This window comes from Vigna unguiculata, chromosome 6, assembly GCF_004118075.2.
Source record: "Vigna unguiculata cultivar IT97K-499-35 chromosome 6, ASM411807v1, whole genome shotgun sequence".
In the NCBI taxonomy this organism is placed as follows: Eukaryota; Viridiplantae; Streptophyta; class Magnoliopsida; order Fabales; family Fabaceae; genus Vigna; species Vigna unguiculata.
In genome coordinates this window covers 6792009-6936187 of record NC_040284.1, presented here as the reverse complement: position 1 = coordinate 6936187, position 144179 = coordinate 6792009, and the positions used below count along the sequence as shown (strand labels likewise).

The 144179-nt window shown below is 35.3% G+C and overlaps 6 protein-coding genes across 6 annotated transcripts in view; 2 read left to right on the top strand and 4 right to left on the bottom strand.

Moving 5' to 3' along the window:
• The first annotated feature begins 2057 nt into the window (after nt 1-2057).
• Nucleotides 2058-14558, top strand: LOC114187982. The gene is made up of 9 exons (XM_028076447.1): nt 2058-2539; nt 4957-5169; nt 7183-7264; nt 7438-7513; nt 8996-9076; nt 9843-9979; nt 11369-11621; nt 13443-13506; nt 13761-14558. Exons 2-9 carry the CDS (start codon nt 4980-4982, stop codon nt 14378-14380), a joined length of 1503 nt encoding a protein of 500 aa, XP_027932248.1. The 5' UTR covers nt 2058-2539; nt 4957-4979; the 3' UTR covers nt 14381-14558.
• A 52179-nt stretch (nt 14559-66737) lies between these two features.
• Nucleotides 66738-83115, top strand: LOC114186727 (flowering time control protein FPA). Its single transcript, XM_028074717.1, has 4 exons — nt 66738-67014; nt 68444-68776; nt 79092-80278; nt 81683-83115. The coding sequence occupies exons 1-4, from the start codon at nt 67003-67005 to the stop codon at nt 82938-82940; spliced, it is 2790 nt and encodes a 929-aa protein (XP_027930518.1). The 5' UTR covers nt 66738-67002; the 3' UTR covers nt 82941-83115.
• A 33283-nt stretch (nt 83116-116398) lies between these two features.
• LOC114188342 lies at nt 116399-117996 on the bottom strand. Its single transcript, XM_028076938.1, has 2 exons — nt 116459-117996; nt 116399-116417 (listed from the first exon to the last, which is right to left on the bottom strand). The coding sequence occupies exons 1-2, from the start codon at nt 117994-117996 to the stop codon at nt 116399-116401; spliced, it is 1557 nt and encodes a 518-aa protein (XP_027932739.1).
• A 16953-nt stretch (nt 117997-134949) lies between these two features.
• On the bottom strand, nt 134950-135519 carry LOC114188341 (uncharacterized mitochondrial protein AtMg00860-like). The gene has a single exon (XM_028076937.1). It carries the CDS (start codon nt 135517-135519, stop codon nt 134950-134952), a length of 570 nt encoding a protein of 189 aa, XP_027932738.1.
• A 1237-nt stretch (nt 135520-136756) lies between these two features.
• LOC114188340 lies at nt 136757-137293 on the bottom strand. Its single transcript, XM_028076936.1, has one exon. The coding sequence runs from the start codon at nt 137291-137293 to the stop codon at nt 136757-136759; it is 537 nt and encodes a 178-aa protein (XP_027932737.1).
• Nucleotides 137294-143077: 5784 nt separating this feature from the next.
• LOC114188339 overlaps nt 143078-144179 on the bottom strand; it is a 2925-nt gene continuing 1823 nt past the window's right edge. Inside the window, exon 1 of the mRNA XM_028076935.1 lies at nt 143078-144179. This exon is cut by the window's right edge and continues 1823 nt beyond it. Coding sequence (XP_027932736.1) covers nt 143078-144179 — 1102 coding nt within the window.

The window sequence follows — 144179 nt, the reverse complement described above, 5'->3', positions numbered from 1 at the left end:
CGCTTATGGTATACATTTCAATTCGATGTTTCTAGTACTTTTATACTCTTTTAAATACTTCTTGGATGCTTTTCAATTCAATGTTATTTAGTACTAGAGATGTCAAAATGGGTTTTAACCCGTAAGCTAACCTGACTCACCACGGGTTCAAGTCGGGTTGGGTTGAGAAAAAATCATTTTTTTTTAAAAGTGGGTAGAACTAAGCCCTACTCACTTAACCCACATGTTAAACGAGTTCAAGTAGGGTTGAAGGTGGATTGACCCACTTAACCCACCAACATTTTCTTACAATTTTAAAAAAAGTTGTTATAATTATTTAGTACTTCTAATTATATAGGTTCACAATTTCATATTTTTAAATGCTAGAATATTGCTTAATAATATTTGAATAGTTTAAATGTTTAATTAATTTGTTTGTCATGTTATATACGTTGATACTTTAATCTTTAACTATCTAAACTATATGAAAACAAACACATATGGAAGTTACCCTTATACCCATATCTAATTTTTCGACATCTGTCCAATTTTTTTGTTTTTTTGTCATTCTTATTCTTTAACCCTTTTAACCTTTTTGCTTCCCTCTCATCTTTTAGGGTTTGTGGCTTACGAGGATAGCTTACGAATTTCAAAGTTTCTTCGTCTTCTCCTCCCTCCTAAACACCCTTCCTGCCTCTCCTCCATTTTTCGATTCCAATAAAAAAACGATTTAGTTGTTACAAAATTGGTTGATGTATGTTGCTTTCACTTTGGTTGATCGTGTTGGAATAATGAGGATGACGATAGGGACGGGCGCTGGCTCGGGATCATGCTACCATTTCTATTTGTGAGGATTGCGATCTTGATGTGCTGGCTCCAAACTTTCGTGTAAAAGGGTATGCTTTTTTTTTTTGTTAGTACCTGTTGTGTGTTCTAGAGTTTTTTAACGTTTCTTATTCTTCTTTTCCTCTATACTTTAACATTTACTTCTTCTATTGAAGAGTAGATCAAAGACTTTTGAAGACCCAAGACGAAGTTCTCAAGACAGAAGAATGAAAAATCATTATTAAGAGGTTTTATATGTAAAAAGGTTTGGTTTTTATTATTTTCCCATTTTTTTAAGTTTGATTTTATTAATTGTTCTGAGTTACTTATTTCTTCTGCTTGATCAAGTAAGATTTCTGAGTTGGCTTTCGTTTCTTTCTTTGAAAGTTGTCTCTGAAAAACCTTTACATATCATATTGTTCTGCTTGGATGTTTTATTTTAACAAAACAATCTTTAAACGGTTAGTATGTATAGTTTCATAACTTTGGTTATTTTTTTATCATTAAGGTTTTCATTTTACTAATAGATTTATGTTCTTTTATGTTTTACGAGTTCCTCATGTCATGGTTTTATTTTTGAAGAAAGTAGGAAAATCGAAATCTAATGCAGAAAAATGAAAACGAAATCAAAATTGAAAGTAGGAGATGAAGTCAAAAGAGAAAGAATGATAAGAAGTAGAGTGGCGAGATCGGAAGTAGAGAGAACAATATTACATTGAACTTCAAACATCGAGGGAGAATGGTGGAGACATTAAGGAATTAGTGGAGAAAGTATTCTTCTCCCTTGAAACTGCAACGATAAAAACGAGAAAATGTGTCTAACGAAAATTTTTAAAAATTATAAAAAAAAATTGAAGGAAATAAGGAGAAATTTAAATTTTAGTGGGATTTCTTTAAGAAACCCCTTATACTTAGCTAGAGTTTTAAAACCCTCTAGAGTTTTAAAACCCTATAGTAAATTTATATTTTATAAGATGTTATTATAACTCCAACTAAAAAACATTTGTTAAAATGTTATTTTTTAGTGATATTACCTCTAAATATCTTAAATATATTTTATAATATCTTAAAGTCATATCTTTTATATATATATATATATATATAAACTTAATTGATAAAAGATTATTTTAAAAGAAAGTCTCATAAGATATTTTTTATTTTTTATTCTTATTTAATTTAATTTAATTCCTTTATTAGCGTAATAATATTTTTCTTTGCAAATGCGAAAATTACTACGTGAAGTGTTTTGGATCCCACCCGCAAATTCAACTACACTTCCAAGGATCCCATTTCTATCTTCTGCAATTAGGGCGACGTGGTTCGCCCTAATCCCTTGGGGTACTTTTTTTCTCTCCTCCATTCTCAATTTCCCTTTGCATTTTCTTCTACTCTTACTACACGTAGTTAGCCACCAGTAGAAATTTAGTCAGGGGTATTTCTCGTGACCTCTTCCCGCCGTGAATTCATTCCCTCAAGTCCTAAACCCTCTCACTTCTTGCCCTAAACCCTCACCTCATCTTCCTCCAAACGGCGACGTCTTGCCTCAAACCCTTATCGCGTTTCATTCAAATCGTCTTAGTAGCTATCGCTTGCCCTCGGCATCGCCTTCGCCGCCCTCCCCCTGACAGCCTCTTTCCCCTCCCCTGACGGTCACATCGTCGTGTACGCCTCGTGGCCTTGTCTTCCTCACTGTCGGTTCCTCGCCGGCGTTTCCCGCCGCAAATTGACCTGTTTGGTATGTTGACATGCCTTTTCGTTTCCTTTGCTTTGTGTCCATGATTTCTCTTTTTCAATTTTTCGAGTTCCATCGTCAATTTGCGTTGCTGTGTATAAGATGTTCCTTTGGGTTTGTATGAAATTTTGATATTTCATTTTATGGAACGAGTAATGTCCATATGAAGTTTGTACACCACAAAAATATCCAGTTTGTGTATATTTCCCCCTTTTTATTTTGATTATGAATGCTCGGTATATTCCATTGAAGTTTCGTACTTTATTTGGTTAGAATAAATATTTTGATTATTAATGACCAGAGAATCCAGTAACAGTGAATTAGATACTTAATTGGTTTTGGTTTGGTCTCTTCATAATAAACGCTTAGACCACTCGGAATGAATTAAAACTAAGTTAAATAAATTTAACAAACTTATAATAAGATTATTAATCAATAACTTTCATATTTAATTAGTTTGCATATTTATGCTGTTTTTGTGTGAATTTTATCACTTTTTTGCTTTGATAATGGTTGAAACTGAACTAGAAGTCGAGCATTTCCAGATCTCCATTTAGCCTTTTAAGAACATTGTTTTTGGTACAGCGAATTGGATAAATGCCTTTTTGATTATAGAGTCTTTTAGTTCAAAATACACCAAAGCATATATGCTTACAGGCTAACTACAACAGGTCGTATTTTGGATATAGTAGGTTTCACTCCTCTATGGTTGAACTGATATTCAATTCAAATTGGCTGTGACTACAATAAGCTGATATTTTGGTTGACTAAGAAAGCATAGCTTTTACTCTTCTTTCAATTTCCATTAGATTCCATTTTGTTTATCCTTGTACACATTTTTTTTTTCTTTGGTTTCCTTTTTGATTTGTGGTATTGATGTTAATGCATATTTAATGACATGGTTACATATTTCCATCTTGTCAATTACGTGGCCAATATAACTTTTTGTGTTTATAATTCCTTTTATCTTTTAAGTCCTTGAATTATAAATCCATGATGGTAATAGACTGATAGAGACAGACATTACTTTAGGAAAGTCAATGATAATAGTGAATATCATCTGCAAAAGTAGGATCAATATTGAAGGTGAAGGATAATAACTCCTAAGCTCTGATATGTACTTAGAGTACATGACTCTATGGTTGACTTGATATTCACTTCAATTTGTCTGACTACAATAAGCTAATGTTTGGGTTGACTAAGAAAGCATTAGCTTTTGCTCTTTTTTCAATTTCCATTAGATTCCATTTTTCTAATCCTTATATAATTTGTTTTGCTTTGTTTCCCGTTTTGATCTGTGGTATTGATGTTAATGCACATTTAATGACATGGTTACATACTTCTATCTTGTCAATTAGTTGGCCAATATAACTTTTTGTATATATAATTCCTTTTATCTTTTAAGTCCTTGAATTATAAATCCATGATGGTATGGTAATAGACGGACATTACTTTAGGAAAGTCAATGATATTAGTGAATATCAAGTACAAAAGTAGGACAAATATTGAAGGTGAAGGATAATAACTTCTAAGCTGTGATAAGTACTTAGAGCACATGACTCCTTGGATACATGACTTGAGAAAATAAAGAAAAAGTGAATAGTATATGTTGAGAGCTTGAAACGGTCTCCCTAAGGTTTTCATTTTTATATACAACCGATCTTGTGTTACAATGGTGAGGAAGGGAAGACTATAAGATAAGTAATCCTAGGTACAATGAATACTAACACTCCCCAAAACAACTTCAGAAAAGGCTTACTTGGACTTTGACTTTTCACATATTGTGAAATGCAAGCTTTTGACCAATTGGGAGTTGTAGATGATTGTACTATGCTATTGCATTTCAACCTCAAATATTATTGATATTCCTCATAAAAGAACATGGGTTCAACAATCTCAAAATTGGAGACATTGACTGTTTTGTGAAGGAAGCCATGGAGAGGTGACAATTTTTTTCGGTGTGACCCATTCTTATACAATATGTACGATGAGGATGTTCTCTACCACATGTCCTCCTTTAATTCCCTGACCTGTTTTCCTTGTGCGGACGCCATGGCTATAGATTTAGTTGTAATCTTGCATCAGTAATTTAGAAAATAATATTAGGTTCTATGTGGATATGATTAATATGTAGTTTTTTTGCAGATTTAAATTGATGTATGTAACGTAAATGTCTACAAAACTTGCAATCTCTATTATTTTTGATCGATGTACTATAGATAATTAAATTTGCAAACTGGACCACTATTGATTTTTATCATATTAATTGTTATGTTATATCTAATGAATTTAAATCTGAATATTAGGTGGGTACATAAAGGAATCTTATACTTACAACTAGTATTTGCTATTTAGAGATTGATTGGTGGCCGATTATTTAATTTAATTTTATAATGAAGTTTTAATCTCTTTTGCCACAGGAGAGAAAAGCGTTTGTTTGGATATGGGTGGTGACGAGCACATGAATGAGGAGCTAGAGCTGAGGGATTCACTCGATAAGGAGAAGAAATTGGAAGATGAGTTGAAGTTGAATGTGGTCACTGAGGAAGTGAGGGGAGGAGTGCTTGCTGAGAATGGTTGTCTCTCTCTTGAAGATGGGAGTCCCAAGAGAAGCACTGAGATTGTTGGAACATGTATCCTTGTATGAAATTCTGTATTCAATGTTTGTTTTTAATTATTTGCCCCTTTTCAGGTTTTTCTAATTTGCTGCTTGACTACTGTTACAAACCCAAGATTCAGTGAGAAATAAAAATATATCATGATAGAATGAAAGGAAAATATGAAATTGTTGTCGAAAGATGCAGGAAAATATAGTGCAAGTACACTACTGTCCCATAGCAATGCTCCTACAGAGAAAATACATTCTCTCTCTCCCATAAAGAACTTGATTCTCCTCCTCCGTCCCCCCTTTCTCCTATATTGACCCCTTAGTACCATTTGTAACTAACTTTATCCTCTTTATTTTTCTCTGTGCCAGCTCAACATTCCCCCAGATTCCCTTCCTATTCTTTCTTCTGTGTACTTTCCAACCCCAAGGCCCATAAACTAATAGTTAGCCCAAATTTCTCCCTATTTTCTCCAGCCTATTTGGGACTGTAATGGAAATTGTTCAAAATCAGCCTTGTTCTCAAGGCTAAACTTAGGAAATTGATTCCTGATGATAAATTCCTCCTCTGAAGTCGCTTCCTTTTTCAAATTTGCCATCCATTGTATAAAAAACTGTTTATTAACTTCCTTGCCACTATTGATCATGACAATTACCATAGCTTTTTAAGGCAAAGAGAGATGAACTACAGGGTGTATTTTAGATGTCTCAGGTAGCTTTAAACAATAAGCAATTGCACCCACACATTCTAACACTTGGAAGTGACCATAATACAGGACAACAAGCTTGGCAATAATTTTTGAAACAACAAATTTTTGTTTGTGGTTGATGATTGAGAAACAATCAGCTATTTCAAATTGTTGTTCCCGTCTGTAGTTATTAGTTGGAACTCTCATTCTTGAGTATGGTACAAATGATATTTTAATTGTCTTGCATCTTCATCCCGATCAGTTAAGTCCCAATGTCCAACTTCTATCTTTACTTCACAGGGTAGAAAATGATTAATCACTCAGGTGGACTGGCCACAAACTACTTTGAGAGGTATAACCCTAAAAGATTCAATGGAATTAGTGTTGTACAAATATTTTGCCCAATGTAGCCTTTGGGCCCAAGAATGTGGTTGGTCAACAATAAAACATCAAAGGAATGTCCTGTGGCTTCCATTCTCAACCTTGGTTTGACCCTCTGACTTTGGGTGATAAGTGGAACTTATTTCGTCAATTATGTTCTTGTACCCTATGAATCATGACCTCCTCTCTTCTTGATCCCTGTGACTGCATCTCTCATTTGCAAGTTTCAAAAGCCAGCTTGTGACACTTGACCTTGTGCTGTTGCTGGATATACCTTTTATCTTACCTCCCCTGACCTCCCACTCTGCCATATGCAAAGCTGCCTTTACATTTTCTAATAGGGTGTGGTGTGCAGATAACTAGCTACTGAAGTGGTTTTAGGGATTTATGGTTTCTGAGGAATTGAGCCATGCAACCCAAACATTTTCATATGCTTTTTTCTTTCTCTATAATTTGGTTTGTTGGGCCTCACTTTGAGTCCAGTTTATCTTATTTTTTATGTAAAGCGTACTATACAGTATATTAAACCAACTAGAAAATTTCTAAGCAGTGGCCATAATGCTATACCACTACAATGTTTTTGGGTATGGCTGCCCATGTGCTGCTATCTGGAATGAAAAGCATTGGTTTACAACCATGGTCTTGTGAAATATCTTTGGCAATTGCTGTAATTCCCCTGATTGAAAAGAAATGGACTAAATTGCTTTAGTAAGCATAATAAAGCAGCCAAAAGGACAAACCCTGGACTGTTTTACACTCCCTTAACAAAATGTTTTTGAGCTAAGTGTCAAGATATGCTATACCCTTTTGTTTCGGACATTTCTTGTGTGCATAAGCTCTGGACGGTCTATTTTCTTTCTAGATATTGTACATGATATGTTTATATCTGACTGATGAATGTTATAGATCAGTTTTCATCCAGTTGTAATGCAATCCCTAATATAGTGTTTCCTTAATAAGATATGTTATAGCTGTATCAGGTGTTAAAAGGGCCCGGATTAATGTTGATGAACATGAACCGTCAGTTCATTTCACGTATACTTCCCTAACAAGGTTTGTACAAGTTGGTCAGAAAGATCACTAACACCCGTTCTGGTACATTATTTGTGTGCCCTAAGTGAAAACTAGTTTTATTTGTTATTTTTTGCTATTAAAACTTAAAATGTCCCAATCAAGCAGCTTGGGTTCATTGATTGAAATTTTGACTGGTTTTAACAATGGTTCAGGGGTAGTAGACAGAAGCTTCAGGAACTTTTACGACAATGGTCAGAATGGCATGCTAAACATGCTATGTCATCCAATGTAAGCCCATTATCTTCATCATGATCATGATGATTATTGTTATTATTATTTTGATTATTCCTAGTGAAATAAGATTTCCCTTAATGATAAATAAATGAGTAAATAGATGACAGAGGATAAAATATCATGAAAATAACAAAATAAAAGATGAACAAAAATTTGAAGTTAAGGATGTGAAATGAAGTTGGAGTCCATCTGCCCAATTATCATTGTGTAGATGTAGTCCACTAATTTTTCTCTTAAAAATCATAAAGTTGATTTAGATTCTGGTGTTTCCAATTTCAAACCAAGTCTTTGAAGTTTATTTTTGAGGTTTAGACAATAGTTTTGGCATTTTGAGGGGCTATGTGTGAATCTTTGTCTTTTGATATAAAAGCCCTTTTTAAAATTATTTTCGCCTAAAAATCTTTATCTTTTGATGATGATTACAACATATGGGGTGGAACAATGCGTTAGACTTGTTAGAATAGGCATTAAAGGAAGTAGTTGAATTAGGAAAATGCTATATGTTGTACCTATGAGCCTTACATAGGGCCCCTAAAAGGTCATCCATAATAAACAGACATAGGGTCCTATAATGTCGTGGAGCACTAAGTTTTAAGAGATCTTGGCACATGCCCTACAATGCTGTGTCATTGGTACGAGCTGCACTCCAAACTAATGCACATGTCTGATGGGAACTAAAAATAGGGTTGAGTAAGGTGTAAAAAGTGAATTTAATGACACTATAAAGTTGAGCATCAATCTTAAACCATAACCTGATTGCATAAGCTCAAGTGGAATAGTTAGACTTGTCCATCTTTTTAATACTAACAATATGGTTAGAAAAGATTGGAGAATTTGTTCTAGAGGTTGACTAGAGGTTGATATGGTGTTGGAAGACTTTCTTTTTTTGGAAAGCTGGAGAAAAAAAAAAGAAAAAAACCTAAGGAGCGGACATCGAAATAGTGAAAGCAAACTTTGATGAAAGGTTTTGCAAAAGGAATCCTCTGGAGATAGTGTGTATACTGGGCCAACAGGGTTTTGAAAAACCGCCTGTTTCTGAGACATCACAAGTGTTTTATTTATATTGACGAAAAAGAATCAATACAATAGATAGAGGATATTTGATATCCTCTAAAATCAAAGATATGGTATGGGAATAAATAAAAAAGTTTCTAAATAATACATATATAATCTAGATATTCCTAATTATATAAGATTGACTCCTTATTTCTATAATTATAACAATATTCTTGATTATAAAGGATCAACTCCTTATAACATTTACACCTGGCTATATAACCTTGGAGTTCAATAAAATATTATACCAAATGCCCTATAGACACCATAGGTGATCTAATAAAGATCTAACAGAATCTTACACATTTGGTATATTGCCAAGGAAATTGGTGGAATTGTGCTATTAACAAATTCAGTCTTTTTTTTTTTCTTTTATAGTCTTCTAAAGAATGATAAAGCTGGCATTGTCTTTCTGTTCAGGATGAAAGCGAAGTATTGGAATCTGGTGAGGAGACATTTTTTCCTGCTCTCCATGTTGGGCTTGAAAAGACATCTGCTGTGGTGAGTTTCCCTACTCTGTTACGAGAATCTGTAAAACTTCAGGTTGTGAAATTTTCACTTTCACTTCTAGGAAACTTTTCTAAAGTAGTTTCAAGGGTTAGCATTGCTGGAACTATTCTTGGTTTCTTTAAATTCTGTCATTGTTTTAATGTGGTCAGTCCTCAAATACAGGTTTTAGTTTTGGTTCTCAAATGCAATCATGTGCAGTTGGTGTAGTAATTGAGATAGGCTTACAACAATTATTGCAGTATGAAGTCTGCATTCGCTACATTTTGTAATAATTGCATTATCCTTTACATTTTTTTTCTTCAAGTGTTATATTTGCTACATCCTTTTTATCTGTAATTATGTCATTCAGCTGTTTTTCCCTATAAGTGCCTTAGCTGCTGCATTGTTACTAGAATAGGATGGTTGTGGTTGTGATTGTGGAAACCTGTCTGAGTCGTAGTTATTCCCTTTGTCACTATAATTGTAGGAATAATAGGTATATGCTGTATTAGCTATTATGTACAAGAAAACTACTAGAAACACACTAACAGTTTAGTTGAAATTTATTGGAAATCAGTTTTTGTGGGTCCCTCTTATTTAATGAGTCCCTATCCCACTCATGTTTTTGTAGTTTTCAATAATTTTACTCATAATAGTATGGTATTAATACTTCTCTAGTGTACTTTTTGTTTCGTTTTGAGGTTATTTATCTTGCAACATGAAAAGGGAAATATTATTTTAACATACCAGATATTATTCTTTTCCATTTCTTTAACAGTCATTCTGGATGGAGAACCAAACAAGAAATGATAAAAACACGGATTTCATTCCGTTAGCTGACCATTCTGTGCCTCTATATGACCGTGGATATACTTTGGGATTGACTTCAGCTGATGGTTCAAGTAATGTGGATGGGTATATACTGTTGCTTTATATTAGTTAAAGATGAATCTGTTGGTCCACTTAGTTTAAAATTTGTAGATAGTTCATGTGATCATACAATGTTTGAAATATAGTATTGTTGAAATATGATGTTTTTTATTTCATATTTTTCTTGTTTGTGAACCCTACCTTAGGGTAGGGTTTTAAGCAAGTGCCTTGCCTCTTGTTTGTATCCTATAAATACATCAATAAAAGGCTAACAATGTAAGTTGAATACACTGTATTTTTCCCATCTCATTTATCTAAGTAGTATTATGGGGATGTGATAGGTTGGGTCAGGACAGGTTTGGAATTGTGTATAAGAGGAGGGATAAGAAGAATAACTGAATATGACAGTTACAACCTCCTCTAGCTGTTTCTTTTCTTTTCATGTAACTGACTGTTATAAATAGTCAGGGGTTGGGAGGAAAAAGGTTGTTGGGTGTATTCTAGGAAAATAGGAGTTGGTGGAGAGTGAGGACCCCTCGGAAGTCCCTTAAGTGTTGTTCTTCCTGTTTCTACCACATTGGCAGAAACAGTGTTGTTTGTAATGAAGATTTACCAAGTATTGTCTTGGTGTTATTCTGTAATACTAGTTGTACCTAGTTTAGTGGAAGTATCTATCTAATTCAGCCCGACATGGGCTTGACCTAATTTGGCCTGATGTGGGCCTTACCTTATTTGGCCTAATGTGGGCCTACCTTGATTTGGCCTTACTTGTCTTGACTTTGACCAAGGCCAACTCAATTCAAACTGGGCTGAGGCAATTTAGCCTGCAGTTGACTGGTGCTAATTTGGCTAGAGGTGGGCCCACAATGACTCAACCCAACATGGAGCCAAGCCAACTCTACTTGACTTTGACCTAGCTTAACTTGGCCTGATGTGGGTTTGACCTAACTGACTTGGACTTGACTCCTAACATGGGTGTAGCCTGATGAACTTGACATGGTTCTGGCCAAGTCTAGCTTGACTTAGGCCCAGCCTGACCTGACCGATCCTACCTTGGGTCTTGTTCAACCTAAGCTTTCATAACTTGAGTTGATCTAGATCCACCTTGATTTTGGATTTACAAATTCCAAAAAATTATCCAATTGAAATTCAATAAATGGATTGGATTTAAAATCCAAATATGGATTGGATTTGAGATAAATCCATTGAAATAGACTTGAAGTGATATGGATTTGCCTACCTGCCATCTTGAGGTAACATTTGTTTTGTATGCATATTGTGTGTTCTTGTGGTAGGTTATTAGTTCAAGGGGAAATGTTCATTTGCTTATTTGAGTGTGCTCTTCAACTGTGCCTCTGCTATTTATATATCAATTAAATGTACTACTACTTTCTGTCATAGTGACGTAAGCTTTTGCTTTTTTAAATGTTCTAGTGGCTTAGAGATTATTGATGATCCTGCTCGGTGTTTCAATTGTGGTTCTTATAACCATTCTTTGAGAGAGTGTCAGAGGCCTCGTGACAACACTGCTGTCAATAATGCTCGCAAACAACACAAGTCCCGACGGAATCAGAATTCTTCCTCCCGGAATCCAACTCGTTATTATCAGAATTCTCCTGCTGGAAAGTATGATGGTTTGAGGCCAGGTGTTCTGGATGATGCAACACGTCAACTTTTGGGCTTGGGGGTAAGTTTTGAAAATGCTGTTTTGATGTTTTTATTAAAACACATTTCCAACCGTATGCTGTTGTGATGTTATTGTATGCCTTTGTACCTGAAATAAGTTTTATCAGAAATGTTGGGTAAAGTTCAACTAATGAAAGATAAAAAAGGCAACAAGGCTGTCTAATGTTCAGCATATTAGACAGTCAATCCCTTAAACAGCAAATAAATTGTTATGTGATGAACACAACCTGCCGATGTCATGGAAAGGTTAAGAAGCAAATGTGGATCCTTCAAGAAACAATTGTTATGCCCCCGCTAAATGCTGCAGAAACTAACTTTAAAAGCCACAAGACAAAAGAACTGGAAATAATATAAAAAGTAAAAGATAATACAGTTTTTTGTTGGTTCGAATGGGGTCAATCAATATTTGAAAATCAATCCAATTTAGTCCAAAAGAACTGTGTGATTTTATTTATGAAGTTACCGTACAGCTAAGATATTTATGAAATTACTTTCCCAATTTATTTTTCTCTATAATATTAACTAAAAGATGTCGTATTTTTTAATATTTTTATAAATTTATTATTTTGGATTTAGTGTATCTGTCCTTTCTATAATACCTTTTTTCTTCTAAAGCATGTAGTAATTTGCTTATGAAATGTGATACGATTATATTTATTTTGTTTTATTGTTTAATATGTGGCTCCTTAAAATTATTATAATAATGAAAACACTTATCAAATCTACAGTAGATTGGGTTGCAACTTATTTGGTTATGTTTTACAAGATTGGACGGGATTTTGAATTTTGAACCAATCAAATGCTGCAAAACCTGAATTGAAAAGCGAAAATCAAACTGAAAATAATATGAAAGAAAAGGATAACCAATTTTCGTATGTTGGGTTGATTTGGGACAGTGTAAATTTGAAAATCTGTGAACGCACCTAAAAATTTAGTCATGCAAAGTAGAAATATACTTAACTTCTCAATTGCACTATATCCTGGTAGAAAAATATAACACATGCCAGGAAGCTACCAGCCATCATGATGAATTCGTTAGAAGATAATTCCGACTCTCAATGTACCCCATTAAGTGAAAATTTAAGTACTTGTAATACATAGTGTTATACTGTAGGAAATACAGACACATTGAACTGAAAATTTGTTTGAGACAAGACATGTGCTTTATCTATATTGATAAAATTGGAATCAATGTAATAAGTGGAGGAGATTTGACATTGTCAAATAATAAATTTACACGAGAATAAATTTCCATGTTGTTAATAATGCATATGTAATCTAGGTATTTATTATTATAAAGAATCTGGATCTTATTTCTATAATGATGACATATGTGATGTTGGGAAATTGGTTTTGTTTGATTTGACTACTGCGTGACACTTTTAGATTTACACAAGAAACCCTTCTTTTAGCAATCAAGATATCCCTTAAAACATCGACTATATGGTTTTCTTTTCGTTTTTATGTAGTGTGTACACTGTCTTTTAACTAAACATGGTGCCGATTGAACTATACCAACATACCCAACCTCTAAGTTGTTAAGTAGCTATTTATCTTGAAGAAAAATATTGGAATAAAACTTGCTTTGAATGTGAGATGTAATTGACAATCTGCATGTTCAACCGGTTTCTAAGATAAATTCATAACCTAAGAAGTGGCACGATGACATAAGTGGGCTGTATAGTGGTAGTTTGAAGATTGCAAGCCTTTGATACTAATGCTGGAATATAACAATGCCATACATTATAGGGATTTTTTAGATGTGTCAGAATTGTCAGTCAGCCTTTATGAAATGTATTAATATTAAGATTGTGTTATGCAGGAGCTTGATCCACCTCCATGGCTTAACAGAATGCGAGAAATAGGATACCCACCTGGATATCTTGGTAAAAAGCATTTCTTTTTCATCTCAATTTATTGTTTTCTTCCACAATACTCTGGCTTTGGTCCACCCAAATGATCATTGTGTGTTCTAATGGTTTATATACGTCGAATTTAAGTTTAAATTTAATGCTACGTTTCTGTTGCTATTTACTGTACTGGATATCCTTTTTTCCTTTTAATCTTGCCTGAGTTGGTGTATTAAATTAACTTTATAACCTTTATTTAAATTAACTTTATAACCTTTATTTAAATTTAGATGTGGACGATGAGGATCAGCCTTCAGGCATTATGATATACACCGACAGGGAGATTGCGGATCAGGAGGATGGGGAAATTATGGAAGTTGAATCTGATTCTTCAAAACCAAAAAGGAGGATGACTGTCAAATTTCCAGGAATAAATGCTCCCATTCCAGATAATGCTGATGAGAGATTATGGGGCTCTGGGAATGAACCCTCAAGTTCAGATATTTCAAGAAACTTGTTGGCACCGCACAGATCGAATTATAGTTCTGATTATGGCAGCCGAGGACATCATCGGGAGAATAGATTGGGTGGGGATCTTAGTGATGATGGTCCACCAGGTGACCCAGGTCATAGTTCATCCAAGTTTAGTTTTCATCCTAGGTTTAGTGGCCATGATGGTACAAGAAGTCCTTCATCGTCAAGATCGCTATCTGACTGGAGTAGAAGTCCTTTACATGATGAAGAACCCCCAAGGCCTTTTTCTTTCCATTCTCTTCATTATTCCCCTTCAGAGAGAGATTATGGTAGACCATGGAACTCCAACTATGAAAGCATAAATGACAGGGACCGTGATCTTTCTTCTCGATTTAAGGACAGGTCAGACGAACGCCACCATCGTAGTTGGTGGTGAGAATGACATTAATAGGATCTCACCACATTTCTGTTATTCAGACGCTTACATTATTTTACCCTCACCCCATTAGGAACTGCTGTTATGGAAAGTTGGCAGATTTAACCATTTTTCTTCTGTAGCTGTATTTGTACTCTCCTGTGTTATTTAGTGAATGTATACTTTTTTTTATTTAATATATTATGCTGTATGTATTTATAATTATAATTATAGTTATATTAAATTATATTATCTATTAGAGTGTGGAAATTTATAGTCTTATATAATATATGCTTTGTATAATATATAATGAAGTAGTTATATAGGTAAATTATAATTCTGTGTAATTTTGTTAAAATTATACTTTTATAACTGTCATAATTTATAAAAAGCATAAATTAAATTTCAATTTTAAAAAAAGATGTTTATAATTTAAATTGTGTTTAGACATAACTTGTAACATATCTTGTCATTATTTAATTTTTTATTTATGTAATACTCCATTTAATTTAATATACGAAATTAAAGGAAGCGTCACAATAGATAACTTAAAAGCGCAGTCCTGGAGTTCAAAACCCAACTCCTTAAAAACCTAGGCACACTACGATGCCCAAAAAGAACTGGTTAACGAGTTTACAAGGAAAAGTAGGTTAATCAAAGAACAAATAAGTACATGGGTCTTAGTCCTAAAGAGAAGCCCACTAAAGAAACTAAAACCAACCCAGGTAGATTACGTCGCGAAACCATCACCTTCCTGTTGTTCGGGGGTGTTCCTCGCATCTGCTCACATCAACAAGTTGATGATCATCGCAAGAGAGAGTACCACACAGCAGAACACACTACAATAAAAGTAGGGTAAGCTAGAGCATATAATCATTTTATCAATGAAATCAGGTACATATTTACAGTCCATCATACATACGTCACACAAGCATATTACGACTTTCCAAATAATACACTATGACTCGACTCAACTCATCCGGATACATATAACTTAGTCGGATTCAGCGGACGCTTGCACTTGTGGTGGATACCTCTACTCACCCCCGAGCTATGTGTTACAAGTGTTTCATTGAATCATTTTCCCTCACCACAAGGTTAGCCCTTAATGAATTACAGGCCTCCTGCTACTCTCACCACAGGAGTCAGTCCGCTTTAAGTGAGACTAACTGGCCCCTTAAAGTGTCAGGATGCAGTCCTTACCTTGAATCCTTACCTAGTTATACAGATGGGGCACCACCATGGACACTCACTAACAGGGGCCATGGAATACGTCCCGACCACTGAAGCGCAGCCCCGAAAGTCTCACCTAGAGATCCCAAGGAATTACACGCTGACGCGGACCAACATTCATAAATCAGCAATAAGAGAACATTAAATCATATTTACAATGTCATACCAACCCCTGAGATTATTTTCTCATACGCATCACATTTTGAATCCATATATCTGATCATCACCACCCCATGAGTCTAGGGCCTCATCTCATATCAATACCATGTTCCTTTAGTTCCAAACCTCTCATTCATTTCCCATGCCAAGTTCCCACAACACCCATCATTCATCATTTATGAATCATGTCACGTATATATAGCAATCCATTAGACATATGTCCATACATAGGTACATGTATCTCATCATGGCAGTCATACCCAAACAATTCCAATCATAAGAGAGTAAACACACAACCAAATAAAACACTGTCTCACCCAATCCCTCGCTCAGGCTGAAGGGTCTCGCTCAAGCGAGACATTCTCGCTCAGGCGAGTCCCCTTCGCCTAGGCGAGGGCTCGAAAAGAGCATCAGGAAGCAACGCGGGATCTCACTTAGGCGAGACCCCTCTCTCTTGGGCGAGATGCTCGCTCGCTCAAAAAGAAGAGCGGGTCGCCTGGGTGACCTCTCGCGTAAAAGGGTTTGAGCGAGTCCCTATTCGTCTCGCCTAGGCTAGACTGGATCGCTCGGGCGAGATTAGCAGGTCTCGCCACTGTTTTCCTGCAACAGTGATCCATGCCAGCCTATCCCACATACATTAACACATTCATAGCTCATAACCACATCATACCAACCCCATAACTTCAAGCGACAGTTCATAACATAACAGAAACGAAATATGCAAGTAAGCTAGAGCTTCCCTACCTGGAAATGGGTTCGTACAGGGCTTTCGACACATAACCAAAGAGCACAACAGCTCTAGAACCCGACTCGCAACTGGAACAGTGGATAAAAACGAGTTATTACAGGGTTTCTACTGTTACTGCGAAAGCTATACAAGACAGAGGCAGTAAGGATTGAAAAGGTACTTACGTGAGCAGAACCAAGACCAAGCTAAACGTGACTTTGAACGTTGGAACTCTAGTAGAAAACGGCAGCGACAGTAGCTCTAGGAAGTGGGATCTCTGTTTTACGAAAAGTGAGATTAGGTTAGGGTTTGGGGCGGACTAAGTCTGTTCTCCCTTTCTGGGCCAGCCCTAAGGCCCAATGGTTAAGGCAGCCCTAAGAAAAGGGGCAGAATGGAAAGCGGGCCTTACAATTTATATGGTTGATTATACTTCATCATACCATCTTTTCTAAAACCCAAACATTAACCTTCATGATCAAAGAATTTCACGACATTAACCTTCAAGATCAAAGAATTTCACGATTTATAAGAAGACCTACTGTTGTGACTTTTCAGATAAATATTTTAAGGGTACCAATTTTCAGATTAAAAATTATATAAGAAATTTTAATTTCGTTGAAATATGATAATTTCACAAGGGAGAATAAAATTTCGGAAAAAAAGTACACTAAAAGAAGTGAAATTAAACGGAGGGAGACTGCATATAATTTTTTCGGAACTAAAAGAGGGGAATTTCTTACTCTGTACATATTACTGGTAACAAATCTTTGTTCTCTTCTTTATCCTCTACTAATCCTTTACCTTTTGTTACACTGACTGATGGTTCTAGAGTCTCATCTCATGGTGTTGGCACTGTTAAACTTTTTCCTTCTTTAACCATTGATAATGTTCTTTATGTCCTTGTGATGGCTTCTTCTTGTCTCCATTGAAGCTTGCATGAAGAATGGAGGCTCCATGGATGGTGTTGGATGCGGAAGCATGAAGGAAAGAAGCTTAAGGTGTTTGGTTTGGTGTAGGTGAAAGGATTCTTAAGAGAGGTGAGGCCAACTCCTAAGGAAGAAGACTAGAGTAAACTAGAGAAGAGTTTACTCTAAGGTGAGCTCAAAAGAGATTTGTGCACAAATTTGGGCAGCAATTCATTACTCAATTTCAAGCTGAAAAATACATCTCCTAAGCCTTCTATTTATAGGTTAAAATGAGACCAAGGGGTCTCCAAAAAGTGGAGGGAAAAAGGAGTCTAGAAAGTTGAATTTTGGAGCCAAAAAGGAGCATGTGGGAGGTGTGACTTGCTTGGCAAGTCACACTTGTCTTGCCATGGGAAGCTAACTCTCATCCTTGGAGAGCAAGTTTGAGAAGCTTCTAGGCTTTTCTAGAGTAGACACACTACTCTTGGCCCATTTGGCCCATTTGGCCCAATTCCCCTTTTTGGTCCAAAATTACTTCTAAAGCCCAATTTCCTCTAAGGCCCAATACATGGCCCAAAGAAAAACCTATTCTACTGGGCTCAAAATACAAAGTCCAAAAGTTAAATTCTAATCTAATATTTAAACAATTTTGGCCCAAAAGATAAGAGCTTGGGCCCTCTCAATAGTTGAGGACCACTCTTCTTGTCTGCATTTGGCCAAGGCTGGCGTTTGTCATCATCCCCTCCTTCTTGCGAAGGATCTGTCCTCATATCTACATGTTTCTTCATGACAACAACCTTTATTATTGTTCTTCTTGTGTCTTCCTCCTCCAGGATCAAAGACCATCCTACAACAAACACCAAACAACAAAATGAGTGTTATATTGGTAAACATCCAAACAATGCGACTCCCAATGTTCATACACCTTGTATCAAATGAATGATAAAGGTATTTGGTTTTAGGAGATTTTTCATTTTGCTTCTTATTTTCCTTATGTTGAATCTATATAATTTTGAAAATATTTCCTTTTTCAACACAAGGTTTATTTTGGTCTTGCTTTTCTCGTTTAGAGGAAGAAGTAAGCCTGACCTTATTTTCACACATGTCTTTGCCCCTTAGAATGATGACTTTTTTGCTAGGGCACTCAAAAGTCTTGTGTTTTCTACCTAAATAATTGGAACTTGTTGTTTCACTAATATGCATGTTGGTAGAATTTTCTTTTTCTTTCTTTATTTTATTTTTCATTTGCATTTGATCTTCTACCACTTGGGATGGTGATAAAGGATGCAAGACAAATTTTCTATCCTTGTGAGTGAAGGTGATTTCATTGGTAAGACCATTATGCATGGTTTTCTTGTCAAATTGCCAAGGTCTTCCCAATAAAACATGGCAAGCTTCCATAGGTACTACATCACATAGCAGACTATCTTCATATTTCCCTATGGATAACTTGATCTTCACTTGATGTTGGACTGTCAAATCCCCACTTTCATTAAGCCAATGCAGTTTGTAAGGTTTTGGATGGGGAATGATAGTCAAAGCCAACTTATCAACCAACCTTGTACTACAACAGTTGCAACATGAACCACTATCAATAATGAGAGAACAAGTGTTTTCTAAAATTTTACATCTTGTATGAAAGATGTTCTCTCTTTGTGTTGGCCCTTTTGGAATGGGTTGGTTGCTAAGAAGTCTTCTAATCATTAGAAGGTCTCCATCACAAGGATAGGCAATTTCCTTAGACTCATCATTAGACTCCTCACTAGAAGTCTCACTCTCACTTTCTTGCTCATCTTGGCTACTATAGTGGTCAACACCCCTTAAGATCATGGTCTTTTTGGTGGGGCATTGAGATGCAACATGACCTCTACCAAGACACTTGAAACATTTGATTTCACTAGTGCGAGTGTGTGAAGATGTGCCTTCCCTTGGTTTATCCTTTTCCTTGAAACTTTTTGAGGGTTCCTCTTTGACTAGCTTACCCTCCCTCTTGAATTCTTTCTTGGTATAAGAGTTAGAGTAGTCATTTCGAAAATTTTTCCTTAGAATTTGTTGCTCTACCTTTATGCAAAGTTGAACCAAGTCATTTAAGTCTTGGTAGGGCAACAATTCTACTCTATCTCTTATCTCAAGACTTAAGCCACTAAGAAACCTTGCAATGATGGTATCCTCAGACTCCCTAATCCCAGTCCTCATCATATATAACTCCATCTTTTGTCTATATTCTTGCACTTTCATTTTATTTTGATGGAGTCTTTGGAGCTTATCCATTAGCTCTCTATGATAATAGGAGGGAATATGTCTTCTCCTAAGGGCTCCTTTGAGGTCATTCCAATATTTGACCTCGGGACTTTGATTGATTCTCCTATCTCTTTCGAGGGCAGTCCACTAATACATAGCATTGCCCTGGAAGCTAAGGGTAGCTAAGTGTACTTTCCTCTCCTCACTTATTTGATGGCAAGCAAAGAGTTGCTCAACCTTCATTTCCCAATCAAGATAAGCTTCAACATCATCTTTCCCATAAAAGTGAGGGAGGTCTATTCTAATGCCTCTTGGTTCCCTAGGCTCTCTTCTTTCTCTTCTTAGAGGAGAAGGAGGTTGATAGAAGTTGTCAACTAGTCTACTATCTTCTTCATAGTATGTGACTAGTGTTGGAGTGTGGGAGTACAAATGTTGACTCCTATTACTCATCCTCTCATGCAACCTTTCCATATTTCTTGTTCCCCTCCTCTCTTCATCTAAAAGTTGATGAAACCTATCTCTTTCTTGTTTTTCCCTTTCCCTTGCAATTATTTCATCTTCCTTCCAACGTAGTAGTGCTCTCAAATCAAAGGCAATTTGTTTCAAACTTATTTCTTCTTCATTTGAAGCACTCATACATTGAGAAGGAGGTTGAGACATATTTTTTTAGAATACTTTGGTCTTTAAAAGAAAATTTCAAAGAAGAAGTAGATAGCAAAAGCTTTTAGTTCTCCTCCAGGAAAGAGAGGTGAATCACTTGGATTGCTTACATACCAAGTCTTTCCTAGCCAAGGGAACTTGAAACTTTTGTACAAAACTTCTTAAATGAAATTAATTCAAAGACTAAGTTGACACACACTAAACTATCAAACAAGAAAATTAAAAACAAGAAAGATTATAAGCTATATGCGGCCTAAGTTTTGGTAGAAGTAGAAGGCACTTGGAACCTTCAAACTTCACCACTAAAAGCGTTTCACTAATGTATAGAAGAGGTTCTAGTTAGGAGATGGGATTGAGTACCTAAGACTCCCCCAAGACACCTAACTAGGCCATGAACACAAGAAGGAAAACATTACAATTTTACAACTCAATTTGAATACAATTAAAGTGCACAAAATGTAAAAGGTCTTCTTGGCTTTGTCTTCTTGGCTTGGTCCTCACAAGTGTTTCACTCTTGCACTTCCTCTTTATCTCACCAAAGAGGATTCTCTTTCGGGACTAGGTACTCCACCTCCTAGGATGCTACCTTAGGAAAATTAGATCACCTCCAAAAAGAAGTATGCACCAAATACAAAAACCAAACCAAAAGAGGTCAAGAAATAAAGCAAGAAAAGTACAAAATTATAATTGCTAAACCAAAAGTGAATAATGCCATGACAAACTCAAAGGATTACCAAAGAAATGACAAACTAGAAATAAGGTAAAGAAACAAGATAAGCACTCAAATGAATTACCTAATGAATGACACTAGAATGGATGAAAAACAACCAAAATAAGCTAGAAAACTGCACTGAAATTTGATTTTTCACACACTGCCAGTCCAAAAACGTGAATTCAGGCCTCTGCTTCAGATATTTTTCATTTTTTCATTTCTCAACATTTTTCAATGATTCTTTTTGTAACTTTTTCGTCTATGTCTTAGCTAAAAGAGGAAAAAATTAGATTTGTATTTGCACCGGCCAATTTTTTATGATAAATCAAATACAAACAGTGTGCAGTCAGACAGAAGCTGGAACAGCAGTAAAATGCAACAAAATAATGCTCTCAAACTCAAGTGATGGTAGTGATTCTAGTGTACTTCTTTTGCCACTTTCTTTTGATCTTTTCTTTTGATTCTTTTTGGCACTTGCTTGTATTTTTTTTGTTCTCTTTTTCTTTCTTTTTATAGCTCTTACAGCAGCTAGTTTTCACCACAAAACAGAATCACCACCACACTATGCTTGATCATTTGCATTTTAATGGAAACAAAAAGCACAAAAGAGAAGGAAACTTAAAGGAATCAAAAGAAGATCATGAAACACAATGAAACATAATGGAACTTGACTCTAATACATTGCTAAGATCTAAATAGCAATCTGAACTCAAAAACAGAAATGAAAAAGCACCAAAGCACAATTAATTGAAAGGAAATTTAGTGTGGTTTATGGTGATTTTAAGCAAGCACAAGGAAAATTCCCACTGGACATTAAGATAACTAAGGTTATCTAGATGTGAAGGTTCATTTCCAAGGCTCAAAGAGAGAAGAGAGTGTTAATTTTTAAGGATTAAAAACTGCACTCAAATCTGAAAAAAAATTCAGCAACACATCACCAACAAATTCAAAGAAAATTAAAAGCTAAACAAGGAATTAATGACATATATGGACTAAACATGACTCTAGACAAAACAAGTGGATCTTAAAATCAAAATAAACTCAAGAATCAAGAGAATGAACTGAACAAAAAAAAAACAAATACTTAATTAAAATGAAAAGTAAATGGTAGAAACCAAATAGAACACCTAAAGCACACAAGGATGGTTCAAGATGAAGCAAATGAAGATGAACCAAAGTAAAAAGACATTAATACTCAAAATAAAATGAACAAAAACAGCAAGACAAGTAGGAGAAGTGATGAACAACACGGAATTGGAAAAAAAATGGAGAAGAAGCACTTAACTCACTAAAACCAAGGCTCATGATACCACATGATGGCTTCTTCTTGTCTCCATTGAAGCTTGCATGAAGAATGGAGGCTCCATGGATGGTGTTGGATGCGGAAGCATGAAGGAAAGAAGCTTAAGGTGTTTGGTTTGGTGTAGGTGAAAGGATTCTTAAGAAAGGTGAGGCCAACTCCTAAGGAAGAAGACTAGAGTAAACTAGAGAAGAGTTTACTCTAAGGTGAGCTTAAAAGAGATTTGTGCACAAATTTGGGCAGCAATTCATTACTCAATTTCAAGCTGAAAAATACATCTCCTAAGCCTTCTATTTATAGGCTAAAATGAGACCAAGGGGTCTCCAAAAAGTGGAGGGAAAAAGGAGTCTAGAAAGTTGAATTTTGGAGCCAAAAAGGAGCATGTGGGAGGTGTGACTTGCCACCTAAGCAAGTCACACTTGTCTTGCCATGGGAAGCTAACTCTCATCCTTGGAGAGCAAGTTTGAGAAGCTTCTAGGCTTTTCTAGAGTAGACACACTATTCTTGGCCCATTTGGCCCATTTGGCCCAATTCCCCTTTTTGGTCCAAAATTACTTCTAAAGCCCAATTTCCTCTAAGGCCCAATACATGGCCCAAAGAAAAACCTATTCTACTGGGCCCAAAATACAAAGTCCAAAAGTTAAATTCTAATCTAATATTTAAATAATTTTGGCCCAAAAGATAAGAGCTTGGGCCCTCTCAACAGTTGAGGACCACTCTTCTTGTCTGCATTTGGCCAAGGCTGGCGTTTGTCATCACCTTGGGTCTCCTTTTAAGCCATTGCCCATCAGTCGCCTAACTCGTTCTCTTGATTGTGTTGTTTCTTTTACCAACAATTCTGTCTGTTTACAGGACCGGAGTTCGAAACAGGTGATTGGCACAAGATATGAGTCTCATGGTCTTTATCATCTCCGTCCCTCTACACATGTTGGTGCAGTTATGGAGTCTCCCTCTCTTATTCATGCTTAGTTAGGTCATCCAAGCCTTGCCAAGTTACAACAACTTGTCCCTGCCTTGTCCAAGTTGTCTCGTTTGGATTGTGAGTCATGTCAATTAGGCAAGCATACTCGTACTTCTTTTCCTCGTAGTGTCACACGTGATGCTTCGTCCCCTTTTGCCTTGGTTCACTCTGACATTTGGGGTCCTAGCCGCGTTAAGTCTACTTTAGGTTTTCAATACTTTGTTACTTTCATTGATGATTATTCCAGATGCACTTGATTTTTAATGAAACATCGTTCGAAATTATTTCATATCTTTCAATCTTTTTTTAATGAAATTAAAACTCAGTTCGGTGTTTCTATTAGAGTTTTGCGTAGTGATAATGGCCGTGAATATCTTTCTCATTCTTTCAAACAATTTATGGCTTCTCACGGCATTCTGCATCAAACTTCTTATGCTTATACCCCTCAACAAAATGGTGTAGCTGAACGTAAAAATAGACATCTTATGGAAACCACTCGCACTCTTTTAATTCATGGCGAGGTTCCTGAACATTTCTGGGGTGATGCCATTCTTACTGCCTATTATCTCATTAATCGTATGCCTTCTTCGGTTTTAAAGAATAACATACCTCATTCCATTTTATTCCCTCATGAACCTCTTCATCCCTTACCTTTAAGAGTTTTCGGGTTTACATGTTTTGTTCATAAATTTAGTCATGTTCTTGACAAGCTTTCTCCTAGATCACATAAGTGTGTTTTCTTAGGATTTACAAGATCATAAAGAGGATACAAATGTTTTTCTTCTTTTCTTAACCATTATTTTGTGTCTGCAGATGTCACCTTTAATGAGTTCTCCCTTTATTTTAAGAGTCAATCTTCACCTCTAACTCTATCCAATCCTAACAACTCTTCTAATACCTTTAATGTTCCTATTGTTTGTGACCCTCTTACTGTGTCTTCTTCACCCTCGGTTCCTGCTCCACAGTCACCTGCTCCTCCACCACCTCTTTAGGTTTATAGTCGCCGTAATCGATCACAACCACCACCATGTGACTCCACTCCAGTGCCAACTACTCTGTCTCCTCCGACTCTGACACTTGAGTCTGACCTTCCCATTGCCCTCCGAAAAGGTATGCATTCTACTCGTAATCCCTCTCCCCATTATATTGCTTTGAGTTATCATCGATTGTCATTACCTTTTTATACATGTCTTTCCTCTTTTTCTTCTGTGACCATTTCAAAAACTGTCCGTGACGCTTTAGCCCATCCTGGTTGGCGTCAGGCCATGACAAATGAATTAAGTGCTCTTCATAACAGTGGAACTTGGGAACTGGTCCCGTTGCCATTTGGGAAATCTGTTGTTGGTTACAGGTGGGTGTTTGCTATCAAAGTTGGACCTGATGGTACTTTTGATCGCCTTAAAGCTCGTCTTGTGGCCAAAGGTTATACTCAAATTTTTGGGTTGGATTATGGAGATACTTTTTCCCCCGTGGCAAAGATGGCTTCTGTTTGTTTATTTATCGCCATGGTTGCTCTTCAACAATGGCCTCTTTATCAACTAGATGTTAAAAATGCTTTCCTCAATGGTGATTTGAAAGAAGAAATCTATATGGAGCAACCTCCTGGATTTGTTGCTCAGGGGGAGTCTTCTGGATGGTATGTCGTCTTCGTAAATCCCTATATGGCCTAAAAAAATCTCCTAGGGCTTGGTTTGAAAAGTTTAGCAATGTTGTTCAACAATTTGGTATGACTCGGTTTGAAACAGATAATTCTGTCTTTTATCAACACTTGAGTGTTGGATGTGTTTACTTGATAATATATGTTGATGACATCATTCTTACAGGGGGTAACAACCATGGCATCTCTCAGTTGAAACAACATATCTATCACCATTTTCAGAACAAAGATCTTGGCAAACTCAGATATTTCTTGGGTATTGAGGTGGCACAGTCTAATGATGGTATTGTTATATCTTAGAGAAAGTATGCCATGGATATTCTGGAGGAAACTGGGTTGATGAGTTCAAAGTCTGTTGATACACCCATGGATCCCAATACTAAACTTCTACCAAATCAGGGGGAGCCTATATATGATCCTGAGCAGTATAGACGATTGGTTGGGAAATTAAATTATCTTACCGTTACTCGTCCTGACATTTCCTTTGCAGTTAGTGTGGTATGCCAATTTCTTAATTCTCCATGTGAAGATCATTGGAATGCAGTCATTCGCATCTTGAAGTATATTAAAAAATCTCCTGGAAAAGGATTGTTATATGATTCTAATAACCATACAAGAGTTGTTTGCTATTCAGATGCTGATTGGGCAGGATCTCCTTCTGATAGAAGATCTACATCTGGGTATTTGTCTCCATTGCTGGTAACTTGGTCTCGTGGAAAAGTAAGAAACAAAGTGTTGTAGCAAGATCCAGTGCATAAGCAAAATATAGAGCTATGGCCTCAGATGCCTGTGAACTTGTTTGGCTCAAGCAATTACTTCAAGAGTTACAATTTGGAGATGTTACTCAAATGACACTTGTGTATGACAATTAGGCTGCTCTTCATATTAGCTTTAATCATGTCTTTCATGAGAGGACCAAACACATTGGGATTGATTGTTATTTCGTTCGGGAAAAGGTTATGTCTGGAGACATCAAGACTGAGTTTGTTAACTCAAGCGATCAGTTAGAAGATATTTTTAGTAAGTCTTTACGGGGACCTAAAATTGATTATATTTGTAACAAGCTTGGCACATACGATTTGTATGCTCCAGCTTGAGGGGGAGTGTTAAATATTGTTTGATATTATTAAGATATTGTTAGATATTGATAACCACAATATCAAACAATATCTTCTATTTAATCTTTTTATTTTCAGTTACTCTTTTTACTTGTACCTCTCTATTATAAATAGATTACCCTATGTGTGGTTTATACACAAGAGAGATTAATCTCAATCCCTATTTTCTTTATTCTCAACATGGTATCAGAGTCTGGTTCCGATCCAAGGACCTGTGGGTTATGGCCCACCACGCGCACTCATTGTTGTAATTATAGTTCTGGATTATGTAATCTGTAATACAAATTTACATTTTAAATTCTATAATTCGTAATGCAAATTTATATCTCGTATTATACAATTTATATTGCAAAATTACATTATAGATTATACACTTTGTAACCAAAAATTATATTTCACGTCTTTAATCGCTGATTTTTATATTTGTCCTTACACTTCATATTATTGATTTATTATGATCTTTTCATTTGTTTTAATGGACTTTTGTGAATATTTTTTAGGATGATGTGGAAAAAGATGATGGGTGAAGGTAGAGGTGAAAGAAGAAGATGGGATAGAGGTGAAGATGGAGATGAAAATGGAGGTGGGAGAAAATAGGCTGGAGTTGGAGGTGGAAGAAGAAAATGAAGTGGAGGTAGAGGAAACTATAGAGATGCTATGGGAGAGAAGGAGAAGAAGAAAAGGAAATTTGACTTTTTAACTTATTTATGGGATGCAGTAAAAAAGTAAAAAAACATCTGGGTGCAAAAAGAAATTCCCTTAAAAGAAGTATACGATTTTCTTGGAATGATGAGAAAAAAATAAAAACTTCAAAACGAGAGAGTAGTAAATAAATGAAGGAGGATAATATAATTTTCTAAATTGTAAATTCTTAATATTATTATTAATATTATTATATAATTATGTATTTTTTAATTCATTTATCGGTACAATATGAGTATGAATATACAATAAGACTGAAATATGTGCAATTTAATAACCAGAAAGATAAATTAAGAAAATCTGGAAAATAGTTTTGTATTCAAATGATTATTGAGAAATTCTACACATACCATTTTAATAAGGCAAATGTATTATTTTATTAAATATATAGTCCTAAAAGAATTTAACAAAAGTTTTCATAAAGGAGGTTTAATATAATTTGGTGATATAAAAATGAAAAACTGAATTCAATACTTTAGAAATATGATAATAATTAAATGCATAAAATAGATTATGAGTACAGTTTTTATAAATATATTATTGTTTGTATATAAACATATTGTTATATAATTTCGTTGCATGCTTCTACAAAAGTTGTACAATGCAGGACTTTAGAAAATTTTAATGTGTAGGATTAATGAGTTAAGTGTAAATTATAATTTTTAGAATGAGTTAAATGACAAAATGAGTTTTGTAGCTCATTTGGTTGCAGTTTTGTATAATTCGAAGATTTCAAATACCACTAGAGATGTTTTCATTTTATAGAATTTCTAAAATTTAATTCGTATGATTAATTAATTTGGGTTTGTTTATTTGGGCTTGGAGAAGAGTAGTAAACACATGAAATAAGGTATGGGTTTTTTTAGGATTTAGAACAATAACGGAATAGTGAAGTATAAATGGTTAGAGTTGAAGTAATAATCCAAGTAAGAGATCTAACTATTCTTGTTCCTTTTCCTACATGTGCTTATGCTGGTGTTGCAAGGAATGCTAATCTTGTTTATTTTTTATGTATGGGATGTGATCGATTATGGTTGTACGTTTAATCATGTATGTGATGGTTTGCTTCATTTATTAGATGTCATTCTTAGTGCATGATTTAAGGTGAAGTATTATATCAAGTTTTAGATAACAAAGTATGATGAAGTATGTTTAAAACCATAAAATATGTGTTCTAGAGTGTCTTTAGTTTATGCATTTTTGTTGGGTGCAATTTTGGACCATTGGGTGTGACAATGGAGACACTATTACAAAACCGTTGGGTGCTGGGCACGAGTATTGTAGGTGCAGGGCACTGGACACTAGGTGTAGGACGTTGGATGCCACTTTGTTTTTCTATTTCTAATTGTCTTGGTAAAGTTGCGATTTCCAATCTGTTAACCGTTGGATCGTGTAGAAATTTGAACAAATGGTTCTTGACTTGTAGTTCTTCACTTCTACCATTCAAATCGATAATTGGATGCATGTGGTTAGAGAAAATAGTCACACATAGTTGTTATATTTTAGGTTTCTCTTTCTTGGTTCTTTAAATTTGATATTATTAATTTGAGGTATTGGCTAGTTGTGAGGCACTTATTTGTGCTTTTCATTGACTTTGAAATAAAAAGAGTGTTTAATGGTAATTTGTGATTGTTGTAATTCAAACGGGTTGTGATTGGTGGAAATTTAGTTTATTCGTTATGAGGATTTTTAGAGAGTTTTGCGTTAGCAAATGTAAGATTTGAGTTGAAGTATGTATGATGTGTAAACTTATAGTTTTTAGTAGGATTAAAGTGTAATCAGTTGAAGAAATTCCATTTTAACATGAGGATATTGTGAATGCTATTGGACTATTTTGATGATGAATTGTTGAGTTCTCATTATAAAAGATGACATAATTAATATATGTAATTTTTATTCGGTTTATGGATAGACATTGTTAAAGAAATTCGATCATTGTTTTGAGTAAGAATTAATGAATGTTATGCGGTATGAATATATGGCGATATATGAAATGATGATAATTGGTATAGGATTGGAATGTCTTAGTAATTATAATGAAAGTGTGATTAAGTTTGAAGGGTGATTGATTAATTTTACTTTAATATATTGAAATGGATTCTTTGAGGTTGGATCAAATAAAATGAGTTAAGCTCATGTTAAGTTAAGTAGAGTTGAATCAATTGAGAAGATTGGTGAGTGGTTGTGTAGTAAGAATTGAATGGAATAATTCAAAGTTTAATCCTATGATATTAGGAATTTGGGACTATTAGAATATATTTTTAAGGTATAATAATCATTGAAAGGAAGAACATCGAGAGAAGTAAGTGGAAAGTGTAAAGAATTACGTTATGGAGTATTTTCGTGTTGTTGTATTCATACAACTAAGCTTAGGTTAGGTGCATTGGGCGTCACCTGAACAATGTTTTACGTGATGTATTATTTTATGCGAGTCAAAATTGTGAAGTAGAAGTTATTTAGTATGATTTTGACGACATCAAATGTATGCTTATGCGATGGTGACTCAACGAAAGGTGGGCACTCTACTAGTCTCTAGTGGTGAGTGTGAATGTTCACTCCGCCCGTAAGACTATCGGGGAGCAGTGGGGAGTGGCTTTTGCTTGTAAGTTTCTTGGGGAGCTGTAGGAATGGTAACTCTATCTAGTCGTAGTGGAGGTGGACTTTGCCTAGGAAGCTCTAGCAGAGAGTGGTGAGAAGTGACACCTACAAGCTTCGCTCATAAGACTCCCGGGGAGTAGAGGAAGTGTAATGGAAGACAAGAGGATAATTTACCATTATTATTTTCTTCTAAGTGCAATTTTCAAGGATGAAAATATTTATGTTTTGCGCAAGATGTAAGACCTTAGAAAATTTTATTTTAATATAACGAAAATGATAAGTTAAGTTTAATTATAATTTTTAGAATGAGTAAAATTACAAAAACAAGTTTTGTAGCTCATTTGGTTGTACTTGAGTAGCATATGGAACATATTAGATTCAACTCCCTTTAGCAATGTCTTTGTTTTAGAAAATTTCTAAAACTTAATTTGGATGAAATGAACTTGGGTTTGTTTCCTTGGGCTTATTTGGGGAAGAGTAGTAAACATGAAATAAGGCTTCAAGATTGATTAAGATTTTTATTAGTGATAAAGTTTTGGGGTAGGATTTTTTTTTGAGATGGTGTCGTTTGGGAGTCTGTAAGGTAAATGGAAAAGTAGTGAGGTTTTGTGGATTAAGAGCAATAATAGAGAAATGGAGTATCAAGGACTAGAGTTTAAGTAATAATCCAAGTAAGGGTAGCTATTTGTTCTTGTTCTTTTCCTTGCTTGTGCTGGAGTTAGTGTTGCAAGAGTGCTAATCTTTTTTATTTTTGTATATATATGATCACGATTAGTTATGATTGTACATTTAATCATGTATGATATGGTTTGTTTTATCTGTTAAATGTCATTCTTAGTGCATAATTTAATTTGAGTGATTATATCATGTTTTGGATAATAAAGTATGATGGAATATGTTTAAAACCATAAGATATGCATTCTAGAGTGTCTCTGGTTTATGCATTTTCGCTTGGCACAATTTCAGACCTCTGGGCACCACCATGACAGTGAGGACACTGTCACGAAACCAATGTTGGGCGTGAGTATTGCATATGTAGGGCGCTAGATCTGTCACACATAATTGTTATATTTTTTTCTTCTCCTTCTTGGTTTTTCAAATTTCAAAGCATTATTAATTTGAGATATTGGCTAGTTGTGAGGCACACATTTGTGCTTTTGGTTTGACTTTGGAATAAAATAATGTTTAATGGTAATTTGTGATTGTTGTAATGCATATCAGTTTTGATTGGTGGAAATTGAGTTGAACTATGTATGAGGTATAAACTTATGGAATTTTAGTAGGATTAGTGTAATAAGTTAAACGAATTCCATTTTAACATGAGGATATTATGAATAATATTGGCATATTTTCATGATGGCTTGTTGAGTTCTCATTGTAAGAGATGACATGATTAAGCTAAGTCAATTTTATCTAGCTTACAAATAAATATTGTTTAAGAAATTTTATCATTATTTTGAGTAAGAATTAATTCATATCATGCGATATGAATATATGGTGATATATGAAATCGTGATAACTTATGTAGGATTGGAATGTCTTGGTAATTGTAATGAAAGTGTGTTTAAGTTTGAAGGGTGATCGATTAGTTGTTCTTTGATGTAATGAAATGGATTCTTTGAGGTTAGGTGAAAGAAACTGAGTTAAGCTTATGTTAAGTTATGTAGAGTTGAATCAATTAAGAAGATTAGTTAGTGGTTTTGTAGTATGAATTGAAGGAAATAAATTTAGAGTTTAATCCTATAATATTAAGAATTTGGGATTGTTTGAAGATAATTTTAATGTAATGATAATCATTTAAGTGAAGAACATTAAGAGGAAGTAAGTGGATAGTGTAAAAGGTTACACTATGGCGTATTTTCATGTTGTTGTATTCATACAACTAAGCTGAGGTTAGTTGTGTTGGGTATCACCTGAACAATGTTTTAGGTGATGTATTATCTTATATGAGTTGAAATTGTGGAATAAATGTTATTTAGTATGATTGTGATAACATGTAAATGTATGCTTGTGTGATGGTGACTCAGCGAAAGATGGACACTCTGTCAGTTTGTAGTGGTGAGCGTGAGTGTTCACTCTGCTCGTAACACTCCTAAGGAACATTAGGGAGTGGTTTTCGCTCGTAAGTCTCTCGGGGAGAGTAATGGGAAGAGTAGCTTTGTGTAATTGAACCAGAAGTGAACTTCATTGGGAAGCTCTAGAGGAGAGTGATAAGAAGTGACACATGTGTACTTCGTCAAGGAAGCTCTTTTTGTGTCGCACAAGCCTCATCAAACAAAATTAAGTTTTCCCCTTAACTAATGTAGCATAGAGGTCAACCTGGGTCAGTCCAAGGAACACGATTCCAATGAGTTCATTGATTTTTTTTTTACTTTAATGGTTGGGGGATTGAAAAATGTGAAAACAACAAAATAGTAAAATTGTATTTAAAGTGAAGTGAAAATAAAAAAATAAAAGTTGTAATTGGAAAAATAAAATTCAACTAGGAAGGAAAATGTGGGACTACAAGCAAAACAATGATCATAAACCTAACAAAAACTTGGAAAGTAAAGGATAAGTTGAATTCTAACATGTAATGGAAGCCAAAATAAAATGACATGTTAGTTGGGTTGTAAAAGCAAGCATTAAAGGGAAAATTATCAACCAAACCAATGAAAATAAAGAAAGATATAATGTGCAAGCTGTAAAACTTGAAATGAGGTAAGCTAAAGAATGAGAAGCATTGTAATGGCTATAAGATGGTTCCCAACAACAATTAACTAGTAGAAATTAAAGATATTGTAGCTCAATAAGTAAAGCAAGATGAAAATAAGAAAGGAGAATGAGCGAAAAGAAGTGACGTGAATGAAGTTACCCATGTTGCTATTTAAAATTTAGAATGGAAATACATAGAGATTAAATGAATGAGAAAAATCAACCATAGTCCATAACAAAGAAAACTTAAAGGTGAGTATCCATGGAGCTCCACTTACAAAACATTAAAAACCTCAAAACAAAAAAAACGTGAAAATAACTATTCTCTATGGTTGTTGCCCCCTCTTCTAAAGAGCTTAAGTGACTTAATTTTACCCTTTTTTGGGCCATTCAATGTTCAGCCCACAATACAAGTTCGAGAGGAATGAAAATAAAGCATAGAAAATTACAAAACTACCCCTACATAAAAGAAAAATAAACAATCCTGATAGGTAATTCTTGTTAACGTCTGCGATTTTGTAAATTGAACTGCATCTTGTATAGAGCTCCAAAAATTGTGTTGAAAAGGTCAGTGTTGAAAAGTCAACGTTTTTACGCTAGCGACGGGAAGTGTGTGACAAGGAAAAAAGATATGCTTTAACTTGTGCCATGTGGCAGTTTGGTTGCGCCACGTGGTGATGCAGTTGTTGAAAACTACCTAAAATTCACAAATCTAAGCTAAGATGGAAAGATAAAAGAAACATAAGATGCTAAGGGAGTGTAATAAGCTTCAATATGAAGGTATAGAAATTGAGTTATCAGACACCCATGTACTTAGTCGGTGAAGTTGCGTGCGAAAGCTATTGTTGAAGCCTGATTCTTGATCATAAGATCATTGGCGATTGTGTTATTTGCGGTGATGGTATGTTTTGAACAATTGTGTGAGACAACATGCTTTGTGTGGTTGTGTGAAACGATCGATGTAATTGTATGGTGTTGTGAGACATTATGACTTTTTAAGGTTTGAATGAGTTGTTATATTATGATTGATGTATATTCTTTTTATGATGTTTGTATGTTAGCTCACCCTTGTTTTATTTGTGTGTTACTAAGATGATCCTATTTTTATACAGGAGTAGATGAAAGTATATTAGGAAAGATGCATAGTAGAGATGAAAGTTGTGGGAAAGTTATGGGAGCAATTGTCTTTAGTCATTTTTAAAAGAAGAAGTTTTGTTCCATTATTAGTTTGACAATTTTTCACTTTTGAGACAATGAGACATACCTTTTTTATACATTGGTGAATAAAGGTGTTTTATGTTAATGTCAAAGTTTTAGGTCACTTATATTTTCAACACAAATGAGATAATATTATTTTAGTATCATCTTAGTCGAGGCATTACATATCACCCTAGAAAGGTGAATATAGTAGTAGTCACTTCAAGTAGAAGGGTAGTGCACACATCCTTTCACTATAAGAAAATATTTATTTCTATATATCATGTTCTTTATTTCTAGTGTTCATGGAAGTATGCTTAACTTGTAGATCAAACCACATGTTTGTGAGAGAGAACTTAAGGGTGTCAGACACAAGACTTCCCAATCCAGGTGGAGGAACCCTTGCTTTGAGGACAAAACTCTTTAAACCAACTGATCCCGCATATCCATGTTTGGTGTATGCAAAGGGTTATGAAACTTGATTGGATCTAAATACTAGACTAGATGTCTCTGCATCTAGTGTTGCTGAGGTATGATGATTGGCCAAATCACCACGGAATGCAACACAAGTCAAATAACCAACACATAGAAACAAGAACACAATACATATATAATAAGATGCAATACAAAGAGAGTTTATAAGTTATATTCAATCTCAACAATGGAGAAATTTACTGCTCATGATGATGGATACAAGATGAACGTGGATAAACTTTCTTCCTTCAATAGCTTTTAAAAAATATTTACTAATAACTAACTACTCTAAGTGTTTCTCTCTGTAACATCCTAGGCGGATATTACTATTTAAAAAAAAAGAAAAATAATAATAATACTATCTCAGCATTTATGTCTTTCCCAAAGCGCGGAAAAATTTAAATTTTTTTTATATGTGTCATAATTAAAAAAATCCAAAAGTAGTTCTTTACAAAAATAAACCATGTTCCAATATTGACTTAATTAGAAAATTACAACTAGTAAAAAAAATTCCTCAAGGAACCCTAATCACTAGCCCCCACTCTAGCTCTATGTATCACCAGTACCACCTTAAACATCATCTGCTCCCGGGTAACAAATTACACAATCATCGCCAAACACATAGAAAGGGTGAGATCAATATAATTTAACATACATGAAAAGTTACATCATAAACCCTCACCCAAATATTTTAACTTAGCCCAAAACCCCTTCTGAGAACTTTTCATTATGCATTAGAAATCAAGGCCTTCCACTATGTTCATCCAACTTCTACACCCTTTGACGATGACCTTAATATGGCACATGCTGCCACGAGCCTACCACTCGTGGTCCAACCTCTATAAGCCTCCCACTCGTAGACCAACACGCGTGGAAATATCACATTAAGAACCACCATCCGTAACAACCAAGTGGAGCTAACCAATATGAACCACTATTCGTATCTTATACGAGATTCCCAATATTACCGGCCTACCACCCGTGAGTGACAATCAAGTGGAGCTAGTCAAATACGAGCCACCACTCGTATGCTCCCACAAGATTTCAGACCTCACCGGCCTACCACCCGTGATCACCACGTGTTTACAATAATTACAAGTAACCACTCATAAATGGGCCTCAGCACGTCTCAACCCAAAGACATCATCCAAAACTGTGTAGACCTTGCAAAACATCCAAGTAACAACCTATGTCCCTTACGCTATCGCTTGGCGCAACCAGGCTAAATGTCGCTGCACACCGCCTGGAGGGCTCCCTTTACCGCCAGCGCCAAGTGTCCTAGAGCCCACTTGTCAACACCTAATTTCGTCCGGACAAATAATTTTTTTTTAAAAAAATATATTGAAAAATAAATATTGAATAAAAAGGATAAAAATAAATTTTCTTATAAAAAAAATTGATTAAAAAAGTTTCTTTAAATTTTGTTCAAAGGACCATTTCCATAACGACTCCACGGTTCCAACATTCTTATTTGGTTCACACGTTCATTCCTTTTCAGAAATATCAATCTTGGTCTTCCAAATTTCTAAAAAAGGGGAACACTCACTTTACAAGATCTTCGTGCTACATCTTCATCCACCATAATTTCCTTCATATTTATAATAATCACTCATACAATTTAGATCATACCCCAAGAAGCAAAAGCAAACCAAACGTAAGGAAGATATTCAAATTGAGAGTGGAAATAGGAGCACGTTAAAACACAGGTTCGTAATTTCCAAATTGGCTATAATGTTACGTGTTTGTTTCGTTGTTGTTGTATGATTAATGCTAATAGAAATTTCCAACTCAGAATAATGAATTGAATTCAACATCTACAAGACACTTCTCGTATTTTACATAAACAATAAATGCTTAAATAGAGGAAAAATAGAATGTGACGTTGGTGTTGAACGAAGCAAGTTGATGCGTGATAATGTTAATTTTTACCATTATCCAAACTATATTTCATTAGCAAAATCATCTCTTCCAAAGCTTTTAACCTACTCAATCCTCAATTTTACCTTACTTTTGTAAATAAATACATTTTGGGTTACATTGATCTAAATATACCACTAATCCCCATTTTTTGTGTCCTTTTTGTAGATGGGAAGCTTTGCTCTAAAAGTCCAGACAAATGAGTTACCTAGAATAGCAAATAGAAGAGCAAAAATGTCAACAGGAAGCGCCCGGCGACACAGAGCCAATGCCAGGCGAAACAGGCCGCCAACGCTAGGCGCCAGACAAGGGCCAGCCAGGTGCCACTGCTGCTCACCGCCTGGCGGGACCTGGACACCCCCGGCCGGTAGCTGGTGGTTTTGCTCACTGTTTTTTCGCTAGCGCCTGGCGGTGAGACCCTTCCGCCAGGCGCCAGTTTTCGCTGATGTGGCAGGTTGGCTCTTTTTCTTCTGTTTTCGCGAGGGGAAAAGCATCTTGGACATTTTGGAGCTCAAACAACACGTCTTGGAGCGCTTGGAGGTCTGTTAGGGCTTGTGGGAACAACTCCATCTTCCTCTTTGTGTCTCCTCCCTCTTCCATTTCCATTTTGTAAGCTTGAGCTCTCCATGACAATGGAGAGCTAAACCCATTTTTGTTGGGGTTAGATGTAGCCACTGAACTTTCATGTATTTTTGAATGGTTTGAATATATATATATTGCTTCTTCCATTGATTTCTAGTATCTTTGTTTATGTATTTAAATCTTGATTTGTTTTAACCATTCATTGCATGATATTTGGGTCATTAGGTATTGGAAAATATCTCTTGAAATCTAGAATTGGAACAAGATACCTAATGGAACTTGTATCTAGGAATGGAACTTGACTCATTAGTTGTCTTAAACCCTAATTTGTAAAGTGGGTTTGTTTATTTAGGGATTCAAGGAATTGACTCTAAATAAGGAAACCTAGGCTCATTCAACTAAGGAATTAGAGTTTGAGTAGACTTGTGGGTTAACATTAGTAATTAATGGAGAAGAGTTTTATTGTTTAATACACATGAGAGTGAAGTAGGTGAAATCTAACTCCAACAATATCAATCCATTGCATTTCTAATCTGGACCATTTTCTAGAGTCTTCAAATATCCAAGTTCAATTTTACTTGTTTATGAAATATTCAATTTTTTGCATACAAAAACCCAAAATATGGATTTATTCATTAGTTTAAAGTAGTCACTAATTACGGAATTAATTAGTATACACGAGTCTCTTGGGAAACGATATCCCGGTCTTACTGGTTACTACTTGCGCGACTTGGTACACTTGCCAAAGTCTTAACAAGTTTTTGGCGCCATTGCTGGGGAGCCGTGTCTAATACTAGACTTTTGTGTGATTTTTGACTTATTTAGACTAAATTCTTTTGTTCATATTTACTGTTTTTGTTTACTTATATACACACATTATTTTTGGGCTAACTTGTAGTTCAAGCTTGCCTTTGTTGTTGCTCTATAGTTTATGCAGGGAAGGATCCGTACAAGGAGGACTACATCTTCAGAACCACTCCTTGCCGATTCCGAGATAGAGAAAACTGCCTGCAGAAATAATAGTGCCACAAGGAGAAGACGAGCTCAAGCACAACAAGTTGCCCATCACTCTTCTGCTTCAGACAGTCTTTCGTCTACTCCTCAGAATCTTGATTCTTATCCAGAAGAAGAAATGGCTAAAAACCCTAATGGTGATGGTAGAGGTCATGCAAGACGCACTTTGGAAGATTATGCTGCGTTCACAAGGACCATTAATTTCAACAGTATTGCTCGACCAACGGTGAATGCTACTAATATGGAGATGAAGCCAGCTCTAATCCACTTGGTGCAGAGTAATCAGTTTAATGGATTGGCTCATGAGAATCCATATACGCATTTGGCCACCTTCTTAGAGATATGCAATACAGTAAAAATCCATCAAGTGCCTGATGAAGCCATAGTCTATTCCCTTTCTCTCTGGAGGGAAATGCCAAAGTCTGGCTAAATTCTTTCCCTGAAAACAATCTCACTAGCTGGGAGGATGTGGTTGCCAAGTTCTTGAGCAAGTATTTCCCTCAATCCAAGATCAACAAAGGCAAACAAGAAATTTCTGCTTTCCAGCAAGACATGGATGAGTCCTTGGGGGGAAGCATGGGACAGGTTCAAAGGACTACTCAGAAAGACTCCCATTCATGGGTTTGATGAACCTACACAGCTCACTCTTTTCTTGGCAGGGCTTAAATCCCAGTCAAAGCTGATGTTGGATGCCTCTGCCGGTGGGAGTATCAAGTGGAAGCCGCCAGAGGAAGCGTATGAGTTAATAGAGAATATGGCAGCCAATGATAACGAAGCTTATACGGAGAGAGCCCATTCTCAAAAGAAGGGTATTCTAGAGCTTCAATCTCAAGATGCTCTATTAGCTCAGAACAAGATCATGACTCAGTAGCTAGAGACCCTCATGAAGAAATTGTCACAACTTCCTCAAGAGCTTCAAAATGCCTCTATAGCTCAACTCTAACAAGTGCAAAGTTGTGAGTTGTGTGGAGGAAACCATACCAATGGGCAATGTGCGATGAAGAGCACATCTCAAGAGGAAGTTAGTTATATGGGCAATCAAGGTCGACCAGGGAACTATAATCAAGGATGGAGACCTCAACAGAACTTGGGCCAAGTTGGACCTTCCAATAGACCCCCACATAAACAAACTTACCAACATCCCTCTTTGTCTGATAGAACATCCAAGCTTGAAGACATGATGCAGCAATTCATGCAAATGTCAATTCAAAATCAAAAGAACACTGATGCATCAATTAAAAATTTGGAGGTGCAAGTGGGACAATTAGCAAAGCAATTGGCGGACCAACAAGGTGGATCATTTTCTGCAAATACTCAAGCCAACCCCAAAGAACAATGTCAAGCTATTTTCACTAGAAGTGGGAAGGAGGTTGGGCTTGGATCTAAAGAAAAGGTGGAAGCTAGAGAAAAGAAAAAGAATGAAGAAACGATTCAAGAGGAAGAAGTTGATGAAGAAATTGTAGTAGAGGAGGAAGTTAATAAAAGAGAAGAAAATGAAAAAGAGAAAAAGAAAAAAAGAGAAAGTTGTTGTGAAACCCCTTCCCTATCCTCAGAACCCTTCAAGAAAAGAGAAGGAGAAACAATTAGCTCGGTTTAAAGACATATTCAAGCAGCTTGAGATCAAGATTCCCTTTTCTGAAGCACTGCAACAAATACCTTCTTATGCAAAGTTCATGAAGGAATTCCTTGGCAAAAAGAAGAAGTACATAGAAGAGTAAACCATTGAAGTGCAAGGGAATTGTAGTGCCATTATTCAGAAAAATCTTCCTCTAAAATTCAAGGACCCGGGTAGCTTCACTATCCCTTGCACCATTGGAAATCAAGATATGGGGAAAGGTCTTGTTGACTTAGGGGCTAGCATCAATCTGATGCCCCTATCTATGCTTAAAAAGATTGGCGGTCTCGAGGCAAAGCCTACAAGGATGACCTTGCAACTAGCAGACACCTCCATCAAATACCCTTATGGCGTGGTGGAAGATGTGGTGGTGCAGATAGATAAACTCAAGTTCCCAGTTGATTTTGTGGTGATGGAAATGGAGAAAGATGAAGGGATACCACTCATTCTTGGGAGGCCATTCATGAAGACAACCAAGGTTGTCATCAATGTGGATGAGGGAACGCTGAGATTGAAGGACCAAGATGAGGAAGTGAATTTCAACGTTTTTGAAGCTGTGCAAGAATTGACTGATGAAGAAACTAGTCTTAAGGTCATCAATGAAGTCTTATCTATGACTAGTAGACCGTGGCAAGCTTCTAAGTTGCTTGGAAAATGCTCAAATTGTTTCTCCGCGAAAGTGTATGAAGAGAGGGAAGAGAAAGATGATGTTCTAGTTCACCACCACTCTTTGATGGGGACTAATGGGCTTAGACCGGGCCAACCAATTGTGATGAGAAAGGAACATTTGAAGATTTCTCCTAGAAGATTCAAGTCAAAATAGGCAAGGCTATGGGTTATTAGAGACATCAAAGTTGATGGAAGCATTGAAATTGAAGCTCCTTATTCTAGAAGGACTAAATTGGTGACTAGTGATCAATTGAAGTTGTATAGGTGTGAGGTTGGGAAGGGGCACACCAAAAGCACCAACCAAGCTTAAGCGCCTTACCCGTCAGGCTGATGACGTTAAACAAGCACTTCCTGGGAGGCAACCCAGCGCTCTAAACTCATTTTGGTTTTTAATTTTTGTTTTCAATTCAGTATGATGTTTGTATGCATGTGTGAATTGTGTTAGTATGATTGTTGTGTTGTTGAGATGTTGAACTTTGTGTTAAATTTGCATCTGTGAACTTGTGGTAGCATAACTTTGAGTGTTGTCATGCATAGTTAATTTTAGGATGTGCTAGCATGTGCTTGTTGTTGCATTTTGGATTGAATTCAACCTTTATGCATCATAGAATGTAGTAGTGAAAAATTGATTATTTGTGAGAATAGTAGTAGCATAGTTGTGTAGTGAAGTCATGTCTTAAATTAAGTTGTGCATTTGTTAAGTGAATTGAATGTTTTGCTTGAGTGTGAATGCTTGGTTTGAAGTTGAAAAGCTTGAAAAAGTATGTGTGCAAGAGTGAAAGGTTGGTGGGAGCACAATACAGTCAAAGCCAACACAACCATTACCCAAAAACACAAAAAATCCACCCCTACAGCTTAACCGTCTGGCGGTTCACTCCCTCCCGCCAGGCACCATCTGTAAAATTAGCCCCTTGAGCATTCTAGAAGCCAGCCGCCTGGCGGCTCCCTAGCGCCCGCCTGGCGCCACACCAGAAAAACAGCTCCAGTGGCATTTTACTAGTATACCGCCTGACGGCTCGTGACCTACTGCCAAGCGGTAGCGCTATGCGAGCTCAGCTTGGGCTTTTTAAAATCTGTTTTGAGTTGGCCCACTCCCTCACACTCGTGCTGCACTCCCAAAGAACCCTAACGCCTGGCGCCACTGTTCCCCGCTCCCACATTCGCCAAACCCTAACTCTCAATCTCACTCTCTAATTCCCAATTTCTTCCCTAATCTTCTAATCCCTAACTATCCTTCCCAACTTTCTAACCCTAATTTCACTATCACTCACAACAACCCCATTCTGCCAGGCGCCGCTAGTCTGCCCCTTTCCACGCACCAACCCACACTTCACGTCTCATCCAATCTCACTTCTTCCAGCACCCACTCAAGAATTCCACTTAAGTAAAACATCTTTCTTGTGCTATTTTCATTCTCGCATTGTATGATGTTGTGCTATTACTCCATTGTTGATTCATTAGATTAGGTTTCCCTTGCTTTAATATTCGTTTATGATGTTGGTTCGTGTTGTTATGCTTGTGCTGCCATTATAGATGTTTTTGTGCTGTCTGTGCTTCATTTTTTCAAAAATCCATGGCTGTCCTGTTTTGTGCCGCCTGGCAGTGACCATTTTGGTCTGTTTTACCGCTAGGCGGTGGCGCCTTGCAGAGCTCGCTGGTTCGAGCTGGCGCCTGGTGCCTGGCGGCAGTCTTTGAGGGGCCAAGTGGTGGCCCCTGTTCTTGCTTTCTTTTTCCCAATTTCATTCGATTGCTGTTTGGATTGTCAAACTTTAGAGCTGAAATTGGTTTTTGCATCTGAATGACTTGACATTTTGTTGTTCTAGTTTAGTCTTTAGATGCAATTAACTCTCTTTTTGATTGAATCTCTCACTCTAATGCTAACTTTAAATTGCCTCTTTGTACCAATGCTTATTTTGCAGATGGCATACTCCTCCAATCCTAAAAGAATGAAGACTGCCGTTGGCAACCCTTCAAAAGGGCAAAAACGAAAGGAGATAATTTACTCTCACTACTTCCTCACAAAGGATAATGAGGACCGCTTCCAAGTGGCAGAGAGGAAAGTGATTTTAAAGCCCGGGGAGGTCAATGAATTTCAACTGGAGTTGATCAGACGTGGTTGGGAAAGGCTGGGTAGCTACCCTAGCACTTTTAGTGTAACCTTGGTGAAAGAATTCTATGCTAATGCCAAGGTTACCACCTCAGCAGCTCCCACCTTTCTCAGCTATGTGCGGGGGAAAAGGGTGCCTTTGATGCGGACACAATCAATGAATTTTTGGGCACCCAGCTGGCTGATGATGTAGAGTGCTAGTTTTCAGTGTTGGATGATGAGGGCGTGGCGCCTGGAGAGCTGATCCAAGCACTATGCTTGGCGGGTGAAGGATTTCATACAGGCACGATTCAGAGAGGTTCCCTTCACCCACTGGCCCGCTTCTGGTCAGTATTTATGCACGCCAACATATCCCCGTGCTCCCATGTGTCTGATCTTACAGAAGGACGCGCCACCATTTTGTACACCATCCTAACAGGTCGGGTGATGGATGTAAGGCAGTTTATTGCAAATGAGATCCACCGGTGTGCCAACGCCGCTGGCAAGGCTGCTCTTGGCCATCCCTTTCTCATCACCCATCTTTGCAGCCTGACAGAGGTGGACATTTTTGTACCCCCGTTGGAGAAAGCAACGCAGGACCTAGACTTCTCATATTTTCAAAGGTTCTGCTCAATTGCTCCCAGACCCAAGAGGCACCATCAGCCACAGCCAGAGCCCGAGCCCGAGGCAAATACCACCATTGACATGCGGTTATAGGCTTTGGAGGCCAAGCTTGATCACCTTCAGCTCCTGGAACCCCAGATGTTGGCCTTATACCGGCTGGGGATGGCCAATGTAGACATGCTTAGGGGTATCTCCCTAACGATTCCCGAGCTGCACACCCCATCACCTGAGGAGTTTGCTTGGGGCCCATGCCATTACTATTGGGGGAGGTGGAGCCTCAGCTGCTGGAGATGATGATGATGATGAGGAGCTAGACGAAGAAGGCGAGGATGATGCCTGAGCGCTTGGAGAGAGTGAATCACATTTTGCAGGACTTGTTTTGCTGATAGTCCTGATTTAATTTATGCTTTTAGATTTCAGTTTTAACTTTCTTTTGATAGTATTGATCTTTATAGCTTAGTGTTGAACTTTGTAACTTGGTTGTGGTGAACTAATCTTTTGCATTGAATTAGTACTTTTCATGATCATCTTTTGTGCTTGTTATGAAATGATGTTGAATTGGCTTGTGAGCATGAACTTGTGGTTGTTCTCATTTTGATATAGTGAAGCTTGATTTTAATTGTGATCAATGATTTTGGCATATGTTGATAATTGTGGAACCCAAAGTACCGTGTGAGAGGTTGTGCCCCATAGTTGATTTGTGTGAATGCTATCACTGTGGACTCATAATTGACTTTGCTTGAGTTCATTTGCTATTCATTTACTTGCATGCTACAGATGATCAAGGCCATCTTTCTTTTTCATGTTACATAATTGAGCCAATCCTTTTCAAGTTGATTTCTTGTGCAAACCCTTTGAGTCTTCTTTGAGCCTCATTCCTTGAACCTTGAGCATAGTGAAGATATTGACTAACTTACTTTGAGCTTGAGAGAGAAAATGATTGATAGTCATGAGTTGGTTCAAGTTTGGGGGAATTATTGTTGATACAAGGGAGCATGAGAAAAATTGTAAATTTTTTAGTTCAATTCAATTCAATTCAAAAAAAAAAAAGAAAATTGATGCAAGCAAGTTGGGAATTGGTTTCATTTGTTCAATAGAGAAGGGAGAAAAATACTTTCATGATTTGATTAGTTGCTCTCTTAGCTCAAGGTACTTTTGTTATCCTGAAAAACCAAATTTCCTTCTTAGCCTAGCCGCGATACAAGCCATAAAAGACCTTGTGATGATAGCATGCTTGTGAAAGTTTTAGCCATTTAGAACAAAAAGCAAAGTTAAATTGTGTGACATTGTGATGGTAGAGAGAATTTTTTTTATATCATACACCAGTGGGCTTGAGTGAAACACCTGTTCTTGTAAGAAGTGGTTCTCATTGATCAAGGAAACATTTTGCCATGATTGTTGATCCCTTATAAACTCTTGCATGCACTTGTGAAATTTTTGTTTTGTGAACACCACAGCTTTAGTTTGCCTTGCTAATGAAACACATGTGCTACACAATCTTTAAAATAAGAGCAAGCACAATTGACATCTATTTTCTTGAGTTGCTAGATCATTGCAATTGTGTTGTTCATCTAGGCCAAGTTACCTTTTTTCTTGAGGACAAGCAAGGTTTTAAGTTTGGGGGAGTTGATAATGTTAATTTTTACCATTATCCAAGCTATATTTCATTAGCAAAATCATCTCTTCCAAAGCTTCTAACCTACTTAATCCTCAATTTTACCTTACTTTTGTAAATATATACATTTTGGGTTTCATTGATCTAAATATACTACTAATCCCCATTTTTTGTGTCCTTTTTGAAGATGGGAAGCTTTGCTCTAAAAGTCCAGACAAATGAGTGACCCGGAATAGCAAGGAGAAGAGCAAAAATGTCAACAGGAAATGCCCGGCGACATAGAGCCAACGCCATGCGCAACAGGTCGCCAGCGCTAGGCGCCAGACAAGCGCCAGCCAGGTGCAACTGCTGCTCACCGCCTGACGGGACCTGGACACCGTCGGGTGGTAGCTGGTGGTTTTGCTCACTGTTTTTCGCTAGCGCCTGGTGGTGAGACCTTTCCGCCAGGCGCTAGTTTTCGCTGATGTGGCAAGTTGGCTCTTTTTCTTTTGTTTTCACGAGGGGAAAAGCATCTTGGACATTTTGGAGCTCAAACAACACGTCTTGGAGCGCTTGGAGGTCTGCTAAGGCTTGTGGGAACAACTCCATCTTCCTCTTTGTGTCTCCTCCCTCTTCCATTTCCATTTTGTAAGCTTGAGCTCTCCATGGCAATGGAGAGCTAAACCCATTTTTGTTGGGGTTAGATTTAGCCACTGAACTTTCATGTATTTTTGAATGGTTTGAATATATATATATATATATATATATGCTTCTTCCATTGATTGCTAGTATCTTTGTTTATGTATTTAAAGCTTGCTTTGTTTTAACCATTCATTGCATGATATTTGGGTCATTAGGTATTGGAAAATATCTCTTGAAACCTAGAATTGGAACAAGATACCTAATGGAACTTGTATCTAGGAATGAAACTTGACCCATTAGTTGTCTTAAACCCTAATTTGTAAAGCGAGTTTGTTTATATAGGGATTCAAGGAATTGACTCTAAATAAGGAAACCTAGGCTCATTCAACTAAGGGATTAGAGTTTGAGTAGACTTGTGGGTTGACATTAGTAATTAATGGAGTAGAGTTTAATTGTTTAATACACATGAGAGTGAAGTAGGTGAAGTCTAACTCCAACAATATCAATCCATTGCATTTCTAATCTTGACCATTTTCTAGAGTCTTCAAATATCCAAGGGCGCGTCGTTGTTGGCGTGGTAGTGAACGTGAGAGGTGTCGTGGTTGGCAGCGTGCGCGAGGTTGAAGATGAAGTTGGAAAAGAAGCACTTTAAGTGCTGTGCATTTTAGAAGGAGGAGAGAATTTGAACTTAGGGTTTTTGGTAGATTCATTTTTTATTACACGCACCTCCATAATTTAATTTGTGTACCTTGCTTTTAATTTGGGTTCTCTTTATTTATTTACTTCATGCACTCCCCAATGTAATAACCCCACACCCCTTATATTTAGTTTTATTTTAACTTATGTTCCTGCGTTTTCACTAAGCACACACCTCACTCTTTTAATTTCCTTTTTTAGTCTAGAATGTGTTTACTTTATGAACCACGCGTTTCTCTATGTGCACCCCATTCCCATGTATGTAGTTTTTCTCATTGCACCCACATACTCACTTATGCACTTCGCTTTTCTATTTCCAATTTTACCCTTTTCTAATTAAATCTCACATTTCATTTCAATCATATCGTTTTCTAAAATAATAAAAATATTTTAAATGGAAATAAAAATTAAAATAGTTTTCAAAAATGATAAAAATAAAAATAAATAAAAATTTAAAATTATTTTCTTTATTTTTTCTTTTAGTGTCTAATTGACCGTTGGCGTCACACGACACTCCTTTTTAAATAAAAAATTATAAAACTTGTTTTGGTGTCTAATCGACCGCTCGCGTTGCACGACATTCCTTTTCAAAAATATAAAAAATCATAGAAATATTTTGGTGTCTAATTGATCTCCCGCGTCACACGACACTCTTTTTCAAAAATACAAAATATAAAAAATGTTTTTGGTGTCAACCCGGCCGCATTCGTCGCATGACACATATTTTCAAAAATGTCAAAAGACAACTTTAAAAATTAAATATTCTAATAAATTTGTATCAATAATTATGTGATCCTTGATTCTTCATTGTGAATGGAGATATGTAGGAGCAGGGCAAGTCCTTGTCAGGTTGACTTCCCAAAAATTAAAAGGTTTTTCAAAGCATTTTTAAAATAGTTTTATAAATAACTACGTAGCTCTGATTTCTCATTTTTTTAATGAGAATATGTAGGACCAAGGTTAATCCTTGTCGGGTCCTTTTTGCTAAAAAAATAAAAAAATAATTTTGTTCAATATTTTCTTATTTATGGGAAAAATAAACATTTAAAATAAACATATCTCTTTTACAAATTTAATTAAAGGCATCGCCTTTGGGCAGACTCTATAGGGTTCTAATACCTTCCCTATGCGTAACCGACTCCCGGATCCTAAATTTGGTTTATGCAGATTTTATTTTATTTTTATGGTTTTCCATAGTTTTCCAGAATAAATTATGGTGGCGACTTAAAATCTCTATTTTCAAAAATATTTATTTTTAGTTGTCATCTCGTCGCTATTTAGGTTGCGACACCACTGTTTTGCAGTCCATCGCCTGGCGGTCCAACCCTCACCACTAGATGCTAGGCACTCCAAGGACTTTTTGTTTTGTAGCTATCGCGTAACAATTCAATTTTCATCGCTAGGTGGTACACTAGTACAACACATCTTATTGGCTTTTACACTCTTGCACAGGTTCTAACACACTCAATTCACACAAGTACTTATCCAAAATACAATAGGAACCTTTATATACTTTCAACAGTGATCCAAATCATTCCATTTCACCCCATATGCATCAATTTTGTATATATATATATATATATATATATATATATATATATATATATATATATATATATACACTCACATGTATTCACAAATTTGACTTATAGTAAATCTAGGTGCTCCTAAGGTAATCCTTCATGTTCTTGGTATAGCACACAATAGCATCATTCAATTTACTTCCATACATATTCCTATATACCTAAGGGGATTCAACATAATACTTCATACCTCCTTTACATTAATTGTAACTACATTGACAAGTATTCACCAACTTAGATCATGCTAACACTGTACTTGGACAAGCACTACCCATACTCATATGAAAATTTACAAACACCACTGCTATCATCTACAACTCAAGCCACATCACCTATTTCCTTCACAACACCTATATTTTTCCTATATTTTAATATTTTATGTCCACTTAAGTTTAGTACTCACCTACAAATACCTTCCTTGCAATATTAACCCTCCACCAATACCATGCGATATTAACCTTCAATGATTACATATTTTACCTATTAACTTATTATCCTTGCCTAAAATAAGGTCCTCATCAACAACATCCTATATCGCGAATTTCACAATGCAAATGCACAATGTAGTTTCCACTGCGTTGTCACCTGGCGGCAAGCTATGTGCCGCTAGGTAGTGCATCAGATTCTGGATAAAACCCAAAATTTTCTTGCACTTGCGAAAACCCTAAAATCCCCAAACCCATTCCTTTCATCCATTTTCATAGACCAACAATATATCATGTGGTGCATCAAATTCTGGATAAAACTCCAGTTGTACATATAAAAAGGAATATTTCGTGCTTACCAAGGTTCAAACTCATATCCACCCAATTACCAAGCAAATGTATAACCATCAAGCCAATTCATGTTTCTTAATAATTCATACATATATATTGATTATAACATCGCACCACAAGGTCATGCACACATGCAAAACAATTTAAATAATTAAATACACAACAATGGCATACCCAAGACTTTAACTCAAGTCCTCTCAACATAATTAAGTACGCTGAACCACTTAAGCAAGTATTGTTCCATTATCTTAACATTTCGCATTAATTAACTTAAGGATTCCTTCCCTTGTATTTATTAAATAAATATTTATTTATTTATTTAATTTTCCCGGGTCTTACATTCTCCCAATTTATAAAAATTTTCGTCCTCAAAAATTGTACTTACAAAGAAAAAATTATGGATATGATTGCCTCATAAGATCTTCCATCTCCCACATCATCTCCTTTGTTTCCTCGTCCCAGAGGACTTTCGCCATTCGGATCTCCTTCCCTTTCAGCTTCTTGACTTACGAGTCCAATATCCTCATTGGCCTGACATCTACCATCAGATCCTCCCGAACCTGAATGTCGTCTACTTCCAACACATGCTTAGGACTTACTATGTATTTCCTCAATTATGACACATGGAATACATTATGAAAGTTTGTCAAGTGCGGTGGCAAGACAATCTCATGCATTGCTGGACCTATCCTTCGCGATACTTGATAAGGTCACACGAATATCGAAGTTAACTTCCTCAATTTGATAGCCCTTCCAATGCTAACAATAGACATGACTCAGACTCAACTTCCTTGATTTGATAGCTCTTCCAACTTCCTCACATTTATTAAAATATTTATTTATTTATTTAATTTTCCCAGGTTTTACACTCTCTATAGACTCTACTATTGAACTAATACTAGAATCAACGTTCAAATCAGCATACTAAATCACAAGGTCATGCCTTGTATTTATAGAATTTCAAGTGCTGCTCTAGCTCCCAAGATTAAAGTTTAGCCATAGAGGTTTCCTCCCTAAGTGGGTTTCTTCCCAAGCTTGGGCATCTATCTTTTGCAGGTCAGCAATGGATTTCCCTGTCATGGAGGTTTCCCTTTGATGCTCAGCTTCAAATATAGAGTTTCATGTTTGTTTGTAGTGAAGTTTTCTCAAAATGTGTTAAGCGTCAACTTTTACTACTCAGCCACAAACTTAAAATTTACTTTTCTCGGCTCATCTTCTGGCTTGAGCTGCAACTTTTATGACTCACCACCAACTTCATAATTTCCTTCATTTTATTGCAAAATAGCACAAAATGTATGTAAAATTAGGTCAATTGTAATGATTTTTGCATTGATTTAGTGGAAGATAATTGTCTAAATGATATGCAATTTAACTAATAATAGACACTTATCAGTAGCCTTTGAACAACTAAGTATACGTATGCACAAAATTTTACCCTCTTTTAAAGTTAGTCTAGTTATTGTGAAACCATATTATAAGTAAGTGAGGGTGTTACAAAAATGTTGTTTATGGGTGAATAATGTTTTAACTTTATTACATTTATTTTAGTTTAATTATATTTATTACTGTTTACTATTTTATTTTAATCAAATTTATTATTATTTACTCTCTTCTACCTATAAATACAACATATCTACATGAGAAAAATACACAACAAACAACAATTTAGATAGAAGTATTCTAAGTCTTTTTTTTTTGTTCTATATTATCTTTAAAACCTTATTTCTCGTAAAGTTAAAGATATTTCGCTGATTTAGATCCATCTCATGAGTTGTTCTGTCTTGTCGTACAATGGGTGCGTTTTCTACTAAGGGATAACTCTACATGTGTCTCAATATAAATTCTTTATAATCTTTTCTTTATTTACTATTTTATCCTATATTATTATTGTTTATTGTAAAAATAGTTTGATTTGATCTATATTTTTTTATATATATATTTTTGTCTTATTATTTTTTATTTCGAAAACAATATTTGAACACCAAAAGTTTACTCATTTTTCACACTGGCCCCATGTGGCATTTAATTTTTAATTAAAAATTTAATAAAACTGAAAAGGAGAACCTATGCACATGTGGTATGAACCAAAAATTAAAAGAGGGAAAATTGATTTCCCAAATAATGTGCACTCGAACCTTCCATCACCAAAGCATGCTCCTTTTTCGTTCGCGTTCTCAACACCTAATTTCGTCCGGGTGAATAAAAATATTTTAATTAAAAATAATTAGCGATTTAGGTTGCGACACACGCTTATGGGTTTCTTCCACCGGAGAAAAGCACAAGGTTGATAAAAAAACTTCACCCTTCCAAATAGGTAATGACCACTAGCGCCTCCAAAGTAGTGTTTGTCGAGTGGGTTGCCTTTGCCACAAAGCAAAACAAAATGGTACGAAAAGTGAAAATGAATAAAAATAATTAGTGATTTAATTTCGTCCAGGTCAATAAAAATATTTTAATTAAAAAAGATAAAAATAATTAGCGATTTAGGATGCGACACGCGCTTATAGGTTTCTTCCACCGGAGAAAAGCACAAGGTTGATAAGAAAACTTCACCCTTCCAAATAGGTAATGACCACTAGCGCCACCAAATTAGTGTTCGTCGAGTGGGTTGCCTTTGCCACAAAGCAAAACAAAAAGGTACGAAAAGTGAAAACGACAACTAAGTTGTGATTTTGTGGGGTTTTGGTTGTTTGACGCTTGGTTCAATGATTTCGTTGTTTTAATCCCCTAAGAATAGTAAGGATTTCGCGTTCACAGTTGTTGTGGAGGGTTTTGGGTGGTTCGAAAGCATTTAAGTCGCCTTAGTTCGAGTTTTGTGGTGTTTTGGGGATTCCGCACTTGCTTCAGTGGTTCTACTGTTGGAATCCCCCAAGGAATAATAGGGATTTAGCGTTCATATTTGTTGTCAAGGTTGGCATTGTCTGTTGTGGAGGGTTTTGGGTGTGCGGGTGTGTTCGTTCAGCGATTGGAGTAGAGGTGAGTGATTTAGTTATACTTTATTCATTTTTTGAATATTTGTTGATTGTAAAATTTTTAGGGCATTGGGTAGAGGTTTTATTGGTTGTTGGGCAAGTCTTTGTGGCTGTGTTTGTGGGTTTAATGGTTGTTTGTTGGGCTATAATTTATGGTTGTTGCTCATTCTTTGTTTTGTATGCAGTTCATAGTATTTGAAAAAGTGATGGTTGGGAAGATTGTACATAAGGAAAAGGTGATTCCAATGTGTTATTCATTTGGTTGTGCATTTTGGTGCTTCAATTGTGAACATGTTATCTGAAATCCATTATTTTGTTTTGTTTGATAGGCTCGATTACGTACTTTCTGTTATATAAAGTACGTATCTGAAATGAATGAGTTTATTACAGTTAAGCACCGAGCAAGGATTGGAAACGCACCATTCAAATGGTGTATGCATATACAAAAGCCCATGTAGATATGTAAGCCACTCATTTTAGAGCTTTTAAAGCATTGGTTGTCTGTTTGTAATTCGTGACATTTGATGCAACACTCCCTTCCTTTAACCACTGGTGACATGTGTGTGTTTGGGATTGGGCATCGGTGGGGATGAGGTTCAATTTGATAGAAATGTTTGTGGACTAGTTGCTTCAGTTATGCGGACCAACGTAATAACAATTGAAAGTGTGTTTGAAATGATGAAATGTATGATTGGTACTAACGTCGATGATGTAGAAAATGTTTGTCGTTTGTATATATTAGTATGTTTTGCAGTACTTTACTTTCCTAGGAATTCAAGAACAATTTGTAATATTCCTTGTAGTGTTTTAGACAACTTAGATACTCTATCTAATTATAATTGGGCCAAAGTTGTTCATAGTTATTTGGTAAACAACTGAAGTCGTGCCTTTTTTGTAACGTCCTAGCTATATATTACTTATTTAAATTTAACAATAAGAAATATAATAGTATGTCGCGTTTAATTATCAAAATACCTTTCCAAAGTGCGGGAAAAATTTTCTTTATTGTAAACGTCGAGTTTCAAAACCATATAAATCCATTTAGTGTTTACAAAATTCCAAAACTACTAACTAGTCTATTATTATAAGAAAACAAACACGAAAAAATGAAACCATGAAAATTTTCCACGTTGGCCCCTCTCTGACTTTAAGCATCCACATGCTCACCTACATCAACCTTTGCTCCTATGTAACGAGTTACATGATCATTGCCAAACACACACAGATAGAGTGAGCTCAAATAATAATAAAATAAAAGCAATATACAATAAGTTATAATTCTAAACTCAAAATCTCTAATCAAAGACCAATCTATCAAACCCAACATTCACATCTTCCTTTGGACGCCTCTTGATTCGACACCCTTTAATGATTACATTGATTGACCTTTGCTGCCATGAGTGTCTACTCGCCCCTTCGACTACATGCCACCACCTAATAGTCCACATGTAGGAATAAAATTGTTACGACCACAATCCACAACACCAAGTGGAGTTCCCCAATACGAACCACAATCTGTATTTGTCCCAAGACTGCCAAACTCGTCAACTAACAATGAGGAGGGCAATCTTCCGGAACCCATCCATACGAGCCATGATCTTGCACACTCCATTGGACTTCCAAAACCACCAGGCTACAACCTCGAGTTGCCACATGTTACCCCAATACAAGTTGCACTCGTAACTAGGCCCCTAGCAAATCATCGCATCAAGACTTCCATCCAAAGTTATGTAGAATTCTCCTCGCAATCCAACTTTACACCCAAAACCTCTTAGCACATCACTCGTGTCAATAGGCGAAAATTGGTCCCAGACTGCCTGGCGATCTTCTCCCATTGCCAGGCGATAAGCTTTCCCAATGCCTTTGTCAGCGAACTCCGCCTGACGAAGCCTCCCTTGCCGTTAGGCGCCACGCGAATCCAGTGGCCACTGCCACTGTTTTGGGTCTCTATCGCTCAGCGGCTTGTCCCGTGTCACCAGGCACTATACCAGTAACACAATGCTACTAGTTTTTGGAACTCTTAAACAGGTTCCAATGAAACCCAATCATACAACACACAATTCCTATCACACTACAATTATCTAGTCATAATTCCTATGACTGAATCACAATGCACACATCCATTTACTAGCTTTTCATAATTAAAACATGCATTTATACAATTATCTATGAAATTTACCATACACTTATTCTTTTACCCGATGCAACATGCCACACTTCATTTCTACAAACTTCATAAATTGCACATAATAAAAGTAACCAAAAGAGACATTTTCGCAGTTGATTGTCCTCTTACATTTATAGTTGACTGTATGAAGTTATGTACAACTGTAACTAATGTTTTTGTTCCTTATAGGTATTCTTAATTCAATTGCAATTTAAGTAATTCAATTTTTAAATGGGAAATTGTAATTTTAACGTCTTTGTTACTTTAATATGGCCGTGTTTGAAATAAATGGACACATATTTGGCACCTAAAAGTGTTTCGATTTTGGTCCACGTAAGAAGGTTGACAACTTGGTAAGAAGTATTTTTCGTAACTGATTTTTAAAATATTTTAGTATTATTGTTTAGTTAGTAAGAATTTTCAGTGTATGTAGGTTGTGCTTTTTGGTTGATGCACGATGATGTACTTTGAATGACGGATGTATGGCAAGTAAAGAGGATTGCTTTCAGTCCACTTTATACGGTATGAATATTGTGTTAAAAATTATTATTCATTAATTTATAAATATAAATTAATTTTTTGTATTGTACTAGACCCATGTCCTTCATAACTCACGGAAGATGAAGGTCAATATACGGTAATGGACCTTGAATGACTACAAGACTTACTTCTGTCCGGAACTTTTTTCTCTGCATAATATATTGACGACATATTTTGTTAGTTTTTTTGACCTTTTTCGTTATTGATAGGTTATAAATTATTTGTCATAATTTGGTAAATAAAAATTTCTTTTTGCAATTGTTTGCTCCAATTATCCATGATGACCATTGGTAGTGCTATGTTGTCAACTGTCAAACAAAGCAATTATTTGTATTTGATTCATTAGGTCATTGTAGACGGGACCACAAATGGATAAACAACGCTGCTATAAGAATTTAAAGGTGTTGTTAATTATTGTTTGACTTACATGTGGTAGTCTATGTAAACAGTGTTGTGTTTATATTTGGCTGACTCATAATTTAGAGTTGTTTTTTGGAATGTTGTTGAACTATAATGATGATATTAGGCCAAAGTTTGAACCTTAACACGAAATAACTCCCATTCAGCCTAACACGTTAGTCTTTACATATTTTGCATGCATCATGGTCAATTAATTCATGTTGATGAAATTGCTGAATGTTTCATTATTGAAGTAAATTTGTTTTCTTAAATGTGATTGTGACGTTATTGTTCTTAAGATGATGGAGTTGTGGGATGGTGTGAAAAAGTTTGATAGGAATAGCATGCCTGATTACTTGAATGTAAGTCATTATACTTGTAAGACAAACTTTTGTCTTTGTATATGTTCTTTACTAATAAATGTTATTCCTTTTTGTGCACCAATATGATTTCCGTTTAGTGAACAATAAGTCCTTCTACAAGTACAACTTCCACATATTCGCCAGCAATACATATGTTAGTGGATTCTATATAAAGGCAAAAAAAAGTCATAGGTGAATATGATTTATTAGTAAGGAAGTAGACGTTATCAATGTACATTTTTAACAATGTGGAGCATATGATTGTTGTGGGTTTTGAACATTTATGTCATTGTTCAAATTAGTAGTATTTATTTGACCATTTGTACATGGTACAAAACATGTATTTTTTGTTATGACTAGACATGTCAAAAGGAGCCAACCCAGCTCACACGGGCTAGCTCACCACGGGTCAGATTTAAAATTAATGAGCTCAACCTGACTCACTTTTTGGTGAGTCAAAAATTTTACAACCCGGCTCAAACCACCACGGATTGATGGGTTAAGTGGGTTGGCTCACCAACCCGTATAAAAATTAATATTTTTATAAATATTATTTATAGTGATAGTAGTAAGATGATAACCTAACATTAGTATTATAATAATAATTATTATTATTATTATATGTTACTATTATATATTATTACCATTAGTACTATTAAAATTATTAGTAGGAAAGTTATTACTATTATTAGTAATATTAATATGTAATATGTAACTTCCCATTTAAATAAATAAACTTACTTCAATGACACGTAACACAAAATAATATTAAGAGCAAAGATGAGGAGTAGGAACTCACTCCTTAAAGATATCCAAGAGTTATGAAGGTAAAATCCTAGGGCACACCACGATGCTAAACAAAACAAAGTACGAGGTCTAAAGCAACTAGAAACACAGTACAAATCAAATAATACATGGGCCATAACCCTAGCAAAAGCCATAAAAAGAAAAGCCCAAGTCCAGTCGACTAAGCAGCGGAACCATCACCTCCCTATTGACCACAGGTGTTCCTCGCATCTACTCACATCAACAAGTTAATGATCATCGCAAAAGAGAGAACCACACAGCAAAACATACAACAAAATAGAAGGTAAGCTAGAGCCAAAAATATTTTTATCATGTAATTAGATATACCTTCACAATCCAATATACATATATCATCCAATCATGTTATGACCTTTCAAAATAATACACTAACACTCGACTCGACTCATTCGGATACATATAATCTAGTCAGATTCAGCAGATGCTTGCACTTGTGGTGGATACCTCTACTCACCCCCGAGCTATGTGTTTCAAGTGTTACAATGAATCAATTCCCTCACGCACGAGGTTAGCCCTTAATGAGTTTCAGGCCTCCTACTACTCTCACCACAAGAGTCAGTCCGCTCTAAGTGAAACTAACTAACTCCTTAGAGCATCAGGATACAACCTTACCTTGAATCCTTACCAGACCATATAGATGGGGCACCACCATGGACACCCACTAACAGGGGCCATGGAATTACGTCCAGACCACTGAAGCGCGACCCTGAAAGTCTCACCTAGAAGCTCCAAGGAATTACGCACTAACACGGACCAATAATAATCAAACCAATATTCGTCCTCACTTGTATTTCATATTGAATGCATTCCACTTCTCCTCCACAAATCACAAATATAGGAGTGTATTTCCTACCAGCAGCATGCCACATTCATTGATCCACTTTCACTCATGTCTCATGTCAAACCCATACCAAACCCATCATTTTAATTTCATGAACACCTCATACAAACATCATGCTCACCTCATGTTAAAACTCATGAATCATAATTCCATCTTATTCATACAAGGTCACTCAATTCATACAGTTCATACCCAAGGTAAAGCATAACAAGCCAAACATACAATTAAGGGCCCAAAAACATTAAAGGTACAGTTATATAGAGAAGTCACGTGCTAGTCTCGCTCAAGCCACAAGGTGTCGCTTAGGCAAGACTGTCATCAGGGAACCCTGTGGGACTCGCGGATTCTCGCTCGGACGAGCATATCCCTCACCCAAAAAGGGCTTCCTCACCTGAGCTACGCCTACAGCAACATACCTCAAACCCTCACGCGTCCTCGCTTAGGCGAGCCTCTCTCGCCTGCGCGAGATGGTGTCTCGCTCAAACGAAAGCTCTCCGCCTGAGCGAGAGCTCGAGTGAGAGTTTGGGCTTGTTTCTGCAAGTCTTGCCTGGGCGAGGCCTGGTCACTTGGGCGAGAACGTCGGGTCTCGCCACTATTCGCCCTGCACAGCCATCCAAACACACTCCCAATAGCAGCATACATTCATTTAATATTTCACAATGGCACCACACTCGTACAAAGCATAAAAACAGTGGCAAAATGTGCAAGGAACAGATTTTAACAAAGATCCCTAGCTTCCCTTACCTTGAATGGGCAGAATAAGATCACGACACCGAACAGTGGAACACCACGGCTCAAGAAAGAGATCCCAACATTGTAAAAGTGAAGCGGACAGAGTTAAACTAGTTTATCAGTACGAACCCTAGCTGGACTTACAAAGAGTACGTTGAAGGAAGAAGAGCATGGCAGAGATCAACTTACATGGACGGAAGAGAGCTTGTTTGCATTTAGAAATGAACGAAATCCAAAACCCGAGCAAAGGAAAAATGGCAGCCGTCAAAGGGTGGAAGGGTTCTGTTTTTCGAAAGTGAGCACAAAGTTTAAGTTTAGGGCAGATTAGGTCTGATCTTTCCCCTTTGGCTAGCCCTTAGGCCCAACAAATTGGGGCAGTCCTTACAAAAGGGCAGAAAATAAATGGGCCTTACATAATATATTAATTTTATTATTACATATTATTGATATGAGAAAAGAAGTACTAGAAAAATTATTATTATTATTATTATTATTATTATTATTATTATTATTATTATTATTATTATTATTATTATTATTATTATTATTATTATTATTATTATTATCAACTCTAACTATAATTATAATAATAATAACTATTAATAATAAGAACTATAATTATTATAATAGTTATTATTATTATTGGTTTTATTATTATTGTTAGATACACATTTTACTTTTACTTACTATGTACATGAATAATGTTTCAATTACTTGCCTTGTATATTTGTTTTATTGTTCATTTATCTTTACATTTGAACAATTATTTCCATTCATAAAATAGTTACTAAATTTAGTAAAATAATAAAACTGAAAAATAATTTTTTTATTATGAATAATTATTTCAATTTAAAATATAATAATTAAGAGGATGAAATTGAAAAAACAAAAAAGGATAGCGAAGATGTTTATCTCTTTTTATAAGTAATTGTATTATTATTATTATTTTTATCACCACACGATATTATTCTAGTGGTATTATTATTATTATTATTATTATTATTATTATTATTATTATTCTAGACACATATTTTATTTTTATTTATTTTGTTATTCATTTTATCTATATATTTGTGTAATTATTTGAATTAAAAAAATAGTTACTAAAATTAGTAAAATGATAAAACTAACAAATAATTTTTTATTATGAATAATTATTTAAGTTTAATAAATAGTAATTAAGAGAATAAAATTGTAAAAACAAAAAAGGACATAAAAAATTTGTATCTCTTTATATATTTAGTTGTTGAATTATTATTATTATTATTATTATTATTATTATTATTATTATTATTATTATTATTATTATCGCTATGAGATATTATTATAATGGTATTATTGTTATTATTATTGTTCCTGCAGAGAACAAATAAGATCAGTTAGGCACAAGTATCGCCTTACCCATATCCGTTATCTCCTCGGTTGGCTTCTCCCCCTTTTGGTATATATCGGCTTGGACCCGGGAGGGGTTACCTATAGAAAGGACTCTGAAGCTTAAGTCAGCCAAAACTCTCAAAAGTCAAATCAGGTGATTAATGGAGTAATGAATGCGTACCTTTAATTCGTGGGGTCCATGTATATTTATAGATTATTAATTATGTTTGACCATTTCATGGGCCGGGCCTTGGCTTGGGCCATAGGTGGGCCTGGGCCTTAGCCCAGGCCCTTAGTCTGATTATTACGGGCTTACTGAATTTTAGGAGTGCTTTGATTTCATTACGCATACCAGGGTGGTCAGCATAGGCCGATTACCCCTTTGGCGGCTCGTGTCGCTATCGCTAATACGTGGTCTTAGGCTGGTACTTAGTGTCTTAGGTTACCGGTTTAGGCCGGGTGGGATTAGGTCAGCCTAGGCCGGCTACCTGAATAACTTCGCGTGTAGACATGGTGGACGTTTATTATTATTACTTGGTCGAATTGGCTAGGTGTGGTACAATTATTATAGTTAGACGCACATCTTAATTTTGTTATTATCGGATCATATTTTAATTATTTGTCCTTTTTATTTCTTTTGTGGTTGATGTATATCTTTATATATAATTATAGATTATTTTATGGTTAACATTAGTCTTAGTATTAGCATTGACATTAATATTTGTAGCATAAACATTATTATTATTATTATCATTAGTTTGTTATTATTGGTATCATTATTATTTTTATTTTTATTATTAGTATTCATGGTGGTGTTATTACTATAAGTGCTTTTTTAGTTATAAAAAATGTTATTATACTAAATACTTTTGCTAAATAGATTAAATTTTACAATTTATAATTTATATTATTATTATTTTTAATGGTTAAATAAATATAATAACAATTATATTATTGTGGGTTAAGTTTGTTTTTAGTCCCTGAACTTTAATCAAAAATTGAAATTCGTCATTGTCCAAAATTTCAATACATCTTGGTTCCTAACCTTTAAAAATGGATGAATATAGTTATTTTAACCTAATTACATTAACCTTTTTTTAGGTGTTGAACGTGAAGTTTCGAACAGGACGAATTCCAATTTTAGGTATAGGTTCAGAGAATAAAAACATACTTAACCGTATTATTATTCTAAATAGATAGATTTGAAATAAAAGTAAAAAATAGAATAAACTGGGTGTACACGCATGGGTCAGACACTATTATAATTATTTCATAAAATCAATTAATTGCACCATATTGTAGTATCAATTTTATCTATTATATTTAAAACTGAATTTACAACTTTATTACTTTAATAATAACATTTACAACAATATAACCTAATTTTCATGATATTTATTATTATTTTATATTATTATTATCATTATTATTATTGATTATAACAATTATTATTATTATTATTATATTATCAGCTCTAACTATAATTATAATTATTACTATTATTATTAACTATAATTATTATTGTCATTATTCTTATCATCTATAATTATTTTGATCATTATTACTACCAACTATAAGTATTATTATCACTATTATACCAATTATAAGTATTAATCATACACTAATGTTGCACCCTAAACTAGAGTAAAGTACTTCTATAAGAGCACATGAAAGTCATTCAACATTACTATCAAATACTATGACTGTCTAAATGCACTGAAAATTACAACAATAAGAAACTTATCAAGGTAAATTTGGGTTTCTTTTCTTCCCATATGGCACTTCTCTTCAACAGCAATCGAGGTTCTGCCTTCATTCGGTCATACATATTGGAATTGTCTCCTGCACTAGAAGGACAATTTTTTGAATTTCTACCAACATCATCATCACCAATAACAACCTTCTTATGCTCTTTGGTCCGTTCTGCTACTAATTTTTCCAAATGGCATAGAGATCCTTCTAGATCACTTATGACATGTTCCTGATGCTCTACAACCTGCTAAAACTCTTCCTTCTCTTTAATTATTTGTTGTGTGTATGCAATTCCAAAATGTTCAAATGCTTCTTTGACAACATCATTACAAAGTTCTTCCTTTGACACAAAAATATCAACAACAGCTTGCACAACACATCAAAACAAATTAATGGAAATAACAACCAAACTTATACATACAAAATAAACAATACGGATACTAACCAAATTATTAGCAAAAGCACTTTTTAGCAAAACTTGGTCATCCCAACTTTAAACTTTGTGTTGCAATGAGGAAATGCTCAAAAGACCGTAACTAAATCATACAAACAAACACAGATAGTCACACATTAATGTACAAAATTAAGTACAACAATAAGAAAAAAACAACAATTACACAAACACAAACTTCACCTGCAATAAATAAGCACATCCATCAACACAAAAGTGACTTGTACTTCCTTCAGTCTTCAATGCCATTGAACTGTTGCACAAGCTACCCACCAAATATTCATAAACTAATCCATACGAATTATATTTTCCTATATTGTGTAAATCATCAACAATGCAAACAAGAATGGGGAAAACAGTTCCATTTCTATTTGGAACAAGAACTGAGAGATTCCTAACAATAGGTAAAGCCTACAAAAGTTTTCTATACTACCCACATCTTCATCAAATTTCAAAACAATGTCATATATCATTTTAACATTAACTTTTCCACATGGAAGAAGCTTTCTACACAAACTGTCTAGCACCTGATCACACAAATTAATTTTTAATCCTATTACTCTTAGCCTTAATCCTAAACATACATCTAATAAATTAAATTCAACTACCTATTTGCCAAGATCAAATTCACTTCCCCTTTCAACCCATTTACCAGATAACAATGCTAAGAGGTTTCTACTTATCTTCATTGAATCCTTTAACAGTGTAAACCACTAAAAAGGTGTGTCTTCAATACACCGTCGTTGTTTGTAACATCCCGGTAGGATATTACTTAAAATAAAATAAAATAAAATAAACAGACAAAAATAAATACATCATTTATTATAAAAAGCATTGCCCAAAAACATGGGAAAATTCAAAACCTTTAAATTTAATTTCCAACATAAATAAATAAAGTATTAATAAAATACTCAATCCTCTATTACAAATTTGAAGTCCAAAACCATAATGAAATTACAGAAAATTAATTAAAAATGCTTTATAAACAATCCTAAGATCTCTGTTCCCACTCTCCGCTCCTAAGCAGCTTTTGGCTCACTTGAAACATCATCTGCTCCCGGATAATAAATTACCCGATCATCGCCACACACACAGATAGGGTAAGCTATGCATAGATATACTTATATACATAAAAATAAATATGCCATCCATCCCAATGAAAATAACACCACTATAGTATTTCATTATTTTCAAATTACCCATCCCTGATCTCATAGTCCTTCATGAGTCATATGCATGAACTAGGTTTTGGGACTTCACTGTGCTCCCACGAAACTAACTCATTTGTGGTCCAACCCTATGAGCCTATCCTGCTCATAGTCCTGCCCTACAGACTCCTCGTCTGTAGTAAAACATTCAAGCCTCCCTCGCTCGGACCATGGCACGCACGCAATCACCATACTATGGACTCTTCGCCCAATAGCAGCCGATGGGAACATAACAATTCCTTGCCTATCGTGCGCCCGACACATGTAATCACCATACTAAGGACTCCTCGCCACTTAGCAGCAGACGGAAACTACACGGTTCCATGCCCATCATGCGTCCAACCATCAAGCACATCCCAGACCCCTATTGGACTTAATCCTTCAAGCCCAAACACCACAAATACAAGCATATAATTTCCTATAAGTTAGGAAATACCAAGCAAACAGTCCAAATAGTGCATAAGAACATGACTCCTCGTCATTCTCGCTTAAGCCATACCTGTTCGCCCAAGCTAGAACATTGGTCTCGCTTAGGCTACTCTACCTCGCCTGAGCGAGTATGAACCAGTGGCTGCTCCACAATATCTCGCTTAGGCAAGCCCTGCTCGTTTGAGCGAGACTGCGTTCGCTCAACACACAAAACTCCTCGCCTGGACGAGGATTCAATGCAATCAACACCAATGTCCCATCGCGACCTCGCTTAGGCGAGCCATTCTCGCCTAAGCGAGAGTATCAGTCGCTCAACACCTCAAAACCCCTCGCCTGGACGAGAAGTCACGCTCAACACGCACAGGCTTCATCGCAACCTCGCTTAGGTGAGCCTCTCTCGCCCAAGCGAGAGTATTGGTCGCTCAACCCTAACACAAGTCGCCTAGGAGAGAAACGCGAACCAAAACCCAAAATGAGACTCTGCAACTCTCGCTTAGGCGAGATGGACTCGCTTGGGAGAAAATTGCAGATGTTCTCCTCTGATCGCACACAAAAACAACCAAACATGAGAAGGCTTTGCACCACATTAAACCAAACATGTTTTCAATCATATCATGCATACTACGAGATTCACATCGTGCAGAACTAATTTGAGAATAACAATGCTCAAAATTCATAGCACACATCAATTGGCAAAAATAAAGGTTAATTTTTGTCCATCAAGGTTTGAACCCGTGACCTTCCACTCATAAAGCCAAAGCACAACCACTATGCCAATTCATATTTAATGATAACTATTATAATTTTATAATTATGATATCACTCCCTATTCACAAGTATATTAACAAAATGTTAATAAATCAAATAACACATAACACACATACATAGGACTCAAACCCAAGTCCTCTCACACAATTAAGTACTATCAACCACTTGAGCTAATACTTTTTCACATCACATAAAACAATATTTAATGCCATAAAGGCTCTTTCTACCCACATTTATTCATTAATTAATTATTTAATTAATTAATTTTCGCAGGTCTTACATTGTTCCTCACTTAGTCTTTCATTCACAACACCAATAAATCTCGACTTGCAGGAATGACGAAAACATATCTTCAAATATAATAACAAAGTAAGGATATCAAATGGACAAATTAAATCCAAATACAAAAATGCTTATACCTTGTTATCCTCGTTGCATTCACCAATTTCCCCTTATTTACTTCCCATTTTGTAGTCCTATGCCCAAGGAAAGTAACAAAATTCAAAAAATACACAGCAAAGTACACCAACACATGAAATAACCAAACACAAACACTATACTTACCTACAGAACAAAACCAAATCCAGTCTTGCCACAATGAAACCAAGTCAAGAACTTTTCTACATCAACCTGCATTTACATCTAATGGATGATGTTACGACCTATTTATACGGTTCTCTTGAGAATGATATTTATATGAAAAATCCATGAAGGATTTAATTTGCCCAACAAGACAAATTCTAAAGAGGGTTATTCAATAAAATTAAAAGAAGGATATAAAAATGATTCTTTTTGTCCTTGTATTTATATGAAAATATTAGAAAATGAATTTGCCATAATTATTGTTTATGTAAATGACATAAACATCATTGGAACTCCTAATGAGCTCACAAAGGCAATTGATTTCTCAAAGAAAGAATTTGAGATAAAGGATCTTTGAAGGGCGAAGTCTTGTTTGGAATTAGAAATTGAATATTTAAATAATGGTTTTTTTTATACATCAATTGACTTATATAATTAAGGTGCTTAAAATGGTTTAAATGGACAAGTCACGTCCATTATGCACTTTAATAATTGTGAAGTTGTTATATGTTGATAAAGGCTCTTCTTAGACCTCAAGAAAATGATGAAGATCTTCTTGGTCTAGAAGTACCATATCTTAGTGTCATAGAAACACTAATGTATCTTGCTAATTATACTCGACCTGATATTGCATTTGTTGTAAATTTTTTAAGTAAGACATAGTTCTTCAACTACAATAAGAAACATATACTTCTTTACCTTAAGGGTACTATGAATATGAGCTTATTTTATCCAGATGATTCAAAATCAGACCTAATGGGTTATGCATGTGCATGTTATTTTACATATCCTCACAATTTCACAATGGTTGGTCACAAACATGATATTTGTTCACATATGGTACTACAATGATTTCATGATGGTATATGAAACAAAACCATAACAACAACATCTTCTAATCATACAAAATTATGAGGAAAGTTGTGAATATGTTTGGTTAAGGTCTATAATTCAACATGTGCAAGAAACTTGTGGCTATGCTTGACAAAGATGGAATCAATAACCATATATGAAGACAATAATGTGTTGTTTAATTGAAAGGATGATATAGATATCTAAAAGATTCATTCATGTGAAAATCTGACAGGTCTATTTATAAAGTCTTTACCAAGAGTTTTTAAGCAAATGATTCAGAAGTTCAGACTTTGTCATCTTAATGATGTAAGTTTACATGAGGGGGAGAAATAGAATATTTGATGAACAATATTGTATTAAAGAATACATAATGTTGTACTCTTTTTCCTTCACTAGGTTTTTATCCCAAAGGGTTTTTCCTAATAAGGTTTTAACGTGACACATTCTCTTATCAATGGACACCCAAAGGAGATTGTTATGAATTAATGGTCGTTCATTGATTTGATACAATTACTCATTTGATTGATATAATTGATACTCATATGATTCATTACTCTTTATGTAAATATTTGTATTAACTATTTGATTTGTATCCTTTATGTGTTACATGTTGTATTTATAAATAAGACTCTTCCTATCAGTAATAAGATACACATAAAAGTTGCTCCCCTTTCTCTCATTCTCTATTCTTCATTTATTTATTCTCTCTATTATTAGCTTTATTTTATAACAATGTTGTAATTATATGAATTTTAAAATTTTGTAAGTTCGCATCCCAATTGAATCCACATCAAACTCTCCATATCAATATGCATACTTAAACAATTGTCTATTGTATTCAAAACTAGCTACTAGTCTTAGTTTTGCTTCCAAACCAATGCCACAACTACTCCTCTGCCACACTTACATTATCATCTACTCACATGAATTATCATGATCACGACAGACAAATAACAATATCATCCATAAAATACACAACGTAAGCTAAAAATGATTTAAAACTTATAAGTTTTAAATAAAAATAGAACAAAGCTACTAATTCATAAATTTGGTTATTGATAAACAATGTCAAACCATCTATCATCCATATTCATGTTATCAAACTTTTACGAATCATTCAACATATATCACTACTGACACAAACTCTGTAGTACTGATGTATTTACTAACATCCTAAGATTTTGCTCTTGTCATTGCTCAGTCACCCTTGCTTCATAAGAGTATAAATATAACATGTTCAGGTTTCTCTCAATCTATAGATTATGACAAGGTGGATTTTATGTGTATCGAGATCGACTTTTGCCAACACTATAGACACCTCCTTCGAATCTCACGTTTAACATTATCCCTATATTTGATTTCAAGGATTAAAAAAGTCAAGATAATCTTATTTCGTCTCTATTGTTAATACATCTCACACAAACCACAAATCAACATGATAATATTTCCCTCTGGGAATAACTAACTCATACCTTTTACTTACATTCATTTATCATCCATGTAAATCCATATAAGCTTACTATGTGTTTAAAAAAAATATAGAATTAATTTTCTTTTGTGTACAATTAAACTTTTGTACGCTTAGTTTTTGTATGTTTTAAGTTTTAATTGTACAACATATGTAGTAAAATTTTGCAGTTTACTCAATTGGCCCCTTTATGGTACACGTCATTCTATTCTAAATATAAATTATTAATTGACATAAAAGTATGGATTTACATTGTACCATTAGGGTTTAATTGCTCAAACGTCAATATCTTCAAATAATTTCTCACCAAATTAACTAAATTCAATAAAATCAAACAACCACAAATAAAAAATCTCCAATTTTACACATTTAACACAACTAACTTTATTAATTGTAGATACAAATTCAGAAACAATGATCTCTAACCAAAACTATTTGTTTAAACAATTATATAATGCCAAATCAAACTAACTTCTCTTACCTTTATTTGATCTATTTGAGCTCTCAAAACATTGACCCTTCGTGTCCTACATTCATCCAACAATTCTAAAGACAAAAATAAAAGTTTTGATTTAATAATTTGAACATACCTTTAAATTTATAGAGGATAAAAAATTTAATGGAGTTTATTTCAAACACATGCAACATCTTAAGGGTCACATGATGATCAAATATAGATTATCTCAAGAAATAGAACAAAAATAGAACTTACTCTATAATTAAAATGGATTGGTCAAAATGATTGTCCCTGCTAGGATAAAGGACGTGTTTAAATCTTTAAGAATATGAAAAACATAGTCCAAAATTTTAGAAATATAAGAGATGACTAGAGACCTAAAAGTTAAAAGCTTTCTAAAAATGAAAATAACTTTGTTGAAAATATCTATTTATACACCCATTTTATAATATCCTCTTCTTTTCTCATTATTATTTGTTTTTTAGGGTGTCACATTCGTATAATAATTCAAAACTTGAAGTTTCGTTATATATTGAAAAAAAAAATCATAACAGTTGGTTTACACTTTTGGAAGTTTTTGTTTTTTATTGCTTACTATGTCCTGCTCTTTCTTCACACCACTTACGAAACAACCATCTTTGTAAATAAGATATGGTTCTCCATTGTCTAAGTATTTTGTAAAAGCTAATTATTGAGTGAATCTTCTTATTTGTATATTATACAAAATATTTTCTCGAACTATAGCTTAAACTTCTCAACAATATGATGGTAATTATTATATTAGTAAAAAAAGAAGAAGAAAACTCAAGAAAAAATAACGTGATTCTAATTTTTTTTTGAGACGCTGATTCCACTGTCAGAACAGAAACCTTATAAAGAAGGACTAATTTTGTTTATTTCTAGAAGAGATAAATTTGTTCCAGGACACAAGTAACATTTAAAAATACTTACAATTTAGTCTTTTCACACTTAGGGGGTGCAGATAAGAATTGCACGGTGAAGAAGGAATAAACCCCAATTTTTTGGTGTGGAAATAAGAGCGGCGTATCTTAAAGGCCCATCGTCTTATCGATTTCTGATTCAGCCAGAAATTCCTGCAGCAGTTTCTTTCCTGTGAAGATCGGCATCTAGGGTTCGACTTCGAGAACCCTGCAGGCTGGGAGCTTCACGATCAACTTCTGTTTATCTGTTTCCAACGGTTTCACTGTGTCGATCTTGATATGTGTTGTTGGCTATTCTCTCTCATTCCAATTATGGAATGTGATCTATGATTATTTCAACACTCACAAAGGCAAGGGCTTGTATACTCAGAACCGAACTGCACAATGTCAAAAAAGGTACCAGAAAGTCTCACTTTCTTCTTCGAATCAAACTCATTTCTGCTTGCATGAAATCCATTGGTGATTCTGTTATAAAGCTTGAAATTAAGAAATAGAACAGGGTTTAGGAAGTAGTCCAAGTCAACAAGTGCCCTTTGGAGAGAACACTGAATTGAGTTTGTAAATCAATTGCTGAAGAAGAGATGGAATGGTTTTGTACTACTTCAGTGTTCTCAATTCAGAGTCCTCTCTAAAGGAGTTGGGGGTAACTTGTTGGACTACTCCCTAGGAGTTGGAGTTGAGCCTAAACCTGATGGGTTACTCTATTTCTTAGAGAGTAAATGCGTCAGCATATTAGCCAAAACCACTATGACTGAGGCTAAGCTCATCTCATAATCTATGCTGGGTACTAAATAAAGAAGGTTGTGACTTAGTTGTCAGATCCAGCATTTTACAGATTGGTGGGTGGTTGGGTACTTCGATATGCCACCATCACCACTGGAAAAATATATGACTAGTTTGAACTTTGAATGGATTATAATGAAAACGAAGTAGAACTTTGAATATTAGGGAGCTTGGCTGTGTCGGGATAGGTAACTGAGGATTATACCCTTTAAAGCATGTTGAGAGGGCGAATAATCTGGGAGTCATATGATGAAACCTTAATTAATAATCTAAGAAGATACGATGGAGAAAATATTGGATATTTACGTACATTTTAACTGGAGTGAAATTACAAAAGGCATCTTTTTTTTTTTTTACTTGGAAATCGAATTTGTGCTTCAGCTATTACTTATTTGTGTTTCTCTATTCATTATGTCCTTATTTAGAAAATATGAAAACAAAGCACTTTCCCTGTCCCTTGGTGAATTCTCATGCTAAGAAATATATTAAGAATTAATATTTCCTGAATCGTATATGCTCCTGATCCAGATTTGATGGGTGTTTTTCGTTTTTCAGTGAATAATTAAAAGAAAGCATTGTGGTGCAGCATAGAATAAGAAAACATGTTGTCTTTTTATCCCTCCCTCCTAATGAATAAAATATTCAATATGCTAATATTTTTGGTGCTATGAAGTGATTGATGGAAACATATAGGTTGGTTCTACTATTCTTGATACCATGTGTACTCATCACTTATAAACTTTATTAACACATAGTTCAATGGTGAAAATTTTAAGTGCAAAGTATCGTCTTGTTGATTTGTACATAAAAGGGTACTGAAGGTTGGTGTTGGCAGTTAGACTTCAAGGCTAATTAACGTGTTGTGCATTTGTATTTTATTTTTGAATTTTAAGTGGAAAGATTAATTAAGTGGGTTTTTGATTGCTTGGTTGTTTATGTGTGCATGTAGATTCATGTTTTTGGTTCAGCTGTATTAGTTTTGTGAGAGATAAGGAATGGTGGAATTTACTGTATCTATCATTTGTATTGTGTTTGGAAATAGTTGGATCGTGGAGGAGGAAGGGACCGGTTTAGGAGGGATTACCCTTCAAGGTATGAAGATAACAAGGGGAATGGGGTTAGTGGACGTGACAACCGCAGCAACAACCCTCCTTCCAGGCATCTCTGGGTTGGGAATCTATCCCACAGTATTGTAGAGGAAGAACTTGCTCACCCTTTCTTGCGATTTGGACCACTGGAGAATGTTGCATTCCAGTCTGGCCGCAGCTATGCTTTTGTTAATTTTAGAAGGGATGAAGATGCTATTGATGCCATGAGGGCACTGCAAGGTTTTACTCTTGCTGGCAACCCACTTAGAATCGAGTTTGCAAAGGCGGTCAGTGTTGCCCACCTTTTACTGCTTGTTACTTTTCCAGTTCATTATATGAATCTACCACTGAAGTTCAATTCATTTAATCACAAGGCCATAGTATTGGCTTAGAAATAAATCAGCAAAATTTGCACAAAAAAAAAGAAAAGAAATGAAGGAAACACATCAGTTATCGCTTCCCTCGTATTATAATTCATATGGTTCAATCCATCAAATTAAGGTGTTCCAGAATATTCACCTTACTATTAAGATGAGTATGGTCGTAAGTTACTGCTTTTAATTTCAGTTAATAATTCAGTCAGAACTGGCTAGAAAATGATAACCCTACTCAACCAACTACTGCCTAATGGATCCATGCATCATTAACTCAACTGCTTGATACTTCTTCTTAACCTGCATTGGTTTTCCATATTTTCCAATTGGCAAGAAATGTTTCATGTTTGCCATTGGTATTGTTCAAATTTGATGAGATTTTACACACCCAATGATTTCAACATCAAAAGTACAGCAAACTCATGAAACAAAGGGTATAACATACTTCTCCATTTATCTGAGGTGATATTAAAAGCTGATATCAGCATCTTCAAGTATGAGCCCCATTTATTTTCACTATACTTTAAGATATTACCGGAAAAAATATTAAAAACAGAATATTTTTTTGAGCTAGAACTCAATGCCTCTGTATAGTGGTAATATTTGACTAAGAACAAGTAATGTGACTATAAAATGTTACTCATTTCAATAGCCACGAGTGCTGTAGTATAATTTATGACACTTCAATTCATCGTTTGGGTTGGTTGTTTGTGTATTATTTGTTAACTTAAATCCTATGCTTATCTTGTCATTCTTTTCCACTGGTGGGTTGGAATTTGGAATGACTTATCTGTTGGAGTCTAGTGCTTTGAAGATACTGAAGGGCCGTGACATTGTTGATTCACGGTTTCATTTATTTTAATTATGAAAGAAATTTATGAAGACAAACAGAAGGTAGTTAATTGCTTAGATATGGAGAATAATGGGTCCTTGTTACTGCAAAGGAAAATGCAAGCAATTATGAAAAAATACAAAAAGCAAAAAAGGAGAACATAAACAGAGCAAATCTACTCAATCCCCTTGCATAAATGTTAGAGAAATTCCCTTAAAGAGACTTGTGCTTTAAACAACATTGACACCAAACGCCAAATGTTAGCCTCTATCTGCTGACCATGTAGATTGAACTTTTCTGAAAAGGTATAGGCTAATAATGACTTAGGGATGTTTATAAACATTTTTTGTTTGTTATGCATTAGATGATGCTACTGTTTAAATTGTTTGGCATTTGCATTAAATGTTGTTTATAATATGTCATTGAGTTTCATCCTTTTCTATTTTGGTAATTTCACCTGTGAAAACAGCAGCAAGAGGTGGTGCTATCTGTTCACTGTTCATGTATTTGAATCACTGCTCATTATTCAACATAAAAAATGTAGTTGTGGGGGTGAAATTAGACTTGCATTGTGTATTTTTTATGGTGATCTCTGCCAATTAAAACCTTGAAGAATATTGGCCAAATTTTATATTAAAGGAAATGGGAATAGAAACAAAAAATCCTGAAAAGTGTTATATCTTGATTAATTTAGTTGAGAAACTGCTTAACATGTCTCAAAGTAGAAAAATGTTCAGATATGCAGTGGGCTAGGTTGAGTTTGGTCACAGTTTTTTGCTTCTTTGCATGTATATATTAGTTGCTACATAATGTAACCCTTCATTTTTGAATAATGCTGGCTTTTCTGCCATACATAGGCTACTAAGATGCTTTTATGGTTCAGTAAATTTTAGTTCTTGTTACTCTTTTTGTTTTATCATAGGGTGGAGATCTTTTTAACTAAATATATGATGATTTTGATATTACTGTTACAACTTCACTTACCAAGTATTCATTGTTTTTATGGTGGTTTTTTTATGATATTATGTTTATTTGGATTATAGTAGTGATAGCATAAACAAGTATGTACCTTTCTCACTTCTGTTCATGGAGCTGAACTGCAATTTATTGCTTTTGTGTAATAATAAAGGTCCAGATTTGTATGTTCTTGCATTTGTTTGGTATATAGCTGTAAAATATACTTTATCATGTTTTTTTTTATTGATCGATTAATATATAGGAAGATTCAGAGGAGGAAAAACAATATTTTATTGTTGACACTATAGCACACGGAAAATAAAGCAAAACTACACTGAAGAAACCTCAGAAGATATCCATAAAATCTGGAAAGAAACAAAACAAAATGCCATACAAATTTCCCAGTGTAGATCGTAGGTTAAACTTCAGCTTGAAAATCAGGTTTAACTTCAATCAAATACAAGAATACGTGCATACCTAATGCGTTTCCATGAGGCTTGGTTCTTTCCCTCCAAACATATAAAAAACTCAATGAGAAATCTGCTCTTAAAGGGAAAATATGATATCACCAAATACCACAGCTTAATGCATACACATGTTGTCAATGATGAGTATAAATGTACTATTAAATAGCTTTGGAGCCAGAATAATACATGCTACATATACACTGCAGCAAGAAAGGCTCCGTGAAGCCATTGAACATGGAACAGGTCATTCAATATATGCATATGTTTTGGTGAAATACTTGAGGTTTATAGTTAAAGATAAAAATCTCAAGAACGTCTGCTCGAAGTTCTTTTGGAAGAATCATTATAAACATAACATTATAAAATCTGAACTTTGGGTACAAGCAGGAACTTGTGTGTGAATCATACATCTCTAACAATATATTATCAAGAAAGAATATATTCTTGCATTGTGAATGAGTAAGAAACTGGAAGGACTGGTTGGAATGCACTATGGAAAAACGACAAGTTCCTCCCAAGTCCCATCCATTAGCCGGAAAGACCAGAAAGCTAACAAACTTCTATATCTTTATTTTTCTTAAAGAAAAGTACAACTGTAAATATATCAATCTTTTCAAATTAAGTATTATGGTGGTGCAGTCTACTATCAAGAGACCGTAAGGATATTCTTTAAAGAATTGTTTCAGAACCAAAGATCTAACCTGCACTGAGATCTATAATTCATCTTATACATTACCAAAGGCAAAACGAGTCACAATTTTAGAAACGGAAACATTGGACATCAAAGGGTAGAGCAAAGACGAGAAACTTCAAGCGTAATTTTTATGTTCCAGTGATTGAATACACGCATGCATTTACAATATTGAGCTGCTTGTATTTGTTGAAGCTCAGAGTTTGGAATTTCACTTAGTTTCATTATTTCAATTCTTATAATCTCGGAGAGGTTGCAAATACCAACCAATCCGAAACGACTATTTACTTCTGGTAAAGTATTAATGAGCCTCACTTAATTGCTTAGGCTTTTAGTAGATGTTGTCTTTGACATGATATTAGAGCTTCATTGGCCTGGTAGTCATGGGTTTGCTTATTAAATTTAAAAAAAAAGGGTATAATAGGTTGTGCATTGTCCACATCTAAAGTCCAATGGGTTCTTATGAGAGGGGGATATGGTAGATTTAGAACCATGGATAGGGGGCATTCACGAAGGGTTTGTTTAATGGCTGGATGAAAAGGATAGAATGAGATAAATTATCATATCTTCAATTTGTTTGGTGTGTCAGTATGATAAGCTGATCTTTGTTGCTTATTCTATGAAGTTCATTAGTTTTAAAGTTAACCTAAGGAGAAGTTTGGTTGCGAACAAGTAGGATTTAATAAAATTATTCTCCCTTTTGTACCTCGTAATTGCTCAGGTTATTTGTTCCACAATCGTTGCCACAACTTCTATCAACACTGCTATAAACACCATTGCGATGAATGATACTGCAATTGCAACTACCATCCATGTCCATCATTGTTTGCAAATAAAGTGATCACAACCATTTATGTCAACACCATTTCAACAACCACCATCGTTAGCACAATAAGTTGCATGACAAACAGTTCTATCACTACTACCATACCATCATCATAGTATTGCCACCATAATTCTCACTACAATAAGTGTTTATCATCACCGTTATCACTATTTTCATTGTCAATGGCACCACTGTTGTCAACATCGTTATTGTTTTTGTATCTTCACTATTGCCCACAATAATCTCTATATCACTGTCATCATCATTACTGTAATTGTCATCGTTATCAGTAACTACCATAGCTGCAATTGTTGTCTCAAAAAACATTTATATAATTAACTACCATAGCTGCAATTGTTGTCTCAAAAAACATTTATATAATTATAACCAATATCTGTATCACCACTACCTTTTTTTGTTAGATTAACTTTGTCTATATTTACATATATTTTATATTATCTGGTAGCTTACCTCACCAAACACAACAATCACAAGACAAAATAAGAGCTAATACTCAAATTTCTTACTCTTGCTTTCCTCTTATCCTATCTATCTTCAATATCAATTTGTTTAGTAGTTTAAGCTTTTTTTAGGAGGTTCAAATGTGTAGGTCTAAACTTGTGAAACATGCTACGGAGCAAGCCAATCTGTTGGAATGTCTGAAAAAGATGGCCCTTAAGAATTTTTTTTGTTTTTTTGCAGAGTATTTAAGAAAAGACAAGTGAACTGCTTGATTCCATATGAATCAAGATGTAATGGAGGACCAATGATAAAGATCCTATCTTGTTTCTAACCATTTATACACCACATAAGTTCAAATTGAACGTAGTGTCAAAATCTTTTGACCAGGGAATTGTTTGATGTTCTTGGGCAAATTTGATCTTTACCAACACCAAACAAGATTTCCAAAGATGCAAAATTGTTGGGCAATGAACGAGAACTAGTTTCAGAAGTCAATATGTACATCATATGGTAATCAAGAGACTAGGCAATTAGAGGTCTTCAGATTTGAAGTAAAATCATGGATTTTGTTATGACCATAATCCATTCACTTGATTCCAAATGGACCTCAAAATGAAAGAATCACTATTGACTGATGAAGTTAGAAATTAAACTTGAATTTACAAAATGGTAAGCTTGGGCGGTCAAGGGACCATTTCCCTTTGTTTGAGTCTGAATCTAGTAACACCGTAAAAGAATGTAATTTAGAAATACTTTTTTTTCAACACACCCTCTATAATTGGTTAATATTTATTGAAAACTATAAAACTATTAGTTAAACTTATTAAATAAGGATTAGATTCATATTATTTCGCAAATCCCAATCAATTTTAGTCAATAGTGTGCAAGGTAACTACATATCTTAAGTTAACATAACTTTGATTAGCATGCATGAGTTCACCAATGATTTGGCATGCCACACATTAGAGTTTTACAATGTAGATAGAGATGTAATAGAAAACCATCAAGCAGTCTTCACTCAATAGCTTAAGCTATTGAGAGGGTTGGTTCATAATATGGTCAGTCCTTATGACCAAGTGTTCAACCCTATTTTTCTTATAAGTTACATTTCAGTAAAGGTAGGTGCATTATCTGTGGTTTAAAGCTCAACAGGTTCTCGCAAGAGCGCTTGTGTCTTTAAAGGTCTAATATAAGGTCATTCATGTGTCTTCGTCTTTTAGCTTTTTCTTATGGGAATAGTTAGATTATAATAATAACTTGTACTTTTGAAATTCAGATAAGCTGATGCTATAAGTAGTCTTTGGAGGGAGAAAAGGCAAAGCTATCTTGTTGTCAAAGGAAACTTAGAAACCAATTTGCTAGATGCAATCTTTTCTTTTTCTGTATATTGAAATGGATATTTTTTTTTTATAAATCTCTAGGGATTTACTGGGTGGAATATATGGAAAAAGGAAACAATAAAGGAAAAGACTAAAGCGAAATACAAGGGATCAATGTCATGGTTGTCTCTATTTAAAATTTTGTGCAAAGGCATGTATGGTGAGCAAATTAAGTTTCGCTGACTAGAGGGCATGAAAGTGAACAGCAGCATTAACAAATATTAGTGGTAAAACAAAACAATTACTAGGAATTGTTGTATAAGTACTGTCATGCCCTCTAGCAAAGTGTTTTGTTTTACCACTATTATTGTTAAAATGTTGAAATATTGCATGGAAGGGACAATCCTGAGTTGAAGGTGTTGACTATGGGTTGAACTGATGCTGCAAAAACTGTATTTGACTGGATAAGTGTGTGGCTCCAAATTATTTATGGTTTTAAGGAAATTTTAGAAATCTTTTAAAAAGTAAGTAGACCGAGAATCAAACACTTTGTACTGGAACTTTATATCCTTGCATTTCACTAGGAAACCAACATTAATATTAATTTTTTTTATGAAAAAATGTTAATATATACATAATCTTAATTATTATTTTAATCTCCTCCGTTTTACGTGGTTCAACTGCTGACCTATTGGTTCAACCTGTAACGGATTAACCCAGTATCTAACCTAGTTAATGACTATTATTATTTTTTAAACACTAGTTTCATGAATTTATGTGTGATCGAGTATAATAACATAGCACTCTAGAAATCCTTGTAGTTGTCCTGTTTGGTGAGCATAAGGTTTTGATGTTAAAAGACCATTTAGCTATCAGATATTAAACTTTACAAGTTGTTTTACTCGTCAAGTATTCAATGGATTGACAATTTGTTCCATTTGCTGTGTTTTTTTGGAAATTCGGACTAGGAATGAAGGCATATATTATTGTTGTTATAAATGTAAAAAGTCTTTCAATTATTTAACCTAATGCTTAAACTTTTGGGACACAGTATCAAAGGTTCAATGTCCAAGTGTTTAGCAATTCAATCCTTGTTGCCCTTGTTCTTTATAGTTAAATTAATTTAGGTCTGTAAGTGTATAACCTTAAAGTAGGCTTTGAATAGGGCACCTGTCCCTGTAAGAGAGTTGCACCTATCACTGTCAAATGGTTGCAGGTAGTTACTTTCCTTTCAGTCTGTTAAAATTTACCTCTTGTATCTTGCTCTATATACATAGAGCTTCTGAGTACACTACTCACAGTCAATAGTACAACTTTGCCGTTCTCCATTTTCATAATTATAACACGGTATCCTCTGAGCCACTACAACCTAACTATTGATTTCTGATTCAGCAGGAAATTCTTTCAGTTCTTTCAGTGTTAGAGAGCCCTGCAGCCTGGGAGCTTTAAGTTCAACTTTTGCTCACCTGACTTTAATCACCTCACTGTGTCTATCTTGACATCTGTTTACTATTCTCACTCATTCCAATTATGTAATGGAATCCATATTTATTTCAACACTCACAATAGCAAGGGCTGGTCAACTCATAAGTGAACTGCTCAATGTCAAGAAACGATATCAAACAGTCTCACTTTCTTTTCAAATCAAGCCATTTCTGCTCGGTTGAAATCCATTGGTGGTCTGTTCCTTAGCTGACACTAAAAAAATAGAACAGAGCCAAGGAAGTAGTCCAAGTCACCAAAAGATCTCTGGAGAGACATGAATTGAGTTTGGAAATCAACTGCTGAAGAAGAGCACATAAGATGAGCTTAGCCTCAGCCATGTTGGCTTTGGCTTAGATCTCTAATGTATTTAGCTGAACTGGACTACTTCAGTGTCTCAATTCAGAATTCTCTCCAAAGGAGTTTTGTCCGAGTGACCCTTATTGGACTGCTTCCTAGGCATTGAGGTTTAGCCTCAACCTGATCGACCACTCTATGTCTTACAATATAAATGCATCATTTTGTTAGCCAAAACCACTATGGTTGAGGCTAAGCCTATCTCATCTTCTATGGTGGGAGGCTGTAACTGACTAAAGAAGGTTCTGACTTACTTAACTGATACATCCTTTCCCAGATTATTCATTGGGCACTTTGATATGCCCTTAAAAGGAGAGTGGAAAAGTAGGAAAGGGAAGGGGGGAAGAGACTCGCCTAATACTCCAACTTTTGGAGTTAGGCACCCATCTGTTTACTTTTTGTCAGCTATGTTAGAACATTTCTGTGAATGCTATTATGATCTATGTAGTTCTATTATGTGTGTTGTGCTTGGAAGCATTATTCCTCTTCGTTCTAAATTCAAGCGTACAACCAATATGATTGATTGATCTATGTGCCTCCCTTATTACTTTTTTATATTCCACTGTTCTTGTGATACAATTCGATCCTTATATAGACAAATCTCAATTTGAGGAAAACCTTTGATGGCTTCTTTATGAAAACAACAATATGAATTTGGGTATAGATGGTTTTTCTTTTATCTTCATGACATTTACCACATTTTTTATCCCTATTTGTTTTATAGTGGATTGTGGTATGTTATGAGAAGTTACGGGAAAGAGTATATTACAACATCTCTAATTTGTGAGTCCCAAAGGATTGTGGCATGTTAATCCATATGTCATGTGGAGCTGATTATCTTTTATTCGCTGGAATAAAGCTTTTCCTTTACTGGAGCTCCTATTGTTCCTGCTCTAGCTTCCATTCTAGCTCCCTTCAGCCTTGAAGATCATCACATTCCATCCAACTCACTCTAGTTTCTATGTTACTTGCCTTTGTGCTTCTGCATGTTGGGAATCTAATGGAACAAGATTTTCTACTTGGCTTTACAAGTGATCAACAATACTTTTAAGCCCTAGCTTACACTGTTTTGGGCTCGGTTATGTGAGAGGTCGTATCTTTCACCAAATCGTGGGACAGACTCCAAAATCCATTCTCGCCTCTTCTGGTTATAATAGATTGAGAACCCTGAATACCTCTTCTACCATATGGCCTCCCTGGTTTCTTATTTAGGTTCTATCTTTTGTAGATTCAGCTTGAGATTTTGTTTCCTTTATTAGTAATAAAGGGCATAAGACATTCGTGGAGTCTGTGCCTTTCGTACCACAATAGGATTGGTTGCTTGGGTAGTTCCCACTCCTAAACACAAGGAATAGGGGGAAGGTGGCCTCATCTATCTTATCAAAAGAACGTAGAATAACCTATTTCATTCTACGTTACGTTCTTCCTGGGCTGGGTGATCTGCTTTGATCAAGGAAAATAAAGTAGAATCTTTTTTTGAAGCGTGACAGTGGAGTAGTGGCAGGAAAAGTCATAAAGAACGATGCCCCTTTTTACCATGTTGAGAGTGAGAAATAATCTGGGAGTTATATGATAGAGAACCTTGATTGATAATCTAAGATACGATCAAGATAATATTGAATATGTTCATTTATTTTAACTGGAGTGAAATGAAAAAAAGTAACTATTTTTTATTTACATGGAAATCAAACTGAGCTTTAGCTTTACTTATTTGTGTTTCTCTATTATGTCCCTATTAAGACAAAAATGAAAACAAAGCATTTTTCCTGCCCTTACTGAATTCTTTTGCTATTAAGAATTAATATTTACTGGATTGTACATGCATCTGATCCGGATTTGGTGGATGTTTTTCATTATTATGTGAATGATTAAAAGGGTCAATTGCTACTGCACTATGTGGTGCAGGATAGAACGAGAAAACAAGCTGTTTGTCTTTTGCTCCCTCCCTCCTATTGAATTGAATGTTTAACATACAAATATATATGTACTCAACACACTTATCACCATAGACTTAGAATAATCAATACATATTGTAATTCTATGGTGAACACTTATGTGCAAACTATTTTGCATGTTATACGATCCATTTGTACCAAAGATACAATACGGTGGTTTGTTTGGTGCTGTTTCTTATTTTTTTCCATTATGGCATCCTCAGCTCTTATGTGTTAAAAGAAGGGAAGATGATTGTATTTTGACATTGCTATCATTTTCTTCTTGCAAAGTGTAACCGCGCAAAGACATGTCGTTTATGTATACTGAAGAGGATATTAGAGGTTGGTGTTAGGTAGTTAGCAAGGCTAATTAATGTAAAGCTTTGTTGAATCTTCATGACCAGGGTCAACGATGCATAGGGGTTTGATGTAGACTAGCGGTACTGAATGATCTATAATCGATTATACCGTGTAGGATAATGTTAAGTTGTACTTGTATTGAAGAGCTTGGAGTGATTGATTGTCTTGATGTATTATGTTCGTCCATTATTTTTGTTTCTCTTTCCGTCAAGTCTTCATAGTTCATATTAGTAAATTTCTTTTTGTTTAATGTCTTTGTGTTGAATTTGACTGTGCAATTTTAGTCGCGTTCTACTTCTATGGGTTCAGTGAGTCATGCCACCATTAGATCAGTGGTGTGCCTTGTATTATTAAGCAAGTAGAAATTGCAAAAAGTTCTTGTTAGTTAGTTCTTAGTGTACCGAGACCTTAGATGTTGATAACCACTTAATCTTCATAATTGGCATCTAGTTATGGAAGAAATATTTTCCTTTCAGAATTTTAGAAATAGATAAATGAAATGTATGATAATTTCAACAAGAAGTTTTGTTCTTAATCACAGGATAAGCCATCAGCAGTACCACGCGATGAAGATTACTCTTGGGATGAACGGAACTCAACATTAAGGGGTTCTCCTTTCTCACAAAGAGAGTTTAGGGGATACCGTGGTAGTCCTGAGCTGCAGTATTCTGACAAATCTAAGCTGAGTGACAAAAATCCAGAACCCAGTGAGGTCCTGTGGATTGGGTTCCCGGCTCAGTTGAAGGTGGACGAATCAATTTTAAGAAAGGCATTTTCCCCCTTTGGTGAAATAATGAAGATTACAACGTTTCCAGGTCGTAGTTATGCCTTTGTTCGCTTTAGGAGCCTTACAGCTGCATGCAGAGCAAAAGACAATCTGAAAGGGAAGTTATTTGGAAATCCCCGTGTTCATATTTGTTTTGCCAAAAGTGAAACAGGTTCATCAAACAGTGAGAGGAGATCACTTAATGGCCCTCGCTCTCCAATTTACAAGTCAAGTGGTCGTGATGGATCTTCTGACAACCTCAGACAGGATCGAAGCTTCAACGGTGATCGCAGCATTGGTTCCCCAAATCAGTTCCGGAATTGGGATTCTGATCCTTACGATCACAAAAGGGGTTCTTCATGGATGGGTGGAACTAACACATATGAACAAAGAAAAGTTGGAGAGAAGGGGAGAACACTAGGAGTATCACAAGAAATGTATGAACTTATGAATAGTCCATCAAGAGAAAGAGATGATCGATTTCCTCAAAAAGGTGCATTCTACGAAGATCTGCGGGCCTTTACAGATGTTCCCTATCTACGTGAGGCTAAAAGGCCGAAGACTGGTTCTCCTCCTCTTGAAAGAGAGCTTCCAGAGTATCCCTTCTCTGAATTAGAAAAACAGAAACACGTTCTCCCAAGACTTTTATCTGATTTACCACCACGTGAGCATTTTGATAAAGGATTTGATGCTGCAAATTTTACTTACGGCCAGACTCTTGAACGCCCCCCAAATTCACCTCTGCCTCGTTTAGATAGACAAGAAGGCTGGAAATCTTATGATAATTTCCAAATGGGTTCCAGTGCTCAGCAGTTAGGTTATGTTGAAAAGAAAAGATTCACGCCTGAACCCGATAGTTCATCTTTAGCGGAGTGGAAATGGGAAGGAACTATTGCTAAAGGTGGAACCCCTGTCTGTCGAGCACGCTGCTTTCCGGTGGGGAAAGTCCTAGATATGATGTTGTAAGTATTAACTCCTTTCATAAGTTGTATTTTTTTTTTAGATTTAGGTAACTTTGAAAAAATCTATATCTATACACACAAACACACACACATATTCTTTTCTGTTTCTTAGGTAGTCAAATTTTACTGAGACTCATTAAATAGAACTGCTTTTGAAAGGGGTAAAATAACATTGAGATGTGCGAGGGGGAAAGAGGAAAAAAGTGGCCACACTATTATACGAAAAATACTTGCTGTCTATTGAACCTCACTGACCTTAGAATTGGTTCAATCTCCCCTCTGAAAAATTTTGATTACAAGAAAAAGAGGATACAGTGATATAACTAAATTTTGTAGACATTTTTATTGTCTAAAGCTGTTAGGCGGTCTTTTTCTGAAAACATTGGCTCATTTTATTTGTTGGAAAACTTTCTCAATACCAATTGGCAATTAGATAGAATTTTGCAATATCCATATAGGGATTTCAGATAAATGATCATATTATTTTCTTATATAGAATTAGTTCAGGGTTGGTTTGTTCACAACTTCAAAAAGCAGTCATCGCCGGAGCTTTTAATGATTAATTTAAAGCAATTGAGCGGAAATTAAGAATGTAGAAAATGTGCATTTAGAGTTAGAACTTAATCTAGTCATCCAAGTATATAATTGATAGCTGAGTTGGTTTGTTTAATAAACAAGATAATTTACTTAGAAATATATATTGTGGTTGAGGTAGCTGATTGTGACTTTTGAACTGGTCTATTAATTATGAATTTATGCAACAAGGTTATCAAATTAAACATATATCTTTATTTATAAAGCATACATGTATATAGCATCTTATTAATGTTCGAGTTAAAACACTATTCTTCGATAAAAGTCGTAAACGGACAAGAATACAGGAAACATAACTGAATCCAAGTGACAATGTGCACAATGGAGAGTGTTATTATGAAATATAGGTATTAAAGGAGAGATTAATTGTAAATATTTTAATTACCACAGTTATGTAGATCCTAAAATAGGCCCATTGCAATGCGCAAGATACAATATCCAAATATTTAACAAGATGCAACAATAAGAATTCATTAGCAGATAGTCAAGAACAGAATAGGAGGATAATGAATCCCCCTAAAGCAACCGAAGAAGACACAATGGAACATTAATTAGTTCATAGGCAGCTCTAACATCTGGTTGGTATGTACTCAATAAATTCGTGACAGCCACATAAAGACCAAAAGATCAAAACCCTGCCTCGAAATGGTGGTGAGGGAGAATTCTGATTTATAACTTTTGCTTAACCATACTCATCAATATTAACCATGTTACCATGCAACTGTAGCACACAAGCAAAGCGGTTAACTATCATTACTGTCCTCCTTCAATTGTTTATGTTGGGTATTAATGTCAATACATTGATTTCAGACCCGAATTCTTGGATTGCACAGCAAGAACTGGTCTAGATATGCTTTCAAAGCATTACTACCAAGCAGTTGGTGTTTGGGTTGTTTTCTTTGTGCCTGGAAGTGATGCTGACATGGAATTCTACAATGAATTTATGCATTATCTGGAGGAAAAGCAGCGCGCTGCTGTTGCCAAACTGGATGACAAGACCACCTTATTTCTAGTTCCACCATCCGAGTTCTCAGAGAAAGTACTGAAGGTACCTGGTAAATTGAGCATATCTGGTGTTATTCTGAGGTTGGAGAATCCTGTTATAAATCATGGCCCAGGACACATGCAACGAGAAATGACAAACGAAAACCTGTTGTCCTATAATGAGAATATACTGCATCCGAAGTCATCATTTCCTTTGGAACGCCTACCTACATCACCATCTATTTCAGAATTGGGTAATTCTGGAATCAGCAATCTTTCATTTCTGGGAAATAAATTTGCAGCAGCTCCATCAGTTTCTGATTCAGTTCATGCCATGGCTACCATGTCTGAGTCTCATGACGAAAGAAATCGCAACTACACTGTCCAGCAGCGGACTTCTGGACCAAACTGGTCTTCTCAAAATCTGCAGAACTTCTCCGGTAGAACTCTATCATTGCAACCATCAGGTGGTACTGTAGAACCTGTTGCCGATGAACGCCAACTCACCATTCCAAGGGCAGTGACAGATGCAAACTCAATTCAACATCCCAATGGACCTTCTGTTATTCCATTTTATGGTGATAACAAGTTGTCTTACCCAGACATAAGACATTTAGATCCTTTATCAGTGCCTGTGGGAGCACTTCCACCAGAACAGCTTGCACAACTAGCTGCATCTCTTCTTGAGCAGCAGAGGCAGTCAGGAAGCTCTTCAAGTACATCTGCATTGGGAGATCGTGATCCGCGCCAGATTAACAGATTTAACACGTCTGACATCTCATCCAGATTTAGCACGTCCGACACCTCATCCCGACCATCCCAAAAATATGCTACAGAAAACAATCTGGTGAGTTCTGATCTCTCGACATCTCAACTGGGTCAAATTTTACAGATGCAGAAACAGCAACCCCAGGTGTCACAGATTGTTCAAAGGGATCCACAAAGAGAGGGTAATGGAAATCAGCTGGTGACTGATGGCACCTTGCAGGAAGATTCTGATTCAGATCCTCAGAAACGTCTACAAGCAACACTTCAGCTAGCTGCTGTTCTTCTTCAGCAAATCCAGCAAGGAAAAGGAAGTTGAAATGTGCCATGATTTCTGTTGCTTTCTTGGTTTAACGTCTTAGAATGAATTCAAAAATTAGAAAAGGTGTTAGTGGCTGTAAGTAGGATGGTCACATTTTCATTTTATGGATTGCAGTGGATTGGTAATAGAAATACTGCATATTTAGTTTTTTAAACCATTAGAGCTTTTAGTAGTTGTGTCCTTGCCCTTCCATAAAATTATCATTATAACTTTTATTAAAACAGCGTTTTCACTGAGTAATAACGTGTTTAAACCGAGATCAGTCATTTCATCCGGCGAGGCATTGTTCGAGGTTAAATGGTCAAACCGAGATCAAACAGGTATCAATAAATTATTTTAATGACTAAAAATGCTGAACAATTTTTAAAATGTATAATAATTTTTGAAACTGAAAGTTAAAATAAAACATCAATCTGTCTTTAACGTCTAAAAGATATATAAAAATTTAAGTCAAATGTGTATTGTATTTAGTAGGGGTGGTAAAATGGGTTAACCCGGTTCGTCTGGGGTTCGTAAAAAATGAACCGGGTCAGGTCGGGTTGACTCGTCAAGTAGAAATGGGTCAATAATCACAATTTGTCTCGTATAGGACGAGTCCGGTCGGACTGACCCGTTCACTTTTGTTTTCTTTTTTCTTTTAATTTTTTTAATTTGTTTTTAATTTTAATTTTTAAAATTTGTTTATATTTACATATAAATTGTTACTAAAGACATTTAATCAAATAAAATATTTTTAAAATTTTTAATTGATTAGTTAATGTTTTTAATTAGATAAATTAAAATAATTATTAAATTACATATTAAATTATAAAATTATAATTAATATTGAAACTTAATTTGTAGGAATTAATGATTTAAATTACAATACTATTATATATTTACATATTTAAAAAATATAATATGAAAAATTAATCTTTGTAATTACTTTTATTTTATTTTTTTTTAAAACGGTCCAACGGGTTAGGACAAGCTGACTCGTACTTTAGTTCGTCAAGTTGACGGGCTGGACAGGATAGGTCAAAATGAACCGACAGGTTGAAATCTTCAATCCAACCTCCCTTTTAACACGGGCTGGCCTGTTTGGCCCAGCTCGTTTTGTCACCCCTAGTATTTAGATTGAAATTTTGATAACATATACTAATAACAAATTTATTTTTAGAAAAAAGTGAACCATTTTAGGTTGAATTTTACTTTTTAATAAAAAAGTTAAATTTGTAATTAATCATTTTTTATTATAAAATAAAGTTAATAATAGAGAGAAGAATAAAGAGAAATATAAGAGCATCAAAGATTTTTTTATATCTTATTATTAAGGTGGAAAAGTCCTTATTTATAGGTACAAAAGACAACTCAAAGGGTATAATTTAAAGATTACATACTTAATGTAAATAATGCAAATATCATCAATAGTAATCAAGTTGAGTAACTCTCAGCAACTCAAGGGATAATCCATAACTTTCATAACACTCGCCCTTTGATGTCCATTGATCAAAGAACGTGCCTCGTTAAAACCTTACGAGGAAAAACCTTTCAGGATAAAAACTTAGTCAAGGAAAAAAAAGTACATCATTCTTAATTCTTTGATATAATATTCTTCTATTTCTCCTGTCAACACCCAATTTCGTCCGGGTGACTAGATAATAAATGAAATAAAATAATTTTTTTTAGTAATAATAATCTTATTTTTCATATTTCCTAGGCAACTAATTTAAATATATAATATAACATAACTAAACGTTTTTTTAGAAAAGTAAACGAAATAGAAAAATAAGAGAAATAACTTTTATAGTGAAAATAAGTTTTTAAAAGATAAAAAAAAACATAAAAATAATGATTAAGAATAAGAATTAAAAATAAGTTTTATAATAAAAAAATAATAATAAATTGAAAATAGAAAAATAATTTTTAAATAATCAAAATAGTTTTATAAAATATATTTTAATTTATAAAAAAAAATGAAAAAAAGGATAACGGTAAAAAACTATAACATATTGTTTTTAAAATATATATATATATATATATATATATATATATATATATATATATATATATATATATATATATATATATATATTAGGCTAATAAAAGAAAGTAATAAAAATAAAAAATAAAGATATATATAGTTTCTACTAAAGAAAGAAATAAAATTAAAATTAGAAAAAGTAAGAAAATTTTAAAATAAGTGATTTTATGTTACCGTTACTCAATTGCATACTCCTTATACTCCCACAATCTAGATTCTCTCCCCATTTTTCTCTCAACCTCCACACACAGTTAATATCTTAGATTATGCTAAAAATATAGAAGAAAAGGTCTCAGGATCTAATAGTCTCTCACACTCACGTTCGTCCCTCGAGCTCTTTTTTTCTTTTCTCCGCTTCATAAAAGAGACACACAACACGGAAGATATATTTTTCTCCTTTATCCACCGTCATCTTCTTCCCAAGGTCAAAAATATTATTTTTGGGTCTCACCCTCATCAACATTCATTAACGATCATTCTAGAACAACTCACACTAAGGGATCACACACCACGATACCAAACACAAAGAAAAAGCACCTGAAAAATACTTCTTGGAGGGGCAAAGACACCAAAACACGAAGCTTTGAGAAGATAAGAGAAATACACTTGCAAACATTATTTTGATTTTGAAAAGGAAAAATCTTCAAACAGGCGTGAAAATCCAGGTTTTTCTTTCTCCTTTGATATTTACTTGTGATATTTATTATGAGATCATAACACCGAACATATTGATTGTTTTTTTTTCTCTCTTTTCCTTCTCTTACACGAAAGCTTGCACTCATCATGGCATCGTATGTATATGTTCTAATTATCATTTCTTTTATGAAACTGTCTCTTGTAATGTGGTTTTGTTATGTCAAAAGAAATAGTTGGTTGTGTAATATACGAAATTTTGGATGGGTTTTATTGCCGTTAATATTAGATGAAAGTTGCATATGAGTGTTGGCATAAAAAGTGTCCAAGAAACATTAACCTTATATGTATATGTGAATCTCTGCATTTGAAAGTTTCTTTTGGTATGTTTAGTTTATTAATTAAAATCTTTTATACTTTTTCCTTAATTTCTTTTATCAGAATGCGAGTTGATTTTAATGGCTAATATAATATGTTGTTTATATTGGATATTTCAAAATAACGCACAAGATACACACGAAACATGAATATGTGAATAAAGATTTTGAGATAGCTATTGAATAATAAATATGTCTAGGCATTAATTGAGAAAATTTTATTTTTGTTTGGTGATATTCTTTTCTAAAAGAGATATATAATATTTTACAAAAATTATCAATTATTTATTTTGTTATATATATATATATATATATATATATATATATATATATATATATATATATATATATATATATATATATATATATATATATATATATATATACATCGCATCACATTAATTATCATGTTGAGCCTCGAATTTGCTTGATAATTAAAATTTCAAAATTCTCATTAATTATCATGTTAAGTCAAGTGAATAAAAAATAATAGTATAAAGGAACTAATAATTGATTAAGCTGAACTAGTAATATATAAAATGAAATAAAGAAAAAAGGTTAGGTGAAAGAAAAAAGACCATGTTTCTGTTTGCATTGCTCTTTTTGAACCCCTCTTTTGATATTTGCAGCTTTAAGCTTCATATGACCAAACTACTTTGCACACCCCTGTTTCTTAAGTTTTGCACCTCCGTTCTTTTGCTTTGTGCGCCCTCTATTTTAGTATTTGAACTCCTCTAATAATCATAAAAAATTTAGGTTCTTCACACTCGTGTTATGGTATTCATGCCTCTACTTTCATGTTACTTCATGATTCATTTCTTTTGTATAAAATCATTATCTCCTTTCACGTCAAAATTTTAAAAAATTGAAGATTATTAATTATCATGTTAAGTCTCGAACTTACCTGATGATTACAATTTTCATTCGATTTGAATAAACTTTAATTATCATGTCAAGTCCCGGACTTGCTTGATAATCATTATTTTTCATAACTTTAATTATCATGTCGAGTCCTGGACTCGCTTGATAATAATTATTTTTCATATTTGTATTATCATCTCGAGTCCCAGACTCGCTTGATAATCATTATTTTTCATAACTTTAATTATCATGTCGAGTCCTGGACTCGCTTGATAATAATTATTTTTCATATTTGTATTATCATGTCGAGTTTCAGACTCGTTTGATAATCATTATTTTTCATAACTTTAATTATCATGTCGAGTCCTAGACTCGTTTGATAATAATTATTTTTCATAATTTTAATTATCATGTCGAGTCTTGAACTCGCTTGATAATAATTATTTTTCATATTTGTATTATCATGTTGAGTTCTGGACTCGCTTGATAATCATTATTTTTCATAACTTTAATTATCATGTCGAGTCTTGGACTCGCTTAATTATTTTTCATAATTTTAATTATCATGTCGAGTCCCGGACTTGACATGATAATGATAATCATTATTTTTCATAACTTTAATTATCATGTCGAGTCTTGGACTCGCTTGATAATAATTATTTTTCATATTTATATTATCATGACGAGTCCCGGACTCGCTTGATAATCATTATTTTTCATAACTTTAATTATCATGTCGAGTCCTGACTTGCTTGATAATAATTATTTTTCATAATTTTAATTATCATGCCGAGTCCCAGACTTGCTTGATAATCATTTTTCATAACTTTAATTAGCATGTTGAGTCCCAGATTCGCTTGATAATCATTATTTTTCATATTTCTGTTATCATGTCGAGTCCCGGACTCGCTTGATAATCATTATTTTTCATAAATTTAATTATCATGTCGAATTCTGGACTCGCTTGATAATAATTATTTTTCATATTTGTATTATCATGTCGAGTTTTGGACTCGCTTGATAATCATTCTTTTTCATAACTTTAATTATCATGTCTAGTCCTAGACTCGCTTGATAATAATTATTTTTCATAATTTTAATTATCATGTCGAGTCCTGGACTTGCTTGATAATATTTTTCATAACTTTAATTATCATGTCGAGTCCCAGACTCGCTTGATAATCATTATTTTTCATAATTTAATTATCATGTCGAGTCCCGAACTCGCTTGATAATCAATTTTCATAACTTAAATTATTAAGTTGAGTCTCAGACTCGCTTGATAATTATTATTTTTCATAACATTAATTATCATGTCGAGTCCCGGACTTGCTTAATAATCATTATTTTTCATAATTTTAATTATCGTGTCGAGTCCCGAACTTGCTTGATAATCATTATTTTCATAACATTAATTATCATGTCGAGTCTCGTACTTGCTTGATAACCATTATTTTCATAAAATTAATTATCATGTGAGTGTCGTGCTCGCTTGATAATCATTAGTTTTTATACCTTTTAATTATCTTTTTGGGTCCCTGACTAACTTGATAACTACTTTTTACAACATACAAAACTTCTCTAATACAATTTGAGTTTACAAACCCTTCTATCTTTTTCAAACAATTTTTTTTATTCTCATTTAGAACTACGTGATCCCTGATTCTCAATTCCGATTGGAGATACGTAGGATCAAGGTCAATCCTTGTCGGGTTCACCTTCCAAAAATCATATCTTTTTTCAAACAATTTTTTTATAAATTATTATTTTTATTTTAGAACTACGTGATCCCTGATTTTCCATTCTGAATGGAAATACGTAGAAGCGAGGCCAAGTCATTGTCGGGTTCACTTCACAAAAATTTAAAATTTTATAAAGAACTACGTAACCCTGATTCTCCATTGCAAATGGAGATACGTAGGTGCAAGGTCAATCCTTCACGGACCCAAATAAAAATTTCAATATTATTTTCTTTAATCTTTGGTATTTTTTATTTGTTTGATTTTATTTATTTATTTAATTATTATTATTATTATTATTATTATTATTATTATTTGATTTGATTTGATTTGATTTGATTTGATTTGATTTGATTTGATTTTTTTATTTTATTTTATTTTATTTTTTGCGGGAAACCAAGTATTTTAAAAGAATTACATTAATTTTGTACACTTAATTGAAAGGAATCGTCTTTGGATGTTGTGAAGTGCTAATACCTTGTCCACACGTAACCGACTCTCGAACCCAAACTTGATTTCAAAGACTATTTCTTTTTAAGGTTTTTCTATAGTTTTCCTTAATAAATTATGGTGGTGACTCCTCTATATTTTAAAATAAATTTTTGTCATTGTCCCATCGTGACCTCAGTTGCGACATCTCCCCCTCATGATAGCTTTCATCTTTAAAATGTCCAAGTCCACATTTGTGAACCAATTGCTCCAAAGTTGTCCTTGGCAAAGACTTTGTAAATAAATCTTTAATATATCATTCTTTCAATTGAGCAATACATGCAATGTTGTCTTCATATATGGTTGTTGATTTCATTTTTCCTCATGTAATGCTAAAAGTTGGATGATTTGACGATGTTGCTATTATGGTTTGTTTTATAGACTACCATGAAATCATTGTACCACCACATGTGAAGAAATATCTTGTTTGTGATCAAGCGTTATGAGGATCAGACAAATAATCTGCATCTACATAACTCATTTGACTTTGAATCATTTTGATAAAATAAGCCTATATTCAAAGTACCGTTAAGGTAATGAAATATATGTTTTACACTAATTCAATGTCTTCTTATAGCTGAAAATTATACCTTGCTTAACAAATTTACAACAAATATTGTATCAAGTCGAGTATAATAAGAAAAATACATTAGTGCTCTTATAACATTAATGTTAGAAATATTTTAATATAATTTAAAAAAATAAATAATTAAAATAAAAAACTTACTATTACTCATGTGTTTATAAACCTTTAATTTATGGGTTAATGTGTTTTATGGCTAACGACTATATTCTTATTACACTTTACTCCTTTGTCTCCTTTTGCTACCTATAAATACCATCTAGGTGCATGGGGAAAGAAACAACAACAACAACAACAACAAAGACAACAAACACTAGAGTCTTTCTTAAGAGTGTTTTTTCTTTCTTCTCTATATTATCTTTAAGATAGTGGTGTTCATAAGGTTCAGAGATCCTTTGCTGCACTCGATCGATCTGACGGGTTGTTGTATCTTGGGAGAGAAACGCTATGATTTGAAACAAATATGATTGTGTATTTGTTGTTTAGCCCTGTGCAGTAGGGGTGTTTTCTCTCTAAGGATAGCGCTATGTGTGCCTCAACCCAGGATATTTCTACTTCTTCCCTTGTTTATTTATTTATTTATTCTTGTTATTATAATTGTTGATATCTTATATACATTTCAGTATTATTATTGCTCTATTTATTATTATTATATCATTTTATATTTTTATTATTATTAATATTATTTGAGTAATCATTTTTCCTAACATTCTTAGAGAGAAAAATTTATCTTGTTATTTCTTTTTTGATTACTCATCTGTATTTATTTATAAAATTAAAAATAATATAGAGCTGAAGACTGAAAACACATTTTATGAACTAATGTGTTTATTATGGTTATAATTAAATCAGTTTCAACTAAGCCTAAAAGTTTATGTGTATAATTGTTTCTATTTCTATTGGTAACAATAAATGAAATGATGGATAAATGAAATTCATTTTCATTGAACATTTTTTTTTTGTGATGTCTAAAGCTAATGTTTTTGTTGTTATATTAATTCATGCTTCAATATTGTCTACTCTTACCATTGATAAAGTTGTTCCATATCATCAATATAATTTAATTGTTTTGTATGAAAACAATTATAAAATAATTTGTCATACTAAAACTATTATTGTGTTATGGAAAACACTTGAACTAAACTTTGCATTTGAAAAAAATATAAAGCTTGATATTTATATGAAAAAAAATGACTAATAAATTATCAGATTTATGAATAAAAAGGAGTTTTTCATGTTTTTGGATTTAGAAACTTCTTGTGCTCGTCAAGGTTATGGAGTGGTTTTTGAGTACAATAAATTATTATTTATAGACATGTGTTTTGGTTGGTAAATGATATATTTATGATAATTTGTTTGAGTTAAGTACCTTTATCTTGTAATAAAATATTTATAAGTTTTCTTTGATTATTACAAAATGTTAAGTTGTGATTTATGACACGCTATTATTATAATTGTTGAGAAGATTGATCAAAGACCATTCAAATTATAAAATTTTGAGGTGCAAAATTAATTAATTAAAGAAGTGATGATACATGTCTTTATAAATGAGTGTTTTTGTGTGAAATTCATTGTATTATTCATTAAGTAACATCTTTATATAGTGTATGGTGTTAATATAATGGTGCAGTGAAAGAAAGAAAGAAAAATGCTTTGATATGGTAAATGTTATTCTACAAGTTCTAACTTGCCTAACATTATATTAGTGAAATTTTCTATCCTGCTTACCATATTTTGAACACAAAAGATTGTGATAAACTTGTTATGAGTTATGAAAGAAAAAATAACCACATTTAAAATATTTCAAAGTGTGGGGGTGTCTTGCAATGGTTAACATACCTGTTAATAAAAAAATCTTGGTTATATATTATAAAGTGAATGAATATATACCTCACTGTTTTGCCATCTAATGTAATATTATTTGTGTCTACTTATGGCAATATGTCCAATTTTTTTGAGATTATTGAATGATATATATTTATGTGAATTCGATATTGATTCTAGCGGCAAAATATCAAATATTGGTTATGGTTATGTTTTAACCTTGGATGAAGGTGTCCTATCATGAAAATATGTTAAAAAGTTGTTGTTATGTCATGATCTACTATGCAAGCATAAATTATTCTTTTTTCCAATGCATCCTGACAATGAAATTATTATATTTAAAGCTTTTAGTAAAAATGTCAATGAAATTGAAAAATTGACATATGAGAATGAGAGACAAATATATTAGAAACTTAATTACTCATGATATTATCTCTCTTGACTTTGTCAGGTTAGAAAGAAATGTTGCGGATTTGCTTATCAAAGGGTTGATGCATACATCAACAACAAAAATTTGAGTCGTCGAGGGGAATGAGATTATAGCCCATAAATTAGTTGCAACAATGGACACCCATGTCCACATGAATGGCGATCCCATGGAATGAAGTTCAATGGGTAACAACGAAGTTGTTGTTGACTAAATACACCAAATAATTTGATTAAATTTTATGTCTCATTCCTACGACGAGGTGTACTATAAATTGTGGCAATAATAAGGTTGAGGTATGTGCATTATTATGCTTATTTTATAAAATACCTCTTAATAAACCTAATGGTTGAGGTATGTGCATTATTTTATAAAATACCTCTTAATAAACCCAATGAAAATTATTGTAGGGGTGTGAGTCACAAACCACCCGTTGAGGGTTTACCTAGTGAGTGTGATGGTGGGGCCGCCATTGTGAGACATGGGCAAGTCTCTAAGTGACACCCATGAAACAAGATACATACACAAGGCCGTAACGTGCACCCACTGATTAGAACCTATAATGAACACCGATATTGTATGTGTTATTTACTAAAACTTGGTCAAAGGGGATGTAGTTCAAGACAATCAAGTCTCTGCATTTTCTCGGGTGGAAGTTTATAAGCACTAGGCATAAGGGTCAAACCCGGAAGGTTCCTTACACCGAACTACAATATTTTGTTTTAAAAGATAATATATTTTTTTGTTATTTGTTAAATTATGTGGGGGATTGTTAGAAATATTTTAATATAATTTAAAAGATAAATAATAAAAATAAAAATATTACTGTTACTCATGTGTTTATAAACCTTTAATTTATGGGTTAATGTGTTTTATGGCTAACAGATATATTCTTATTACACTTTACTCCTTTCTCTCCTTTTGCTACCTATAAATACCACGTAGGTGCATAGGGAAAGAAACAACAACAACAACAACAACAACAAAGACAACAAACACTAGAGTCTTTCTTAAGAGTGTTTTTTCTTTCTTCTATATATTATCTTTAAGACAGTGGTGTTCATAAGGTTCGAAGATCCTTTGCTGCACTCGATCGATCTGACGGGTTGTTGTATCTTGGGAGAGAAACACTATGATTTGAAACACATATGATTGTGTATTTGTTGTTTAGCCCTGTGCAGTAGGGGCGTTTTCTCTAAGGATAGCGCTATGCGTGCCTCAACCCAGGATATTTCTACTCCTTCCCTTGTTTATTTATTTATTTATTCTTGTTATTATAATTGTTGATATCTTATATACATTTCAGTATTATTATTGCTCTATTTATTATTATTATTATTATATCATTTTATATTTTTATTATTATTAATATTATTTGAGTAATCATTTTCTAATAATTAAAATATGGTATTTCTTAACTGAGAAGTTCTTCATGATTGTGAGGTCTAAAGGGACATTTATCAACATATAAAACCTTACAATTGAAGTGCAAAAATGATATAACTTGTCTATATAGAACTTTTTAAGCACCTTTATTATATAAACATCTTGATGTACAAAAACACTTATATTTAAGCACTCAATTTGTAATCTCAAACAAAACTTTGTACTTCTAAAATCTTTCATCTCAAATTCTTTCTTTAAGCAATCAATTGCCTTTGTGAACTCATTAGAAGTTCCATCGATGTTTATGTTACATGCATAAACAACAATTATGACAAATTCATTTTTTGATATTTTCACATAAATACAACGATAAGTACCTTTCTTTTAACAAGTACTTACATGGATAATTATACGTCTTGACTGCTTTAATCCATAAAAGGGACTTGTTCAATTTTATTGAATAATCCACTTTAGAATTTGCATTTTTGGGCAAATTAAATCTTTCAAGGATTTTTATATAATTATCATTCTTTATAATATCAATGAGCTTTTACACGTTCAGATGTGTGGACTACAAGTCAAAAAACATTTTGTTTAACAAGCAAATCTAATTATGCTTCTATTTCATCTTTTCATTTGGCCAATCATTTCTTTGTCGACAATCTTGATCCTCATTGTCATTCATATATAACATTCATCATTATATTATATGCTAAAACATCATCAACATTGACTTCATTTTGGTTCCATATTATCTTATTCATGACATAATTTTATTGAGATCTCATCATTTTCAACAATTTCATGTACTTGAGGTTCTTCTAGAACCAAATTATTAATTATGTCAAATGAATCTTTGTCATTTACACCTCCTCGATTAGGTCATCTTGTCTTTTTAGCTCATTTTCTCATTTGAGGATTTTTATCTTTGGAACCAATAGGCTTACCACACTTTAATCGTGTAATGAATTAATATCAATTCTATTTGGAGCATTAAAAGTTGGTATATGTGATTTAATTATCATATTTGTGTCAGTAAAAACATTTGATAATTGATTGGCTAAGTTGTAAATGAATTATCATTTGAACTTCGAGTTCACATTCTTTTGTACGAGGATCAAGAGAGACAATGATAATTCATTCCAACCAATATCCTTTTCCAAATGTTTTCTTTCTCCCCCTAATGTTGGAAAAACTAATTCATAAAAAATGATAGTTGACAAATCAAATTGTAAATATGTCTCCTTTTGACAGATCAAGATATTTTATTATTGATTTGAGAATCATATCTAACATATATTCTCAATCGTCTCTAAAGACTCATCATAGTCCCTTTTGGTGGGGAAATTCGATCATATACAAAAATTCTAAAATGAGAAAATTAGGTTACTAACCAAAATCCAACTGGATAATAGAGTAATTATGATAACTTGTTGGCTTGATGTGAATAAATATTTTTACATGTAAAATTGTATATCTCCAAGTAGTCATTGGAAGATTATCTCTCATAAGTAATGGTCTTGCAACCAACTTTATACGTTTTATTCATAATTCTACAAGTCCATTTTGAGCATGAACATATGTTCTACTAGATGTTCAACTTCAAATTCCAATTCACCAACATTATCAAGACAAATTTTCTTAAACGAATAATCCGTGAAGTGATCTCTTAACTTAACTAATTGTGCTAATACTTTGCAAATGTATGATTGCAAATTGATAATAAACAAACATGTGACTATTTAGTTGATGCATCAATTAAAACCATCAAATATCTAAATGATCCACATGATGGGTGCATTAGACCACAAAATCACATTGTATTAATTCCAAAAGATGATATTGACTCATTTCTAAAGTTTTCTAGTGATAGTCTTATTATCAACTTTCCTTGTAAACGTGTATTACATAAGAAATCATTGGATTGAAGAAGTTTTTGAATCTTAAGTGAGTGTCCACAAGAGTTTTCAACTATTTTTTTGCATCATGATAGATCTAGGATGACCCAACTAATCATGCTAAACAAGAAATCCCTTTTTGATTCGTAAACTTCAGGTTTACAATGACATGCATTTCAATTGTACTAATATATGTTTAATACAAGCCATAAAAGAAGATTGATAATTTCTCTAATACACGCTTTATTTTTATTCAACCCAAGTCCATTAATGTAAAGATATTTCATATCTCCTTATTTTTTTCTCAATATGACATCTATTTAGACAAATATTTTTAGAACTTAATAAGTTTCTATTAGACTTCTTTGTAGAAGTGTAATAGCTCTTCCAAGCCTTCAAAACATTATTTGTGATATAGAAATAATGCTAATATTGAGTTCTTGAATAACCAAGCATGAGAAAAATAAATTAATAATCTTGAGAGTTTAATTCTTGCACTATCAGTAAAATACAATATATTTAGTCTATCCAATATTATTGCATATTAAAATGATCATATATATATATATATATATATATATATATATATATATATAAATTAAATTTTAACAAAGTTAATAACCTCAACTTGTTGCATGTACCACCCAAAATTAATCAACTTCGCAATCATATATTATCAAATAATATCAAATAAAACTGAGTATAAAATATCATATCCAAAAATCTTTGAACTTTTAATATGTATAGTATAATAAAATTAGAACCACAAATTTATATCAAAACCCTTACTTCACATTCTTACACAAAAAAAAAAAATTAATATATCATTTAATTGAATCTTAATTCACCCATTATATTTTAATAGTAGTCAAGTTCAAATTTATTATCTTCAAAAATCTAAATTTCCTACACCCAAAAATGCATTGTGTTGACATGTGAAGCCAATGTGGTATGCTTCTTGAAGATTTGATGAAGATTTAATGGAGCCCTTTTAAACTATCTTGAAGCCATTTCCATTAGAATGAAGCCTACATTGATGAAGGAAAGGAGATTTGATGATATTCATGTTGATCAAGGCTAGAACGTGTGCTCTCCACATAGTTACATCATTAAGAAAGTGTATTTGAAGTTTGTAATTCATATTGTAGACCTTATAACATTAATTTAATGTATTTGGTCTTTGTTGTGTCTTTTAATCAGCTGAATGGTTTTTCAACAGGTTAAAATGTCTCTTTTAATCAGTTGAATTGTTTTTCAACAGGTTAAAAGGTTGGCTGCAGTAGTCTTAAACTGCAACAAATTCAATAAGTTGATTTATTTTTTAATTGACTGATTTCACTTAATTCAAGTGAAATCAACCAATTGATTTGGAAATCAACCTGTTGAGTTTCGTAACAGTTTGACTATAAGTGCTGTGATTTTCGAAAGAGAGCTCTTCTGATCATTTTTTAGCGCGAAATTGTTCTGGAAACGTGTGGAAACTCTCTCTTTCATAATCATCCAAACTGCAGCAGTTGAAGATTGATCTTGGATCAATTCTTGGAGATTTTGGCTTGTGTTTGAAGCTTGGATAAAGTGGTTTGTGGTAGGCTGGGTTGTGCTACCATTTAGGTTTGATCTTTCTCAAGCTTTGTGTGTGTGCTTGGTGGTTTTCCATGTCTACAAGAGGGTTCTTGCTGTACTGGTGTGATACTTGTGTGATTCAAGAGTCTTTTGCGTGGTTTTTGCATATTTTGAAAGTGTAAGGGTGAATACTTTGTAAATCTTTTGAAATAGTGTAAAGTCAAGCTCAGGTTGCCTTGACAAACTGGATGTAGCTCAGGTTTGAGTGAACCATTATAAAAATCTTGTGATCTCATCATTTCTCTAACCCTTCTCTCTTGTATAATCATTTAAAGATTAAAGAACTTGTGTTTCAATAATCTTTTTCGTGTTCTTGCATGTTTTCATGACATCTACAACATTGAACATGTTTGCATAATCATTTAGAACCTGTCTTGATCATTCTCGAATTTGAATTTCTGCATTTTTTCCAGTATTTTAGTTGACTATTTTTCTGTTTCAATCGGTTAATTATACCAGAACAAAATTTGTTTAGTAAAATCAATCGATTAACTCTGTTTTTGACTGATTAAAAATATACAGTTCAGTAGTTGTTGCATCCTAACTTGGTGATCTAATTGATGCAATTAAAGGTGGTTTTTAGCTTTCAAAGATAGCCTAAATTTTTAACTAGCCAATTCAACCCCCCTTCTTGGCATTTCAACCATTTCAAAACTAACACATTGTCCCTTTTATTTACTTTTATCTAAAAGTTACTTCATTGCCCTTGTTACGTTAATTTGTTGCACAAATTCAATCCTCCAATTCAATTTCAATCAATTAATGCACCATAAATCCAATGTTTTCTCCATTTGATTGGTACACTTAAATGCACAAGTGATTGACCATTTCTATTCAACATTTAAAAATTTGTGATCAATAAAATCCAACGTTTCTATCTTTATCATGGAACATTATATATATTTTTGAGGGATGACATTTCAATTACCATGCATATTCTCTATCTAATACCAATTCAAGTTTAATAATGCCATTCATGTGACATCCAATATTAGAAAAATATCAATATTATACATTCACACTTTTATGACAATTACTATATAAGATATATATATATATATATATATATATATATATATATATATATATAATAATAATAATAATAAATGTTCATTATACACTCATTTCACATATACATCTCATAATACAAAAAAAGTGATTTTTACTTAAACATTAACCAACATCAAACATGCATATTTTATATAGTAATAATACTATAAAAAATTTGCCTTAAATTAAATTATAATAAAAATAAGTTAATATATAAATTTATATTACTGTCACATAGAAACTTATTCTACCATTTGATAAAAAAAAATTAATACTTCCATCACCAATAAGGTGATCAATGTTTCCATCTTCCATTATATTTAGTTTAGCAAAGAAAAACAACAATATCAATATGAGTGACATTCATATGGCTAAAATCAAAATCATCATCTTTATAAACACAAGGTGTGTTTCTATGTTTTTCTCCCTGTTTTTTAGGATGCTTCGATGTAAGACAAGTACGAACCAAATGGCCTTTACCACAACAATGATAAATTATATTTTCATATTATTTGTCATTTTTTTCATCTTTTTCTATTCCCTTCTTCATACTATTGTTCCACTTCTGATGACAAATTGTCTCTTTGAAATTTCTTGTATGACCATGAAAGTACCATGAAAATATGAATCAGATGTTGCTGCATTCACTTATGAAAATGAAACATAACTAATTTAGTCTCATGTATGTTTCTGCATTTACTCACTATTTTGTTTAGCTATAAGAAGACATGAAATAATTTGAGAATATTTGTGACATACTCAAGAAGATGAGTATTTCTTCCTTGTAATATCAAGAGTCACAAATCCAAATTTTGTAAGGTTTGACTTGTTTAAAACTGGTTCATAAAATATTGATAATAATCAATATTTAGGAAATTATAAAGTTAATATAGACAATAATTATAATAATAATCATCACCATAGTAATAATAATAATAAGTAAAATAATTTTTATCGCAAAAAAGAAGAATATAAGACAAAATGGTCAATAAGGAAAGGATTAGAAAGAACCTGATTTAGGTACGCAGAGCACTGTCCTTAAAGAGAAAACGTTTCCACTAACTCAATTGGTTAGAGCATCGTGCTTATAACGTGTTATAAAATAAATTTAATAATAGAGAGAAGAATAAAGAGAAAAAATAGAGCATCAAAGACTAGTTTTCTATATCTTATTATTAAGGCGGAAAAGTCCTTATTTATAGGTACAAAAGACAACTCAAAAGGTACAATTTAAGGGTTACATACGTAATGTAAATAATGTAAATGTCATCAATAGTAATCAAGCTTAGTAACAATCAGCAACTCAATGGACAATCCATAACTTTCATAACAATTTTTACTATTTAAACAAGTTTTGAATAGTTTTTTATCGATTGCACTTGTCTAAGATCATCTTTGTATATTATTGGTCTTCAGTTCTACTGAATGTAAGAGAAATTTGTCTCCAATTGAAATGTTCAATTTGTTCATTTTGTTTCACTTCTAATAACTTTGACCATAAACATGTCGTAGTTTTGTTTGTTTTTTTCTTGTCCGAGCACACTTTCCTAGGTGTATGCTTCTTTTCTCTTGCCTTTGCAAAATTCTTCTACAAAATAATAATTAAAATCAATATTAATGATAGAAATTTAATATTGTGAATTAAGAATGGAATTTATTTATAACTCATTATGTTTGTTTCTTTTTTGTTTAGAATCAATTTTCAAACTCTGCAAACAAAAAATAAAAAACATTTATATGATTTTAATCATAAGTATAATTTCTTAAAGAGTTTGTAAGGTTTATTGCACTGGTATTATCACATTTCAGAGGAATATGATTTAAGTAGATGATATAATCTGTTAATTGTTGTTTTATTCATAAGATTTGAGCACAACAATTTCTTGCATCAATATATTTAGCCTTAATAGTTGATAAAGCCACACATGCATGTTTCTTAGAGCCAAGAAACTAATGAACATCCTAAGAGATGATAAGTATCACTTATACTTTTTCAATCCATTTTACAACCCCTATAATCAACATCAGAATAACCTATTAAACTACGGAAGGCTCCTGAAGGGTACCATAATGCAAACAAAATAGTTAGTTCCCTTAAGATATTTTAAAATTCTTTTTACTATGGTAAGATGAAATTCTTTAGGATTAGCCTAAAATCTAGCACATACACACAACTAGCATAATATGAGGCCTGCTTGTTGTGAGATATAATAGAGATCCTATCATGCCTCTAAACATAGTTTGATTAACTTCCATACCTGATTCATCTTTATCCAAGTAGAATGATGTTGCCATAGGACTGCCCACCTCCTTAGTAGTATCCATTCCAAATTTCTTTAATACCTCCTTGTAGTACTTAGATTGAGATACGAAGGTTCTGTCTTCCATTTGCTTAATTTACAGTCCAAAGAAGAATGTCAATTCTTCCATCATTGACATTCAAATTCTTCTTGCATAATACTTGCAAATCCTTCACATAGAGAGTTATCAGTTGATTCAAACATTATATCATCCACATATACTTGAATTAACAAGACATGTTCACCTACTCTTTTAATAAAAAAATTTGAATCAATTTTTCCTCTAGTAAAATCATTTTCTAACAGAAACGTACTTAATATTTCATACCAAGATCTAGATCATTGTTTCAATCCATATAATGCTTTCTTTAATCTATATATGTGATTACGAAACTTATAATCCTTAAAAGCAGAAGGTTGTTCAACATAGACATCTTCTTTAATAAATCCATTTAGAAAAAACACTCTTAACATCTATTTGATATAATTTAAATTTCATAATTGAAGCATATTCAAGAAGTAGGCATAGAGCCTCTAACCTAGCAACCAAAGCATATGTTTCATCATAATATATACATTTTTCTTGAATGTATCCTTTTGCAACAAGCCTAGTTTTATTCTTTGTGATGTTTCCATCATCTAACTTGTTTCTAAACACCCACTTTATTCCAATGACTTGATGTGAGTCCTCTCTTGGAATTAGTTCCCAAACTTCATTCCTTTCAAATTCTTTTGACTTTTCTTGCACTACAATATACCATTGGTCATCTTGAAGAGTTTCTTCTATATTTTTTTGATTCAATCTATGAAACAAAAGCTACACTCATACAAAAATTAGTCATATTTCTAGTAGTTATTCCCTTTGATATGTCTCCAATGATGTTGTCCAAAGACAATCCTCTTGGCAATCTCCAAATTTTTACAAGATCTTCATGATGAGAAGGTGGATTCTCATTTAGATACATTTCCTTAAATGCTTCCTTTAGGTATTCTTCATCACCTGCATTTGGTGTATTTAACTCAAGGGAGTTTTCCTTAAGGTCCATAATTTCATCAAAGACAACATGCCTAGATTCTTCTATAGTCAAAGTTCTTTTATTAAAAACGCTACATGTTTTACTAGTAATAAAATATCCCAAAAATATAGCTTCATCTGCTTTTAGAGTCAAACTTACCCAAATTCTCTTTACCATTATTTAGCACAAAACATTAACAACCAAATTTTTTAAATGAGCAACATTTGGCTTTCTTCCCTTAAACAAAATTGACATCATCAATACACAAAAAACCTTGCGGCATATATTTAATATGTCCTTAGAAAATGGTGGAGGAATTATGGGCTCGTGAATCCACCAAAATATATACAAATTACAGTATTATGAAAAAAAAGGTTAAATATATTTTTGGTCCCTCAAGTTTTAGTGAAATTTGGAATTAGTCCCTCATCGAAACTTTTGACCAATTTAGCCCTTCATCTTTAAAATTGCATAAATTTAATCCTTTTAATCAAATTTTGTTAAGTTTATTTGAAGTTTCAAACGCGTTTTATAATAATATTTGAGTTAGCATTTAAGCGAAAATCGGTCAAACGATGTAAACAATTCAAATACTATCATGAAATGCGCTTGAAAAGTTAGATAAACTTAACAAAATCTGGTTAACAGGACTAAATTCATATATTTCTAAAGATGAAGGACTAAATTGGTCAAAAATTTCGAAGAGGGACTAATTCTAAATTTTGCTAAAACTTGAGGGACCAAAAACATATTTAATCCTAAAAAAAATATGATAGTAATGTGACTGACACAAGAAATCATGTGAGTGACATAAGAGTTTAGGTGGTCATGTGAGTTAATGTTTAAGGTTTAGGATTTAGCAACTGATGCTGTTCATGAACTTACGTAGCAGTCAAAGTGGCCATCTTGTGTTAAGAGGTTGTTGTTGTAATAAAAATACAATATAAGTTATATAGGTCGTGTGTATTCCAGTAGGGTGTGCTTGAGTTGATTGAATTGATCACAATAATTGTAATTGAGCTTATTTATATGTCCTTTTGGTTGTTAGTGCATTGTCCACGAGTTGTTCAGAATACATATGAAATAGTAATTGTTATTATTGCATGTGCACTGCATAATACAATAACGTGGGCGAACGTGTACAAATACTTCTCGCAATAATTCAACACTGTCAATGGAATTCAACGAAATAAATCTTTGAAAAGAGTCAAGCTTGTGCACCAATATTTATAAATTTTTTATTGATTGTTCATAAATTTCAAAGTACCGAAAGTTCAAAGATCCAAACATAAAATAAACAATATTAAAAATCATTTTAAAATCTTAATACAATTCTACATCTAATCTTAATTTTAATCTATTTTGCTTCCACCACTTGATCGTGTTAGAGGACAATGCTCCATTCTAAAGATCTTGTGCATTAAGTATTTTTCTATATATTGAATGATTTTATTTCCTATTTTCAATCAAAGAACTTGATACAATTTCTCAAAACGGACATTATAATGTATCACCAAGGTAAACAAGCGAAGTTAGTAATTGAATTACAAAGAAAAGGACTTAAGGTCAAACATTGATATTATAAGAAAGAAGCCATAAAAAAAAAGTGTTTTTTTCTACGAACAAATTTCGTATATATATATTTTTAAAATTCCATATGTAATATGATATATTATCCACGAATTATATAAAAAAAAATTGTATGTAAAATAGACGTCAGAAACTTTATACACTCAAAAAATCCGTATGTAACATTACATATGAAACTTTTCGTAAATAATAGAATATGTAGAAAATTACATACGAATATAAATTGTATGTAAATCTGGATGAATTACATACGAAATAATCTGTATAATCTGTATGTAACTTACATACGAAATAATCCGTAGGTAATGAACACATATTTGTTATCACATACAGATTATTTCATATTTGAATCTGCATGCAATAAAGTGCTTTTCAAATTAAAAAATATTTCTTTCTATTCCCCAATTGTTTTACCTACAATAAAATTTAAATTAACAAAATAAAATTTTACCCACATTATTGATACTAAAAGTTAATATATTACTAAAAATTTTCAAATTACATGATAATTTTCTTACAAATTTGTTAAAAAAATTTGCAAGAATTTTTTTTTCTGCTATTTTTTTTAAAGATCTAAATTGATAGATAATTCCTTCGTGAGTAATTATTTCCTAAAATTCATAATATTTTTTACAAAATTTGTTGCGAAAAGTGTTTTATATAAAATATTTTAAAAAAAATTGACAGCAATTTTCTGTAAATTTTTTTTCATAACAAAATTTATTAGTAACACTTCACTTAATCCAAATCCAAGTAAAAATAACATCAAATCGAAATGCAAAATAAAAGCATAATCCAAATCCAAGTTATAAACAAACAAGTCCTAATAACTCAGTCCAAATTAAAACTTTAAGATATAATCCTAACCAAATTCTAATAAAACATAATCTAACATAATAAAGAAGCGAAAAACTCCAAATGCCTAATAATTAAAGCATACTAGTCATGTCATTTTTGGTGTTGGTTTTGATGTGTTAGTTGGTTGTTTCGTTGTGGTTGCTCTTAACTTCTTGATGTGGTCTTGTTCTTGGTGTTGTTGATGCTACCAATAAAATGCTTTAATCGTTGCAGCTAACAACTGAAAAAATAAAACTGAAAACTGCATACTCTATTCAATTCATGGAGCATGAATATTTATAAATAGAAGCTGAAGCAGAAACCACTAATCAAGTTCCAATTAAATAAATGCACTAAAAGAAATTTTAAATTATCAAATATTTAAATTTATTTATTAGATTTTGAAAATATTAAAATGTAAGTATAATAAAAAAAGTAATAAAAATAGAATTTATATATAAAAACATTAAAAATGGTATAAAAGAGTGTGAATCTCTCGCAGAACTCCAACGTCATCATCTAACATTAATATATGCACGACCCACAAATAAACTCCCTACACATGGTCATGTTTATTGACACTTGTTAAATCTAAATTTAAATTTAAAACACTTCTAAACCCCTAAAGTATTAAAGAATTGAATAATAATAACATGATTTTTTTACATGCACGGTACACTATAAAAAAAAACTAAATTGAGGAGGTTTTAATTTCGTTTAGCGGAGGTTTTTACCCTTCACAAAATAATTTGCAGGGGTTGTTCAAACCTCCACAGATAGGTTCCCCACAAGTTATTTGTGGAGATTTTCTACAATCCTTGATACCAGATTTATATTGTGGAAGTTTTTTAATGGAGGGTTATAACTTCTCTTATTCATGACTATTATTTTGTGGAGGTTTAAAACCTCCTTTATTTCCATAAACCTATTTGATTCCAAAATTCTTGTTTTTCATTTTTTTTTTTTGTGGAGGTTAATACCTTCCTCAATTTGAGGATTATCTGTAAAGGTTTTAACCTGTTTCGTTTGTATTATTTAATTTGGAGATTTATTACTTCATTTTTCTTGCGTTATTCAAATATCATAAAAAACAATATTTTGTTTGTAATTAGAATTTCCTACTATACTTCACAATGTATGTCACCATTTGAGGTACTTATACTTTTGTATCAACAATATTTTTTTTGTAAACTTCAATCAAATACTTCAACCAAAGTGGTCAAATATATATCATTAGAACTTTTGATTCTTAAAATCAACATAGTAACATAAAAGCAATTTAAATTGAAAACAATTACAACTTAATTCATACTTACTCAAAGTTCATAATACACTAAAATAGTTTCATCCTAAAAAACATCATCAACACCCTAAATGTTGCTACCACCAGATGATCCTCTTGTACCCATAGAAGGACGTCTTGCTGAAATTATAAAAGATACATATTAGTTGCAAGAAGGACGCCAACCTCAAATCATGAAATCAACATGCATATACTTAAATAGTTTATTACTAGATCATTGACCCACACAAAAATCATGATTATTTGGTATCGATGATTAACTTACACCGATACAGTATAATTCTTGTATCAAAAATCACATCACAAATAAGTACCAAGATAATTAGTTTCCAAAGGCTGAGCATTTCCAAATGCACATTTCCAGAGACTGGACATAACTTACTTGTGGTTGAGGATCAAAGAAGGCAGTTAATTCATCAGGGATCTTTCCTTCCTTCATTATCATGTAGGCTTTTGGTGCACCCAAGGTGGTTTGAATTTGGGATTCTAAATTAGTGTACTTCTGTTGCCACTGATCAGAAGATGTTGATGATGTGGCAGCACTAGATGAAGCAATGCTTAAATCCAAAAGTCGAAATCTTGTATTTCAAAATGAGTTAGTAGGAGCTGCTCCTAAACCCTTGCATCGCACCCTCCCAGAATGCTCTGGGCCTAACATTCTACCAACAACATCATTAGGGGAAACCTCTCATTCATCATTAGTGCTTTGAGTCAAACCACTTCAATTTGTTCCTATAGGCATACAACAACATTTGTCAATTCATGTATGGACATGTCCTCTCAAACCTGACATTGTTTTGAGCTCAAAATTTCTAAACAGGGGTCAAAGGTATCTTTGCTGCTGCTTACATTTTATACCAATTCAAGCAAACTTTCACAAGAGTCTCAAATTAATTAACAATTACTTTTTCCACCACTAGGGCACTTATTACAACAGATAACACTAAAAATTAAATAACCTATTAAAATATCATAGTCATTATTACTTCGAAACAGTACTGTGGATAACCAAGTTGATCAGTGGACTGGATTAATCTTACTGATAGAGATAGAATTTGGATTAGTTCACCAATTCTTATTATAATTTGTCCATACGATATTTATTTGTGGAGGTCTCCATAAAATAACCCATGCTATATATCTTTTTTTTTTAGTGCCTGGGGAGAACTGTACCAATTCTAATTTAACTTATAAAATCCTTGTTTCTATTTGGGTTTCAGTTTTTATCATGTTATCATCACAAACATAACAATGGAACCAACTCTGCCTTTTCATCTGCAAAATGGCTTGAAAACATGTGTAGAGAACTAAGCCACATTCTGTTCAGTGTAGAAACATAGGAGTAATTTTGTTCAGTGAAATAACTAATAACTATGCATTCCTTAAAGAATCAAGGTTTATTGAAACTTAATTACCTTCTTCTCAGAAGTGACTGCTGAATGTTGCTCCTTCAATTTCAGATTAATGAAAACTCACTAACTTGTGATTCCTGTTAAGAGAATGTCACAGTACTCATCAAGATTAGCTAGCATATTAATATAGATTTGTTATCTTATACAGCACATGCTATAAAATTAGCAGTTATAATTACGAAAAATAATTAGCTGCGTAGTCAGTCCTTTATTCGCCTCTGTACACAAGTTAATTAGAGGGTAGGAGCAATGTATAGTGTTTCTCCTAAAAGCTCCTTATTTCTAATAAAATACACTATATCACTATAAAAACCACCAATAACAACTTAAAACACGCTCAATCACCTTCTCCACCCTAAGTTGCTTCGGAACTCTGCAAACACAATATATTTTTCTGCCAATGTCGTTATCTGAAGCTAGTCCTGATACTATAAGAAGAGCACATGTTGTTCATCCCATCACAGCTTTGCAAATAGAGTGGTCGCTTTGGACCCGTGATATTGAGGAAGAGATAGTTCCTCTCTGTAGGTTAGTTCAAGTTCTTCTCCAAGATCATTGAAATGTATAATTCATATCTGTTTCTTAACTAAATAATGAATCCTTCAACTTAAACCTATAGTATGTGTTATTCAAATTGAAAATACTTGTGTGAATGAAGAAAAGTAATGATGGAAGGTACCATTACCATACATGTTTCTTTACCTCATCAAAGCTAGTGAAAAAGTTGGACTACATAATGAAAAGAAAAAAAAAATGCAAAGTTCTGAAGGCTAGTAATTTCATTTTGTCAAACAGCTATGCTACTTCTCATAACATTATGTACAAACTGGAAAAAGCATGTTTGCTTTTAATTCCAAACCTTATTGCTCTACACTTGGCATAGTCCGAAATCACCACATTCACCATGTAATATCTTCACAAATATCAAACTAAACATTTTGAAAAAGTTTAAACTGGAGAAATCAAGGACAAAGAAAAGATAATGCCACTTGGCTTCACAAAGAAAATCAAGTCCCACACTTGCAACAACTTGGTACTCATCACTTAGGCCACACACACTCTTCATTCTGCATTCGCCACCTCCTCATCCATCACTATTTCACCTCTCCCCATTATTTTCATACGTTACACACTTTACTTCATCACCACACAAACATTACCAATTACAATAATACAAAGAAAATCAAACAAAATTCTATTTTTTTTATTTTTAAGTCTTTATAACCAATATTCTATAAACATAAATACTAATAAAATTAGCATAGAAAATAGTGTGAAATATATTGACCGTTTCAATAAAACATATTTAATGATCTTAAGCGTGTTTTATACTCACTCTCGATCTTTTTAACATTTTTTAGACGTTTTCTCAGTTTAAAAATCTATTTTACATGATGTCTGTGCTACAAGATCTATATATTTTTTTATGATAAAATAAAATAATCATAAGAGAAAAAGGAAGTTAAATAAAAAAAATGATAAGGTGGTTTAGAAATATTTTTTATGGGAAGAAAAAGAATAAAAGCCATCGCTATTGAGTGAATAAGAAACAAAAGTTGAGAAAAAAAAAGAACAACTAAACGTAATTACCTACGAATATAATGATGCCTAAATAAATTTTACGGGTGCTCACAATTGGGACCTTTTGACTCATACTAGCACCATTAAGAAATAAATGTATATTCTTTAAATAACCCAGTTTTATCATATCACACTTATCGTCTTATCTCACATTCTTTGTTCTGTTCTAATCTGTGTGCATGAAAAATTATCATGAAAAAAAAAATTCATCTAAGAAATATGCGAGAAACTCAATAATCAAATAAAGTTAGGCAAAGATAAGATCCTGAGCTGCGGGCATATTATCAAAGGACAGAAGACATGTATATGTGATGGATGCAGGGGTACGTTTTGTGATGAAGAAATGAGTATGTGTGATGGTGTTAGAGTATATAGAATTATATTCTGCAATTCTGTTTTGACTCAGATTCTGTATTTGTTATACGGTTATAACCACTGTGACAGCTCAGCTCTAGAGAATATATTCCTTTCTGTTAGATGTTCCCTATATATAAAGGCCAACATTCTGGTCTATCAATATGAAGAAGATCTTTCATAAATTCTCTGCTGGTTTTCTTTTCTCTGTTTTTCTTTCTATGTTATAGTAGATTTAATTGTAATATGGTATCCAGAGCGTGAAGCCTAATTTATGGGCACCGGTCCTGAGCTCACGACTCCTCTTTCTCCAATGGCATCTTCGTCGACGACTCCGATCATCTTCTCGTATGTCATATCTGAGAAGCTATCCGACACTAACTTTTTAGTCTGGAAACAACAAGTCGAGCCTGTGATTAAAGCCCATCGTCTTCATCGTTATCTCGTCAATCCGTCCATTCCCTTGCAATTTCTCTCTCTTGCTGATCATGAATTAGGGATTGAAAATCCAGAATACACAACTTGGGAGACCCAAGATCAACTCTTACTTTCATGGTTGCAGTCTTCCTTATCTGCTCCGTTCTTAGCGCGTATGCTTGGTTGTAATCATGCGTTTCAAGTTTGGGATAAAATTCATACCCATTTCCACTCTCAGACAAAGGCTCGGGCACTTCAGCTGCGTACAGAACTCCGCACCATCAAGAAAGGTGATCGCTCTATTAGTGAATTTCTTCTCCATATCAAGGCTCTCGTTCACTCTCTTAATTCGATTGGTGATCCTGTTTCTGAGTCCGAACAGTTAGATATTCTCCTTGAAGGCCTTCCCGTTGAATATGAAGCATTTCTTTCTCTTATGCATAGCAAACCTGAACTGTTCTCGTTTGCCGAGATCGAGTCATTGTTGGTCGCTCAGGAAGCACGTCTTGAGCGATTCAAACATGATAATGACAGTGTTTCTCTCAACCTCACTCAGGCACATTCACAAACAGCTTCAACCCCCACTGTTCAAGTTACTGAAATGCGCTCGCCGTCTCAACTCGCTTTCCCCATCCGCCCTCTACACGGGGAGGTTATTATCAGCACGGCAGATCCAGTCGTGGTCGTAGGGGTGGGCGCTCTGGTCGTAGCAACGTTCAATGCCAAGTTTGCACCAAGTATGGCCACACCGCTTTAGTTTGTTATTTTCGCTTTGACCCCAACTATGTGGCTCCATCATATACTTTTGCTTCTGCATCGCCTCAACAACACTTTTATTCCTCCCATTCACCTCACTTTCAAGGCACTCAGTTTCCAGGAGCCTCTTTCTCGCCACGTTCTCATCCACCATAGGCGTCTTCTCCTCATCCTATGCCATCTGTTCCACCTCATGCATATGTTACTCATGCCCCACCTCCACCGCCTCCACCTCCTACATATGCCCCACCTGTCCCGGTTCCTGCCCAACAGTCTCAGAACTGGTTTGTTGACTCTGGCGCGTCACATCATATAACCCCTGATGCCACAAATATTATTGACCCTATGCCTTCTTCCCGGGATGATCATGTCTTCCTTGGTAACGGACAAGGTTTGCCCATTCATCTTTCAGGTTCTGCAACATTTTCTTCTTCTCATGATCCCCACATCTCTTTGCAGCTTAAGCATTTGTTACATGTTCCTGCCCTTAATAAAAACCTTGTGAGTGTTAGTCGGTTTGCCAAAGATAATAACGTGTATTTCGAATTTCACTCCTCTGTTTGTTTTGTCAAGTCTCAGGTTGATCACTCCATCTTGCTTCGTGGGTATCTTGGTCGTGATGGTCTGTATCAATTTCCTTTGCCTCCATTGCGTTCTCATCGTCAGCCTTCTCTTCATGCTCCATCTGTTTCTATTACACACAAATCACCCTCTGTTTCCACTGTACCCACACACAAGTTCACTATGTTTTCCCTTTGGCATAATAGGCTAGGCCATCCATCTGTTACAGTTTTACAAAATGTTCTTAAATGCTGTAATCTCTCTCCATTAAATAAAATTTCTTCAGATTTCTGTGTAGCATGCTGTATGGGAAAGTCCCACCAACTTCCTTCTCACTCCTCTTTAAATTCTTATACTAAGCCGTTACAACTTGTTTTTTGTGATTTGTGGGGTCCCTCGCACATTAAATCTTCCATGGGGTATAACTATTATGTTTCATTTGTTGATGCATACAGCAGATACACTTGGATCTATTTTCTAAAGCACAAATCTGAAACCATCCATGTTTTTAAACAATTTAAAGTTTCTGCTGAACTTCAATTGAATCACAAAATTACAGAAATTCAAACAGATTGGGGTGGTGAATTTAGACCTTTCACTCATTATCTCACATCCCTTGGTATTCACCATCGTCTTATATGTCCTCATACTCACCACCAAAATGGTGTAGTCGAACGCAAACATCGTCACATTGTGGACATGGGTCTTACTTTTCTATCTCAAGCTTCTCTTCCTCTGTCTTTTTGGGACCATGCTTTCCACACTGCCGTTTATATCATCAATCGTCTTCCCTCATCTGCTGTTCCTTATCATGTCCCATATTTCACTCTTTTTCACAAAGAAATTGACTATCATTTCCTCAAAATCTTTGGTTGCGCTTGTTTTCCACACACACGTCCTTACCATAACAACAAATTACAGTTTAGGTCCACAGCCTGTACCTTTTTAGGCTATTCCCCTTGTCACAAAGGGTATAAATGTCTCGATACTAATGGCAAAATTTTTATATCTAAGGATGTTATTTTTGATGAACATACTTTTCCCTTTGCCACTCAAGTCCAGCCTCCTTTATTAGCCCCTTCATCCTCTCGGGTTCTTCCTCTTGGCATCATTCCTTCTGTGATTGTCACTCCCACTCAGCATGCTACTCTTGACACACCTCTTGTTTCGTCTCCTCCTGTGTCTTTCTCCTCCCAATCCCATTCATTAGACCCACCTGTTGTTCCTCCTTTTCCTGTGTCAACTTCTTCTCCTGAGTCTCACTCCTTGCCTCCTGTTTTGCCTTTACCATCTCAACCCACTCATCCTATGCAAACCCGTTCAAAATCTGGCATTGTTAAACCCCGTAGGTTTCCCACCTTACTTCTAACTGTTGCAGAACCTTCCACTGTTAAGCAAGCTTTGTCCTCTCCTCCTTGGCGTGAGGCTATGCAATGTGAATATGATGCGTTAATGGCCAATCAGACCTGGTCCCTTACTGCTCTTCCTTTTGGCCGCACTGCTATTGGTTGCAAATGGGTGTTTCGCATCAAAGAAAACCCAGATGGTTCTATTCAAAAGTATAAAGCCCGTCTTGTTGCTAAAGGGTTTCATCAAAGGTTAGGTTGTGACTATTCTGAGACTTTCTCTCCAGTTGTTAAGCCGGTTACTGTTCGGTTGATTCTTACACTTGCTCTAACCAATCGCTGGTCTGTGCAACAAATTGATATCAATAATGCCTTCTTAAATGGCATTTTACAGAAAGATGTCTACATGACTCAACCTCCTGGTTTTGAGTCTTCTGATTCCTCTCTTGTTTGCAAACTTCATCGTTCCATCTATGGCTTAAAACAAGCCCCACGCGCTTGGTATGATAGACTTACCTCTACCTTGGTCAGTTTTGGATTTGTTCACAGCAAGTGTGATCCCTCTCTGTTAGTTCTCACTACTGCTTCTGATTGTGTTTATGTGCTTATCTATGTTGACGACATAATTTTCACTGGGTCTTCTGCTGTGTTGCTGCAATCTATAATATCCAAACTGCATGTTGTTTTTGCTCTTAAACAACTTGGTGATCTTGAGTATTTTTTGGGTATTGAGGTAAAACATCTTCCTGATGGCTCTCTTCTTCTCTGTCAAACCAAATACATTCGTGATCTCCTTGTCAAAGCTGGCATGACAGAAGCTAAAGGCATTTCCACTCCTCTTCAAGGTGGCCTCAAACTTTCCAAGTATGGCTCTGACTACTTTGATGATCCTGCTCTCTACAGATCCATTGTGGGTGCTTTGCAATATATCACTATAACCAGACCTGAGATTGGCTTTAGTGTCAATAAAGTTTGCCAATTCATGTCTCAACCTTTATCTGCTCACTGGAAAGCTGTCAAACGCATTCTGTGCTATTTAAAGGGTACTCTTTCTTATGGGTTACATCTTCAGCCTGCTCTTAGTTCTTCCCAGTATACTCTCACTGCTTTCTGTGACGCTAATTGGGCCTCGGATATTGATGACAGAAGGTCCACTTCAGGTGCTTGTATTTATTTTGGTAAAAATCTGGTTTCTTGGTGGTCTAAGAAACAAACTTTAGTTGCTCGGTCCAGTGCAGAGGCCGAATATCGCAGCCTTGCTATCACTGCTTCTGAGCTCTTATGGTTGCAATCTCTTCTTAAAGAGTTAAAAATTGCGTGTGCCACACCGGTCATCTATTGTGATAATCAAAGTACTGTCGCTTTGAGCCATAATCCAGTTCTACATTCTCGCACAAAGCACATGGAATTAGACATCTTCTTTGTTCGAGAAAAGGTTTTGGATCGCTCTTTAATTGTCTCCCACATCCCTGCTACTGATCAAGTTGCTGACATCCTCACCAAATCCCTCTCTCAAGCTCGGTTCTGTATCTTATGTCACAAACTCAATGTTATTGATTCCTTTCAATAACCTTGTGTTTGAGGGGGAATGTTAGAGTATATAGAATTATATTCTGCAATTCTGTTTTGACTCAGATTCTGTATTTGTTATACGGTTATAACCACTGTGACAGCTCAGCTCTAGAGAATATATTCCTTTCTGTTAGATGTTCCCTATATATAAAGGCCAACATTCTGGTCTATCAATATGAAGAAGATCTTTCATAAATTCTCTGCTGGTTTTCTTTTCTCTGTTTTTCTTTCTATGTTACAGTAGATTTAATTGTAATAGATGGAATAAACTCTTTCTAGTGTGAGCATGGAGGAAGTTATGAGGAAATTATTCAAGGAGAGAAATACTCACACTAATGTCCTAATGGATTTGGTGGGGAACATTGTGAGCATTCTGGAGCACCAATGAAACAAGTTTTGTTGATGAATTTTTGGGATTTAATTCACTAAAGAACAGGGGTCAAAATTCTCAAACCTGACATTGTTTTGAGCTCAAAATTTCTAAACAGAGATCAAAGGTAGCTCTGCTGCTGCTTACATTTTATACCAATTCATTCCCTCTCAAAAGACCACAAGACGTGATTTTCATCTTTCTCCAGTGCACCAACTCATTCCTTCTCTCACTCACTTCCTCACCCTCTTTTTTCTTCCCTAAACTCCATATCCAACCATCTATAGCCATCACTATATATATCGTTCTCAGTAGCATACATAGTAACCGATCAACCATGTCTACCCAGATTTAGAACGGTTCTTCTCAGTCTCACCATGGTTCCTCCTCCTCCTCATCGCAACACCCTCCCTCCAACCACCAACCGCCACTTACAATATTGTCCCACATCGCCATTAAATAACCTTTTCCTCCACATTTAGTGCGCCAACTATTGCATAAAGTCTAACATTTTAGATTAGGGATGTCTATTTAATGGTTAATTAAGAATCTGAAATGTTATAAATTTACCCTTTAACTTCTACACTTCCTCTGTTGGTAGAAAACAAAAATTGAAATGAAATTTTCCTCTTATTCAGGGAATGCCATTCCAACACGTCTTAACAACACTCAACATATGTACCAAACACAAACACAAACAATTTGCTTGCAGTCACTAGATGTACCTTGACTCTACAAAAGCCACTAGATCACAACCACATGTGATGGAGGACCAGAGTGACGGAGAGGGCATAACAAAGCTGAATCACGGAGTCACTGATTCGCTATGAAAGAGGCTACCACAGAGGCTACGATAGAGATGGCACGACGGAGCTGGCGCAACGAAGACCGCGGGACGGAGCTGGCGCGATAGAGCTGGCACGATGAAGATCGCTGCAACGGAGGCAACGTCATGGCTTAATCGCGGAGCAGAATCGATTGGCACTCTAAACTTATTTTTTTGACGGAGCTAGCGCGACGAAGACCGCGGGACGGAGCTGGCGCAACAGAGACGGCGCGACGGAGCTAGCGCGACGAAGATCACTGCAACGGAGGCTACGACATGGCTTAATCGCGGAGCAGAATCGACACTCTGAAAGGGAAAGGGAAAGATTCAATAACTTTTCTGATTTGGGAGGGAACACGTGAATTCATCATGAGAAGAATGTGTTACAATCTGCGGAGGTCATAAACCTCCTAAAGAAAAATAAAAAAATCCCTCTATTATCAGCTTTTATAAAATCTATCATAATCAATTTATATGATCTTTATTTGTGGAGGTCTTTTTAACCTCCATAAAATTACCCATGCTATATATTTCTTTTTTTGTAGTGGTAACTATTTGGGGTGAAGAATCATTTTACTGATTAAAGTAACTAAAAAAAGTGCTTTAAATGATAGATTCATATAATACATTAAAGAAGATAGTCATGATCTTGAAGTAAAATACACTAGGAACAGGACAAAATATAAGAGAGGAGAGCATCATCCCAACACATTCATGATAGACCAATTAATACTAATGGGATACCAACCAATTAACACTACATTTTAAATTAAAAGCTTCTTTTCAAAGCTGAAGCTACTTAATAAATTTATAATTCTTAAAATTTCAAAGTTTTTTTTAAAATTAATGTTTATATGAGAATGAGAATTTATTGAACCATTTGATTATAGCTAGTCACCAACCTCTAATTTATCACCCAGTTCTTGAATATCATAAGCTTCACTCTTCACAGAATGTGATGAATGTGGGTCACTTTCAGCATAACCTACCCTGTCAAAATGGAGGAAATATATGAAAAGCTCCTCAATAAGTTCCTACATACCAGTGTTATTGATATCGGATAACGGAAAATATCGGCAACCCCAAAAACCTTTATAAAGTTATAACGGAAACCATAACGGGTTATGGCGGAAGTAATTATAACGGAAGCCATAACCTTTATAAAAACAAATATAATACCACCACATATAATTTTAATGAAAAAGTAATGATATTATGTATAAAAATTCAAAACACTACAAATTTAAAGTTCAAAACATAAAATAGCAAAAAATCATTAAATGTATGTATTAAGTCTCTTTCTAATCATCATATTCTTCTTCAACTCCAACATAATTTTCTTCAATGTCATCATCCAATGGGCCATATCCCTCCTCCTCTTCCCCTTCTGAGAGACTCTTGTCAAAGTTAAGTAATCTTTCAAACTCGGAATCAAAGTTATCATGCAATTCATTTTGAACTTGAATTTGAGTCCTCTCTTTACCCTTCTTAGATTGTGTTGGAGTTGGAGTTGGAGTTGCACCTGGACCTTTCTTAGAAGCATGGGAAGATCCAATAACAATATCATCATTTGATGGTTGCTTTCTTTTATTAGTTGCTTGTCTCCTTGTATAAACTACTGGTTCTCCAATACCTGAAGCTTCATAAACAGTTGCCCAATTAAGAGCGGGATCATCATGAAAAACCAAATCATTACCTCCCTCTTCATTATCGTTATCATCATCAACTTCTCCCACTAACCACTCATTACATTCATCAATGTCATTCAATAAAATAGGGTCTATTTCATCCCTAATATTGTATCTTTGAGCAAGTTGTTGATTATACTTTATGTAAACCAAATCATGCAACCTTTTGTGGTCCAGTCTATTCCTTTTCTTTGAATGAATCTGCAATGTGAATAAGTAATATGTAAATTAATTGCTTTCTACAACTTACAAACTAATATAATAATGAAATGAGTTGTCTTATTACTTGCTCAAAAACACTCCAATTGCGCTCACATCCTGATGAACTACATGTCAAGCTTAAAATCTTGATAGCTAGTTTTTGTAAGTTGGGAGCTGCATGCCCATAATTCTTCCACCATTGAGCTACACAAGCAACGAAAGTAGCTTAGAATGTAACCATTATATCTTAGCACAATTTAAAAAGTGTTTAAGTCTCTCACCTGGGGCTGTGGTTTTCCTTGATTCTTTGGCAAAATCATCACCAAAGAGTCCATTTGCACTCTTATAAAGAGGCAACTCAGTTAAAATTTTTTGTTGCACATCTTTACTTGGCACCAACCTCCTAATGCAATCATATAATCCGTTTGTAACTTCCAAATCAAATTCCATGTCTGGGTTGGAATAAAAGAACTCTGGGTTCAAAAAGTGACCAGCAGCATGCAAGGGGCGATGAAGTTGACATGTCCATCTATTATCAATAATTGTGAATACATCATTGTATTTACTTTCATCGTTGTTGAACGACTTCATTATTGTTTCCTTGGCTTTCTCCATTGCTTCATATATATAACCCATAGCTGCTTTTCTTTCCCCATCAACTAAACGAAGCACATGAACAAGAGGAGCCATGACTTTAAGAGTAAATACTACTTGATTCCAAAATGAAGGCATAAGAACAATTTTTGTAGCCTCCCTCCCCTTGGCTTCCTTTGATAGCTTGTTATTGCTCCATTCATCAGAAGTGAACATCTTTCTCAAACTTCCCTTCTCTTGATGCAACCTTTGTAATGATAAATAGGAGGTAGCAAACCTTGTAACTGCATGTCTTACTAATTCCCTCTTATTTGTAAATTGTCTCAACAAACTCAAGGTACTAGAATGGCTATAGATAAAGCCAACAAGACTAATTCCTCTTTGAATTGTCTTCTTTATCAAAGGAAGTTTTCCAATATCCTCAAGCATCAAATCTATACAATGGGCAGCACAAGGAGTCCAATAGAGATGAGGTCTTTTCTCTTCTAACAACTTACCAGCCAACACATAATTGCTCCCATTATCTGTTATAACTTGAACAACATTTTCTTCTCCAATTTCCTCCACAAGGGAATCAAGCATCTGAAATAGTTTTTCTCCTGTCTTCACAAAGTTTGAACCATCAATGGACTTGACAAACATTGTCCCTGCAGGGGAGCTCACCAAAAAGTTAATCAACCATCGTTGCTTTTGATCAGTCCATGCATCTGACATAATAGAGCAACCATGTTTGCTCCACTGCAATTTATGATCTTGCAACAACTTCTCAGTGTACTCAACTTCCTTGTTGAGAAGCGGAACTCTGATTTCATGATAACTAGGCGCGGGTAAATTGGGTCCATAAGCACCTATGGCATCAATCATATCTTGAAAACTTTTCAATTTCACAAGGTTGAATGACAAACCTGCTTGGTACCAAAATCGAGCAATATATTGATGAACCGAGGCCTTTAAATTTTTGTCACATGCCTCTTTGATGTTAGCTTGCCTTAGTTTTTCCTTTTTTCTCTTCTCTATCGCAGCGGCTGGATTTCTACAGAACATATCCATTGGTCCTTTCCTTCCACCGCTATTTTTTCCTTTATCATTGCTAGCCGTAGAAATTTCAACTTCATCTTCACTCTCATGGTTATCATTGGTTGCATTATATCTAGGATTGATAGAGGAGCTATCTGCTTTTTCTTTATATAATTTCCAAAGTTCTTCTCTCACATTTTTCGGAGTCTTAGTGCAAGCAGCAACATTGCCCTTCTTTGCCATGAGATGTTCTTTTGCTCTAGTAACTCCTCCTTTCATGACTTTCCCACAATAATTGCAAATAGTTGTATTTAAATTTGATTCATCCATCGGATGACAATATTTCCATCCCGGATCACTCCTTTGGGATGTTCTGGGAGGATCATTATCATTGGTCATTATTATTGCTGAAAAATAGATATATTTTTTACAAAATAATTATAGTAAAATTAGACAAATAGAAAAGATAAACAAAAAAAATTGAAAAAAAAAACAAACTTGACAGCGGCGGGCGGCGGCGGTCGGCGACGGTTGGCGGCGGTGGCGGTTGGCGGCGGACGACAGCTGGTGACGGTGGCAGCTGGTGGCAGTGGGTGGCAGCTGGTTGCAGTGGTGGCAGCAGCAAGTAGGAAAATTTTAAGGACTTTTGGTGTTGAATAGAATAAAATAATGAAGAATGAAGAAAGTTTTCCCAAAGACTAGGTTAAATATTAGTTTAATGGGCCAAGATTAGATTTTAGAAAATAAATATGGTAATTGAAAAAATAAATATGGCAACTGAAATTATGAAAAAATTATGATAGACAAATAAAATCAGAGAAAAGTATTTTGGAGACGTAATCAAATTTTTAAGTTTATTATCTGGGAATAGAATAAAAACAGAATCAAAGTGAAATGAGGTAATAGTGAAAAATTATAGACAGAATCAAAGTTGAAATGAGGTAATAGTGAAAAAATATGGAGATGTTTGATCGTGAATGAAGAAATTTGGATTGGCAGAGTTGAAATAAGGTAACTCTGTACGTTTGATCAATGTTGAATATTAAATGGGTGAGTGAAGAAATTTGGATGGAGAAGTGGGCCAAGGCCCAATTTCAAACCACTTAGGTTTATTAGGTTTAGGTCTTAAGTTTTTGGCCATCTTCTCTTTCTTCATGCGACCAGCTGCAACCAACACCAACGCGCCGCTGCAGCCAACACCAACACGCCACTGCACAGCTTCTTTCTTCTCCTTCTTTCTTCTCTTTCTTCTCTTCTCTTCTCCTGCTGTCCGAGATTTTCGCCACGAGCGTTCCGCAACCGCCACCCGCCACGCGCAAAACGGCCGCCACGAGCCGCCACGCAAATTCCGATTCGCCCCCGCCTTGTTATGGCGGCTGGCCGGAAAACCGCTACCGGTTTCCGCCATATCGGCGCCATGGCCGATATTAAACAACACTGCTGCATACAACCAAACCCAACAAATTTAACATTTAATAATCTATATTTATACACTACCATTTACAACTATACCAAACACAGGAGTGTAACAGTACAAAAGAAGAGCAAGTAGTTGAAAAAAACTTGAGAAACTGCCAAAGTTGTGTCTTTAAAATTGTTATATCGATGAATGACAATGATTTTGTACCTAGCTTCTTCCTTAGGAACACAAATTCTCGGTAGGCTAAATGCCTCATAATACTAATGGTGTGTTTGGATAAAGCATTTTAATGAAGTAATTCAAACTTTTGAAGAATTTAGATTTCTTTGTGATGAAATCCTTTGTTTGGATAGAGAAACTAAAAGGCATTATTAAAATGCAAGCATTTTTTTGAAGTATTCCAATTAGCTAAATTAGAAAAAATTCAAATATCCTTGAAATAGGTAGAATTTCAAATTCTTCTCACTCAACCTTACACTCTAGACATCTTTAGTAGAGTTGTCAATTTGGCAGTCGATAGGTGGTCTCGACGAGTCAGGCCGACGACTAGACGAGCCAAACGAGTCGGGTGGGCCCGACGACCAAGACAGACCAGGTTGGCTCGACGACCCAGACAAGACGAGTCGAACGACCAAGACGGACCGAACGTGCCCGATGACCAAGATGGGTAGGACGAACCCGAAGACCAAGACGGGCCCGACAACCAAGACGAGTCAAACGAACCCGATGACCAAGATGAGCCCAACAACCAAGACGGGTCAGACATGCCCAATGACCAAGACAGGCGGAATGGTCCTGACGACCAAGACAGGTCCGACGTGCCCAACGACACCTTAACGGGCCGGACGGGCCCGAGAACATAAGCCGATCGAGTGGGCCTGAGACTAAAGCATAATTAAGCCTAAAAAATATTGTCAAAACGAAATTTTTATCTCATAAGAAATTCAATTGTTTATCCAAATAAGAAATTGAAATATAAGGTATTTTAATTTCGTTATCCAAACAAATTATTTAGAAAATAAAGGGAATTTAATTACAAGCAATTCAAGTACAATGCATTTCAATTTCTTAACATTGTTCAAATGCTTCATCGAAACACAAGGTAAACTTCATTATGGGTGAAGTAAGTTGAGGACCACCTATGGATCCACAAATTTTAGGAGCTTGGGGTTTTATGGCCTGATAAACCAACCTAGTGAGAATCACCACCAGTGCCAATGTTATTGGAATCATCATCGCTCAAAAAGAGACTACAACATCAAACTTATTATCAACTACTTTCATAACAATTTTAAAATGTGAAGAAACAAGAAGCATAGGTGTGCTTCTACTTTGCTTCCAATAACATAATCAATCAGTTAATAACATTCTCCACTTCACCAATTTTAAACAATCAAGAATAGTAAAAGAATAAAAAATAGTAATAGAACCAGAGTTTAATCTTCTTCATGAAACTAACCATCCAGAGAGAAAACTTCTCTGCAAATAATTAATGGGAACTACCAAGTTTATTTCATAAGATTTTAAAAGACCGAATACAAATAATTTATAATTGATTAACAGTATACAAAAACTCCCAATCTCCAAACCTACACAAACATAAACCCCAAACAAAATTGAGAAGAAGAAAGAAAAATGGAGGAAGGAGTACTGACGCGAAAACAAGGCCAATGTATTGCCAAGGAATGAAGTGGTAGCCTAGAGTCTTGGAGCTTAGGCCTCAACGAAACATATAGAATGTCTTCCATGAGGGTTTAGAGGCGTTGACATGGATGAAGAGTTGGACCATGGCAGAACCTTCATCCTCAGGGGCTGATAGCTGCACGACGTAGACGCTCACCTCTTCCTCGTTGTAGTTGTGTTTCATAACTGAACCCTATGAGTCCAAATCTCCTTCACGATGGTGAATGGTGACAGAGGACTCACGTTTTGGAATGGACATGCCACTGTCACATGAGCCAAAGTCGAAAACTAGAGTAAAACCCTAATAGACAAAGAAAGTGAGAGAGACCTTACAAAGGACATGTTCATTTTGGCGACTTCTTGAGAGAGAGCGGAGAAGCATCAACTTCACGATGGGGGAGATGCTGCCACCTTCCGACGAAAACAGCTGCTGGAGAGTGCCCACGACGCTCACAAACCTCTCACTTCCAAGTTTATCTATTTACTTTATACTTTTGGTCGATTTAACTTGACGAGGACGACACGAAATGAGCAGCATCAGGCAGCGAAATGAGCAAGAACAACATGAGCAAGACGCGAGTTGAATGACGACGTAGAACAGATGCTTCAATGGCTTCTCAAAATGAAAGATTACTAACAAAAAAAAAAATATAAGACACTTGATTTATTAAAATCTTATATGAAATGTCTAATTTGATTTAAATGTGGATTTTACTTTGTATGAAAGTTCTAATTTGATTTAAATATGGATTTTACTTACGAAAAAATAGGAAAAAATTAGTTTGTTGTTACATAAAAAAAAATCTGTATGTAATAAGATTTTATCTATGAAAATAAATTTGTATACAAAATCTGTATGTAAAACTTAATTTATATCGATTAAAATCCGTATGTAATTATTTGTAGATAATTTTAATTTTTTTTTTACGTTTGCAACAACTTTTAACAAATAAATTACAGATTGTCCAAGTTGTACCTATACAAATAAAAAAGTATCAATGGAAGATCACTATAAAAGAATAGGCTTAAATATACATTTGGTTCTTGTTTTTGTCAAAATTATTCAATTTGGTCCTTATTTTCGTTGTTTGTTTAATTTGGTCCTCATTTTTGTAAAATCGCATTCAATCGGGTCCTTTTGACAAACGGTGTTAAATAATTAACGGCACAGTGACACGGTGTAACTGTTTGGGTTACGTGTCAAAATTTTGAATACATGATGGCACACGTTGGCACAATGTTTCGTTAAAAAGAAATTGGGGAAAAAAGTTTGAATTACGTAAAAAGATAAAACATGGTAAAATGAAAAAAATTAAAAAGTTTGAATTGAGGGTTTACTGCAGCGAGAGTTGTCGTTGAGTGAAAAACTGAAATAGTGCATTCGAGAGCTCGAGAGATAGGGAAAAATTAGGGTTGGTGAGAAAGGGGAAAGTTAGGGTTCTTGGGTGGTGGAGTTTGTTGTTCATCAATTAGGGTTAGCGAATAGGAGAAATTGCGCTTGGAGAGTGATTTACGATTGAAGCTTCGAGATTGCGCTTGGAGGTTGTCATTTGAGATTAAAGCGTCAACCAGGTTCATTCAAAGTTCTTGTCACTCGAAGCACTGCAACTTCTCCACATTTGCAAATAGGGATTAAACCCATATCCTTGGAACCACGAATATGAGACCCACCGCAATTTGGTTGCCCCCAACTATTACAGCAAGAGGAGGAAGACGAATGGTGAGGAGACATACCTCTTAAACACGAATTCAGAATCACCAACTGGATTGTGCACAAGTTTCTTGCTGGCCACAATTTTGCTTCAAACCTCTCAAACTCTAATTTCTTTCCCAAATCAATTTCACTAACTTTTAAACCTACAACGACCATAAAATTTCATTGTGCCAACGTCACTGCAAAAAATCTGACACGTAACCCAAACAGTTCCACCGTGTCACTGTTCCGTTAACAATTTTAACACCGTTTGCCAAAAGGACTCGATTGAATGCGATTTTACAAAAATGAAGACCAAATTGAACAAACAACGAAAATATGGACCAAATTGAATAATTTTGACAAAAATAAGGACTAAATGTATATTTAAGCCAAAAGAATAATTAAAGATTAAATTACAAATTTGTTTGAAAAAAGATGGTAGATGTTTTTTTCCTAGTATGAAGTCAAAGAAAAAAACATTCACATTCACATTGCTTTTTATTCTAGAGTGAGGTCAGGAAAATAAGCCTAGCTAGCCATACACATGTCATTGTTCATTTCCTCCATCTACATGGTGGAGATTGAATTTGTACAAATGATTGTACAAGATTGAACGTGACATTGCATGAGACTTAAAATGCATTGATGACCTATCCAACATTTTTTTTGAAAGTGATGGACTACATAGATTTTTAACCATCTTTAAACTAATGGTGAAGACTAAATATGTCGAAATAGAGACGCACAAGATTTAACATTACACTACACTATACCTAACATAGAATTATGAATTATTTTTCCTTGTTGAAAGCGATGAATTCCATAGATTAATGCATCAACTTTAAACTAATAGTGGAGATTAAATCCCTCTAGTGAACACACAAGATTGAACGTTACATTGCATGAGACCTGACACATTGATGACTCATTTAGGTTTTTTTGAAAGGGATGTAATGCAAATATTTGTGCATCAGTTTTAAACAAATAGTGGAGTCAATCCTTTATTGTGAACACACACGATTGAATGTCACTCTTCATGAGACCTGACATGTGCTGATGACACATTTAACCTTTCTGAAAGCGATAGGCTGCATATATTTGTGTGAACTTACAAAACTTACCAAACTTAACACAAGATTGAACATTACATTGCACATGACCTAACTTACCAAACTTGCTTCTTATAACTTATTTTGGTGTACTTTTCAATGCTAATATAAAAAAGTAATTTGTTTTTTTCCTTATATTTGACTTTTCTTAATTTTGATCACTAGAAGTATATGAAAAACATATTTTGGTATAGTTATAGCAAGCATGTTTGAGATATTTTTTTATGAAAATGATATTTCAACAAAATTTTTTGACAAGATTTTGACAAATCTGACATGGTACCAGGCTTTTAAAATTTTTATTACAAAAAGCTTTACTAAGTGAAAGTTTACATGTGCGACATTGTTTTGTTTCCAAACTGAAATGGAGAAGTGAATTGGAGAGAGAAAGGGAGAACGAAAATGACAGAGAAGTGAAAGAGAGAGAGAGAGAGAGAGAAAGAGAGAAAAGTAAGCTCCCACACTGGAGTCGCTAGAGTACTAGAGACACATAGAGAGAGCGAAAAACAGTAATCCCTTGGAGCATTGGGGGCAGAAAGTAAAAGATAGCGAGACACCAAAATATAGAGAGAGTTTAGACAGTGGTGGAGAAAGAAACGGAGAGAAAAGGAGTGCTACAAAGGAAGAAGAGAGGAACAACCATTGAAGACCGCGAGGAGTGAGAGAAGTGAAGTACTGCAGACTAGTGGTGGAAAGTTTGACACACTGCAGACTAGTGGTGGAAAGTTCAACGCATTGCAGTCGTTTAGGTGGGTTACCGGAGACATGGCGTAGCAGAAGTCGTCGACGACAACCATTTCATCGTGCCCATCGTACCATTGTACCCTTCTTTGAGCCCATTATAGCTCTTATCGGTGCTATTATTGCTATTGTATGTCATTTAATATTTAAATTGGTTGTTGAGTAAACTGGTGTCTGTGGCAGTTTCAAATTTTTATATTTGTCATGTCATCTGTAAGTGGGGAGTAAAGACTACATATGTAGGCAGTCAAGTTACAAATTATGGAGCGAAGTTGCAGAATTTACAAGAACTGAAATATGGTTATGTGATAACATAATGCAATCACTTACACACATTTTGCACCATTCAATGTCCATTTAATAAACATTGAATATTCACCGTCATGGGTGTTTGTGGCTCTTTCAAATTGTTCAAGTCGTCAAATCTTCCATATTTGGGGAGTAAAGCATTAACATGTGGGGAGTACTGGTAGAAAATGTAGACTGTACTTGCAGGTTGTAAAGAAATATAATTGCGGTAATTTGATGACACCATGTAGTCACCAAAACACTGAATATTGACCACGGTGGATATTTGTGGTTTTTTAAAATTATCAAAATCCCTAAGTTATTCGTAAGTGGGGAGTGAACCATTAATATGTGGGGAGTGAAGTTGGAAATTATGTTCCGAGGTCGCAGATATTTAAAAAGGTACAAAATTCATTTTTCATCAAGCAATGCAGTAACTATCACAAATTTTCTATCTACCAAAATGCATGACCAAAACACTGACCCTTGTTCTTTGTTGAATGTTTGAAATTATCAAAATCTGCATGTCATCCGTAAGTGGGGAGTGAAGTTGGATATTATGTTTCGAGGTTGCAGATTTTTTAGAACTAATTTAAATATGGTATTGGGTTCACATTATTCACTCACTTAAACAAATTTTCCATTTTCCAATTTCCATTGACTGACGTGGGTGCTTTATTACTTGACAATTGACAAAATACTCCAATCGTACGTAACTGGGGAGTAGGGAATTACTATGTGGGGAGTTAAGTTGAACATTATGTTTCCCAGTTGCAAATATTTTTAAAACTAATTTAAACATCGTATTGGGATCTCACAATTCTCCTACTTAAACAAATTTTCCATAAGTCAATCTCCATTCACTGACGTGAGTGCTTTCTTACTTGACAATTGACAAAATACTCAAGTCATACTAAAGTGGGGAGTTAGGAATTAATATCTGGGGAGTTAATTTGAACATTATGTTTCTCGGTTGCAGATATTTAGAAAACTAATTTAAATATCGTATTGGGATCACACAATTCACCCACTTAAACAAATTTTCCATCATTCAATCTCCATTCATTGACGTGGGTGCTTTCTTACTTGACAATTGACAAAATAGTCGAGTCATACGTTACTGGGACTTAAGAATTAATATGTGGGGAGTTTAGTTGGACATTATGTTTCCAGGTTCCAAATATTTTTAAAATTAAATTAAATATCGTATTGGGATTACACAATTCACCCACTTAAACAAATTTTCCATATTCCAATTTTCATTGACTGACGTGGGTGCTTTCTTACTTGGCAATTGACAAAATACTCAAGTCATATGTAATTGAGGAGTCAGAAATTAATATGTGAGGAGTTAAGTTGAACATTATGTATCCAGGTTGTAGATATTTTTAAAACCAATTTAAATATCGTATTGGGATCACACAATTCACCCACTTAAACAAATTTTCCATCTTCCAATTTCCATTGACTGAAATGTTAAGGAGTGAACTAGGTGTTGTTAGTTTGGGAAATTGAATTAAGGGAGAATGTTGTATTCTATGATAATTCAATTTTTGGTATATTATGTTGTTTTTCTGTTTTCCTAGTAAACTTTATATATAAGAGTTACCTCTAGTTGTTGTAATAGTTGTTTTACTCAATAATACTTCATCTTTTAATACAAACACTTAGTGTGCGCAAATCCATTCATATTAGTGCATATTAGTTTTATATTTATTCTCTCCTCTACCAACAAGATGTAGTGAAACTCAAAGGAACGCAAGGGAAGAGATATTTGTAATTACACAAATCCTCATTAATGCTTAAATAAAAAAGGTCCAAACAGAATATCTATGAAATGTGAAAAGAATATGTTTGGTAGAAAAATTAACTCTCAAGAAATATAGCCTACTTGAGAGAAAAAATAACCCTCTATTATAGGTAATCAAGTATCCCACTGAGTTCATTAGTACCAATTAACAACTAATTCTATGCAAAATCATAGAAGATTTGCTGCTACTTCCAAAATTGAATGGTTCTGTTAGGCAGTGGCGGATCTTAACCACAAGTTTTGGAGGGGCCAAATAGTATAATTCTTTCATCATTAAATTATTGGATCATTAGTATAATGTTTTAAAAATTGGTTCCTCTAACTGAATAATTTGATCCTTAGTTTAATGTTGTGAAAAATATAATATATCTTGTTTTCATCTTCACAAATAATTTCACTTTTATCATTTTTGAATAATGAATATATTCTTTTATTCTTCATCAATATACCTATTTTTAAAATAATATTAAAAATAATTTATCATAACTTACTAAAAAAATTGAGAAGTGTAAATATTAAAGAAAAAATATAGTATAGTTAAGTAACAATTAAAAATCGGTTATGAAAAAACACATAATACATTGTTTTTTTCTTTTATATTCATAAAAAATGAATATACCAAAGGCTCATGAGATAAAAAAAAAACAATATTAGCTATTAAATTAATATTTCATTATCAAGTAAAATAAAAGTGAATTACTTTTCTTTTCTTCGAAAAAGAAATAAGACAAATGAGAAATGAGAGAAAAAATAATTACTTTTTCTTAAAAAATAAAATATGAGAGTGAAAGATAAGTACAATTTTTGTAAAACTAACAAGACAACAAGAAATGACATAAAACATATCTTAATAAATATTTGGTTTAATTATTATTTTTTTATATTTTTTAGGTCAAATATTTTAAGTTGGTCCTCCAATTTTGTTTAGTTTCAATTTGGTTCTGAATTTTGAAAAAATGATGCAATTTGGTTATTTTAATTAAATTTCTTGAAATAAATCAATATTTTTTCATTAAACTTAAAGTTGCACATAAAGATAGTTTGTTTTGTTGGTGTAATTAACATACTCTCACTATCAATCTTGATGAAATCTTTAATCCGCTTTAACAAATTTAATGAGAATAACCAAATTGCATCAATTTTTCAAAAGTCATGACCAAATTGAGACTAGAAAAAACTTGAGAACCAACTTGATATTTTTAGATGAAAATAGTGACGAAAAGATTAATTAAACCTAAATATTTTTATTCTTTATATATTAAATTTTATGCTTTATTATCTATTAACATTAATTGGCTGTATTTTATAAAAGAAATAAAAAGTTTTCATCAATTTATAAAATATACTACCTATAATTTAAAAAATTTTGAAAAATTTCAAAATGTATATATTTAAAAAAAAAATCAAAAATCTTTGGGGGGGCTATGACCCCTCCAAGCTCCTTCTATGCTCCGCCATTGCTGTTAGGACCATTGAGATATTATTACCTCTTTAATGTAATTGTATTTTTACGGCACAAATCTATCAATACCAAGAAGGCTATGAGAAAATAGTGCCTCTTTACTAGGGATGGTAACGGGGCGGGATGGGTTTCGCTATCCCATACCCATTTTCGTAGAAAAAATTCATCCCCATCCCCGTACCCAAATCCAACGGGTATCAAACTTTTGTCTCATCCCCATCCCCACCGGATAACGGGTATAATCTCGTACCCATACCCGTACCCATTTTCTTAATACTTCAATATTAATTTTAATTCATTGTTATAAAATAATAAAAAATTACGGTAAAATAAACATAATACTATCAAATATTCAATATTAGGAGGATGATTGTTTCTTCGATATCAAATACACTTTGAAATAAATTATAATTGTTTACATTTTATATTAGAATTTCAAATAAAATTTATGTGAATCAAAACATTTATTAAATATACAAACATTAATGAATAAAATTTTAAATTATTTAAAAAAATATAAAAGGAAAACAAATATTCAAATTAAAATATATTTTTAATACTTGTTTACTTTAATTTTTTAAATTCTAATGAATCTCTTTTTATACACTAGTAAAAGTTATAATACATGACTTGATCAAAATGGCGCAAAAGAACAAATAATAAACATAATAATAAAATTTTAACATAAATCTTGTATCTTTTGAACTCTAATATATGTTGGATGGTGATAAGAAAATATTTATGACAATTACGTTAAATTTTTATATTATAGTAAATAAAGTTATTTATACAATTAAAATGAAAAGATTACAGTATGATTGATAATAAGTTAGAAAATAAAAAATAATTAGATAAAATATATCGAAATAGAATTCTAAATGACGAAAATAAACAATAAATAAAAATATTAAAAAATTAATAAATGTGTGTCTCAGAAACAATTTGAGAGACTATTGAAAGAAATCGAACAAAGGAAAATAAATGTATAATTAAGGGTATGATAAGATGAAAAATACCTTAGAGATCTAAGAAAACTTTTCAAATATCAACATATATACTCAATGGTTGAGAAATAACAAAGATTATTTTAATGAAACAAAAGAGTTCTTTAAATGAAACAAAAAATTAATAATAAAAAATAATTTCTTTTATATCAACTATTAAATGAAAGGTTTATGCTATTAAACACTTAAACTGAGAGTATTAAACATTATCATGTGAAAGGAAAATATACAATAAATAAAAATGTTAACAAATAATAGAAATATTCAAATGTGAGACATAAAAAAGTTTTAATTGACATACATCATTTTAACATAATTACATAAAGGTTATGATAAGATGAAAAATATAGTGGAGATGCGAATGAGTATCATGACAATCAATATATATATATATATATATATATATATATATATATATATATATATATGTGTGTGTGTGTGTGTGTGTGTGTGTGTGTGTTACTTAATTAATTGTGAATATTTTAATAATTTAAACGGGGACAAAGATATGGCCGGGACAGGCATTATTGCGGGGATATGTACATCCCCATACTTATCCCCATACCCAATCGAAAAAATCGGGGATTCCCCATACCCATACTCATACCCAGTCAATGCAGGGATTTCCCGTCAAAACGAGGACGGGTTCGAGCAATACCCACGGAGGCGGCTTTATTCGCCATCTCTACTCTTTACTATACTAAGATTTTTACTGTAAAAGTGCACCAATATGATAAATTAAATATTCTAAAAAATATTACTTCTCAAATTTAAATACCATTGGACTATTTTATAACAACATATCATTTTATTATTAAAGTCTTATATATACTACAAGAATGATTAAATTGTTTTTATTGTAATTTTGGTTTTTCACTTTCCTTCTCTCCTTGTCCATTATATTTTTATTATATTATGTCTTTCTCTCAAAGAAACTTATAATTTTTCCTTTGTACTTCTGCTAATTGAGTTTATGATTTCTCTTCCCTTCTCTAAAACAAGCCTAAGATTTTCTCTTTCTCCTTTTCGAAAACAAGCTTTTTGATTTTCGCTTCCATCTCCTATAAATATTTTGAGTTGTAGATAAATTGTTTCGAGTAGAATTGAGCGTGATTGAAACTTGATGAGGATGTAACATCTTGGTCAGATATTACTATATTTTAAATATAAATAAAAGTATAAAGAATAAATACTCATGAATTAATAATTCTCTTTCCCAAAAACACGGAAAATTTTAAAACTTAATTAATGCGCCATAATTCAAACCATAAGTTCAACTCAACTTTTACAAATTCCAATAACTAATTATAAATAACTGTTTACATAATAGTAAACATAATCCCTAAAAGGTTTCCCATGCTAGCCCATCTCCGGCTTTATGCCTCACCAACTCCACTTGAAACACCATCTGCTCTTGTGTAACAAGTTACACAATCATCATCAAACACAAGCATATAGGGTGAGCTTATAGAAAAAACCAATAATAAACATTACAATGTAAATACACACCTGTCAGAGAACCTCCATCCTCTGATACTAGAAATCATGGCCACCACCATGTGCATCCATGTTCTACATACTCTGATAATGACCTTAAGTTAACACTTGTTGCCACAACTCACAACTCGTGGTTCCACATGCAACATCCCGACAAGATATTACGGATTTAAATAATAAACAAAGAAATATAATTAACCTCATTTAATAAAACATCATTTCCCAAACACAGGGAATTTAAAACTTTATTTATAAAATTAAAGTTCTCAAAAGATAAGAAAACCATAATTACAAATCTGGAAAATTTATCACACAGGCCATGAGCCTTTACAATTTATTCCAATTCAAGGTTATAAAACTTAAACTTAAAATATAAAACTTACAAGCTATCCCCGCTTCGTAGCTAAGCCTCACCAGGACCACCTACAATATCATCTGCTCCCGTGTACCGCGTACACGATCATCGCCAAACACAAGCAGATAGGGTGAGCTAATATAATCAACACATACATATATCAATCATTTACACATAACAAAACACATTAAAAGAAACTTTTCTTCCACATGGCCACAACCATGTAATATCAATGCACATCAGGGAACTCGTTCCGGGCCACAACCATGTAATATCAATGCACATCAAGGAAACTCGTTCCCTTCCTTCCACACGGCCACAACCATGTAATATCAATGCACATCAAGGAACTCGTTCCCTTCCTCCCACATGGCCACAACCATGCTAGCAGTGTTCTACATCTTCTAGTGAGTACCTCAAAGTGTCTTGCTGCCATACCCATCGGCCATAACCGATAGAACACGTGTAGAAACCATAGCGACGGATCATACACCGTAACGCTAGGTGGAGTTCCCAAATACGAACATAGTTCGTAACGTCCCAAGACTACCAAACACGTAAGCTAACTACTAAGGAGGACAATCTATCTGGACCCATCCGTACTAGCCACAACCAGCACACTCACACCGGCAATACTCGCCAACCCGAGCTCAACTCAAGGGTTCCTCGTGTTCATCCGCCATCCCGAGCTCAACTCGAGGGATGTCATTTCGAGCTCAACTTGAGGAATGTCACATGCTTAACCCCTATCCCGAGCTCAACTCAAGGGATACGTTCCTAGCTCAACTCAAGGAATACTAGCAAGTCGACCTTTAAGATATTCTAGAAGCCTTGTAGATCACGCACATCATAGCAAGTATAACACCAATCTGCTGCAGCAAAATCGCCTGGCGTGGGACACGTACCGCCAGGCGCTGCCGCTTCCAGATCGCCTTGCGGGGGACACGTACTGCCAAGCGCTAAGCGCCTTAATCTTCTCTACCACTGCAACTATCGCCTGGCGGGACTTCCTGTGCCGCTAGGCGCCACATGCCTTAGTATTTACTGAACTGCCTTGATAGAGACATACCATATAACCCAATCATGCTTCATTAGAGTTACTTGAACTTATCAAGAGGTTATTCAAGCATTTTAACGACTCCAAAATCAACAATATTGAGTAACGTATATCTCTAGCTACTGACCTCCAAATCCAATCTCCACCGTTCAAAGGAAAGAACCACATGTTATGGACCACATGTTAACGAACCGGAAAATGCAGTTTTATGAAAACTACACGAACCAGAAGAACCTGGTGGCGCCTAACGCCCAGAATTGAGGATGTGGCGCCTGGCAGCACTAAAATACCGTCCGGCGGTTCCTGTGCGCGAAATGTACGAAAAATAGCATTTTTCATGAATAGAACACCACGTGCATTGCCTAGTATGGCGCCTAGCGGCCAAATGGGTGCCGCCAGGCGGTTCCTGCACCTGTGAACCTTACCCACTTCACAACAACTCTGATTTCCATCAATTTCTGACTCCATAGGATACGAACCCAATTATTGGGACTACGATTCATTCCTAACACTTCCCATTCACGAATTCATTCACATTTTCCCCTTAGATTGCTGCCACTATAGAAAATCCCAATTATGAAACCCTACAATGTGAGTATGTCTCATTCCCCAAATTTTTATGCTTATCACGCTCCAAATTTCACAAGTTTTCACTTCGATTTGATTAATGAATAATCATATTACACTTCCTACTAGTCCAAATTTGCCCAGAATCTAGAAAAAACATCAAAATCAAGCCTCATGGCTCGCGTTGCCTGGCGGTTCAATCAATACCGCCAAGCTCTTCATAAAAAAAAACCTAGAATTGGGTTGAACAACAAGCGTCGCCTGGTGGTCCCGTTCGTGCCGCCAGGCGGTTTCCCTTAACAACCCAGAAATGTAGTTGAAATGGTATGAGTCGCCTGGCGAAAATTCATCACCTGCCAAACGCAGTATAACTCCCTTAACTTGGATTCCTTGCTTTAAAATAGATGATTCTAGAGTTCTTCCTTGATCACCAATTTCCTCCCTTGGCTCCCACCCAATTCAGCTCCTTTGCTTACTCTCAATGCACAACCACTCAACCAATTCATGCTTCGTGACAATTCAGATAATTGTAGAACTATGTTATCACTCAACAATGATCACACATATTATTTAAAATTAATAAAAATCAAACAACACAAAAGATGCATACATAGGACTCGAACCCAAGTCCTCTCAATCCAACCAAGTACTCTCAACCATTTGAGCTAGTACTTTTCCACGTCACATCAAACAATATTTAATGCCATAAAGGCTCCCACTACCCGCATTTATTAATTAATTATTTAATTAATTAATTTTTATAGGTCTTACATTTCCCCCACCTTGAAAAGTTTTCGTCCTCAAAAATAGGACTTACTAGCAAACAGGTGTGGATAAGACTTCCTCATGAGATCCTCCATCTCCCAAGTCATCTCCTGGGTTGCCTTGTCCTAGAGAACCTTCACAGTTCGAATCTCTTTCCCTCTGAGTTGTTTGACTTGAGAATCTAGAATTCTGACCGGTCCAACTCCCATAGTCAGATCCTCGCGCACCTGGACATTGTCCTGCTCCAGCACATGAGTAGGATCTGCCACGTACTTCCTCAGCTATGATACATGGAATACATTATGTAGATTTGCCAAGTGAGGTGGCAAAGCAATCTCGTACGCCATTTGTCTGATTTGCCTCATAATCTGATATAGACCGATGAATCGAGAGGTCAACTTCCTCGACTTCAGTGCTCTCCCAATACCTATTGTAGGTGTAACCTTGAGGAACACATGGTCACCAGCCTCAAACTCGAGTGGCCTCCTTCTCTTATCTGCGTAGGATTCCTGCTGACTCTGAGTTGCACGCATCCGATCTTGTATCACCCTTACTTTCTCAATAGTCTGTTGTAAGAACTTGGGCCCGAGCACCACAGACTCTCCATCCTGCTGCCAACACAAGGGTGTCCGACATCTCCTGCCATACAATGCCTCGTATATGCCATCCCAATACTAGAATGATAACTATTATTATAAGTGAATTCCACTAGTGTCGGCATATCACTCCACGTCCCGAGGTGATCCAGGACACATATTCTCAGTAAGTCCTCCAAAGACTGTATGGTTCTCTCAAACTGACCATCAGTCTGAGGATGATATTCGAGCTCATTCTCAGTTGAGTACCCAAGGCATTCTGCAGTGACTACCAAAATCTTGAGGTGAACCTCAGATCCCTATCTGACACAATACTTACTGGCACACCATAAAGTTTGACAATCTCCCTGACATATAACTATGCTAGCTTATCCAAGGACATCTTCTAATTAATTGGCAAGAAGTGAGCACACTTCGTCAATCTGTCTACAATAACCCAGATTGAGTCACGCCCCCTCACTGACCTCGACAGGTGTGTAACGAAGTCCATGGAAATGTTGTCCCATTTCCACTGAGGAATATCAAGAGGCTCCAACGTACCACCCGGCCTCTGATGCTCGATCTTTGCTTTTTGACACACTAAGCAAGATGCTACATAATCTGCCACATCCGTTTTCATACTAGTCCACCAGAACGTCGCTTTCAGGTTTTTATACATCTTAGTCATACCTGGATGTATGCTAAGACGACTCTTAAGCCCTTCATCCAAGAGCATCTTCCTCAATACCCGACTCTTGGGTACGCACACCCTCTCTCTAAAGCGCAAGATATCGTCCCTACCCATCCTGAATTCTTTTCTCTTCTCGATGTCCAACTCACCAATTATTTGTTGCAGTTCTTGATCCTTACCCTGTTCCACCCGAACCTCGTCTAAGAACTCATTAGTGATCTGCAACACGTTGCACCGTATATGATCAGCGCCTGTATGTAGACTCAAGTTCATATCCCGCAATTTCTCGATAAGCTCAAACTCTTTCACCATCATAGTAGATATGTGAACTCTCTTCCTACTCAAGGCGTCAGCAACGACATTGGCTTTACCTGGATGGTATAGAAGCTCAAAATCGTAGTCTTTAAAATATTCCATCCAGCGCCTCTGTCTCATATTCAGCTCTTTTTGGTCAAACAGGTATTTCAAACTCTTGTGATCATTGAATACATGGAACTGTGCCCCATACAAGTAGTGCCTCCAAGTCTTGAGGGCAAACACCACTACAACTAATTCCAAGTCATGCGTCGAGTAATTTTTCTCATACACCTTCAACTGTCTCGATGCATAGGCCATAAGTCGTTTATCTTGCATCAGCACACAGCCCAACCCTTGATATAAGGCATCACAATATACTCAAACATCTTAGTTGTGTCAGGGATCGCCAATACTAGTGCGGTAGTCAATCTTCTTTTAATATCCTCAAAGCAGGTCTCACACTCATCTGTCCAATAGAAAGGTTGGTCCTTTCTGATGAGCTGTGTTAGTGGACTCACCATCTTGGAGAAACCCTCCACGAATCGCCTGTAGTATCCTGCTAAACCCAGGAAAATATGCACCTCAGTAACTGTTTGTGGCCTCTCCCACTTCACCACCGTCTCAATCTTAGTCGGATCTACAACTATTCCTTGGGCTGATATCACATGCCCCAAGAATTGCACCTCCTCCAGCCAAAACTCGCATTTTGATAACTTCCCATATAGCTGATGCTCTTTGAGAATTCCTAGCACCATTCTCAGATGCTCTGCATGCTCCTCCCGACTCTTAGAATATATCAGTATGTCATCAATAAATACGACAACAAACTGATCCAGGTATTGTCGGAATATCTTGTTCATATAATCCATGAATATAGCAGGAGCATTCGTCACCCCGAACGGCATTACCACATACTCATAATGCCTGTAACGTGACCTGAAAGTCGTCTTCTGTACATCTTATGGCTTGACCAATATCTGATGATATCCAGACCTCAAGTCAATCTTAGAGAATACGGTTGCTCCCCTCAATTGATCCAACAGGTCATCGATTATAGGCAACAGGTACTTATTCTTTATAGTCAACTTATTCAACTGACAGTAATCGACACACAACCTCGAACTGCCATCCTTTTTCTTTACTAAGAGTGCAGGTGCTCCCCAAGGTGATGCACTCGGTCGGATAAACTTTTTCTCAAGCAAGTCTTCTATTTGCTTCTTCAACTCAGCCAACTCTGCTAGTGCCATCCGATATAGTGCCATGGATACTGGGCCAACTCCAAGGATGAGATCAATTGTGAAACCCATATCCCTGCTCGGTGGCAATTCTGGTATCTCGTCTGGAAACATATCCGCATACTCCTCCACTACTGGAATCATATTGATTTTCTCTACAATGTTCTTCTTCTTTGTCTGAGCCACTATCATGAAACAGGTGGCCCCAGCTCCCACTTCATTTATCGCCCTTTGAGCTAAGATCAAATCCAAACCAACTGTCTCGGGGAATACCACACTGCGTCATCCGCAATCAATGACAATATGATTGACCGACAACTAGTCTATCCCTAGAATTACGTCAAGACCCTTCATCGGCAAGCATATGAGATTCACCTTGAACCTGCGGCCTGCCACCTCCATAGGGCACCCCACACACAGAAGTGGTGGATACCTCGCCAGATGCTGGTGTCGCAACTATAAGCTTACACGCCAGCTCTCGCATCACGAGTCTGAGCCTCCTCACGCATTCATTAGACACGAATGAATAGGTGACTCCTAAGTCAAACAACACAACCACGTCGTGACCAAACAACAAACAATTTAACTGCACCAGGTTACCTGACTGAGTCGCCTCGGTGATCGTTAGTGCAAACACTCGTCCTGGTGCTCTAGATCGATCTCTGACTGGTTTCTTCGCTGGTGCACCTCTAGCTGGTTTCTTATTTGGGCAGTGACGTGCAAAATGCCCCGTCTGGTCACAAACGTAGCACTTGCCAGTGCTACTACCACCACCTGAGCCGCCTGAGGGTTTTGGACAATCCCTCCTAAAATGCTCTCCATCACAATTATAACACTATAGTTTCTTGACCGAACTTTGTGGTCTGTCATACGGCTTCTTCTGCTGCCTTGAATCGGTGGTGTTCTTCTAAGGTCGAGCCACTCTGCTGGGCCCCATCTCCAGCTGCTCAACTGCCTTGTCCTGTTCCACCAAGATTGGAAACTCCCTGATCTTGAGGGGTACAATGAATCGGCACAGCTCATGTTTCAGCCCGCCCTCATATTTTCTACATCTCCACTCCTCGGTGACGGTGGGCGAATAGAACCTCGCCAGGTACTCAAATCTGTCTGTGTATGCCTGCACAGTCAGGTTCCCCTGTTGGAACGTGAGGAATTTTGCCTCACTTTTGTGCCTGGCACTGTTTGGAAAATACTTCTCCAAGAATCTCATCCTGAAAGAAGTCCAAGTAACCTCCTTGTCCCAAGTCTGTATAAGTTGTTGCATGCCCGCCCACCAGTTTTCAGCGTCCGCCACCAGTAAGAATGTGATGAAAGTCAGCTTCTGTGCATTAGTGCACTCAATGACTTTGTAAATTTTCTCACACACCTTGAGCCATGCGTCAGCTTTGTCTGGAGTGGATTTGCCTGTGAATTTTGAGGGCTTATGCCTCATAAAGTCCTCCATCGTCATAGGGCGAGTAGGTGCTACGACGGCTCTAGGTTGCGTTGCAATGGGCTACATAGCATCCCCCATCCGATGTATCGCCTGTGCGATCTCATCAGCCCCAACATTATTCCTGCTCTGCCTATTTGCCACAGCCTGAGCATGCCACATGTTCACTGTTCACATCAACAGCTTCGATTAAGACTTATACCAAAAATAGTTAACAATCATCAATCAAAATGGTCTCATAAGCGACACACGGTAAGCTTACTCCCCATAAAACCCGAAAATCATTTTGAAAGCCTTTGCTCTGATACCAAATGTAACATCTCGACAGGATATTACAGATTTAAATAATAAACAAAGAAATATAATTAACCTCATTTAATTAAACATCATTTCCCAAACACAAGGAATTTAAAACTTTATTTATAAAATTAAAGTTCTCAAAAGATAAGAAAACCATAATTACAAATCTGGAAAATTTATCAAACAGGCCATGATTACAAATCATAATTACAAATCCAAGGTTATAAAACTTAAACTTAAAACATAAAACTCCCAAGCTATCCTCGCTCCGTAGCTAAGCCTCACCTGGACCACCTGCAATATCATCTGCTCCCGTGTACTGCGTACACGATCATCGCCAAACACAAGCAGATAGGGTGAGCTAATATAATCAACACATACATATATCAATCGTTTACACATAACAAAACATGTTCTCAAGGGACCAAGGTCTGTAATCCACAAATCAACCAAGGGTCTTGTACGTCTTCTCGGGGCCGGTCTTCTCTCGTCAGAGGGGGCTTGAGGGCGGCGCAGGAGACCTGCAAAAGACACTCCGATGCCTAAGTCAGCACTGGTGATGTCAGAGTTTCAAAGAATAATTAATGCGTAATGAATGCATGGGATAGTGTGCTATTTATACCTTTTTACCTGTGGGTCCTACCTGGGATGGGCTTTCTGGCCCAATACTCCTTTTTTAGCCCTTCTTGGATCTAGTGTAAAAGGGGAGAATTTACCAAGGGGTCCTTCATGTCCTTCAGGTGTTGGCGGCATCTGGTGCTCGGCCATGAGATGCATAAAAAGGGGGGCTTTCTTTTGGGAGGGTGCCTTCCGTGTGGAAATCGGCTGTCGGGCTTCGGCTTGCCGGCCACGTGGTTTAATCAGGGGGTGTGGAGCTAGGTGGGGGCCGTGCTGTCCATACGGAGGGGTTCCTTTGTGGTAATCGGCTCTGCGTGGTAGGCGGCCATCGCGCTCTCTGATGGCTACCTGGTTCTGTGCGAAGGCGACTGTGTGGTAGGCGGCCATCGTGCTCTTTGATGGCCGTCTACTTGGGTGTAGTTGGGACATCGCGTGGTAGGCGGCCATCGCGCTCTCTGATGGCTGCCTGGTTCTGTGCGAAGGCGACTGTGTGGTAGGCGGCCATCGTGCTCTCTGATGGCCGTCTACTTGGGTGTAGTTGGGACATCAGCCTCCCAGTCTAGAGGCAAGAAGTGACGTATAGACTATTTTACAAATTTCATTTGTGGTTTGTGGCCGTTGGCCGTGTACCGTACTAGCCTCCCAGTCTAGAGGCAAGAAGTGACGTATAGACTTTTGCAAATTTCATTTGTGGTTTGTGGCCGTTGGCCGTGTACCGTACTAGCCTCCCAGTCTAGAGGCAAGAAGTGACGTATAGACTTTTGCAAATTTCATTTGTGGTTTGTGGCCGTTGGCCGTGTACCGTACTAGCCTCCCAGTCTAGAGGCAAGAAGTGACGTATAGACTTTTGCAAATTTCATTTGTGGTTTGTGGCCGTTGGCCGTGTACCGTACTAGCCTCCCAGTCTAGAGGTAAGAAGTGACATATAGACTTTTGCAAATTTCATTTGTGGTTTGTGGTCGTTGGTCGTGTACCGTACTAGCCTCCCAGTCTAGAGGCAAGAAGTGACGTGTAGACTATTGCCGTGTTGTTGTGATAATTGGGCCGGTATCTCTGAAGAGGTGCCAGGGGGTGGTACTGTTTGATCTGACGTTTGGTCAGGAGTTAGGTGAGGTGAAAAGACGTGACTGTTGGTTAGCCTGCTGGTGTCAGAGTTGGCTTTTCGAGGAGATTTTTGGTGGCTGAGCCTTGGGCCTTTGGGGGGTTTGGTGGTAGGTGAAGGGTTTTGGCTAAGTTCTTTAAATAGGAGTGGATTCGTTGGTCATTTTCGTCGCTCTTAGCTTCTGGTTTCGTTGTGGTTGTTGTGTTGCTGCTTTGCCGCCTGTTGGTGTTCGCGTGCCGTCTTCTGTTTGACCAGTTTTGAGGTATGTCGACTACGTCTTCTAGAGGTTCGAATGAAGGTGATTTGGGTGCGAGCTTTGGTGGGCTAAGGTTAGAGTTCTTGAGTTCGTCAGAGACGTTGCACATCGAGGTTGAACGGGAGGTGCGTGAAGATCCGGCTAATGAGCATGCAGAATCGCTCTGGCCGAGAAGGGGTGGGTACGAGTGGGTGGCTGAGGGGGTGAGGTCGTGCTCTTCTAAGTATCGTTGGTCTAGGTTGCTTAGATCGTGGATGAATAGCATCTATCTGTTTGAAAGGGGGGCGGACCCTAGTATGGTGGCTATTGAAAGGGTGAGTGCTGTGGAGGCCGTGTGTCATGGTTGCGAGGGGTTGGAAGGTGATTTTTTCTATATGTACGCATGTATGTTTACAAAGCTTCATGTTCGGTTGCCGTTGGATGATTTTACGATGGGGGTTCTTCGGCTGTTAAACGTGGCGCCGACGCAATTGCATCCTAACAGCTGGGGGAGTTTGCAAGCTTTCCGGTTGATTTGTAAGGCGCTTTATCTGACGCCGACTCCCGAGAGTTTCCTGTACTTTTACATCACGCGTCCGAGGGACCCGTTGTCTTGGGTATCATTGGTTGGCAGGTCGAAGATTAGTTTGTTGGATGGTTTCACGCAGTCGTTTAAGAGATTTAAGGATGGGTTCTTTCGAGTGCAGGTGCTACCTGCCGGGAGGCGGGTATATTACGATGATGAGGGGCGGCCCCGGTTTCCTTTCTATTGGACGAGTGCGCCGGCGCGTAGGGATGCATTGTCGAAGGGGGCTTTGGATGCGGATAGCCGGAGGGTGGTGGAGATGTTGGAGATGTTGCCGGTTAGGGTGCCGGGGAAGTGGGTTGTTTGCTGTTATTTGACGGACAATCCTGGCCGTGACTTATGTGGTATGTTGATTTATTGTTGTTGGTTTTGTGTTGGACTAATCTGAAAAATTTTCCTTTGTGTAGGTGTGATGGCGCACCATGTGAAGAAGGTTGGTGGGGAGGTGGACTTATTTGCTAAGATCAGAAACCAGATGGCGAACGCCGCGAAGGGGGAGGGGCAGTCGCAGGCTCCGAACCTCGTTGGCCCGGTTGTGGATACTTATCGACCTCCTGTCGCTAAGAGGCCGGCTCCTTCTAAGATGAAGGGGGTTGGGAAGGATCGTAAGAGGCTGAGGGCTCTTGCGAAGACCGGGGGTGTTGGGTCCAGTGGGTCGAGTAACCCTGATCTTGGCGGCTTTGAGAAGGTGAAGATTCAAATGAGGAAGGGTGTGGAGCTCAAACTGAGTGACGAGGAGGTGGCCGTCGTGGAGGCTGCTGACCCGAGGCTGACTATGCGGGCCATAAGCGAGTACTTGGCGCGGGGTATGGTGTTGAGTCGGCGGGTGGCGACTTTGCTGCAGGGTGAGCTGGCTACGGGTGATAAGAAAAAGTTGGCTGAGGAGGTTGCTTCTTTGAAGGTGCAAAGGGATCGCGAGCAGGCGGCTTGGGCGGATGAGAAAACGAGGCTGGAGGCTGAGGTGAAGAAATTGAAGGGGAGTGTTGCGGGTTTGGAGAAAAAATTGAAAGTTAAGCAAATGGAGTTGGATGGGGTGAACGCCGCCAAGGAAGCTGCTGCTGAGGAAGCCGCTAGTGAGGTTTTTGGTCTGCAGCAGGCCGTGTATAATGAACATGTGAACGGTTTCCAAAAGGCTTCGAGGCAAGCCGAGTTCTTGTATCGGGAGGTGTCTGTGACCGACTGCCGTTTTAACGTAAATCTGGATGTGTACGATGGTCGTATGCTGGACGTTGCGGAGATTAGCCGGCTCAAGGCTGAGAAGGAGGCGGTCACTATTGCAAATGAAGATACATTGGTGATGACTCCAGCGGCCACCATGGTTGATGAGGGGGTGGAGCAGGTGGTTGCTGATGAGGAAGCCGATGGCGTAGAGGAGGACGCGGCGGGCGACGAGGTGGATGAAGTTGAAGAGGAACATTAGTGTAGATATTGGGGGCGAGGACGCCGAAATTTGTTTAGTTCTTTTTTGTATGTCCGTGTAGGGACTATAATGTTTTGTCAGTGTGTTGCCGGTTTGTTTGGAGGGCGAATGTGCCTGTATTGAACTTTGTTATCATTGTAATTATATTTGGAAATTTATGGAAATGGTGGTGTTGTCATATACTTTGTTTTTAAATCTGTCAATTTTAATTTCCCGTATACCAGAATGTTTAACTTGTCGTGCGTAGCGGCATGTGATTATTAAGTTCGTCTAGCGGTATTTTAGAGTAGGGGCTAGGAGTTTACGTATTTGACCAGCAACACTTAATAGTGTTGGTAGGAGTTAAGTTATTCGACCAGCGGCACTTATAGCAGTGGCTGGGAGTTTATTTATTCGACCAGCGGCACTTAGAGTAGTGGCTGGGAGTTAATTTATTCGACCAGCGGCACTTAGAGCAGTGGCTGGGAGTTAATTTATTCGACCAGCGGCACTTAGAGCAGTGGCTGGGAGTTACTTATTCGACCAGCGGCACTTAGAGTAGTGGCTGGGAGCTGTGGTGAATAGAGATGCATAAACTTGTATTTCATTGATGGGTGATGCCTCGTTAAAACCTTCCCAGCCAAAACCCTCCTTAGGGAAAAAATGCCGGGTTAGGAAAGAGTACATCAGATTACAAGTGTAGTTCAGCTAAAATAGAATTTGAGGTGAGAGATGTTCCAAGTGTTGGGAAGCGGCTCTCCGGATAGTTTTTCAAGGCGATAGGCTCCCTTGCCGACCTCTTTAAGTACTCGGAAAGGTCCTTCCCAGTTGGGTGAGAACTTGCCTTCGTGCTTGCGGGCTTTGCTAGCCATCCTCCATACGAGGTCTCCTTTGTGCAAAGAACGTGGTTTCAGCTTGGAGTTGTACCTTCTTGTTGCCCTCAATTTGGTCGCCAAGTCCCGGATTCGTGCCTTTTCCCTTGTCTCGTAAAGGAGGTCGAGGTGTGTGGCCATGCAGTCGGCGTTTATCTGTGCGTCGTGGTGTTGTTGTCGGATTGAGGGTTCCCCGATTTCCACTGGTATGACAACGTCTGTTCCGTAGACTAGAGTATACGGTGCTTCGTGGGTCGAAGACTGGGGGGTGCATTTATATGCCCATAGCACTTCGAGTAGTTCGTCTGGCCATTTGCCTTTGGCTCCGTCCAAGCGTTTCTTTAATTGCCCGAGGATGACCTTGTTAGCGGCCTCAGCCTGGCCGTTGGTTTGAGGGTGTTCGACGAAGCTCGTTATGTGGGTAATGTTCAGGTTGCGGTAGAAGTCAGCGAGGCCCTTGTCTATGAACTGGCGGCCGTTGTCGGTTATGATTGTGTGAGGGATTCCATAGCGGCAGATAATGTTTTTCCAAACGAAGCGCTGGACTTGGTTAGTTGTGATGGTGGCTAATGGCTCTGCTTCGATCCACTTGGAGAAGTAGTCGACCGCAACAAGAAGGAACTTGACTTGGCCTTTCCCTAGTGCGAAAGGGCCGATTATGTCCATCCCCCATTTTGAGAATGGTCAGGGTGAGGAGACGTGGTGCAGTTCTTCCTGGTGCATGTGTGTAACCGGTCCGTGCTTTTGGCATTGGACGCATTTTTGGACGTATGTGGTGCAGTCTTCTTCCATTGTGGGCCAGTAATATCCGGCGCGTAGTATTCTGGCGGCCATGGTTTTGGGTCCTGAGTGGTAGCCGCAGATGCCTTGGTGTATTTCTTGGATGACATAGTCGGCCTTTTCCTTAGTTACGCACTTGAGCAGGGGCTTGCTGAAGCCTCTTCTGAATAGTTCGCCCCCAATTAGTGTGTATCGTGCCGCTTTCCGCACCCACCCTTTTTCTTCATTTGGCGGGATGACCCCTGTTTCTAGGTATCGGATGAAAGGCTCCATCCAAGTGTTGGTGGTAGTAATGTTTAAGCACTGGTTTTGTTGCTCAATGGAGGGTGCGGTTATGGTGTGTTGGAGGAGTGACTTGTAACGACCTTTCTTTTTGGTACTAGCGAGCTTTGAGAGAATGTCTGCCCGGGTATTTTCGCTTCGTGGGACGTGTTGAATTTGGAAAGTGTCGAAGTGCTCAGCCAGGGATACTACCATGTGGTAGTACTGTGCGAGGGTGGGATCTTTGATTTGGTACTCACCGTTGAGGTGTCCTACGGTGAGTTTTGAGTCTGTCTTGCATAGGAGTTTACGTGCGCCAACGTCTTGTGCTAAATTGAGGCCAGCTATGATGGCCTCGTATTCAGCTTGATTGTTGGATGTTTTGAAGGTGAAACGTAGAGATTGCTCTATGAGGACGTTGCCGGGTCCTTCCAGTACTATGCCGGCGCCGGCCCCTAGCGGGTTTGAGGAGCCGTCTACGTGCATGGTCCACCAGGTGTCACAAGGGGCAGGCTCTTGAAGGTCATTGGCGAAGTCTGCCAGGCATTGTGGTCGGATGGGTCCATGTGGTTCATAGCGGATTGTAAATTCTGACAATTCGATGGCCCAGGAGGATAGCCGACCGGCTAAATCGGGTTTTTGCAGGATCTTTTGTATGGGATGGTCCGTTCTGATGATGATCGTGTGTGATTGGAAGTACGGTCGCAGGCGACGCGCCGCTGTTATAATTGCGAGGGCTACTTTC

Coding starts and splice junctions, on each gene's coding strand:
- LOC114187982 (XM_028076447.1), top strand. CDS start 4,980: ATGGGTGGTGACGAGCACATGAATGAGGAGCTAGAGCTGAGGGATTCA. Junction 7,265..7,437: donor ACGTATACTTCCCTAACAAG/GTTTGTACAAGT, acceptor ACAATGGTTCAG/GGGTAGTAGACAGAAGCTTC. Junction 13,507..13,760: donor ATACCCACCTGGATATCTTG/GTAAAAAGCATT, acceptor ATTTAAATTTAG/ATGTGGACGATGAGGATCAG.
- LOC114186727 (XM_028074717.1), top strand. Junction 68,777..79,091: donor GAATCGAGTTTGCAAAGGCG/GTCAGTGTTGCC, acceptor TCTTAATCACAG/GATAAGCCATCAGCAGTACC. Junction 80,279..81,682: donor AAAGTCCTAGATATGATGTT/GTAAGTATTAAC, acceptor CATTGATTTCAG/ACCCGAATTCTTGGATTGCA.
- LOC114188342 (XM_028076938.1), bottom strand. CDS start 117,996: ATGACCAATGATAATGATCCTCCCAGAACATCCCAAAGGAGTGATCCG.
- LOC114188341 (XM_028076937.1), bottom strand. CDS start 135,519: ATGCCGTTCGGGGTGACGAATGCTCCTGCTATATTCATGGATTATATG.
- LOC114188340 (XM_028076936.1), bottom strand. CDS start 137,293: ATGGAGGACTTTATGAGGCATAAGCCCTCAAAATTCACAGGCAAATCC.